Source organism: Pelodiscus sinensis, chromosome 5, assembly GCF_052426305.1.
Source record: "Pelodiscus sinensis isolate ZL-2025 chromosome 5, ASM5242630v1, whole genome shotgun sequence".
In the NCBI taxonomy this organism is placed as follows: domain Eukaryota; kingdom Metazoa; phylum Chordata; order Testudines; family Trionychidae; genus Pelodiscus; species Pelodiscus sinensis.
In genome coordinates this window covers 75,283,028-75,423,136 of record NC_143056.1, presented here as the reverse complement: position 1 = coordinate 75,423,136, position 140,109 = coordinate 75,283,028, and the positions used below count along the sequence as shown (strand labels likewise).

General features: G+C 45.2%; 1 protein-coding gene across 5 annotated transcripts; it reads right to left on the bottom strand.

The window, feature by feature from the left end:
• Positions 1 to 18,554: 18,554 nt before the first annotated feature.
• Positions 18,555 to 124,407, bottom strand: TRIM44 (TRIM family member 44). 5 transcript variants are annotated; one of them, XM_089778545.1, is made up of 7 exons: positions 123,623 to 124,407; positions 110,503 to 110,580; positions 90,137 to 90,376; positions 84,937 to 84,956; positions 83,507 to 83,569; positions 31,194 to 31,318; positions 18,555 to 28,051 (listed from the first exon to the last, which is right to left on the bottom strand). In XM_089778545.1, exons 1-6 carry the CDS (start codon positions 124,016 to 124,018, stop codon positions 31,231 to 31,233), a joined length of 885 nt encoding a protein of 294 aa, XP_089634671.1. In that variant the 5' UTR covers positions 124,019 to 124,407; the 3' UTR covers positions 18,555 to 28,051; positions 31,194 to 31,230. The 5 variants fall into 5 exon arrangements, with proteins under 5 accessions (XP_089634671.1, XP_075783602.2, XP_075783605.2 ...); XM_075927487.2 differs by having other exon boundaries at positions 18,555 to 28,054; positions 123,623 to 124,406; XM_075927490.2 differs by lacking the exon at positions 83,507 to 83,569 and having other exon boundaries at positions 18,555 to 28,054; positions 123,623 to 124,402.
• Between the last annotated feature and the right edge of the window lie 15,702 nt (positions 124,408 to 140,109).

Genomic DNA, 140,109 nt, shown 5'->3' with positions numbered 1-140,109 from the left:
TGAAGGTATGTGAGTGAGTTTGACTCTGGAAGCTTGTGCATGGTTAAAATCGTTTTGACGCCCATTGGAGTGGTGGGCACTCACTACCTGTCTGCTCTAGGCCTTTGCTTTGTAAAACCAGCAGTGTTACATGTTCCTTTCACTTGTCACACCTTCTCTGGATTTCTGGGGTAAAGAACTCACCTGGAGAGGCTATTTGGAGATGGTCTTTTTCATCTCCATGCTGAGGTGTTGCGTGTGTGTTTTCCCTGCCATGCTGCAGCTGCTACTGAGGTCAGAAGAGATTAAATTTTGATGAGCAGCAGTAGCTCCATTCCCACCTTGGTGCCCTAGCACAAGGGCATAGAGCAGCACAGATGCAGGAGTGTCACGGGGTGGCAGAGCAAAGCATGAGAAAAAAGCAATGGAAGGTGATTGCTCTGGCTTAGAATGTGCTGGAGTTAATATATAGTAAAAGCTGCATTTTGTACATAGACTTTTTTACTAGAGGTTTGTAGCACAAAAGAGAAAAAAAAGCAGGCAAGCAAGGGACTCAAATGCAGCCCTGTTGTCCAATATTTGTTCTTGTGACCTGTGCTCACATTACTGACTGTTTTTAGGCAGATATGGGAGAATGCAAAGGCTACATGCTGTAATACCAGAGGCACTTTCAGCTCAAGGACACAAACACAATGGGAAGCAGAAATGGCTGTGGTTACCAGGCGATGGAAGAAAGGGGCAGAGAGGAGAAACTGGCATGTGTGTGAAAGGGGTGAGATGAGTGTGTGGTGAGGGAAGTTAAGCTACACCGAGGGGGAGAGAAAGAAGTCTTGTTGAGATACTTGAAAGACTGGGACTTGAAACATAAAATGATGGAAAATATATCCGTTTGCGTTCAGAGTGACAACCAATCTAATTTTATATACCCTGTCCCTGTTCTCATCTGTTCACAGGGCTGCATTTTATCAGTAGCAGTAGAGTGGATCTAATACAATTACATGGCGATCCTGACAGAAATAATGCTAACCACCAAAAAGGGAACTGCAGCAGTTCTGAGCTTAACGAGGTTTGCAACTGTAGCGCAAGGTGAACGCCAAAACTTTTCTTTTAACCCCAGGCGTCAAGTTAAGGTCTGCTCCAGATTTCCAAAGCGGGCACCAGGTATGCGAGTTTGGGTAACAATGTCTTTCACTGCATTTAACCCCCATAAAAAAGTTCCCAAACAGTGGAAACAAGAAGGGATAGAATTGTATTTACGACTAGCCTGGAAAAAAAAAGGAGAAAGGTAGAGAGAGAGTGTGAAGGGGTAGGAGTGAGGTTTATGGCCTGATTTTCAGAAGTCTTTCCTGATCCCCTGAACTCCCTCTAAAGCCAGGGAAATTTACAGGCACACACAGGAACATCAGGCCATATTGCTGTGAACAATCAGAGGAAGCAGTAGAAATATTCTTTTGCTTGATAACATTATTTCCTTCTCTTATTTACTATCTGCTTTCTGAGGGGCAGTCTCATGTTTGCCACCCCACTACATACACTGTCCTCCTCTCACTCAAGACCTTGCAGCTCCTGAATAGGGAGGGATGGACCAGGCTCACTCTGGATCTCACTGGTGAATCTCCTTCACCTCATGTCCTGGGGAGGCCCAGTGTAGCAACCATGCAGCAGCAGCTACTGCTTCCCAGACCCCACTACTTTAGTTGGAGGAGGCAGAGTAGAAATCACCAGGGATGCTCCAAGCATCTAATCATGGGATCACTATCTGCTTCACCTTCATCCAGCAACCCCAATCAGGACATACTCATCACCCCGCTCTGAATCAAGAGGTGTCACAATGGCTTCTTGACTTGAGCTGATGCTTAGCCATGCAATACCCTCCTATTCAAAACTCTGATGTGAGAGACCCTTGAGGTTAGACTGTTGAAAATACTGAGACAAACACTCCCCTCTGATGCACTGGTACCGGTTCATGGGCCTTAACAGGGCTGTGCTGGGCTCACCAAGTGAACAGTTTGGCCCAATATTGTCAACAAATTAATAATGCTATTAAAAAAATACAAGAACACAAACCCTGGCTGGACTCTTAAAAGGTGACACCATTTGTAGCATTGTTGTTTGCGGGTGCTCACAATTTTATTGCAAGTCTCCTGCCATGCCATGGTTTTTTTCCATAGAGCTCCAGCTTCACATGATGAAGTGAGAATATCAGCTGTTATTTACAAAACAAGTTTCTAACCCTAACAGTTGCTGAGAAGAGCTTGAAATCATGAAACAATGCCTTACAGGCTCAGGAAATCTCTCTCACACACTAAGGGGCTTATGGAGTAGCACATGGTACAGGTTCCCAACCTTGCACAGGAAGTACAGAAATAAGCGGAAAGAGACCCTAATGAGTAACCACTTTTGAAAACTTTGGCCTAAGCTCTTGGACGTAGGGACTTAAGGCCTGGTTCCTCTGACACTTGCACCAGTTCAAATTAGGTGTAGGTTTGTTGTCACTGACATTACTTATCCTTAAGTTAAAATTGTGGAGCGAGCCCGGCGTGTGTCTTCTTAGGTGTTTCCAGAGACACCATATAGACCTACAGCTAGGATGCTCCCAAACTGAAAAATCTTCTCAGTCTTATCCAGGACATGATTCAGAAGTGTTTGGATTCAGCCCATTATAAAGATGGCTGAGGGAACCCAACTGTGCAATTCAGGTCTGGAGCCAAGCTCTGACTCTCAATCCACCCACCTTCTTGGATTGTTCAGCTCCCAGATTTCGGCTCAGGAACATTTCTGGACAAACTGCACAGTGCTCTGTATGCCTCCATTCCAGTCACATTCAGTGATCTGAAATCTTTATTTAGTAACAAAGCTTCTCTACAGGGCCTACACAATTTGCTGGTGTTGGTGACTTGCTGAAAAGATTTTGTTCTGATTGGTGTGTCTGGGAAGAAGCAATCCGCAGTAAATACACAGATGCTGGAAAGCAGCTGGCCTGAGTGGCTCTCTGAATGAAGATATTTGCTAGGGTAACATGAACGCTTGGCTTGTAGTGTACTTGATATTCTTCAGTGCTGACAAGTGTATATAAAAAGTCTTGATTTACTTTTTCTCCAGAAAAATAAGAGAGCTGTTGCTGTGGGCATTCCTGTTAGGAAAAGGGATGCATTTTTACCATGAGAATGGCTCTAATCAACAGGCAACTATTGTCCATAAAGGAGCAGAGCATATTTCTTGTAAGCTGTTTTGTCTGATAAATGCAATAGTCAGACACCTGCTGGATTAGTTTAGAATCACACCCAGAGCTGAAATAAACCAGCACGTGTAATTCTCTGGAAATTATTTTCTCTGCACATGCAGCAATCAGCCTCGAGAGTTTAGGAGCTTCGATGTGGCCCCTACAGCCATCCAACGTCATCTTCCTAGAATGGCCACAGTAACACTATAGTTCTGGTCAGGAATAAACCTCTGTATTTGTCATTCTCTTACTCCTGCTCACTTTTCCCTCCTTTTTTAAAGCAGGAAAGAAATTAATGGGAACATGAAAAAATTCATGCATTTCATTACCTCACTTTAATGGGCTGGCCCCTCATTAAATGTTGTGGATCACAGCCAGATGGACTCTGACCCTCATTATGTTTCGAAGTTACTATACAGCTTAATGAATGCTGGTGGCTTGCTGGTCACTTAACCCCTCCCTACCATTTGGATTCACACTTCATTAGCTGCAGAATGTTTATTCCGCAGGGGTTCTGTCTTCTTCCTTGTTTGACCCCAGCCTTCTACTCTCTCACACACTTTTATTTTTTTATTCCACTGCTCTGGTGGCCCTGGGAAAATTGAAATGATAGTGACCCAGAGTGGCAGCAAGGGCAGTAAATCACTATCAGGGATGAGATGCCCCTAGTTTTGATGACTAAAGACTGTAAGTCTGGAAGGAAAAGGAGACTATCTGTATCAGAGACGGGATTAATTGGCAGACAGACAGACTCTCCTCCTGCCTCCACAGCCAGTGGCACTGACCTTTCCTCATGCCACAGTACTTCCAAAACCTTGGAGTGGGCTGAAGAATCTCTGGGATTGTTGCCAGAAGAGCAGAGTTTTGCCTAGAGACCCCAAAACATTGCTGGCTCACTTGCTGTCCTGTACAGACCCGCCTCAACATGTATTGATTTGCTCCCCTGCTGCTCTCTGCTCACTAGAAAGCCTGCTCTAAATGCAAGGAAGGGCCTCTCAGCTGAGTTCATCAATGCTCATGCAGCCAAAGTATGGTCAAGTCCGAAGTCTTCACACAAACCATCAGGCAATCACACTCTGTATCGCAGGACTAATCTGCAGGGGTCCAGCTCCTCTTGGCTCTTGTGGCAGGAGTTTTGGGAGAGCCGGATGTCTGTTACATGTTCTGCTTCCTCCATTGAGCACCTTTTTCTTGGTCATACAAATGAGAGTGGTGTGTAATTGTCTGGTGGGGAGGTTGCATATGAAAGAAGGATGGTCTTGTGAGGACAGCACTGGCTTGGACCTCAGGCGATCACTTCTCCACTCTGCCAGCATCTTCCCATACAGTACTGGGAAGTCACTTAATTGCTCCATGCCTCAGTTTCTACACTTGTTCTTGAAGACAATAACTTTTCCTTTGTCATGCCTTTTACAGTGCAAGTGCTTGGAACAGGGGCTGCCTGTTATGTGTAAGTACAGCATTTAACTGGACGGGGTCATGCTCTCAGCTAGGGCCTCTCAGCCCTGGGTAATATAAATAGCCAATGTGTTATGCCCCATTCACTCTATAATCAAACATAACCACCAGAGACATTCCTAGTCACTGGGACAGGTACAACCAGAACACAGGGTGTTGCTTCAAGGCAGTGGTCCCCAACCTTGACAGCCTGCCGGGCGCCAAGGGGCGTGGCCGTTCGCCTGCGGGGCGCCAGGGGGTGGGTGGCTCCCCCCATAGCCGCGTGATCGGGGGCGGCCCCCGCAAGCGCCACGCTCCCGGGGCCAGCCCCCCCCGCAAGCGCCGTGCTCTGGTGCCCTCTCCTCCCCTAAGTGCTGCGTGCCCGGGCCGGCGTTCTCCCGTCGCGCACCGCGCGCCTGGGGCTGGCGCTCCCCCCCCCCCGCAGGCACCGCGCGCCCGGGGCCGGCGGTCCCTCCCCCCCGCAGGCGCCATGCGCCCGGGGCCAGCGCTCCTCCTAAGCGCCGCGCGCCCGGGGCCGGCGCCCCCCCCCCCCCCAAGCGCCGCGCGCCCGGGGCACGAGCAGCCAATTCACGGTGCTCCCGGGCCGGCGCTTACTATGCGCCCAGGCCGGCGCCAGCACAGCGCATGCTCCACGTGCCCAGGGCCAGGCCAGCCCCGAGCACTTGGCGGGCGCACAAAAATGGCCCCGCGGGCGCCATGGCGCACGCGGGCACCGTGTTGGGGACCACTGCTTCAAGGGATACCACTGGCACACTCACTGTAGGCTGCATGGTTAAAATGGAGGCCTGCCTGCCTCTCTTCTATTTGGTGGCTGGCAGGGGCACTCCCCTTCCCGGCAGCAACTGTCACAGACTCATCTGATCCTGGCAGCACCACCCACGTCTCACTTCCACAACAAGTCGCTTTAGAAACAGTATTCAATTAAGGTTGCCTCAACTAGATGGCAACAACAGCAGGGGAGGCGGGCCCAGCTTTGCCTCTCTAACAAACAGCCACGTCCCATTGTTCAGCATGCCTTCGACTCACTGAGCACAGAACTTCCATCTTCCTCCCTCGCTGCGTCAGGGGTTCAATGTGAGGCCACGACACAGCACAGATGGCGCCAGCTGCCTAGACAAACAGCAGCTATTGTGAAGCGCTCACAAATGTATATGCAGATGTTGAATGCTAATGTTGGTTCTTATAATGAGGGGAAAGGGAAACAGGTAGCTTTGTATCCCAAGACACTGTTGCTTTCAGGAGATGCTGACTGGATTTGCGAGCTGTTCTGGATAGGTGTGAGTTCTAGGCTAAAGGCCAGTCACTCAGCTCTATAGCGGAATTTGTCAAACACGTGGGCTGATAGTGTGATAAACGGACAGATGGAGTTCCTTTAGCTGTATGAACTTAGAAAAAACAACAAAGGGTCCTGCAGCACCTTGGAGACTAACCAAAAAAATGCAGATGGTATCATGCGCTTTTGTGGGCACAACCCACTTCTTCAGATGGAACAAGGGGGCCAGAGGTACAAAAAAAAAGAAGAAAAAGAGGCATTTCTTCCTCTGGACCCTTTGCTCCAGTCATCTGAAGAAGTGGGTTGAGCCCATGAAAGCTCAGGATACCATCTACATTTTTATTAGTTTATAAGGTGTTGCAGGACCATTCATTGTTTTTTAAAGTTTTTAACAGTTACAGACTAACATGGGTACTCCTCTGAGACTTTAGCTGTATGATTAACCTACACATTAAGAATTTGTAATGCATAATCCAGTGCCATGTGCCGAAACTTTAACGGCCATAAGAATTGTGAAATCTAACAGTTTTCCCAATCATGATTAGTCTCATATTTGCATTTCACTGAAGTTGATGAGTGGAACTACACCGATCAGGATCATATTCTAGTTGTCCCAGGGGTAAATACCTAAGGCTAGTTTCACAAAGGGCACTTTGGCATAGCAGTACCGCACTTTTCCATGTCCTACCGCCGAGTGGAATTCACAACCTGATTTAGGCTCCCAGCTCCCTGTACAATGAGGAGGAGAGTTAGGTACCTGAAAGAAGGATTCACAGAAGCCTGTACACTGAGTAGGACACCGACTAAACCAACCTGTAGTCAATGCCAAGCAGGACTGTGCTTCTCAGAAAGTCTTAGGTGCCTCCATGTGGGGTGGGGGGAGAGCCAATATTCATTTGAGATTCAGAGCCACGAACCCTCTCCTGGAATTAGATGCCTAACCCAGATCAGTGCCGTCAAGAAAAGCCAAGAGGTCAAGGAGCTAGAACTTGAATCCTAGCTTCCCACATATCAAGGCAGTCTCTCAACCCCTGAACTAGGTCTTTCAATCTTCCTGTTGAAGTTGTTCCGATGAGTGTAACTATTTACATAGTCCCTGGGCCAGAGTATGAGGATGACTCTATAGCCTAGTGCAGTGGTCACCAGTAGATCGGAATCTACGGGTAGATCTTGGAGCCTCTGGCAGGAGATCCTGACTGGTTTGGCCAGGCCGGTACTTCAGCTGCCCCTCCCCCCACTGCTGCACACCTCCTGCACTTTGCCTGGGAGTTTCCCCCTCGCCCCAGGAGCCTCCTGCTTGTGGTACAGAGCAGGGAAGGGAGAGGAGGGGTGCTGATGTCAAGGAGCTCCTTATTCCACCCTGTATCCTATCTCCACACAACGGGGAGGGAGGGACAACAGGGCCTGGGATGGGAGGAGTTTGCTGGCTGCTTTTGAGAGTGGTGCAGGGCCAGGGCAGGGGTGAGCCTGCCTTAGCCCCCTGCACCACTACCCAGGAGCCACCTGTGGTAAGCAGCGTCCAGCTGGAGCCAGCTCTGAACCCCTGCCCCAGTCATGTACCCCCCTCTACACCCGAAGCCTCTGCTCTAGCCCTGAGCCCCCTCAGACCCAAACTCCCTTATAGACCTGAACTCTCTCCTGCACTGCAACTCTCTGCCCCAGGCTCAGCTCAGAGCCCCCTCACACTCCAGATCCCTTAGCCCAAGACCAGAGCCTGTGCCACAACTGTCTGCCCCTGCCTGGTGAAAGGGAGGAGAACGGGAGGATGGAGTGAGCAGGGGTAGGGCCTTCGAGAAGAGGCACAAAGGAGGAGGCAAGGGTATTTGCATTTGAGGTCGATCCTGGATTGCAATTAAATTCAAAAAAGTGATCTTGTGCTTAAAAAGGTTGGAGACCACTGGCCTAGTGGTTCGGATGGGCCTAAATGACCCTTTTAGGTGCCCATCAGATCCCCTTGTAGCATAGGTATCCCATCTCTCTCCTGTCAGAGCAGGAGTGTTTCCCGGTGCAGCTTAGATTTACATAACCTCAGTACGGGCACTCTGGCCTTTTCCTTTGAAAGAGGGTACTGCAGGTTAATAGGTTTCCTTTTATAATCTCTCTCTGGTTTCCTTTGTTCACTTTCATCCTGTTTTTCTTACTCGTACCCCCTGTGACACAACCATGGAGAACCATTTCAAGGCAGGAAAAGAGCTGTATGCCAAACCCTTGTTGGGATATCCCTAAACAGGGAGGAATTCATTATTTATTTTCTTTTTTGTTGGATTTACTCCTGAGGGGACCTGGTTTCTCTTTTTTCACAAATACACAGTGGGTGGCTTTTCTGTAATAAACCTGGAAAAAAGAAAGAGCCCTCATTCATTTTCTTCCCTCTGGAAACATCTCAGCTCTTATTACCTAACAATGAGGTTTTGTAGCAGGAAAAAGAACATTCTATGTGGAAGAGCCTGAGCATCTATGCCTGGCGTTCACCCTCCCAGAAGTCTTACAAATCAAGAGGCAGCAAAGACAAAAAGTGGCTCCCCCGCGGTTTCCTCATGAACGTTTACACACTCGCCTATTGTTGCCTGCAGTTCCAACATCTAATAATGTAAAAGGGTAAAAACCCACACCCTGATAACAAGAGCCATACAATGCTGCTGTTCATTTTAAAACTTCTCTTTGCTCAGCTGACTGATTAGATTGAACTACCATGGTCAGAGTTAGGCCTGAACCACCAGGTTTGGGGTGTTTAGATCTAAGGTTTTCCCACTTGGGAAAACAGAGCAGCACTGACATGGATATCAAGAGCCAAACCACGTGCACAATGGGAGGGGAGGGTTCAGGCTTTCCTTTAGTTCGGTCTTAAGACACACAGAGCCTTACTCCTTAGATTTGCTTCTTTCCACTGATGAAGGCCTGGACATTATAGCAGAGGCATACAACTTTCTCCATGCAAGCTTTTCCCATGCAGATCAGCATGGTTATTATTAAATAGCAGGGTGGGATCCATCATCATAAATCACTGTAACCTAATCTGGCATCTCCCAGGTCACATTCTTGCTTCTCTTTTAACTTGTTTTTCTTACTGCTTTATCCTGTTGCTGGTGCTTGCCATTCAGATAAGGTCAGAGGATGTATTTTCTGGCCTGAGTGCCCCCAGTGCTAAGCACCTTGCAAGAGGCACAGAGTACTTAGCAGGATCAGATTGTGTTCTGGGTTGGATACCAAATCTCCTTGGGCACCAAGGAATCCTGATCTTCAGCTGCTGGAGCTGTAATAAACTTCTGTAAACTTCCAGGGATGTCTCCCTATAACAAGCTTATTGTCCTTACAGCTGCCTTACTGTTTATGAAGATAGCAAGTCCCCAGTGTGCAACTTGCTAGGAGGAAACGCTCACTCACTTCATCTCAATTTTCCAGAAGCAGAACCATGTATGAAGTATTTACTTAACCTGTCCTGTTGGATCAGGGGAAATAAATACTAAACACTCTCCTCCGCTTGCAGGAAAAGTGAGATACAGTGAATGAATTCCACTAGGAGAAGCCTGGATTTCACTGTGAATTACAGATGTGACACAGGCTGCCACTTCATTTTCCAAATGAAGCACTCGGAATTTATAGACTTCCTTTGGACACAATCTGAATGTGCCTTGGAAGCCAGCTATTAGAGAGGAAGCCAGGACACGGAATCACTTTCCATCCCTCCTTTTGTCTACTGTTTATGCCATTATTGGGCCCTGATACGAGTGAACCTCTCTCACAACAGGAGGGATTATAGTCAATCAAAAGATTGTGAACAAAAATAAATTGTATTCACTGACAAACTCCTAAAACTCAAAAAGTGCCACAGTGAAAGGAAGCAGTGGGGGGGGGGGGGGGAAAGGTGACCATGGAATGGATAGCAAATCAAATATCTTATCTGGTAGATAAATGGGGAGGCAGTTAACCATCAAAGGGAGAGAGAAGGGATACAGGCCCCTCACCTAATTACTCCCCAGGTGAAAGAAGATGCCAGAGATTAGTTTCATTTCAGGGGCATTTAAACACGGACTTGTAGGCTGAGCCCTGGCGCACTCGTTGCAGGCAAGAGCATCAATCCATTTTCTGGGAGTTTGTAAAGAGGAGTTCTTGGGGCAGGAGTGGGCTGGGTGTTGCTATTCCCCTCGCCTTCCTTTCCTATAGGACAGGAGGTAGAGCTGCTATAGCAGTGGTCTCCAACCTTTTTACACCCAAGATTTCTTTTTAAATGACAGACCAAGCCAAGATCTACCGTCCCGCCCCTTCCTTGAAGCCCCGCCCTCTCTATTCTCCTCCTCTCCATCACTTGCTATCCCCAATCCTTATACTTCTGCTTATTTTTTTGTATTATTATTATTCTGTAGGAAGAGGTTTTTCCAACATTTGGCCTGTCTAACCTGGACCAAATGTCAGAAAAAAAACCCCTTCTTTTGGAAGCCACCTTATTCCTTGTGGAAAGAGGAATATAGGGGTGACCGAAAGAGCCTGTTTGCTCTTCCACTAAAAAAGCGGAAGAACAAAGACAACCCTGGATGCAGAAGAGTTTTTCTGGGATATCTCCAGAATCCTGAAAAACTCCTGCAGTCTAGCTGGACCCTTGCTGTGTTGAGACAGGATGTGTAGGCTCTGGGGTGAGAATGAGGGATTTGGGTGTGGGAAGGGGTGAGAGGTGCAAGCTCTGGGAGGAAATCTGGATGCAGGAGGAGGTGGAGAAGGGGACACTGGCTCGGGGAGGGGGCTCCAGGCTGGGCAGTGTTGGGATACTAAGCAAGCCACAGGCTTGCAGATGTGAGGGTGCAGGAATTTGGGTTGGGGTATGTGAGGGTCTGAGGGCATGAGGTTCCAGTGTTTGATAGGCTCAGATCTAGGGTCTGGGGAAGGGGGAGTGCAGGAGTGGTTGTGGCCAGATGGGGGCTTGGCCCCAATTGGGGGTTTGTTGGCCAGGCTTCATTTTTAAATAGAATACTATGTTAAACACAAAGTTTCTGCATTGTCTTTATTTATGAGAATGGCAGGGAACCTGCATTGAGTCAGGTGTCACTGACCCATAGAAAAGACATTTTGGAGCAGGGGACACAGTACCGGGGAGGAGTGCTGGTGAGTTCTGGAGCAGGGAACAGGGTGCCAGTGGGGGCAGGGGAGAGGGGGCAGGGTGCCAGGACAGGTTTCTGCAGCAGGGGACAGGGTGCTGCGGGGAGGGACAGGTTTCTGCAGAGGGGAGCAGGGGGACAGGTTTCTATAGTAGGAGACAGGGTGCCAGAAGGAACTGGTTTCTGCAGGAAGGGGCAGGTTTCTGCAGCCGGGTCGGGGGGGCAAGGGAGAGGGAACAGGGGGCCAGGATGGCGGGGACAAGTTTGGGGCAGAGGAGAGGGAACAAGGTTGGGGGCAGGGCGTTCCCTACACCAGCCACGGAGGGAAGCCTCCGACCCACGCTCCCTCCGGACTGACTGCAGTGCAGCCAGGCTGGAGCGAAGAAAAGTGGCTGCCTGGCCAGCTGGCCATGGTGCTCAGCCAGGGTGCCATCAAGCTCCACGTGGGCAGGCGCAGAGGGGAAGCCGCCCAATCAGCTGGAGCGCGGTTCAGCCTCCCCTGGGCTGAACGCCACAGCCAGCAGGCCAGGCAGCTTCTCTTCTGTGCCAGCCCACGTGGAGCGTGGTGCACCCTGGCTGAGCGCCATGGCCAGCTGGCCAGGCAGCTGCTTCTCTTCCCTCCAGCCCGGCTGCCCTGCGCTCAGCCCAGGGAGGCTGTGCCTAGCTCCAGCTGTGAAAGCCACAGTCAGCTGACTGGGGTGTTTCAGCTCTCCCAACCTCCCAGCTCCCACCATTCCTTGCAGCTACTCACCTGTGTTGTTGCTCAGTGAGTAGCTGCTCCTCAAATGAGGAAATCTAATGTAAATGTACTGTGCAGGTGCGCAGTTCAGAGAGGGCTCAAGAGCTACTCTTAGAGCCCCTGAGATCTACCGGTAGCTCACGATCTACTGGTTGGTGACCTCGGTGCTATAGGAAAGAGTTGTTTGAAGTTGGACTGTAGCTCTCTGTAACTGTCTGGAAATAGCAGCACTTACCTGCTGTGATTAGGAGTCTGCGTGGAAAGGGCTTTTCTCAGTTGCTTCAGTAGCTAGGAAGTTCTTCTATTTCCTTCTGACTGTAAGGTTGGTAGGGAAACACTTCCTGGTCCTTTCCTCTCTTACACAAAGGAGCATCCAGAAAGAGCCTGGAGCTCTTTTTTTTGGGAACCAACAACTCTTAAACAGTAAGGCTACGTCTACACTGCAGGCTTCTTGCACAAGAACTGTTTTGCGTACGAGTTCTTGTGCAAAAGATCTTCCACAAGAGTGCGTCCACACTGCCATGTGCTTTTGCGCAAGAGCATCCATGGTAAAGATACTCTCTTGCACAAGAAAAGCTCTGATGGCCATTTTAGCTATAGGGCTTTCTTGTGCAAGAAATTCATGTTGTCTGTCTACACTGCCTTCTTGTGGAAGAGCTCTTGTGCAAGAGGGCTTATTCCTCCTGGGGAGAGGAATAACTCTTCCGGAAGAAGCCCTGTTTTCTGACGCTGTACTGTAAATTTACTTGTGCAAGAACGAGCGTGCAGTGTAGACACTTTGCAAGTTTTTGCACAAGAACAGCCATTCTTGCGCAAGAAGCCTGTAGTGTAGACCTAGCCAAAGAGCCTTTAGAAGCTGACGTCTCAAGAGGCAGAAGGAGCTGCTGGAATATGCTGTCACTGTTTCTTTAAGGAAGCTTTGCTTGATGGGACAGCTGTTTTAGCTGTATAAAGCCTGAATTAGCTCAGCTGAGGGAGGACTGCAGAAATAGCAGCAGGGTGGGTTTTACAGAGCAATGCCAGAGTTACGCTAAAATTCTTGTGAGATGCTTTGTTTTTCCTTCTCCAAGAATAAAGCTCTTGCTTTCAGTCATCAGTGTAACCAGACCCCCTGCTGCACTCAATCTAGCTCTGCTCACAGGGAATGGAAGGGAACCACGAAATAATTGCAGCAGAAACTCCTGACAGTTTTGGCTGTGTTGTCTTCGTAATCTGATGGCCCAATGTGCTGCAGGCAGATGTAGCACAGTGGTGAATTTGTGGCAGTCCGTGATTCCTTTTTCTCTGGTTGCCTAAGGGGAAGAAGAACAAGCAGCACCTTGTTCTCTTCCATCTTGGGCTGCAAACAGAAATAGAAGTGTGTCCAACCCTCTGGTTTTTTCTGTTGTCTCCTGAAACATCTTGTTCTCCCTGCAATCAGTGCTATATCTGAATTGCTTACAGCTGGCTAAGCAGCAAGAGCTCTGATTAGGTGTGAAGAAAGCCACGTCCAAGATACCAAAGAGAAGCAGGAGGCTTTAAAGCCCCAAGTTAAGTATCAGGGCAGCATCTAGTTTCTATAACCTTTGGAACCGTGTGTGAGGTAAAACTTCTCAGGAAGTTTTAAAGAAGGGTTCCGTGATTCAGAATGGCACTTGTAGTTAGCCAGGCTAGGATAAAATTACCAGGTTGGTAGTTAATCCTCATGCTTCAAGGCATAAAACGACTGCAAGATGAGTCAGGAAGAATGTTCCTTTGGGAATGGCATTGTGCTGGCCTCCGTTAGAGACAGAATATCAGAATAGGTGATGGAGGCTATGTCTACGCTACACTTCTTTTTCGAAAAAAGGTACTCAAATTGCACTCTGCAATTTGCGTACCTTTTTCCAATTCTTTTTTTGGAAGAGGCTTTTCCAAAATTTGGTCCATCTACACTGGGCCAAATATTGGAAAAACCTCTTTCAGAAGAGCCCTTTTTCCTCATTGTCACATTACTGAATTGGAGGGAAGCAGCCAGATCGCTGCTGCACCCCTAGGTGGGGGTGTTGGCCCCAGAAATCAGTATGAAAGGGAGCCATGTGGGGTATTGAATGGGAGCTTGTTGTTTTCTGATCCTGTGTATACTGTTTATGTGAGTATATAATGTCTGTGTGTGTAGATCTGTAATCTGTGTGGAAACTGAAGATTTCCCTGCATGTGGTTAAGCATTGGGCAGGGCCGAGCCTGTGGAGCCTGTGGACATGCTAATTACCTGTGGAACAATGGTTCTCAATGGGCCAAAGACACACCCAAAGAATGGGGGCTGTCCTGAGAGCAGCCAGCAGAGAACACAGAGAGGCTGAGGACCAGGTGACGGGCTGCATACCAGAAGAGGCCAGGAAGGCGGTATAAAGAGGCCATGTGGTCGATGCCATTTTGTTCTCAGCTCAGCACTTCATCCCAGAGGCAGCACTGCAGGGATTGAAGAGCCCGGAAGACCTGTGAACCCATCCTGACCTTAGGATGTGCAATAAGAACTTTTAAACCAGCAGCTGTAACACCTCTGCTAGAGCCTGCATCGAGAACTGGGAGATTCGGTGCATGTAACGTACTGTACTTTAATAACCTTACTCTCATGCTTTTCTTTCCTGTAATAATAAACCTTTAGATATAGATTCTAAAGGATTGGCCCAGCGTGATTTGTGGGTAAGGTCCAGAGGGTAAATTGACCAGGGATCTGTGGCTGGTTTCTTGGAACCGGACAGAACTTGTTCGGGGTAGGTGGGATTGGGTGCTAGGACCCCCCACCTGTGTATGAGGCCCGGGGCCATCTGGGGCACGGATATTGCTGGGGTGTTGGAGGGGTTTTGCTCGTGAGGCTTCAGGCAGGCAGCTGAAGCGCTCTGTGAGACTGGTTTGTGGCCTGTTTGGAGAGGTCGCCAGTCAGGGGGGCTGTAAGGAGCCCCGGATTTGAGCAATTCGCCCTGAGCGGACGCCCTCAGCTGTGCCCAGACACGGCCCGGTCCGTCACACTCATGCAACAAGATTTTCAGGGCTTCTGACAGAGCACATCTGCTCTTCTGAAAAAAAAATTTCAGAAGAGCAGATGCATTCCCTGGACACGGTAGAGGTTTTCCAGGATACCAGTAGTGTAGCCATAGCTGTAGTGATATAGTCAGGATAGAAATTTCTATAGGCTACATCTACACTGCAGGCTTTTTGTACAAGAACATCTGTTCTTGTGCAAAAACTTGCAGAGCGTCTACACTGCACGCGCGTTCTTGCAACAGTAAATTTACAGCAAAGTGTCAGAACAGAGGGCTTTTGCGCAAGAGTTATTCCTCTCCCCACGAGGAATAAGCCCTCTTGTGCAAGAAAGCAGTGTGGAGGGGCAACAGGGGTTTCTTGTGCAAGAAACCCTTATGACTAAAATGGCCATCAGAGCTTTCTTGCGCAAGAGAGTGTTCACACTGCCATGGACACTCTTGTGCAAAAGCACATGGCAGTGTGGATGTGCTCTTGCGCAAGACCTTTTCGCAAGAACTCTTGTGCAAAACAGTTCTTGTGCAAGAAGCCTGCAGTGCAGAAGTAGCCATAGTGAAGTATACTTTAAAAGGGGGAATAAATGTTGCTCAGATCCACAAAGTTCCAGTTTTAGGTGCTAGTGAGATCCATAAAACCCCTGTTTCACTGCCACCAAATGCTGTAGGTGCCTAGACTCACTTGGGGCCTAATTTTTTGTAACAGTTCCCCTCCTGGATAAGTTTGTCTGAGCATGTGCATTGCTGCCTAAGGTTGTTGCCTCTCTCATGTCTAAAGCCCAGCACCATCATCAAACCAAGTGAAGACAGACAGTGCCTCCCCATCTTGCTTGTCTGGCCCAGTCTGGTAGGAGAGAGCACGCCTACTTCCACACTAAATGGCAGATGAGAAGGGAGATGGTCTCCTTTATAATCTTTAGCCCAGTGCTTAGGTACTGACCCAGAGATGGAAGATGCTGGGCCATTTCCCCTCCCCTTTGCCTGAGGAGGAGGATGGATTTGAATGTTGGTGGCTTACATCTCAATGGAGTGCCTGACCCACTCTTTCTGGGGCTACAAGTATTTTTATTTATACAAAGTGGCATGGCATCAACAAGAGAAATAGAGTGCCTAGTTCAAATCCCTTCTCACCAGTCAGAAAAGGGAATTGAATCTGGGTCTTCTACATCCTAGGGAAGGAACTTATCCACTGGCCCAAAGCTGTGGAGGCTTGCATACCCAGCTGTTGTGTGGGGAATTCACTGTGCACTGCTGATGGTCTAGCAAGAAATAGCTTATGAACCTGGGGACTCTAGGTTAGAGCTCTTTCCCCCGTCGGTGCCTGAGAGAGGTGGGGGCGTAGGGCATACCACTCTGGTGGTATCTTAGGTGGCTTCCTGCCTTCCATGCTGGCTTTTGTGACTGTCATCTCAGGCCTTGTCTCTCTCCGCATGCACTGTGTGGGGGAATCTAGCCACATAACCCAAGATATGTGGAATCACCTGTGTGTTGCAGCAGCTAAGTCCCAATTTTGATGGTCACATCTCACTGCATATTCTTCAAAGGTGTGGTGTTCTCAGACTTCATTGCACCGTGATCCCCTTCTCACAATACAAATTACATGACCACACAAACGGGGCGCAGAGCATGAGCCCACCCAAGCCCCATCACCTTGCTTGGGGCAAGGGACAAAGTCAAATCCTGAAGGCTTCAGCCCTAGCCGTGGGGCCTGGAACCTAAGGCTGAAGACCTTGAGCTTCAGCCGTGGAGCTCAGGCTTCTACTTTGGTCTCAGGCCCCAGCAAGTCTAAAGCCAGCCCTAGTGACCCTATTAAAATGCCACTTTGGGGTCCCAACCCACAATTTGAAACCTGCTGTGTTAAAGTAATGGCAGAATAGTAGCTGCATAGTAACAGGAATACATGGTTTGGTTTTCCATTGGGAAAACTTTACATATGAAATGTTGGGCACACAACTGGAAGTGACTGCCCAAAGTACAGTCTCCTATGCAATCCACAGCTAAGTTTTAGAGCACTCTCACAGTCTAATGCAGGGGCACTGACAGCCTCCGTGGGCCCCTGGCAAGGCGGGGCAGCTCCATGCCCTGGAAGGAGCAGGGCTTTGGGCAGAAGGGGCAGGGCCGAGAGCAGTCAGCCCTTAGCATCACCCAGGCCACCGCACACATTCTCTCCCCGCTCCCCGCCCTGCGTCCTCAGAGCCACATGGAACACTGGTCCGTCAACAATTCAAAGAGGCCCAGGGCTTCATCACTGTTGCTGCCACAGTAGCAGTGGCAGCCAGGAGCTCTGTGGCCCTTTAAATCTCCAGACTCTGGGGCAATTGACCCTCCCCTTTTGCTAGTCCCCTGGGCTGCATCACTAGATGGAGGGGGCCTGGGAGAAAGGGTGGAATTGTGGTGGCGGGGGGAGAAGGAGAGGCAGGGCCCTCCCCAGGTTAGGGGTTGTGCAGGTGTCATGTGACCAATGTCCCCCGTTACCTTCGCTAGTAGTCCCTATTGCAGGTATCTTTAGTCAGTTTGGCACCCTTCCATATCTTTCTCACCCAGTCAACCCACCTTCACCTCCTGCCATGCAAAAATATTCCACACTTTGGTTCCTCCCAAAATATCTCCACAGGGCCTGCTGCAAGAGTACAGACAGGGAGCAGTCAGAAATCACAGCAAAAGGGAAGAAACCAAACAGCTGTCTTTTGAGGATGTGGAAACTCTCTCTCTGATTTTGGCAACAAAGAACACAAGAGGGAGTATTTTATAATCTTAATTCTATTGTAATGTCTTCCTGACTAGAATGAGCACCACTGAGTTAAAATGATTTCTCCAGTCCAGTTCCAAGACTGAGGGCTGGAGAGATGTCAAGTGATCTCTCAGATTGGTATAATTAAATCAGCCTCCCAGAAGCTGGCTGCCGTAGTGGTTTCTAAGCCCACAGGAAACAGATTTTCTTCGCTTTGCTTTATTTTGCCTAAAGATTTCATTATCCAGGCCTTTGCGAATGAGGAGGGTGAATATTGTCAGTTGCATTTTTCCCACTCATCCAGTCTTCAGATTCAGATGTCTTAAAGAATTTGATGTGGCCCTAGGGAAAGTGGCCGTTGCTAGTGTTGTCATAAACCAAATCAGCAGATGGGAACAATATTTGGAAACATGAATAAAGAGGCTTGAGTGTTGCAGGACTAAAAATATCCTGAGCTTTATGGGGAAAGCCTAAGAATACTGGGCCAAATTCTGACCTCAAGTGTAAAGTCTAGTGACTTCAGGGGGCTTTACAGCTGTGTGAATGAGACCAGAAACAAACTCTCACTCTGATATATAAATGAGTTTATAAATCTGATCTATAACTGGCTCAGTATTTTTCATCCCATTAAAATAGATTTTAAGAAGTTCAATCTGCAGAGCATCAGACTGAGACCGTTACACTCCCTGCAGATGGAAATGGAACTGCTATAGATGCATACACGGATACTAACACTGCAATAAACAAGGCAGGTGCTGTCACAGGGGCAGTAGCATTTTAGTCATATTGAAAGCCTGCTAATGACTCAATTGACTTCAAGGAGCATTTCATCCCTTTTTTCTTTTTCCAGTAACTAAGATTGGCCACTTGATTGCTTCACTCACTGTCACCATTTACCACTGCTGCCTTCCAAAAGTCTCGGCCTCAGGCTGCAGACTCACTTTTTCTCTTTCGCTGGACAGGTCCTGAGAACAAACAAAAGAAAAGTCTGCAACTTTAAGCCATCAATAAATAATGTTCATGGAGAACATCACTTGAATTGAAGACACAGAGCCCAGAAAGTGCAAAAAAGCAATATTTGCAGTTTATTAAGAATTATATATATTACAAAGCACATTCTATGCTAAAAAGGAGTCTGCTTGGTTTCCCTTGTGGTAATGCTGATGTCAGTAATGCCTCATGGGATTTGATTTGTCCTTTAAATTAAAATAATGTTTGCATTCTCCTGAAACAAAAATCAAACCAATGTGACAGCCTCTGGTTTTCCCATCTCAGATCCTTCTCCCTTTTAACAAACTTTGTAATGGAAATATAATAATACAAATATTGTTGTTTCAAAGAAGCTTATTTTAACTATTTAAAGTCTAATAAGGTCTAAAGATCAATCTGAGACACAAAAGGGATGTAGAGACACATTTTCAAAGGTATTTAAGAGACAGATCCTGAAAGGTATTTAGATACTACTGAAACCAACAGGAGTTAGGTGCCTAAAAAACTTTGAGGATCTGGGTCCAAGTGCCTAAAGATAAGAGAGGTGCGTTTTGACCTTCTGTGTGGATACAGTTCTTTTTTTCTTCGACAAGTAGTGCATATGAGTTGGGGCCATATTTTAAAAGACATTTAGACATATAAAGGTACACTTAGGTGCCTCAGTGGGAATTTCAAAAGCACCTGGGTGCCTAACCCCCAGTCAGGCACTTATTTGCCCTCACCAAGGGTCAAAGTCCTAAAGTCCTCATCCACTCATGTAGTCTGGCTTCAGGCAAACTCCTTTGATAGTTTTCCGTTAAAAGCATTTCTGGAAAATCATGCTAGTCTAGACGTAGCCATTTCAGTGTTCTGTGTAAACCATCTCCACTAGGGGAGTTGCTAACAGCAATGGGAGTGCAGCTTCCAGTGCTACAGCTTGGTTCAAGTATCAGAGGGGTAGCCGTGTTAGTTCACAGCTTGGTTCACAATGCCACTTCTTTGCACTGCAACTTTCTGGCTCAAGAGTGTGACACGCTCCCCCCCCCCCACTCCCATAACAAGATATAGCACTGTAAAGTGCCAGTATAAACGGATTCCCAGTGCTGTTAGTTACTCCCTGGTACAGATAGTTCATACAATGCTGGGAGAGCTCTATCCCAGCGTTCCTGCCGAAGATGCACTTTCACTGTAAAGCACTGCCTCTCTTTAATTTTAGAAGTGTAGACAAAGCCCTAGGCACAGACAGGTTACATGTCTTGCCCAAGGCCAGATTTGGAGTTACAATGCAAATTCCTGACTTTCAGGTGCATACACAAAGCATGCCTCCTCCCTGATTTGACTGATAAAAGATCTGGCAAGGGGGGAAAAAATAGCCAAGCCATTTTTTCCACTGAGAAATGTTCATTACAGATTGTACTAATTTTCAATAAGCCCAGAGCCTACCCTTATGGCTTGTGTGATGAACATTTGGCAACTGAACAAGAGCAATTATTAATCAGTAGTAGTTCCCACACAAAGCACTTAAACACATGATTAGACTTAAGCATGTATTTGAGGTTAAGTGCAGGCTTAAGAGCTTTGCAGAATCAAGGGCATCATTTCCGGAGGGGTGTGTGTGCGCGGGGGGGGGGGGGGGGGGGTCAGCAGCTGTGCATTCCTGGGCGCAGCTTGTTTTACATCCGTTTTCCCAGACTATCAGGGAGTGAGGGGGAACTGCCTGCATTCCATGCATGCCTCACACCTGGCTAGTGAGCTCCCTTCACTAGCCAGATGTGAGAAGCCTGGACTGGATGCAGGCACTTCCCCCTCACTCCCTGATAGTTCTGGGAATGGGATGAAAAAGTAGACGCATTCTGGAGTGCACAATTGCTCCCCCCCCCCTCGAAATGGCGCCCTTGTGCAGAATCAGGCCTAAATAAAAATACATTGTGGGAGCAGAGTTGTAGTAGAAAAAATTCTACCCTGGAAATCCTCTCCTCTTTAAGCTAATCAGTGCATCACAGCAAGACATTAAGAGAAATCCTACTGTATGTGACTTCTGCTGGGTTTTCTTCTCATTCCACTCCGGCAGTGCCACTCTGCATCATACGTTCTAGGCCTCCTCATGCAAAAGGCCCTCCAATAATGAGCCAGTCTCTCAACAACAAGTAATTTGTGACACTTGCAATTAGGCCAGGATTGAGCACCTTGTTTCTCATGTTCACCCTGAGCTAAGTAATGATGACACCACACTGAGCTCTCTTTAGTTATGACGGGACTTGAATTGTAGCTTTTATGGAGAGTGATTGAAATGGCAATCATCTTCTTTCATGGGAGCCAAAGCTAAATGAGGAAGACAGCTTTTCCCAACAGCTCTGCACCATTTGCAGCACAGGAGTTGACATGGCCATTACAATGCAGTGGTTCTGTTGCAGGAACTGCAGCAAAGTTAACTTTATAACAACAGTCTTACGGATAGCAATGTCTTTTAGCTTTTATGCATTTTAGCCTACATGGCAAAAATAGGAAGCAGGCTTTCTTTGGTCAGAGAAAAATACCTGCAACTATATTTAAGGCTGCATTGACCCAAGAGGATGGATAAGACTAATGACTATGTAAAAATAGACAGCACCATCCGTAGGACCAAGAGTGCTTCATACTAACAGCAGCTGAATTTCCAGTATGCCTATGAGTTTAATATTTTATTTGGCTTAGATGTGGTGTGTTTTTTCTAAACACTACATCAGACATTAACTACTACCCATTGAGGGCAGGATACAGCAAGTTCTCTATTAATGCTGACACTGGAAATGGAATCACACAATATGATGAAATCACACAATGTGGGGTGGTGGAACCTTTATCAATGAAGGTGCTAACTACTTTCCGAATGGTATCCTTCCGGCCTTATCCATCAGAGACCAGAAACTTCAGGATCTCTACCAAGCATTCATAAACCTCAACTACCCACCCGGAGAAATAAAAAAGCAAATTGAACGAGCCAGACGAATACCTAGAAAACATCTACTTCAAGACAGACCCAAGAAAACCAATAATAGAACACCACTTGTCATCACCTACAGCCCCCAACTTAAACCTGTCCAACACATTGGTTGTGTCTACACTGGCAAGTTATTCCGGAAAATCAGCCGCTTTTTCGGAAAAGCTTGCTAGCTGTCTACACTGGCTGCTTGAATTTCCGCAAAAGCACTGACTATCTAATGTAAAAAATTATGCTGCTCCCGTTTGGGCAAAAGTCTTTTTCCGGAAAACTGTTCCGGAAAAGGGCCAGTGTAGACAGCACAGTAGTGTTTTCCGCAAAAAAAGCCCTGATCGCGAAATTGACGATTGGGACTTTTTTGCGGAAAAGCGCGTCTAGATTGGCCACGGACGCTTTTCCGGAAAAGCGTCCTGCCAATATAGACGTGCTTTTCCGAAAATGCTTTTAACGGAAAACTTTTCCATTAAAAGTATTTCCGGAAAATCATGCCAGTGTAGACGTAGCCATTATGTACACTGGACAAACGTCTCAGACCCTTCGCCAAAGGATCAATGCCTACAAAACAGATATTAGACAGGATCACAAAGAAAAAACAATTTCTTGCCTTGATTACCTGCATCCTGCTTCAAAGGCCTTTTAAGACTACACTTGAAAGAGAATCTTCTGAACTGTCATTCATGCTTAAATTCTGCACTTTACACCTAAGTTTGAATAAAGACTCTAATTATCTTACCCGTTACAAAGATAGCTTCCCCAATTATCACCTCTAATATCATTAGCTCACAGACATTTACCTCCCCCCCCCGCATCCTCCTCCTGTTCTGAAATTTGATTTGTCCTTTTCATATGTGTTCATTTTTTAAATTGTATCCTTTGGTATATATGGTTGTGACAATTTTTTTCCACTATTTGATCTGAGGTAGTGGGTCTGTCCCACGAATGCTCATCACCTAATAAACCATCTTGTTAGTCTTTAAAGTGCTACATAGACCTGTTTTTTATCTATCCACTGACTTTGATCTTTATCTACTCAGGTTTAGCACCCTTTCTCCTGATACTTTATGCATAGAGGTAGGGGGATGGGCGACAGAACATCTTTCTCCCCTCCCTCCCCCCCTTCCCTTCTCCTATTCATTTCGAGTTTCCTTATCCTCTAATCATAACTCCGGTCATCTGAAGAAGTGGGCTGTGCCCACGAAAGCTCATGATACCATCTACATATTGTGTTAATCTATAAAGTGCTACCAGACCATTTGGTTGCTGTTTTTTTCTGTAACAGACTAATTCGGCTACCCCCTGAAGCTTATGATTCTTAGAAACACAGAACTGGAAAGAACCATGAGAGGTCATCAAGTCCAGTCCCGTGTACCTATGGCAGGACCAACCATCATTTAGAGCAGAGGTGGGCAATAAGCTAGACATGGCTTGCCAAGGTTAGCCCAGGCAGGCTGTCGATGGTTTGTTTTCCTTCACCTCCGCAGGTACAGCTGCCTGAAGTTCCCATTGGATGGGATCAGCAATCTGTGGCGAACAGGAGTTTCAAGAGGCCAGACCTGTGGAGGTGCAGGTAAATAAATTGCTGGTGAACTGCCAGGGATAATTCTGGAGAACTCTGTCCAGCCCGTGGGCTGGTTATTACCCACTGCTGATCTAGAATATCCCTGAGAGGTATTTGTCTAGCCTGCTCTTAAAAATCTTCACTGATAGACATTCTGCAGCGTCTCAAGATAATTTATTCCAGTGTTTAACAACCCTAACAGGAAGTTTTTTCTACATCCAGCCTAAACCTTCCTTGAGCCCATTACTTCTTGTCCTATGATCAGAGATTAAGGAGAGTATTTTTTTCTCCTTCCTCTCTGTAACAACCTTTTATGTCTTTGAAAGCTGTTATCATATCTCCTCTTAGTTTCGCTTTTCCAGACTAAACAAACCCAGTCTTCCCTCAAAGGTCACATTTTTTAGACCTTTAATCATTTTGGTTGCTCTTCTCTGGACTTTTCCCAATTTGGCCACATATTTCCTGTAATGTGCCCAGTGTTGGATACACTGCACCTGTTGAGGCATAATCAGCATGGAGTAGAGTAAAAGAATTACTTTTCGTGTCTTGCTTACAATACTCCTGCCGATACATTCCAGAATGATGTTTGTTTTTTCTTTCAGCTATGTCTCACTGTTGACTCATTTCCCATTTTGTATATGTGTAAGTGATTGTTCCTTCCTAAGGAGTAATTTGCATTTGTCCGTACTGAATTTCATCCTATTTACCAGTTTGTCCTGATTATTTTGAATTATAATCCAAGCTTCCAAAGCACTTGCAAACCCTCCCAGCTTGGTATCATCTGCAAAATTTATAAGCATACTCTCTATGCCATTATGTAAATCACTAATGAAGATATTGAACAGAACTGATCCCTGTGGAACCCTATTTATTAGTCCCTTCTTGCATGACTCTGAAGCATTGATCACTACTACTCTCAGAGAATGGTTATTGAACCAGTTATGCATCCATCTTAGAGTAGCTCCATTAGATTGTATTTTCCTAGTTCGTTAATGAGAAGGTCATGTGAGACTATATCAAATATGTTACTAAAGTCTTGATATGCCTCATCTACCACTTTCCCCTTATCCACAAGGCTTACCAAAATGGAGTCCAGAGCTTTGGGTTTTATTTCCCACTGTGTCACTGAGGGACCTTGGCTAGGTCATTTAGTCATTCAATGCCACAGTTTCCTGACCTGTTGAATAATAATCATTTATCTCAGAGGGAGGTTGTGGGGATTAATTAATGTCAATAAAGTACTTTGATTTGTCCATCTCTGCAGCCCACTGCCAGAGGCATTTGTTTAAAACACAGGGAGTTTGGGGAGTAAAGCTATGGGAATTAACAGCTATTTCCTCCCAGTGTAGTTATATCAGTGCCTTGATACCTATAGGATTTCTCTTCTGCTGCTACTGTTACCCACTTCGGTGCACCATCATTTTAATAAGCCATGCTAAAAAGGAACTTTTTCTTCTGTTTGGATAGCAACCAGTCACCCTTATTCAGCTTCTGATTCATTACAGAAGCTGTTACCTACTCCCATGATAAAGCCTTACTTGGTATTTCTGTGAGCACTGCAGCACATGTCAAATCAAAACTTAAGTCAAGCTAATCTGAATAATACATCTGCACTTACACAGTACGGCCAAAGAACAAAATGGGCACAATGTAATTCTTGTGCTGAAGGACTAACATGGCACTGTGTAGCTTACAGAAGGCTGCTGGAACAATCATAGGAAATATCTCAAGATTTAAATTGATCAAATGCATAAAACAGAAATCATGGTCCATTCTGCTTCATATTTTTACCAGGTGTCCTAGATAGAATACGACTGCAAAAGAGATTAAAAAAATCATTCCAAACATACATTGCAAGTGCCTCTGTCTGTCTGGATTATTGAGTTTTGTATAGCAGGTTTCTGGATCATGGTCTTTATTTTTATGCAAATTGTGATAAAAAAATTTTTTGGAAGTAAAAATTTGTTTCGCTCAATGATTAAACAAATGTTTCCCCTGAAATCTATCTAAATGATATATTCTGCAAAAATCTGTGCTGCTGAGGAAAAAAACCCTCCCAGTGGGAGTTGTTAAAAAACCTAACAAAAACAGCACTGTGCAACTTCTCAGATTTGTGAAAACCCTATTTACTAGGTGGATTGTGTTGTTTAGAGATTCAGGGCCATATTTGCTTTCCTTATTCACATGCCTGGTTCCACTGATGCTGCTATTTTTTTACCTAAATAACCCATCTGTTTTCCAAACCTTGATATTCAATTTCAAGCTACTCTAGAAACTGACACATTACACTGAAACTTAGGAAGTCACTACATTCCATCTACATCAGGGGTGGGTAAAAATATTTGACAGGGGGCCACTCCATAAATTTGGAAAGTGGACGAGGGCTGCACTTTTTGATATATATTAATGGAGGAGGTGTGGGATCTGGGATGGAGGCTAGGTTCAGAAGGGAGCTTGGGGTAAGGGAGAGAGTTTGGGTGAAGGAGGCAGTTGTGACCTGGGGCACTGGACTGGGGTTCAGGAGTTTGAATTGTGACCTAGGGCAGGGAATTGGGGTACAGGATGTGCAGGAGTTTGGGCTGTGAGCTAGGGCAGGAGGACTGTGATCAGGGGCAGGAGATTGGGGTGCCAGATCTGGGAGAGGGTATGGAGGTGCAGGAGGGGGGCAGAAGATTTGCGTATGTGGAATAGGCGGGCAGAGGGTTGGGGAAGGAAGGGGTTGGAGTGCCAGAGGCAGGCTCGGGCCAGGAAACTTACTAGCCAGTAGCCTGCTCCTGAATCAGTCTCCCTGCCTGACCCCACCCAGGGTGTAGTCATGTGCTCTGTGAATACCTACAAGCCCCTTATGCTTCATGGCTGCCTGTATTGAAACTGGCAGCTCCCATTGGCCAGTTTCTGGCCAGATGCCAACCAATGGAATTGTGCTGGGGTAGGGAGCAGCTCCTAAAGCTTTCCCCCCCTCCGGGCTCAGTTTTTAAAGTGAAACTGCCCTGCAGCCTGTTTCTGAGCGATGTGCGGGTGGGGCGAGGCAAGCAGGGAGCCTGCCTGGGGCTCCCCACACCGTCCATTGGCCAGATCCTGTGGTTTGGCATGCCAGATCTGGCCCATGGGCTGTATTTTGCCCAGGGCTGATCTACACTATTGAACTCCAGAGCCCAATTCACCATTACTGCAAACAGAGTTATACCACTGACTTCAATGGAACTGGATTGGCTTATATCGGTAAAGAGTTTGACCTAGTTCTTCAGTAACAATTAATGATCAAATGGGAAAAAGAAAGCAGAAGGGTTTTGGTTGTTTGTTCTTAAACTGAAACTAAACAAACTGAGTTGTATAAACTAAATATATGTTAGGGCAAGAGGTAACATGTTTGAGAAGGCTCTGGTCACATGTGTAATACATTATGACATCCTTCATCCCTAACAGTAAACTCTTATACCACTTGTACTCCAGCAGTATGGTTGTAGTAGATCTCAAGCCTACACAGAAAATAAGATTTTTTCCCCAAATCTTCTCTAGAGTGCCAAGGTAAACAGCAAATCAGTTTCACACTGGCCAGGAGTCATTAGGAGTGAGGAACAAGAGAACAGTGGAGGAGGAAGTCAACGGACTGCTCACTGCTTAAGGACCTCACTGAATCTAGGGTCTGAATGCGGCATGTTTAGGAGGCATTCTTATCTTTCACCAATGTGAGCACACAGCTCTTCAGAAGGGTCTAATCACTATTCTCATGAGCCTCCCCATATTGGACAGTTTCATTGTTCCCAAGGGTTGCAGCTCCCTTATAATTTTTAGCCTAAGTGTTAGCACTCTCAGCAGGGATGAGGAAGACCCAGGTTCAATTTCCTCCTTGGTCTGAGGGGGAGGAACAATTTGAACACAAAAACCCACTCCTCAGTGGAGTGCTCTAACCACTGAACTATGGGATATTCTAAGGTGGGGCTCCCCCAGTCTCTCCTATTGAAACTGTTCTACTCTGTTTATTGGAGCAGGGGGACTGCCACTCACCTCCCAGTGGGTACTGTATCCACCAGGCAACTTTCACTTTCTTTCTCTCTTTGGCCCAATAATTAAGTATTTAGGCACCCAAGTACCCTTGTGGATGTGAGCCAACGATATGTAGTAGGTGGTGGCAGGATGAATCTCTAAGATGCACAGACCCTCATCTAATTTCTTACTCACTGTACATCTGCTGCAGTCCTTTCATTAAGCAGGGCTGTAATTCACTCACATTACAGAGCACGCAAAGAGGACAGATAGGGGTTATAGGGAACTATAATATATCAAGTGCCCCGAGGCTACAAGTGGGAAGCCTGAAGATGAGAGCTTTATGGGAGTTCCTGGGGCAGTCCTCTGGCCATGCTACAGGTGGAGAGACTGAGCTAGAGAGGTAAAGAGACTTTCTGGAAGCCCTTGGGGAAGCCAGTGTCAAAGCAGGGATTCCTGATTCTCTAACCTGTGCTCAGACAGCCTCACTCATGAAGCATAAACGTCATTCATGATACACTTTCTTCCCCATACAAAGGCTCAGAAATATGGACTATGCTCAGTTGTTATGCAGTCTTTCATGCAGCATCTTTCAGAAAACACAAAATTAAACACTGAACTACACCACTCCAATCCTTCATCTTGAAAGACCATTTCCACCTCATGTCATGTATTAATCTTAGCTGCAATGAATTATTGAAACTGAAGTCCTCAGTAACTCCAACAGTAAACAAACCAGAATGTCTTTTAGACTCATATTTCTACTTTCCACTGTAATGCATTCTTCATATTAATTACTGGGTCCACATTTTCAAAGACCAGTGTACTATCTCAGCAGATTATTTGTCCTCCTAAGAAGAGGCAGATCAGCAAAACATGTTGCTACACATGACAATAAGTGTGTTCCCAAAGGTCAGAATGAGGAAAGATCACATTTTTATCTTGGAGACTCAAAGACACAGCAAAATAGGGAGAAAATATCAGCTGCTGCTTCTGCTGCAGTTGTGTGACTGAAGACGCGCTTCCTGCATTCCTCATCATCACAAAGTCAGAGTGGAGAGGATCCTTCTGTGAAGAAAAAGAAGATTTCCTGTCAGGAAGGGAACAATAGTGAAATGGCAGATGATCTACAGGTGGAAAATGTATGGCTCGTGATGATGAGTACGTCTCCCCAAGTGGAATGTAAAGGCCTACATGAATTAATCACCATCAAATACTGAACATTTTCTCTGTCATTTAGAGCAATTGTTCTCAGCCTTTTCAGACTACTATACCCCTTTCAGGAGTCTGATTTGTCTTGTGTAGCCCAAGTTTCACTTCACTTAATAATTACTTGCTTACAAAATCAGACATAACCCCCCTCTCAAAAGAGTTTCACAGCATACTATTACTGAAAATGTGTTTATTTTATCATTTTTACCATATAATTACAAATCGATTGGAATATGAATATTGTATTTACTTTTCAGCCTATAGTATATAAAACAATATAAAAAGGTCATTGTATGAAATTTTAGTTTGTACTGACTTTGCTAGTGTTTTTTATGTAGCCTGTTCTAAAACTAGGCAAATATCTAGATGAGCTGATGTGCCCCTGGTTGGAAACTACTGATTTAGAGACATTAGTATTGGTGAAAGGTGCACAACTGACAGCCCTAGACGAAAGATGAGGGACAGCATGTGTAATACCCTTGGCAGAGGGCCTGGCTGATACTCATCTGTGGACAAGACACTAGTAGGGAAACAACCAACTATTGCTACCAGTCTGACCCTGAAGGACCTAGTATCAAGCTCTGATGACCTACATGATTAGGTAATTACAAAAGACAAGCCAATTTTGTACCTATGGTATGTCTCAACAGGATTCTGGACAATGATGTTCTGGCTGAGAGACTATCATCCATTCAATCCTTGGGAACTCTATGAAGACTGCCAAAAAGGGGGGCAGTTAGTGCCATAGAGGCCCAAATGTGTGATGTGGGCACCTGTCCACAGGAGAACTGGACTAAGATTTTCCAACTCTCTGAACCCACTCCAATGAATAGTTATTAGCAGGGCTTGACAAACGGCGGTGAAACCTACTCGTCAGCCCCGCACTGCGTATGCGCAAGACCTGCATTGCACATGTGTGCGCTGCCAGTGAACAGGGTGACTGGCTGAAATCTACTCGCCATGGCGAGTAGATTCAGTGATTTGTCGAGCCCTGGTTATTAGCCAACTACAAATAATAATCCTCTCTCTCCCTTTCCCTAACTGTCTCTCATAGTATTCCCAGTCCATAAAGAGTCAAAAGAGCCCAAGGTTGGAACTTGATCACTGATCTTCCCTCCCACTGGCGATGGGCAGAAAACTGGAGCTCATTGTGGGCAGCAACACCATGAAAGACAGTTAGTAAGTAGCTCCCAGAAATTGAATGAGTGTGGTGGAGTCAACTTTTCTAAATGGTTTAAAGGTGGACAAATCCAGTCCACACCAAGCAGCAAGTACCTACAAGATACATAGATTTTAACATGAGATTTTCCCTGGTATAACGTTTCTGTGGAGCCACTGTGAAGCCTTGAATTTTCTACTCATCTTGACCTAATGGTGCAATAAGAATCCAAACATTACATACATATGAACAAGATTGATACCTGCAATTACACCTACTAGGGTGAGTTACAAGGGCCATCAATCTTCATGTCTCAGAGAGCAAATCAGTGGCCAGGAAGAAATTCCCTTTCCCCCAAACCTTTGGAATATTACTGCAGAATAAGGTAAAGAGGTGGCATCCATCATTAAGTTTGGTAATATGTATTGATATGATATTAGTAATTATGATTATTTTCCATTGTTAATTGTCACTGCTGCAAAAGGGGACTGGAGAAGTTATATAATTTTCTGAAGCCTTTGGAGCTACAGGCTGTTAAGAGAGAGGAGTAGGTGGATATTTGGTCTGATCCAGGGGGTCAGTTCTTTCCTTTGCTTAGTTCACATGCCATCGCTATTGTAGTCCACATCTTTCAACTTACACTAATGGGAACAGAGTCTCTCTGCAGCGCCCTCCCCCTACCCCTGCTCTTCAGGGGGGTTCCGATTGATCAAAACATGAGGTTTCTTTTGCATCCAAGCATGCTGAGTGCATTGCAGCATCCCAGACCCTACCTGAGCATAAGGACTGTCCTTTCATTTCACTTAAATTCACTGCTAGTGGGTTTGCTCCTGCACAGAAAGGAGCTTAGTGAGAGAGTCAAAACACATCTCAGCCAAAGGGAAGGGCGGGGGAACTAGCCCCATAAATTAAGGCAAGCAAGTGTATCCTAGGAACAAGAAAGAGCTCATGCAGACAAGGCACGCCATGCCATGCATAGAATGCAAATCCTCAGTGTTGGTCCCCCTTCGTGCCATTCCAAGCAAATCTCTATATGAACTGTTTCCAACTTGCTCGTAATCAGTGAGGCTCTGGAAAAGTAATTGCAAAATAAACTCTACTCTTTGGTGGCATATGTCCCAAAGGGAACAAAGTATCTTTTGTGAAAGGCTCCCACCGAACTATGTTACTGGAATCCACTGGTATGAAACTCAAAGCAAGATCTTATTGTTCTCCATTGCTTTTACTACCGAATGTGGGCTGAAAATCCAAATAAAGAAAATATGGCTAATCAACCACGTTGGGGCTGCCCTTTTCCAAGCACTTGAATTCACTTTACTACAACTTAAGAAAATCTATGAGCATTACCAGAGATGGAATATAAAATGGGGTGAGGCGATTAAACATGGAGGGCATATAATTCCCAGACTTTAACGTGGGAACTATAATTTGTTTGCCACGTTCAGCTTGAGACTTTTTTCAACCAACATATATTGGCTAAAGTTGGGATTTCCAAAAGGATCCATGAGGGAATAAGACCTCCAAAATCCCATTGAAATTCAGTGGGATTTGAGTGCCTAGATGGAGATCGCCAAAGGACCTTAGAATTGACTTTACCTCTTTCTGAAGAAGGCAACATGGGCCAGTTACACTGCTTAACGTAGCATTAAAAGGTGCTCAGATACATGGTGAAGGGTGCAATGTAAAACCCAAAATAAATTAGTTTGTGCTTCTATTTATTCCCAGTCAGTCAGTCCCCAGCCATCACTTGGGAGGTCACCGGAGGAGCAAGGTCCTTCCTATCTTTTCCTGCGCTGAAATGTAAGAGGCAGCAGTTGATGAGGAAATGAAAAATACCTGGTAAGGTCTCCACTGCAGCCAAACCTGTCTTGTCTCAGCAGGGCCCATTAGCTGATGATGGGTCCTTGTCATCATATCGCCTGTCTGTGCGGGAAGGTGAGGCTGGAGGGAAAGCATCAGCTCTGTTATCAAACAAAACAAAAATGGAGAAAGAGCTCAAAGAGCATGTAAACAATACACCGGGGAAAATCTTCTCTGCCAGCCCTGCCGCCTGAGAGACAGATGGTCTGCAAAAAAGCCTCCCTCTGGAGACAAGGCCGGACTTTGTAACAGGTATACAAAGTTATACAACAGCAAGATGTACCCATAGGACTGAAATAAAACACTAAAGGATAATGTAATGTCAGTGCAATATCAGATTCAAAGCTCCTGGTCTCACATGCTCTTGGGAATATGGGTTAATCAGGTGGTGGCACCATATTACCAAATGGCACAGAACCACCACTTAAAAATAAAAAATTGTGGGAGAAAACTATATACAACGGGGAAAGACAAATGAGGACTCAATTTCTGTTCAATTAAAGGAGAGGCGGTGCACCCCCTGCAAAAAATCACATAGTTTTCTTGTCTATGTGGGTATTTTGTTTTAGATAGACCTGCATCCTCTTTTATTAGAGAGTCGGTGGAATTTATTATATGCTTTCCACCATTCTTCTTAAATACATACTTCATAAGCCACCTCTCCCTGTTGAGTAAGTAGCTGTTTCCTCCCCAACTCTCACACCCTCCTCTCAGGGCAGGGATATTGAAAAGCAATGCTCTCTGAAGCAGTTTCCTTCCATGAGAGTCTTTAATAAAAATGCAGCGGATTGAAAATCATTAAGATAGAGGGCTTGGGCAACAGGAAATTTAGAGATAAATATAGACCAATCCAATCTCTGAAGGAAAGTGGAGCTGAGTAACATTATTTTCCCCAGTGTTGCAAATCACTCGGCAAACGAGTTAAGTTCACACCTCACTTTGTCTTCAGCCTCACTGGGAGGGGAATAAAATTCTCTAGGCTTTGTCTACACTAAAAAGCTGTGCAAGCTAAACCCTGTTTTGTTTGGCAGCACTTTTGCAGACAAAATTCCACCCCTATGAGCGGAGGTCACGTTGTTGACAGGAGAGCTTCCTGCCCATTTACACTGCCCCGTGCCAAAGCAAAACGTTCATCTTGGGGCAGAGAGGAGGAGGGGAGAGAACAACATAAGTCACTCCATTCGCATTGTAGACAAAGCCCCTAATAGCACTGCCCCTCCCCTTCCCAAATCAGCTTCAATTAGAAGGCCCCCAATTAAAGCCAGAGAGCTGGCAGCTGCCCTGCAGTGATTAATAAGTTCATACATCTCTAGATGTTCTGGCTTGCCTGTGCACAGTGTGACATTTGAGAATTTCACAACTTCAGCACCCCCTTTACTTTCACAGATGCTCAGCCCTGCTTTCCCGCCATTTCTCACTAATGCCATTAAAATAAAAGCTCTGTCCTACTGGCTAGGGTCTCTATGCAGTAATAATCACCTCAGAGGTAAATGTCCTTAGGAACTGAACTTTGAATGATGCACCATAAATGACTATTACTCGTATAAACTAATATAAAAAACAACACAATAATGAGATTAGATGGAACGGCCTGCTGACACAAATAGGCAGGAAGAGCAGCGTCAACACAGTGGGGGTGAGGGAAATCTTATTTCACAATGAAATTGGCAGTACACAAACCAGAAACTAGCATGCACACAGCAACCAAGGATTCCGGCTAAATCTATTAATCTCTGAACGGCTGCACTAATCTGTCTTCCACACAAGACATCTGCTCATCTGGCAATGTGTTGAACTCTGCATCCAGCTGTGAGCAGCTTTCATGACCAAGTACATCTCTCTCTTAGGAAACTCTGGGCTGGGCTCTACTAGAAACGTACATTGGCATAGCTTCCTCTCTCAGGCATGTGAAAAATCCAGACACAGCTACACCAACATAATCCCCAGGATAGCTAGCATCAGGTTGCCAGAAGAATTCTTCCATTGACCTAACTACCACCTCTTGGGAAGGTGGAATACCTACTATACCAAAGGGAGAAGTCCTCCTGCTGGCATAAATAGGGTCTGCAGTGAAGACACTATTTTTAATTGTAGACATGCCCTCAGGAAAAGGAAAATTGGAACTAGTAAGACATGGCAGGCAGCAGCAGGGGACATAGCTCCAGTTAATCACAGAGGACAGCGCTCGCTTACACCCTTCTTCTTCTGTTACATGAGTACTGACTTCAAGCGGAGGCAATTAGCAAGCTTAAACCAATTCCTAATCCATCCTGATGAATGTATTTGTTTGTTTTGGTCCCTTCTGTTTTGTGCTACTGACCGGTGCTAGACAGAAAGCCCATCAGATTGAAGCTTTATTTATCCACAGAGTAGGCTGAAGCAACGGTAAGAGCAATGTAAACTTCCCCCACAACGCCCAGGCCAGCAGGGAACGTTGCTAGGGAATGAGTGGCATGAATGTCAGTGTTCATGGTCTAGTCAGCCCTGGGTCTCTGCTGAGATGGGCAGGAAGGGTCAACTAGTGCCATCTGTGGTAGTGGCTTGTCTTGTAGATACTTGTCTGTGGAGACTGAGACTGCAAAAAATCATTTCACGCAGGCTCAGTGAAACAGCCATCCACTGAACGCAGCTTTCATGTATTAGCAACTCAAATGAGAAAGGATCTATGTCCCCCTGCAACACTGAAATCCTTCCAGGGGAACTAGTGAGACTCCTCCAGCACACTAATCTTTCCTGGAACATCCCCCAGAGCACCTTCAATCAGGTGTCCTCAAAAAGCACCAGGGAGACCAATTGCACCCATTCTGCCTCTGGAATATTCCTGCTGTCAAGCTATCTTCAACATACACAAAAGCTCATCTGGTTGGCCCCTGTGCTGAAGTCTTGAAAGAACATTCCTCTTTGTGAGGGGACAAAAGAATGGAGTCCCATTGCCTCATCTTGATTTGCTAAAATCTGTGCTAATAGTTAAGATAGCTGATTGCAAATGAACATGATCTGTAAAAGATGAAAAGCCTGGAAGATAGTGACAATACCTTTCCAATTCTGCTGGGCTCTTTCATCAGAGGAACTCAACAGACATTAGAACAGCCCTATGAGAAAGGCAAGTATCACCATATTCATTTCAGATAGGAGAAATGAGGCATAGTGAGGTTAGCGGATTTGCTGAAGGTCACAGAACAGGTCAGTGGCAAAGTTTGGAATGGAATCCAGTAAGCTAGGCTCCCGATCCCCCTGTTCTGGCTTTTACTCCATACTTTTTCATTAAGCCACAAACTAACCATTACTTAAAACCAAGAGACTTCTCAGACCACTTTAAGTGAGCATATGTTACACCACACTAGCATTTTGCATAAGTAAGTGAATGTCATGCAGGATACACATCACATATAAAACCTCTTCTGCATAAGTATGTGTACACAGCTGTATGCAATCTGGTTTTGCTGCTGACAAGCAAAACCTCACTGCCTCCAACAACGTGCTTGTTGTACTCTATCATGTTTATATACTGTTTGTATATATAGGACAGCAATTGCTATTCCACACACCAGCAGTCTGCCCTGCTATAGAAGCAGGTGTACACAGTGCAGAGTGAATCCCTTCTTAGAGAACACTCACTTTGAGAATCATATTGTATTTTATGCATGATCTACATGTGTGCGGCCCCTTCTTGATTTTGAAATAAAGCTCTTACTTAATTTGCATTTTTTGTTTTAATACTGAGATTTACATTATTGATCATATTTTTATAGAGTTGGTGTAGCTCTACAGAGCAGTCTGGCTAGGTATGCAAATGATTTACACATAAAAATACTGCATGCGTGATTGCGTAACAAGCTGTGCCAAAGTGACCAAACTAAAGAGGGGTGGCGATGGGCTGTCTTCCATAAGAACCTGAGGCTTACACTGAGCATTTATACTAAACAGTAGCAGAGAGACTCACTACAGCAGTGAGAATCTCAGGAAGTCTGTTCTATTTTGTGAGGCATTGGGGAAAGTGTCCCCAGGATCTTCCACAGTCTATTGTGCAGCCTATCCATCATTTGAAGGAGATGGGCGGAGGGAGGGTGGGAGAGAACAACCTCCCAGTTTATGCAAGACATCAATAGTGTGATGGCAGCTACACAGGCACAGCTGCAGACAACTGCTGGGATAAATGGAGAAACAGTCATCAGTCTGCAACTGAAGGGTGGGACAGTTTCTGAAAAAGAACTGGATGGGCTGGGGGAGGGGGATAAGGGGCAAACTCAGCAATTAATGGAATCTTCTTTCAAAGGTTTGCAGGATGGAAGGAAAGTGGTCCTGGAGTACATGATGCCCTCAGTTAAAGGGGTCTAGGGGAAATCCCCTCTTGGGTGTCCTGGGAAGACTGAATTGATGGCTCACCTTTCAAAGGGAGGCGATGGAAGACAGCTCCTAGCCCAAACCATCATTCTCTAGCAGGGACACCAGAGACAGCCATTTCCTAAGGCTGGCTCCACAGAAGTGTCCTATTCAAGCACATGCCTAATAAATATACCTGACTTGTTCTGAGGAGCGGCCCAAGGCCGGCTACAGCAGCTGTCGCCCTAGGCAGGGCAGCGCAATCGCCAACCCTGCCTGCACAGCCGTCAATGGCCATGACGTCATCACGGGGTGCCCCCGGCACCCCGTGACATCATCATCATCAGGCGCCCGGAGCAGCGGCGCCCTAGGCAACTGCCTAGCTCGCCTAGGCTCACGGGCCGCCCCTGCTTGTTCTATCTGCCTCTGATGAGATCTGGCTGAATTTGGTAAATCTCTTCAGTTCTATCAGACCTGTCCTCCTCTGGGAGTTGAGTGTACTTGCAACTGGGCAAAAGACAAGTAACTGAGTCCTTCCAACAGTTCAAACCTCTGCTCCCTAGCTGGCAAGGTGCTCAGTCCCCAGAGAAAAGGAATGCCTCACACCAAAGGGATCCCTTCTGGCCAATTTGGGGATAAGCTTCAACATAAAGTTGGGGGAGATCTACTTGATGACCTAATGCAACCCATTGTTCGTGTAGGACTGCTCCATATTTTCCCTCTATATTTAGGAAGGAGCCAGATCTTCATCCCTATTCTCAGAAGTGAAAGTAAGGTAGTGCGTCTCGGTACACTCCTCTGACAAGGAAAAGGATGCACGGCACGCTTCCAGGTGGGCCTTCCAGGGCTTCCCTGCAGGCTGGTGTGCTAAGCAACAGGCAGCCAGGCAGGTTAAAGGGCTGACAGGGGGCGTGTTTCCCCACCAATCTGGGACTATGCCAGCTGCACCCCTCCCCAAGGATCCATGTAGGGAGGGCTGAGGGAAGAGGGCTGAAGTCCCCCTCAATTCTTACCAAGATGCTGTTTGCTCTTCCCCTTCCTGTCACTCTTCTGGAGTGAGAGGAAAGAACACGCTGGGGAAGGCAGGGAATAGGGATGTCATCATGTAGACGACTACACGATTAACCGATAAGCCTGGGCAAATTGTGTCGACTACATGCATCCTCCCACTCCTGCTGTCTCTGTACCAGAGGCAGCAAGTGGAGCGGGGAGTGGGAGTTGGTGCCCAGGAGACTTAGAAGCCTGCTCCCCACAAACACCTGGCAGGCAGCAGCGTGGAGGATGAGGGGGCAGACAAGAGCTGAGACGTGGGGGGCTCCATGGACCTGCCTGCTCCCCCCATTTGCTGCCATCTACAGAGGCGGGTGCGGGGGAGTGGAGGGGAGAGAAGGAAAGGGAGCCAGGCAAAGGCCAGTACTGGGGGGGGGGAGGGAGCCAGTTTAAAAGCCGGTCCCCTCCCACTCCTGCCTCTATCAGAGGCAGTAGCCCCAAGGAAGAGGGGGAGAGGGAGAGAGAAGGGGAGGCTGCCGCGAAGCAGCCTCTGTCCACAGGGAGATCAAACCCCCGCAGACAGGGGCTGCTGCAGGGTGGCAGGCAGGAGCTGGTCTGTGCAGGAAGCCGGTTTTTGAACTGGCTCCTCTCATGGACCAGTGCCCGCCTGCCACCCTGAGCTGTTGCGTCTGATAAAGAGGCAGCAATGCAGGGAGGCAGTGGATTCCCCACAAGTGGGACTGGGAGTACACTGGTTGACAGCCCTGCCCCTGGGGGCTATTGAATAGTCATGTAACTGCTAACAATTAATGCGATTACATGACTATTCAATTACATGCTAACATCCCTAGCAGGGAACAGAGGAGTGAATGACCCATGTTGTGCACTCTCCTCAACACACAAACACAGGGGAAGGTTTTGCCTTCCCAAACTTCCAGGCATGGCCCCATCCATACTCTGCCCCCAGTCCTCAACCCGGCCTCCTCCCTAACCGGTGCTCCAGGGCCGGGAAGGTTGGGGCAGGGCCAGGGACAGGATATGTGCACTTGGCACACTGCCCTGCCTCCTCCCCTCACTGGGAGAGGTGGCCTCAGCAGAGGGGGCAGGGCTGTAGGCCTGCCTTCCACAGTCCTAGCTGGTTTGTAAGCCCCAAACAAACCTGCCCTGACACCCTCCCCCCCATCCCCAGGTAATACAACAGTACCTGTAAGAAATTTAAGTTATTTTCACCCCTGCCTAGTCTAAGATGGCATTTGGCGTGTTTTGAAGACGGTAGGGGAAATTAGTAGTGAGAAGGGAGCAGTGGAACCTTTTGAGAATAGAGGCCCTGCTCTTAAGAAAGGGAAAACCAAGCCAATAAGCTGGCCAGCCCTATAAAAAAAAGTTATCCCACTGAGGTCTGTTAGTCCCATGCTTCATTTTGTGTTTCAAATAATCAGGAACACTTTCAGTGCAATCCTGTTGGAGGCAGCAAAAACACAGATGTTTTAAAAGTAGACCGAGAATGTTTCTTGCAATGCATCCACACTCCAGGGCTCTCAAAAACATTTTTACACATTATACACAATCGGGAGCATGTTTGGAATGATAATTCTTGTGCATATCACCGGGAAGAACATTTCGGGGGATGAGCCAAGAAAAATCAGGCTCCTAAGCTTGCAGTTTCCCCCTTTGCCAGAGAGCTTCATATTTGTTTGGCAAAATTAAAACACTGGGACCATGGAAGACATCATCAGACCACTTAACTTCTTCTGTATTCTTTGTTAATGATCACTTAAAGTCCATGGAAGAAAAAAAAATTCACACAAGTTTTTTCTCACTGAGAAGGCAAATGTTGCAGCAAGTCTCAGGCATTATGATTTCTCTGTATGCAAATATGCAGAATAGCCACACATTTCCTGGAAACAAAAGGTTACAGAATGAAAAGCAGAAATAGTACATTTTTGCCCAGAGTTTTCCCCACCTATTTGTATTTATTATGGTACAATTCTGGGCCCAAACAGAGCTCAGAGCCTCACCGTACTTGGCACCACACAAACACGAGAGAATGCCACTGCCTTGAAGGGCTTACAATTTTAATGAAGAAGAAGAAGTGTGTGTGTGAAGGGGGAATGAGGGTGAAACAGAAGCCAAATGAATTCTCTGAGGTCAGTGGCAGATCTGGGAAGAGAACCCAGGTTGTCTTCTGACTCCTAGTCACAATCTTTAGCCACTGGAACACACTGCATCTCCTAATTTTTCACATTGTTATTTCTAGCTATTCGGCAGCATGAATGCTCAAGCCAGAGAGTTTCCCCTCACTGGGGAAAAATGAAATTAAAAAAAAAAAGTTTCCCTGAGTGGCTGGTAGAAGAATGGTGCCCGATTTCATTAAAATTCATTTGTCCTAACAGGCAAAGAGTTGTACAGCCCAGACAGGAGATAAGTGTCTAATCAAATTCACTGTCATTTGCCCAAACCTGCATTTTATTTTGTTTATTTTTTTTCCATTTAAATATGGAAAGGTGCCAGCTCAATATAAAGGCACACATACACAACACTGTAGCAAGAGATGAAGATAAAATAGAAAAACAACACTAAGTTCTTTTGGAGTATTAGTTATAACATCAGTATTTATTATTAAGGTGCTAGGGGAGTAGGACACATCTATAACTCTTCTTCTCACCAGACTGTCTGCTCAAATAAGACCTTGAAGTATTAGACGAGAAAAGTCTGTTCTTGGTCTATAAATATCTCTCATCTCTTTCCTCCCTGCTCTTCCCCTCCAGCCTTTTAAAGCATAGGACCAAACACAAACTCCTTTAACAATTTTGATTCATTTCTGAGAATGCAGATAAGAAGCAGGAAGCAAGGGAGATCTTGGAATACTTTTCACTGCCTGAGGTTTTCCCTTGGAGATCAAGAGAGCAGACATGCAAAATCCTCTGAGACAGATGGATGATTGAGATCCTACTAAAAGCTGCAGTAACATAACCCTGGCACGTGACGACGATCATCTCTGTTCCTGTGTCAGTTCGCCATCCCCCACAGGAAGGCACAGCATATTGTTGGGCTGAGATCTCTTAGGGTATATCTACACAGCAAGGCTAAAGTCAAATTAAGCTGAGCAACTACAGCTACGTCAATTGCATAGCTGAAGTCAAAATACCTTAATTCAGCTTTTGGCGCTGTCTACATAGCAGGAAGTCAAAGGAAGAACAGCCTTCCTTCAACTTCCCTTACTCCTCGTGAAATGAGGATTACCATGAATCACAGTAAGAAGTCTTCCAGCTTGACATCATTTTGGAATAAAGGCTTGTAGTGCAGACGTAATTCTGAAGTAACAAAAAGCACGTCAGTTATTCTGAAATAATGCTGCTGTGTAGACGTACCTTCGATGAATTCAGGGCTCATGGAAAGTACGGTGCTCAACCGCCTTCAGGAATGATGCCCTCAATACTTTCACTGAACAGGTACAGCAGCAATGCAAGCTTCCTTCCCACTCAGTAATGCCTGTGATCTCCTACTAGCTTGTCTTCAGTCTTGTTTCAGAGGGCACCCCTCTTGGCACACAGAGGAATTCCATTAAGACTGCCAATGTGGGGCTAGCTGTGATGAAGAGAGCTTCTTGCTAAGAACAGAAGACAGACCACTGACTCATTTCACACAGGTTACCAGAAAGATGGTGTACAACGTGGATCCTACATCTCCCTTTGATGAAGGGGGAAAATAGGCTGAAAGGTTAACTACTTATTTTAACCCGCTTTCACTTTTTTGTAACCAACCTTCTTGTTCTCCATCTCACTTTAGTCAATAAAGTCCCATGCAGGCTTAGTCCTGGAGAGATTTCCTCTTTCCCTTGCTTGGTCTATACTAGACTAATTTTAAAAATATATCCCACTGTTGTAGTGGTGGGAGTTTTAGTGTAGACAAGGTCCTGAGAGTTGCCAATATTGTCTAGAACTGCTTGGAGCAAGACTGGATATTTAAAAGTATGTAGTTGTACTGAAGGGAAACTTTAGGTCTAAAAGTCCAGTGTAGACAGCATCTCTGCATGACAACACTGTATTTGAGATCACATCTAAACACCTTCTCAGTAAGGTCTAAACACTGGATTGTGTTTCTGGTCCAAAGCAGCCAAGATCTACTGAGAATCTCTTCTCTTTGGCTACTGGAGAAAATAAACCGGTTTTATTTGCTTTATAATTAAGCAGATTTTATAAATTAATGAAGCAGCAAATGGTTTCACTGTTCCAAGAGCATGTTATCTATTTACAGTCATTGCTATCTTTTTAAAGCAAGCAAGTTATTGTTAAAGACACTTCACAGCACCAAAACAGTTACATAAAAAGTAAATTATACATGAACTCTAATGGATTATGCGGAAGATTTCAGGCTCATACATGTTTTGGAATTCTCAATGGAATTCTCTCCTTCCAATGGATGGATGCTGTGTTCAGAATGTCCCCAAGTGGCATTTTAACATAACAAGGGGTAGAAATGAGAGCTCTTACTAGTGCTGTAAGAGACAAGAGACAATCAGTTACTAATGGATGGACTAGATCATTCTGCTTAGTAAAGAGGAAAAAGATTATTAGGCTTTGAAAAAAAAAATCAAGCTACTTAAAAGGAAAAACTGTACCTACCCATCTAGGAAACTATTTTTAGTCCTTCTTCTATTTTGAATGCAACATGGTGATAAAAACTAGCACACTGAATTTACACTTTTCAAAAGGAAAAAGCTGTGAATTTTTTTTTTAACAAGGCAGATAAGCAGGATGGTTTTTCTTTTTAACGATCTAATAAACTAGTTCCAATTTTTACAGCATCATTAGTAAATTTCTAGCATTGCTTGGTTACTTAGTAACTGTAATACTTCCTAAAAACCAAGACCTAAATCTTTAAACTTGTGTTGCCTAAAACTATCGTCACCCCATAGAACCAACACCAAATCCTTCTTACACCAGAGGCCACAGACTGGTGGCTGACTAGAAAGAGATTGCATGGCTATATGAACAATCATACTTTCTTTCTCTCTCCTCAGACATAATGATACAAGCCTCAGAAATTAATTTTGCCTTCACTAGTGTGGTATTTCATGTGCTGACATGCCAGTCATCTCCTTATTAAGAACGCTAAAAGAAAACAATGTGGTTGACTGGTTGTTAAGCAACCTTAGGTATGATAGCTCTGAGAATTAGGTTGGGGATATGGTAGGAATTCTGTTCTAGTTTGTAGTATAGACAGGGCCCAGCTTTTAACCCTCTATTTGAATTCTGCAAAAGCTGTGGGCACGTCAATGTGCGGACAGTTAACATCCTGATAGCAATAAAGAGCATTGCTATGGTACCAGTGTCTCCTCACACTTCTAAAGTAGTAGTGTAGATATGATGTTAGATTGAGCCACAAGAAATACCAGCTTTACTGAAGTCTTGGAAAGTTTTACCTTTTACTTCAATAGAGCCAAGGTATTACCCCAATTGTCATGCCAAGGGAAGATATTTCTTGGGTAGAGGATGAAACATCACAGAATAAAGCTGTGACTGAACAAGTTTACAAATATGGTCCAGTTATTGCCATTCAGTGTTCAGGGCTTGCAGAAGTGTTGGGTTTTTTTTTAAAGCTTTCCAAAAAAACCCTCATCTGTTTTCCTTATAGTGCTCCCAGATTTTCTTTTGTTTTTATCACTGAAAGAAACAGCATAGAGCAGGCTTTCCTGGTTAGAGAGGTGCTGGAATCCTTTTCCTGCCAATAAGCATCAAGTACAATTTTCAAAAGCATCCAAGTAAAAATTTCACAAATTGCTCCTTCCCTCTCTCCTGCTTGTCTATTTCAACATATGCCCTTAAGAATCTGAGAATCATAACACCAAATTGTAGGTTACAGATCTTAAGGAAACTAATGTACTGTCCATATCAAGTACACTGGTTCAATTCTTACACAAAACTCTTACAAGAAATGTTGCTATTTTACAAGGGAAAGCACGCATACACCACTCTGCGCTATGTACTTCTAAGTATTCAATGCAGTGGCATTTTTAGTTACCAACCTGTAAAGAGAAGCACCTGCAAAGTTTAACAGTAAAAGGTTCTTTTTCCCTGCCTCCTGAGGGCCAAACTCAAAACTGTCAAGTGGATTTTGAAGAAAGCTTTCACCAAACCAAAATTACTTCTAAAGCTGAGCTTAAGCATGATGAGCTTTACCACAAACTGAAGAGGGGAAGGAGTGCAAAGAGGCTGAACACAGGCACCAGGGATGGGAAAGGACACCTCTACCTAAGCTTAATTGTTGCTATCAAGGAGAACCAAACATATAAACTAGATTACTGAGCACTGTTCACAATGCCACTAGTGGCACCCTTTCCTCACATATACCTCCAGTGCCAATGCCTGACTCTCAGGACAGTGTAATCATTTCACTGTACTGCAGATGTCAAACTAGTTTGAATTCAGCCTTGCTCCCTGACAAAATTGACCTGCGAGAAGCAGCTGACAGACAGTCATTTCACTGCCTCATGAAAGACAACCCTATTCTGTACCATTCATGTTCAATTTTTCACAAAATGTAAAATCTGCTGTTCTATATTCTGTGTTCAACATTTTGAAATGCTTTATCTGCGAGAACAAAGCCAGGAGGAAGAAAGAATCATTATCAGAAAGAATGCTGATACACATGTCCAGCAATTAAAGGGACGGATACACAATTCAACCAATTAGCTAGATACTGGAATTTCTGCAGTTTTTGGAATTCCCAACATATAAATGTGACTGAACTGTGTTTCTGAACAAAGTTTCAGCACCAAAAATCCAGCAATGGTAGAGGTTAGGGTGTGGGACGCTAGCCTCGCAGTGTTAGCCAGCAACAGATTTAAACACTCTTCAGAAAAGGGCTAAAATAGAAGGAATATTTCACAATGGATAATTACGTCCATAAATTCCTTATTTTCTGCTCTTAAAACCACAGGATTTTTTTTGAATGTGCTGTTTAATCCTGTTTCCCAGAGAATTTGTGAAAATATGAGCCCGTTCCTCAGGAATGTTCCCATGCCATGTAATAAGGGAATAGTAGACAGGAGGTGAAGAGTGACTCCCATCTCTAAATTTGCATATGGGCGTGCGAGCCTTTAGTTCACCCTGAGATATCTCTTTTTCTCCCATAAAATCTAAACCTCATGATGTGAGCCACATCAGAAAGAAAATATACCTAGAAAGAGGAGTGGCGGAATGAAGATTAGCAATTATCAGAGAAGGCTGGGTGAACTCAAGGATTGCCATCCATCCTAGCCTTGAGAAGCACTAGGTTCTTCCTGCACAAATCCCAAGTCTCCTCAGGACCTACACCAGCTCTACTTATTTAAAAGTGCTGAGATCCGTCACTCGTCAGTTCATTTGTTTATATGGCTTATCAAAAGATAACTTCCAGTGCGAAGGATGTAAGAAATGCAATCACTGTTACTATCTCAGGTTAGAATATACTTGCATACTCATTTCAGTAAGCAAATAAGGCAAATGCTCTATTTATGCTAAATCTTGCCCCATAAAACCCTCTCCTAGCATCTTAGGATCCCACAGCGCAGTATAATATGTGGATCAAACTGCACCCTCAGATACAATAGTAAAATGAATTCCTGTCCTACACTGGTACAACTGAGCACAATTAGCTCTAAAAATAGGGACTGCTTCACCCACACACTGTCTGCAGTCACCTTTGGAAAGGATGATAGCGGCTCCTGAACTAGAGACCAACACAGATTCCCCCTCTTATCTTCAGGTCCTCTAACCTGTGGTTTTCAACCTTTTCAGACCACTGTACCCCTTTCAGGAAGTTGATTTGTTTTGCATACCCTAAGTTTTACCTCACTTAAAAATAACTTGCTTACAAAATCAGACATAGCAATATAAAAATGTGTCACAACATCCTATTACTGAAAAATCACAGTCCAATCTGCGCTCACCACTTAGTTCCTTCCCGCTACCTTGCCAACACTCAGGGGTTATTTTCCCAGCACTGCACATACTCACATAAACCCAAGGAATGCTGTAAAGGCATGCAGCATGTTTCAGCTACTTCTTGCTCATTAAATCATTATATGTGTATGAGAGAATGCATGTATACAGAGTACATAGGAGCTAGAATAAATTAAAGAATAACCTCCAATAAACTCCTATCTCCCAGTAACAGAGAAATTTACCTCTGCACTGCAGCCACTGGCTGCTAGCTAAACCAATGCACAGGGCTCACAAGGCTCCTACTTGAAGGAATACCTGCAGCATAGGAGACCTTTCCTAGAGCCAGCTCCTCCTACAGAAAGCCCTGGTTCAGGGATGTTCTCAGATAGGCTTGTGCTTTGGCAATTCTGCACCCTACAATGGACTACAACAGTGGTCCCCAACCTTTAGAGGCTCCCGGGCGCCTGGGGGCGGGGCCACTCACGCACCAGGCGCCCGGGGGCGGGGCCACTCACGCGCTGGGTGCCCGGGGGGGTGGGGCATGCCAGGGGCAGGGATTCCCTTGCACCCGGCGCCGGCATGTGCCCCAGGGCCAGGACTGGGGCCACCCGAGCGCCGCGCACCAGGCTCCGGTGCGTGTCGTGCGCCTGGGGCCGGCGCCTCCAGTGCACCATGTGCTGGGGGGCGGGGCCGGCCCAGGTCGTTGGCGGGCACACACAAATACCCCGGCGGGCGCCATGGCGCCCGCGGGCACCGCATTGGGGACCAGTGGACTACAAGGATCATGACATTGCTACTCATATTGCATTGTGCCAGCCTCTTTGCCTTAGAATAGAAGAGATGCTAGCTGCTGCTTCTCTGGTTTTGCACAGGAATGACTTGGGCTCATTATCTTGCACTTCTACCAAGCAGAGTTCTTTTTTCAGGTCACAATGAGAAGCAAGCCTCAAGGTCATTTCTGGCCACAAGCAGGGGTGACAAATTAAACTCATGCTTAGACACTCTCTTTCCAGTGTCAAGCAGCCATTAAAACATACTTAAGAAAATCACGAAGGTGGGCTGAGGGAAGAATCTAGAGTTTCTAGACACAATGAAAGACAGTCCTCCTCTCCTAGTTTTGTAAGTTTTCCTTCCTCCATTCTTCACTAATGAAAGCAACACTACTGTCAAGAGAGGGAAGAAAAAGACTGGTCACTCAGCCATCTGGAGGGATTTCAGACCTTGAGTACCTAATATCTGGAATAAAAAAAAAAAAAAAAAGATTCCAGCAAGGATTTTCCATTTCTCAACCATACATTTAAATTGCATTTACAGCTACCATTGCATGCAAAAGCAGAATGATGAATCTAATTTAATAGCCAATTATTTACTTCACATTTTAAATAATTATTGGTTAAGACTGACTTACGAGTGCAATTCTTAGGAACTAGATGACCAGTGTAAGGCTGCAAATCATGGAGGAAAAACAACTCTCTCTCACCATCCTGAGTGTAATAAAATAGGGCCACAATTATTTGTGGGCACAAAGCTGACCCAGGTTAACTTTCTTTAACACACATGTCAATACACAGAATTTCTAGTACTATAGCACAGAGCCATTTAACACTGCTAGCAGGATTCAGCTGAACCACTCAAGAGAAAGAGAGAGGCAGCATCAGTCAAGTCTGTCGCTTACCCTGAAAGGTCTCTCACCTGGTTGCTTAGAAACACGAGTCTGCTGTTATATTGGATAAACCCTAATGTTTACTCAAGCAAAAAATTCCTATCTATTTCAATGGGATTTTTTCCCCCAACTACATACTAAGTTAGGACTTCAGGGTTTGCTCTTCAGTTACTCTGCACTTAGATCTTAGCTCTAATTCTTGAAAGCCTTTTGTAATTAATACTGTTCTGTTATCTAAGGCCACCTCTATACTAAAGAACTTACAGTGGGCACAGGTGCATCATTGCTGTAAGATCTCTGTGGAGAGCTCTCTTGTCAACATAATGCAACCACTCCAACAAGGGACAGTAGCTATCTCCCACCAACACAGCCCTGTCCACACCAGAATTTCTGTCAGTGTAACTTATGTTGCTCAGGTGTGTGTTTCTTTTGCACCCCGAGGGACATGTTACAACAACAAAAGTGCTAGTGTAGACACAGCCTAAGATTACAATTTTTAAAGCCACCTACGAGCTTTGAACACTAATTTCCCACTATTTTTAATTTGAATCGGGTATTCAAATCTCTTATATCTAAATATCTTTTTTCCATGTCCTCTTAATAATAAAATAGTGGGCTTTTGTTAATATCTCTAGCTACTGAAGTAGGTTCTGGATTGCCAATACTTTTCATTGGAGGAATGAAGATTCACCACTATCACTTCCTTCTCGGCCTTCCCTCCACCACCACTCCACTCCCATGTCTCTAATTTGTAAAGATTTAAAACCTCATCTTTGCACAAGTGGGAATGCTCTTGAATGCTAACGGTTCCCAGCCCCAGTCTTGTGTAACACGCACACTGACTGCCCAGAGATGTCCATTTAGCCATTCTGCCAGTTAATATAGTAAGTTTTACATGAAAATACAGTCTTAAAAAAAAAAAAGAAACTAATAGCTATAAAAATAAAACGATATGAAGACAATATGATTATGCAAAGCTCAGACCACATCCTTAGCCACATCTCTACATGTTTTGGAGGGGAAACACCTCTTTAAAATTCACGTGACATCTTTATTAGGCTATTTACACCTTTATAATTTGGTTTCTAGTCTCTGAGGTTCTCTTTAAAGTGATTCCACAAAGCTATCAGATCTTATTCCAACTCCCTGATGCATCAATCAAACCTAGGTCTGTCTCTGGGAATGCAGTACGCCCCCAGTTCTCTAGCAGTGAAATCTCTTTATGCTGGCTCAGCTCATTTGAACAAAGCCAGAGAGGCAGGAGAAGCAGAGAAAATTACACAGTAGGCAGAACAACACTATGCTATGAATGGGGGTGGGGGAAATTTGGTTCTTGTTTTCTGCACTCCCATAAAAGACATCATTGATGATGGCTGCCTCCCCCCCAAAAACGGATTCATTATGGACTATGCTTGGCCAAGCCTTATACCATAAACTACCTCAAAATTTCATTGGGCAGGCTCTGGAACCTAACAGCTTTGACTGTGTGAAGATTTAGGGTGGCACGTAAGCAGTATTTAGCAGAATCAGTAGTATCATCATGGTATACTTGCCAACACTACCTATTATTTCAGGCATATGTAGTCAATGTAGTACAGGAGGTCTCCAACATTCCCACAGTGCAGACCACATCTTACTAAAGAAATTAAGTCGGGACCACATCCCCTGCATTTATGATTTCCTGGGCACATCGACACAGCTATCATCATTGAAGAATCCTCAGCAATTTCTTATGCTAAAACACCCTAGGGAAACATTTAATGTATAACATCTTTTAAAGCAGTTTAGCACCTGGAAACAAGGAGGGGCCAGCACCATCTAGCCAGTCAGCTTTCCACAGGCCTGCAAAGCACAGGGGAAGAATATCTTCCACAGTATCTAGGCATCACTGGTAATACCAGTAGTAACCACCGCAGGCACCGTATGTGCCCATGTGCCCTATTACAATTAGGGATGAGTGCAAGTCAGAGGTTTTCTTTCATGAGAACCTTCCTTCTCTTTCCATTTTCATACATGCTTGCATCCCACTTCTTGTGTTTTGCTTTGAGTTGAATCTTCAAACAGTTACAAAAATTAACGGTAAAAACTCTTCTAAAATGTTATATGTGGTTTGGTTTGGGGCTGAAATGAACTTAAAAAAATCAAGTTTCAGATTGCCTCTATAAATTGGAAGAGATTCACCTGAAACACAGTCTACACTGATTTGACGGGCTGTTGATCACTTATGAACCTGTCGTTGAACCTGCTCTGAATTTCAGAATGGGCAGAAAGTCAAAAACCTCAGGCCATGACTTGAATGGAGTTGGGGGTGTGTGGCACTTTACAGGATCAGATTCCTAATTTCAAATGAATGGGGTATGAGGACACAGCATCTTGCAAGATCTTATCCCAGAATCCTACTACTTTAAAGAACAGATTTTGGTTGCAAAGTTTGAGTTTCATTTGGAAACCAGACTAACCCTTTCACCCTCATTTCTAATAAACTAAAAATAACTGTGTCTGGAGATCATGGTCCTCAGACTGAGATACAGCTGGAGCTCTGTGGAAGCCATCAGAGTTACATCAGAGATTAATTTGGGCAAAAGCATTCAAGCAACTCACACATACTTCTGATGAAGTGGGCCTAGCTACTGAACGTTTCCACTCATCGCTGCAGCCATGAAACAAGCAGGCCTTAGTTCTTATATGTCTCCAGCTGAAAAATAACCAAGAACAATGACTAAGAGAAACCCTTTCCCTCCATTTCAGATTTAGCCAATGCTCCGCCTATTCTTCACAATTTAGAGTTCTCTCTCTGGTATGTTTAGTCAAAACACTCAAGTTAAATTTTCTCTTCTGCATAAGAGGGTCCAAAGGTTACTCTACATTCAAGTGAGTAGAACTCAGGGGATGCGAGCCTTTATTAAATGAAATGCTCTGGTTTATGCTAACTCAGAGGCATCAACTCACTATTTTCCACTCTTGGTTGGAGCCAAACATTGGGATCAGTGGATGTGCCAGACATGTTGTTTGTAATTGTATTCCGTATATATCTAATCTACCTGTTATGATGGGGACAAGACCTTCTTAATGGGTACAACTTTAAGAAATATATTGCCCCAGAATGCAGTATGAACATATCATGCCTGCAAGTAATGACCAGTTGGTGGGGATTCCTGTTTTCAGGTCTGCATATGGAGCTATATTATGAGAGAGAGAGAGAAAGTCTTCCAAATTGTAATCCCAGCTATGACTGACTCAGTAGTCTCAGGAAGCAAAATGCAGGACAATGTAGCACTTTAAAGACTAACAAGATGGTTTATTAGATGATGAGCTTTCGTGGGCCAGACCCACTTCCTCAGATCAAATAGTGGAAGAAAGTAGTCACAACCATATATACCAAAGGATACAATTTAAAAAAATGAACAAATATGAAAAGGACAAATCACATTGCAGAACAGAAGGGGGATGCGGGGGGGTGGGAAGGGGGAGGAAGGAAGGTAAGTGTCTGTGAATTGCTGATATTAAAGGTAGGGAGAGTGGGATGTTTGTGAGTTAATGGTATTACAGGTGATAATTGGGGAAGCTGTCTTGGTAATGGGTGAGAAAGTTCAAAGACTTGTTAAGTCCTTGTTGGTAAGTGTCGAATTTTAACATGAATGACAGTTCAGAGGATTCCCTTTCAAGTGCAGATGTAAAAGGTCTTTGTAGCAGAATGCAGGTGGCTAAGTCATTTAGAGAGTGTCCTTTCTGGTTAAAGTGGCAAGAAACTGTTTTCTCTTTGTGATCTTGTCTGATATCTGTTTTGTGGGCATTAATCCTTTGGCGAAGTGTCTGAGATGTTTGTCCAATGTACATAGCAGACGGACACTTTCGGCACATGATAGCGTAGATTATATTTCTGGATGCGCAGGAATATGTGTTCTTGATCTTATAACTCACTTGGTTAGGTCCAATAATGGTATCAGCAGAATGAATATGTGGACAAAGCTGGCAACGGGGTTTGTTGCAAGGGAAGGTACCAGGGTTGGTATTGGTATTAGTGTGGTATGTCCTGTGGTGGTTGGTAAGAATCATCTTGAGGTTAGGTGGTTGTCTATAGGAGACTATGGGTCTGTCTCCCAGAGCCTTTTTGAGTATGGTATCCTGTTCCAATATAGGCTGTAGTTTATTGATAATGTGTTGGACAGGTTTAAGTTGGGGGTTGTAGGTGATGACAAGTGGTGTTCTAGTGTTGGTTTTCTTGGGTCTGTCTTGAAGTAGATGGTTTCTAGGTATTCGTCTGGCTCTTTCAATTTGCTTTTTTGTTTCTCTGGGTGGGTAGTTGAGATTTATAAATGCTTGGTAGAGATCCTGAAGCTTCTGGTCTCTGTCAGTGGGGTTAGAGCAGATGCGGTTGTATCGAAGGGCTTGGCTATAGACGATGGATCGTGTGGTGTGTTCTGGATGGGAGCTGGATGCATGTAGGTAACTGTATGAGTCAGTGGGTTTTCTGTAGAGAGTGGTGTCTAATTTTCCATTGTTGATTTGTACGGTGGTGTCCAGGAAGTGGATCTCTCGTGTAGAATGGTCCAGGCTGAGGTTGATGGTGGGGTGTAGGTTGTTGAAATCTCTGTGGAATATCTCCAGTGTTTCTTGGCCATGTGTCCAGATCATAAAGATGTCATCGATGTACCGTAGGTAGAGGAGGGGTGAAAGGGGACGGGAGTTGAGGAAACGTTGTTCTAGGTCAGCCATAAAGATGTTAGCATACTGTGGGGCCATGCGTGCACCCATGGCTGTGGTCATGCGTGTACCCATGTCAGTAGTCTCTGTACTTCTGTTTCTCTACCTTTACAAAAATAGCAAACTCATACATGGAGGTGCAGGCAGTCCACAGGTCCAATCACGTGCTAACATTTTCTGGTGGGTTTCTATGCTGTTCACTCCAACTGAAGTCCCTGGGGGTATGTCTACACTGCATTCCTCTTTCGAGAGAGGAATGCAAATGCAGCAGAATGAAATTGCAAATGAAGCAGGGATTTGAATTTCCCATGCTTCATTTGCATAATCGCGGCCAGCCGCTTTTTTGAAATACCCTATTTAAAAAAAAAACCCTGCTGTGTAGACTGGGTGAGTCGAGAAAAAACCCTTTTTTTGAAATAACCCTTAAATCTCATTTTATAAGGAGTAAAGGTTATTTAGAAAGAAAGGTTTTTTCTCGACTCACCTACTCTACACAGCATTTTTTTTCGAAATAGGGTATTTCGAAAAAGCGGCTGGCCTCAATTATGCAAATGAAGCATGGGAAATTCAAATCCCTGCTTAATTTGCAATTTTGTTCGGCTGCATTTGCATTCCTCTTTCCAAAAAGGAATGCAGTGTAGACCTACCCTGGGGCTGTGTCTACACTGGGCCACTTATTCCGGAAAATCAGCCGCTTTTCCGGAATAAGCTGCAAGCTGTCTACACTGGCCCTTGAATTTCCGGAAAAGCAACGATGCTCTACTGTACAAAATCTGCCGCTATTCCGGAAAATTATGCTCCCGCTCGGGCATAAGTCCTTATTCCGGAACACTGTTCCAGAAAAGGGCCAGTGTAGACAGCCCAGTAGTCTTTTCTGGAAAAAAGCCCCGATCGCGAAAATGGCGATCGGGGCTCTTTTCTGGAAAAGCGCGTCTACATTGGCTACAGACGCTTTTCCGGAAAAAGGGCTTTTCCGGAAAAGCAGCCTGCCAATGTAGACGCTCCTTTTCCGGAAAAACTGAAAACGGAATAGTATTCCGTTTTAAGCATTTCTGGAAATTCATGCCAGTGTAGACACAGCCTGGGAGTAGAGCCCAATCAGTGCTTCCCAGGAGATGCTTATCACTTAGAAGACTGAGCTTATAGGGGTCAAGAAGTACTCATTGCTGCCACACATGCAGCCAGCCCTACAAGCTTTTGTTCTTTAATGGGACTCACCCAATGCAGCTCATTTCCTACATTAAGAAAGTTACGAAGAGCCAAAATGCCTCAGCTTAGCATTTGGTACCCTTTGTTCTTGGGCCTACATGACCTCTTAACTTCTCCGGTCCCCTCTGCTCTGCCCTCCTCTGTTCTCCATCTCCCACAAAATACAATTCATATCAGTAGTTAGATGTCTGTACTTTCTGAGATACAAACATCTGCCACCAAATTATCTCTTTCTCTCGGTTCATTGAGCACCGATTCTGCATCACTGAACTGGAGAGTTTATCCATTGACAGCAGGCTCACCATCTCAGTGCCAGCCCCTCTCAGCTAAAGCCTGCATATGTGAGGGGAATGACCCACAGCATTCAGCAAATGAGCAAGGAATGCTCCTTATGATACATTTAAGAGAATGTCCTTCCTCTTCACCTGGCCTGAAAAACTTAAGATAGATATTTGATACAGTAAGTGTCCCATTAAACTGAGCCAACTGCTGACTCACAGGGGAACACCTATACCATGAACACTAATGTGCAAGTAGCATATGTGGCAAAGTGCATAGGGTATATGCTGTTACAAGGAATAGTCAATCAATCCTGAACGTTTGATCACTAATTCTGAACCAGGGGGCAGCTTTCTGATTACACACGTTGGAGGGTGAGCCTGACATCCACACACACTTAACCCTTCCTCTCTTAGTAGACTGATGGGCATGCAGGTAATGCTTTTAGGTGTCCATTTACCATCATAAATTACAGCTAAACAATCCAAAGTGTCAGTGACATTCACATGAATGCAAGCTAAATTCATTATGATCAGTGCTATTACAATAAGCAGCAAATGCATTCATAATGGCAGGTCATTTAAAAAGTAATGTGTTGCTGGATTCCATGTCTATAAAAGTGATAATAAGGAAACGTGTGCAACACATAAATTAAAGGAAGACTTTCATAATGGCAAACTGCTTCTTCAAAGGCTCTAAGGAGATCTAAGTGCACATGCTCTTAATCTCCTGTAAAATTATTGCTGCTTTATCCTAATATAGGTCTTTCTCCCCCCGCCCCCCTAAATCTGAGCCAATTTGGTCTTATTCTTTTCTCTGGCCAGTGCAGGGTAGTTTCCTACAGTATATTTACCAGTGCTTTAGTCAACTTAGGTTTAGGTTCCTGAAGAGGTAAAACTTTCACCACTTTCCCTAGGAAACTACTCCACAATATATCAAAACAGATGGGTAGAAAAAAATCCTGATATTTAGCCTAAATTTACTTTCTTAATTTATTCAACAGCCAGGAAAAAAACTGGGTCCTGTACAAACCATTTACATCTCATTTCCAACGTTGCATTAGATTAGTTAACAGAGTTGAAACATTTACCAGCGGCAGAAGAGGGGTGCTGGAGGGAGGCCCTGGATGAAATATAAGTCAGCTAGATGCAACCTAAACCTAACCCAATCCTAACCCTGAACTTCCCTAGATGGGCATCTCTCTTCTGTTGAACACTGATATATATCAGCAAGGCACAGAGGAGGTCAAAATTGCACTACTGGAGCTTTCACCAGCACTAAAATTACTTTAAAAACATGACGGCGAGCAATAGCTGTGGCTTCCCTGTGGCAGAAATGAGAGAGCTGCATAGCTCTGAGAATCTGTGTGTTTATTTCACTCACCATTCGCATGCCCCGGAGGCAGGACTCCATTACCTTATGCTATTCACCAAGAAATGGCAACAAGAAAAAAACCCCAATGTTGTTTGTACTTTTAATGAAGAAAAAAATGAGTCCATTGTCCAGGTTCACTATCCTTGATTCTGTGCCAGATGCCTACCTAGTCTCCCTCAAGCTGTGGGCAGAAACAAGTTTGTCAGCCATTCATCTCACAGCCTGTAATGCAGACAAATATTTTAATCACTATTTCTTCGGCACTAGCAGTTTTGTCCAGATCAGTCTGCCAGAAAAAGTTGCATTCAAGTCTATGCATTTCCCTCCTTCCCCTGCAATCAAAGATACAAGAAAACACAAAGACATCCCGACCCTTATGCAAGAAATGGTTACACGCTCCTAACCTAGTCAGGGGAAAGCCCACTGACAGAACTTTCAAGCATTGGAGTAAATGGATATAATGCCACTGGAATTCGTATGGTTCCAATGCTTTACATCACTAGCACTGATTTTGGTCCCTTGATTTTTTAAGCACAGGCAGAGAATATGCAGTCACCCCTTCTGAGAACCTCCTTAGGTATGCAGGAGGGCAAGACCCACAAGATTTACAAGACTTGTGACATCTCATTTACATGCCTCTTAGGTAGAAAACTTCTGGTTTTAACACTGACAAAACCTCACCTACTTAAAATGTAAGATCTGGCTCTGTGCAGAAAGACTTTGTTTTTTTAAATGAAAGCTTGGCTTGGCTTGTAATATTGGGAATCCTATTTGAAAACCTGAAAAAAATATATCTTGAGGATTTTAGGGAGGGAACCAAAAATCTTACCATGGAAACTTTGCTGCAAATATCAGAGTGACCACTGTTGCTTGACATTGCCAACAACTGCTATTGTAGAATTTATCACAATCATCGAGGTGTTGAAATATATTTTGGAAGTCTGAAGGCAAGCAAGGCTCACTTCAAAACTAGAGATGTTAAAATGCATTTTAATTAATTAACCATGTAACTGCTGAAAAATTCAGTGGTTATACACACAGGAGAGGGGGGCAGCAGGCAGCACCCTGAGACATGGTAGGCCTGTATGTACCAGCTCCCGCCCCCCCCCCCCCGCCGCCGCCTCTGTATCAGAGGCAGCAGCGGGAAGGAGAGGGGCAGAAGCTGGCAGGAGCTGGGAGCCTGCATGGAACTGTGAAGGTTAACCAATGAGTCCAGGATTATTGGTTTAAAAGCGTACATGGTTACACTTTCACATCCCTACTCAAAATAAGTCAACCTCTCACACATTTAATACTCTCTTTATGTGAAACTAACTGACCTTCATCTTACCCTGGACACAGAGGGATGACCCTCAATCTCACTGAGAAATGCCATAGGATCTCTACTAAATGTGTATATTGCACAATTATAGCTTTGGAACTTTCAACGTCTGTGCATCAGCTTTTGGAGGGAAGACAAAATTCTAAGAAGCTGCTGCATCTCAGAGAGACATTGCTTTTGAAGGAAAAGAGAATTCTCTCTCCAAGCATCAGCCCTGCTACTCAGAAAATGGAATGCTTTAACAGGAGCCAACAGTGGCCATTTCACAAGAGAATAGGAGCACAAAGTGCTTGGGCTATAGCACAAGCAAACTGAAGGGCTGGATACTGCAAAAAAGCAGGCATTCTATACTAGGTGCCCTTCAGTCGCAAGAGACCATGGAAATACACCTGAGAGGTAAAGAATTTACTCAGTTGATTTCATGGCAGCATGGTGACTGTAGATGAAGAGACTCACTAGAGACACAGACAATCTCTGCCTTATTCCTGAGCCGCTAAATCTGACTTGGAAAATATACTGAAAAGCAGACATTGACACACTCAAAAAAGTCAAGGCTGGGAGTTTTGCTATGGACATCAATTGGATGCAAAGTTAGGTTGGCAAAGAGTGCCTTAAAAATTCCCACTCTCAAAACCTAGGTGCCCCCATCATCGCATGTCACATTCATCGCCATAATATACAAGTACCTGTTTACCCTACATTTTCCCTTATGTCCATCTAATTTTAAAAAGTGAAAGCAAACAAACATTTCTTTAGCCAAACTATAGCCATCCAAATGGAATGGCTGCCTCCTTTTATACCCTCATGATGCCATTTGTAATGACAGAGATCCCCTTATTTCTTCACATACGAATAGACAGTAAAACCCCATTAGTGCTTTTATTTAGCAATGATCACAAGTAACCAACAACATACAACACACAAAAAGACAGATCACTGCCTCCTAAAAAGGACCAAAACGAAGAGGGCAGGAGACACTATGAAAGCTGGAGGAGGGAGACCCTCTAAGGAGGAGACAGGAACTGAGGTCCATTGTATCCAAGGCCTTTCTGCTAAACTGCCGCAGGGGAAATTATTGCAGTGGTGGACTTCTGTAAAGAATTCACCTCTCCCTTAGGAATTAGAGTACATCAAGCCACCTCATATACTACCAAATATCTATCATCGAGTCACAGTTTTTTAATCAGTCTACAGCAGGCATGTCAAACTGGCATTTGGGGGACCACATGTGGCTTGATCGAATTTTTTGTGGCCTGCCAGAACATTTTTATAAAAGAATAAAGTGCAGCCCGCTGGCTGCTCGGAGCACGTGGCTGAGTGCCTGCTCACACCTGGCCAGGCCGCTCTGCGCTACAGCAACTGCTCACAGCCGGCCGGGCCGCTCTGCGCACACGCTCATAGTGTGCTGGACCATGGATGTTGCCAAACCAGAAAATCCTGGATTTGGGAGGTTTAACCTGAGTTAGATTTGAACAGACCACCGAGAAGAACAGCTCTTTAATAGCGGTGTAAAATCCCATTTAATCAGTTAATCAGCTAAACATTATGTTTAACCACTTAAACGAGGGTGGGATGGAGCATCTTCCCCCCACACACACTATGAGCGGGGGCTGGCTCAGCTGCCCCTTTCCACAGAATGCTGCTGTGGGCAGGGGCTGCTCTGCATAGGCTGGAGCTGTCATCCCCCCCACAGCAGGCTCTGCTGGGCTGGAGCAATTCCCTACCCACATTTGGTAGGAGTCTGCTTCAGCCCACCAGTTAACTATATGCATTCCTACTCCTTAATTAAATGCCCAGGTTAAGACTGGGAGACTTTCTGGAAGAGATGCTTTAGTCAAACACAAGTTACTGAGCTCACTATTGGAGAAACCGGTATTCTATGGCCTACGTTACACAGGCCATCAGATTAGATAATCCAGTGATCTCTTTTAATCTATGTATTACCTATTTTCAAACCCATGCAGGTCCCCCTGCTAATTTTTTTTCTTACTGATATCCCATATGGAGACTACACACACTTTTTACTTGAAGGAAACTTTGCCCAACAAATGAAAGTGGAGTTAGCTGGTAGTAATACAGGCAGTCCCCAACTTACGCGGATCCGACTTATGTCGGATCCGCACTTATGAATGGGGCTCTCTCGCCCCGGAGCTCGCAGGCAGCGGGACCGCCACCTTGACCTCCGGGGCGAGAAAAGCTGCTCCCGGTGCCCCTGGTCTGCTGGGGACCGTCTCCAGCAGACCAGGGACACCGGGAGCAAAGCCGCAGCGGTGGCAGGGTCCCGCGCCTCTGAGGCTTTGCCAGAGCAAAGCCTCAGAGGCGTGGCACCCGCTGCCGCTGTGGCTTTGCTCCCCGTGTCCCTGGTCTGCTGGGGGAGGGGGGGGGGGGCGCAGCTAGTGTGCCCCCCCCCCCCCCCCAGCAGACCAGGCTTTTGTTGTGGACCCTGGGGCAGAGCAGCTGGGGCACTGCCGGTTGGTCCCGCAGCGCCGCTCTGGGCACTACTGGACCAACCCGGCAGCACCCCAGTTGCTCTGCCCCAGGCATCCTGATTCAGCCGCTGCTGGTCAGTTTCAGCAGCGGCTGAATCAGGACCCCTGGGGCAGAGCAGCTGGGGTGCTGCTGGGTTGATCCAGTAGCGCCGCTCCTCGGCGCTACTGGAGCAACCCAGCAGCAGCCCAGCTGCTCTGCCCCAGGCGTCCCCAAGTCAGCTGCTACTGAAACTGACCAGCGCTGACTACAGGAAGCCCAAGGCAGAGTTGCTCTGCCCCGGGCTTCCTGGAATCAGCTGCTGATCAGTTTCAGCAGCAGCTGACTTGGGGACGCTTGGGGTTCTTAAGTTGAATCTGTATGTAAGTCAGAACTGGCGGTCAGTTTCAGCAGCGGCTGAATCTGGACGCCAGTTCCGACTTACATACAGATTCAACTTAAGAACAAACCTACAGTCCCTATCTTGTACGTAACCCGGGGACTGCCTGTACTGAAATAATATGTTAATGCTGAAAAAGTGTGCCACCATACATAGAAAAGCTGGAGCAATGTTTACATCATTCAACCTAAAGAGAAATGTTCAATATTTTTTGTTTACTTACTAAAGTGGAACTTTATCTCTGCAAATGCAGAGTCCCATTTGGCTTATATATTTGGAAAATGCTATTGTGTTGCTACCTACTGTTTGGCACCAAACAGAAAATAGGTATTTTTTAAACTTATATGTATTAAGTTGTGAGCGCATTAGCTGAGCAGCTATGAAATGTGGGATTTTGTCTACTGTGTACTGAAATATGGCTCTGGTTGTGCATGCTTTTTTGTATTCACCTAAAATTTCCTATACATCATCTTTCATTCTCAAATGTTGGTTAAAAAAAAAAAACAAAAAAAAAAACAACAACTCGTAGACACGTTATTACTGGAATTTCTAAGCCCAAGTCCTTGGAGGGAAAAAAGTGACCATTACACATTTTGGGTAAAACATGTATTCTGTTGTCTATAATCTTCCCGTCTTAATGGTTTACCATTCTTCTTTTCATCTCTGCAGAGAGATATTACACATAAAGTATCACAGTTTTTCAAATTTGTTCATTACAGAAAACCTTTCCCAACCAAAGCTGAATCTTAGTCACCTTGGTCCTTGAATAAGGGGATGTTTGCTTGCCTGAGAGATCCCTTTTCTCCCAATCTCAATATTGATGCATTATTGATGTTAAGGGATACCTACAACTCTGTATCCATGATGCTTGAAGAAGAAATATAACACAAGCTTATGGTTTTGGTTACTTATTTTATTATATGAAACGTCAGACTAATTTAAAGAAATTCCAAGAGGCTTCTGCTTTCTGTCACCAGCGGCAAGCCAAATATCAGGGAAGAGAACACCTCTGGATACAAAAACATGTTTATTATACTCAAGGGTGTTGACAAACTCTAAATGCAGCTTTCCTAACTTCTATTTTGTTTTATGTTTCTATTTACTTTTATGTCAAGTTTTGAAAGTGGACACAAGCATCGTTTGTTGTAATATATGTTTTGTATAGCATATTTAATAAAAGTCTTTAGTTGCAAATTGTAAATATTCTGCTAATGGCAGGTTATAAATGAAAGGGCCATTTTAGTTAAAAAAAGCAAAAAATGACATGCTTGTGTTCTCAGAGACAAGATAACAGTAGGTTATAGAAATAAATCTCAAAAAACCAATCTCAGTAAGATATTTGTGTTTTAGAAAGCATCCTGACTTCAAAAGTATATAAGAATGCTCTTTTAGAACATAAGGGAATGTAGATATGTGCTTTCAAAGACTAAGTCATAAGAGTGGGCTGTTTTTCTTTCACAGAGAAAAAAACCCAGTTCTAAAATTCCTAAAGAAAAGTATTTCTTTTTTAAGCATTCTAAGCATTCAAACACTACGAAAAATATTGATGGTTGATAGATGTTTTAGAGAAACACGTGGAAGGAAAAAATAGAAGAAATATTGGTGAGCACCTTAGCTACTGGGTTGAAAGTTATAAGGAGGTCACCACATTTCCTTGATTTTGAGAACTTATCCCTTTAAAATGCACAGAAACAAAATGTTTTATTCATTCCAAAATTAACTGTCAATTTGCCAAAAAATCCAGATTCAATTCAACCCAAACCAACCCCCCTCATTTTTCAGAACTGCTAGCAAACCAGAAAACAAATCAGTTATTCACCCAACTCTGCTCATACACGACATCTTTTCTATAGTCCTATGTTCCCAGTACCTTAGACTGCAAAATAAAAAGATTTAAAATAAAGGGATTCAATGACAGTTTGGCATGTTACAATAATTCATAAGGAAGGTTATTAGTGAGCAGAAGGCTAGAAAGAAGAATGTGGCTTTGTGACATACTACAGAACTCAGTAATGGGCAACCTAGGCTAGTGAGTGGGCCATAATATTGTCATAACCAAGACAATCTCCCAGGAAGTGAGTATTTTTCTAACTGTGCCTGCGTATCTAGCATTTGCAGGTTGCACTGACTGAATTATAACAGCACTTTGATTGGATGCAGAGGGAGCGCACAGCTCTAACAATATTGTGTGCAATCAGCACATACTTCACTTCACCTGGCCTTGCTATATGTGTGCTATATGATGGCGGTTCACAAATCAAAATTTGGTCTTTAATGCAGGGATGAAAAAATATTTCTACCTTAAAATATTGTACTAACTGTTGCTACATGTAAGGTCTAAAATAACAAGCAAAAAAGAGAAAAATGGGGGGAGTATTTTTCTGCTCCTCCACCCACAAGTTATTGTATGGACATGACATCACAGACCAACCAGGCTGCAGTTGGTCAGGCCTACTTGTAAAAGCAACAGTATTGCCCGCTAGTTAGAGGAAAGGCTGTTAAAAATCGTGCATCAGAGTAACCGTGTAACTAAGGTTGCCAGCTGTCTGGTTTTTGCCCGGACAGTCAGGTAACCGCATCATCTGTACAGTAAAAAACCGGACATTTTCTGTTTTTGTCAGACAGAAGGCCAGCGGGGACATTTTTCTCCTGACACTTCTGGTGGGGGAATTTAAAGGCCCATAGACTCTTTTTTTTTTTTTTTGGCGCAACAAGTTTGGTCTCCCTTTGGTCCACCCTCTCCCCTCCCCCCTCCCTTTTTTTTTGTTCAACCAATTTTTTCCCTGCCATGTTTGGGATTTTTTGTGAGAGTATCTAGAAATTCTACATGTAACTGCTGAAAATATCAGGGGTTACACAGGCTGTGGGCTCTGCAGTATAAAGATTAACCTGCTGGCCTGGCTCCCAGGGAGAAGCCTCCTCCCTTTCTGGATCCCAGGGAGATGGCTTTGCTGCCCTGCTGCAGTGAAGCTGCCTCCCTGGGAGCTGGCTGAGTGTAACTGAGACCATTCACCAATAAACATCAGCTTAACCGTTACTCAGTTATACTCTAACATCCTTCAGAGAGGTGGGTCCATTGTGGGCAGAATCCAGGAAGTAGGCGGAGGGTCAGTACCAGGGAGAGAGAAGCTGAATACCAGAGTCGTAAGCCAGAGGCAGAGCTGGGGACTGAAACGAGAAACCAGAAGCAGGAAGGGAACAGGGGGCAGAAGCAGGATGGAGCAGGGACTAGAAAAAGGGAAGCACAACTGCAAGCTTGGTGCCTATTGAGTAGTTGCTCATCTGCTTTGGTGGCTGGGCTTATAAGCAGGGCTGCTTGACCAGAAGCCAGTCAGGGGCTGTTGCCATTCTGTCAGTTCCAGAGCAGTGAAGCTGGGCTCACTGGGTGCCTAGAAGCAAATTTACTCAAGGAGCAAACCAGCAGCTGATCCTACTTGATCTGGTCCCTGATGCAGCACTTTGCCTATAGCAACTTTCACTGTTCGGCTGATGGTCAATTGCTAGGACTTCCAACTTTGGCTGAATGTATTCCCGGAGGTTTCATCACATGACAATCTTTATTTAAAGATTAATGTATAATTCCTGGAGACTTCTAGGAAGTTGGCAACTTTATCAATTGCATTTCCTGTTTAATGTGCTATCAAGAGGACAGCTCTCACATGCTGCTCTAAATGGAACTAACGGGCGGTGACCCCTGCTCACTACACTCACCAATCCTCCTCTCTGGGGGGTAGGCAGCCCTGGCTCCCATTACCCGCAGCTGCCATGGAGGGCCAGGCCAAGGCATGGCATGGCAGCCCTGGCCTGCTCCAGCTCTCTAACCCTGGCGCCAGGGTTGGCCTGAGGCTGAAGCTCTTCTCTACCCAAAGGGCCCTGGCTCTTCCCTTCCTGCCTCCAAGCCCCTTCCTCCCCTCCACCAGTCCTGGCTCTTCTCCCCTGCCCCCGGCCCAGAGGCTGCACCTGCTCCACCAGTCCTGGCTCTTCTCCCCTGCCCCCGGCCCAGAGGCTGCACCTGCTCTTGCTCACCCTACCCCTGCTCTCGCGCCCCCCCAGCTCCTCCTCCGCAACCTGCCCTGGCTCTTTTCTTCCCCGGCTGCTGGGGGGAGAGGGGAGGGGCTGGGGCAAGGCTGATCCGGCTCTTCCCCGATCTATGGGATGTGTGAGGGGGATGGGGTGCAGAAAGGGGACACGATTCCTGCCCCCCTGGATCACCAGAGAGGGGAAAACCTCAAAGATGGGGATGCCCCCTAGAGCATGGGAGAGAGGAGAGGCTGCACAGCTCGTGGCTTCTACCTCTCCTCTCCCTCCCCCCGCAAGCACGGGGGGAGAGAGGAGGCCACGGAGCTCCTGGGCCTTGCAGTTCGCGGCTTTGGCTCTCCTCACCCAGAGCACCATGGAAAGATGCTGCTCCAGGGCCTCCCCAGGCCCTGCGCAGCAGTTGAGCTCTGAGGAAAAAGGAGGGCAGAGGGAGGGAGGGTGCAGGCAGGAGGCATGTCCTGCAGGAAAAACGTGTTTGTGTTTCTATATTAAAAAAAGCTCCCATGCCCTCTGTGTCCCAAGCCCCGCAAGATGGTATTTACCAATAGCACAGCAGTAGAGCTGAAACCAAAACAGGTGATGAGCAGATGTGTACTCAGGGAAAAGGGGGAAATGGGATATTATACGAGTTTGGTTGTACTGTGCCGTGGCTCACCTCCAAACATCAGCCAGGAACAATGAAAGATTCCCCCCCCCCCTTTTTTTAACAACGATTACTGTGTACATTGCATAAAAGGTGTTCCATTGGAATTCTGAAGTTTCAAAAATTAGCTAATTAAAAAATAAAGCCAATTGTCAGTCCCTTTGAATGTTCTACAAAAAGACTTTGGGAAGGCAAATATTATCTACATTTCATAGATGGGAAAAATGACAGCTGTTATAGGGGTTTGCTGATGAAAACATGGCACTAAAATACCAGATTTAGACAATCCAAGAGACCTAGCTTCCAGTCTTCTGCTTTAGCCTCTATACCACACTCCCTCCCAACTCCAAAACTTCCCATGTGAGAGGGCACAGCATCTGGACATAGAAAGGTGGGCACTGGTTACTAGGGAAGGAGCGACTATCAAGTCTCTATCTCTCTAAATGAAAGCCACTCCTTTATACCATCATAGATAGCAGAAGATAATTTTTTTCCTTAGAACAAAAAGCTGAATATATCATCCTAACAGCCTGCTGCATTGTGACCCCACACACTAATCTTGTTAAAAGAGAGGTTACTGGGCTCTTTGTTGGCAAACAGCGCATTAATGAGATCTCCTTGAAATAATCCCATCTCTAATATTCAGGGAAAATTACATTTTCCAGCATAATTATTATGTCAGTCAGACACCCCAACTCCAATGCTAAATTGCTTCTCTACAAATTCTAACAGCAGCTTGGTAGATGGCAAACTCTGGGAAGGAAACAAGAGGAAGTTCATGTTATTAACTGAAAGCCACGGTGATTTTGGTAGAACAGATTCTAAGTGGGGTAGCCACAGACGTCCCAGAAGCTTGGCCAGAAGTAGGTCACTGCACTAATGAATATCCTACTGACAGCAGCGTCCTCTCCACTCACAGCTGCTTCTGTCACAAACCATCTACTCTGCAGTCCTCAGGGCACACAAGCAGAGTGTCACAAAGTTCACCTCAAATAACATCCTAAAAACCAAAACACTTTTCCCTGTGATTGTGTCAGATCTCACACTAGAGAGAGTCAGGCTGAGTCACATCTCCAAGGGGAAACAGCAGCTGTAGATAATGGCATTGATAATTCAGAAATTGGGCTTCATGTGTTTCTGAGTTAGCAATAAAGCAGTGCTTAGCATAGAGATGGGAGGTGGGGTGCTGTGTTGCTGCCTTTCAGATGATATCAAGCCAAAGCCTCGACAACTTGTAGTCAGCAGAAGCTGCCTTCTGAAGAACTGTTCAATGATGCCAAAAAGACTGGTTGTAGTGTTCCACCTCAGAAATGGCTGCATTTCACAGCTAACCATGAGGCTACGTCTACACTGCAGGCTTCTTGCGCAAAAGGTCTTGCGCAAGAGTGCGTCCACACTGCCACGTGCTTTTGCGCAAGAACGTCCATGGCAGTGTGGATGCTCTCTTGTGCAAGAAAGCCCTGGTCGTCATTTTAGCTATAAGGGTTTCTTGTGCAAGAAACCCCTGTTGCCTGTCCACATTGCCTTCTTGTGCAAGAGCTCTTACGCAAGAGGGCTTATTCCTCATGGGGAGAGGAATAACTCTTGTGCAAGAAGTCCTCTGTTCCGACGCCTTACTGTAAATTTACTTGCACAAGAACACACGTGCAGTGTAGACGTAGCCTGAGTGTATTTCATCTAATTGTAATTTTGCTCTCTATCAAAGTGTAAGCCTTGAGTAACCGCACTCCAGTCAAAGGCATTATGTTCTCTGTGCACGTCTGCCTACCTACCACTAATTTTGATTTCAGCTCTTCTGTTGTGTTACTGGTAAAAACTGGTGTATGCATGAACAGAATTTGGTTAGTGATCTATAAAGTATTTTAGAATCTGCTTGTAAATTTAAGTGGTTCCCCCTTTCTAATGATCTCCTAATGGCTGCCCTAATAGGTCCGTTCCTTTAATCCAGGGGTTGGGAAACTAAGGCTTGGAGGCTAGATTTGGGCCCTGAGGCTCAGGGCTCCCCCTAGCATAGGGAAGCCCACACTGGAACTCCAGTCCCCCCCACCACTGCTGTCCTGCCACTGGGCTGGAGCACACACAAAATCTACTAGCTTGGGCCTCCCTAGACTCTGGTGTGCGAGGGGAATGTCAGGAGTGTCTTTCTGCTTCTCAGTCAGAGGCCATGTCAGTGAGGGTTTGGGAGGAGGTTTGAACTTCTCACTTGTGTGCAGCCTCCAACCCCATAAAGGTTCTCCACCCCTGCTTTAATCCCTCCTCAAGTAAAAGCTCCTCACATGGTGTTCTGCCATGACAGGAATAGCATTGTGTCCCATGACACAACACTTAAGTTCCCAACCTGCAATGACTTAAACCAGTGGTCCCCAACCTTTCGGGGCTGCTGGTCGCCCAGGGGCGGGGCCACCCAGGCACCCAGGGCCAGCACCACACATGTGCTGCATGCCCGGGGTAGGGGCCGCCCATGTGCCATGCACCCGGGGCTAGCACCGCGCATGTGCCGTGCGCCCGGCGCAGCCCATGCACTATGCACCCGGCACCACGCATGTGCTGAGCGCTTGGGGGGAGATGGGGACGAGCTGGCCCAGATGATTTGGCGGGCACACAAATGCCCTGGTGGGCGCCCTGGTGCCCATGGGCACCACATTGGGGACCACTGACTTAAACAGCTATCGCAGGGCACACAACATTGACAGCAACTGTGCCCTGCTTTTTCATCTGTGCTGTTCTATAATTACTGAGAGCTTCCCCTCCTGCTACAATTACTCCTCCCTCCCCCCCGTTAATTATCAGCCCTGGAATTATGCTGCTTTCCTCCCTCTGCCCTTGTTGTCATGACAACAAACAACAGGCCTGCACCTGCCACTGGGTGCACAGTGGTACTTTTGGAAAGAAAAAAAAAAAAAAATCACAGTAGCAGCAGTGATTATTTCTTCCCATAAATTGTTAGGGATCCCCTATAAGAAGAGGTAAGAGTGACATTTGGTGGGACTGTATCAAGAGAGTGCCATCTGAAGGCAGTCTGCTGCTCTAGGCAGCCCAGTATCTGGGCTATGAAGAACAGACACGGTCACCCACATAAAGTAGCTGAAGATTTGGATGCCCAGTTCATGAAGGGAGTCTAAGATATCAGCTGAAGGTAGGGAGATGGGGTGGATCTCAGTGGCTTAATAGCTCTGACGTCAGCCTGTAGAGCCTGGGATTTTGGGTTCAACACCCCCTGCCTCCCAAGTTGGGCAGCTGATACCAGCTTCCCTCGGGCTGGAGATGGCATCAGTTGAAGATAGGGAGGTCACTTTGCTGCAACAGGCAACTTCCTGTTCAGCATGTATTATATGGAAAACTGAGTATAAGGAGCAAACTGCCACATGCAAAGGTGGTATGCAGAGAGCCAAGTATGGGTGAGGTAATAGCTTTTTATTGGATCAACATTTGCTAATGAGACACACCAGCTTTCGAAGTGTAGAATAAAAAAATAATACTTCACCCACCTTGTTTCTCTAATATACAAAGGTTGTGTGGCCTAGCGGAAAAGGTGCCAGGAGACCTAGATCCAGCTATGCCACAGACTGACTACATGATGTTTGTTAAATGACTTAGGACAACATTTTTCAAGGGTGCTCGCTAATTCTGGGAGCCTACGATGTTTCTGGATGTCCAATTTGAGATATCTTGAGCCTTCTAGGTGTTGAGTACCAGCAGAAATCCAGCTTCAGCACCTTCAAAAGACTCCAACCCACCCTGCTCGGGATGCAAAATGCATACTCACCTCTAAAACATTTGATTATAATTTTTCTGTAATTTAATTTCTCCCATCTCTATAGAGGTTAAATGCTTACCCTCTTCTGAGATTTATGGATGAAAAGCATTGTACAAAAGTATTAGCTCCTTACAGCCCCTAAAAGAATTGCAGATAGAGTTATTCTAGGAGAGTACAAATGAGTATATATTCAGTTTGCAAAACAGAGACAACTTTTGTTCACTATTGATTTGGTGTGCACGGGACAAATGGAAGGTTCTATATGCCATTACCAATCCTTGAAGTTAGCCAATGTATCTGGGATTTTGTGTTTTTGTTTTGTTAATTACAACCATCCCCAACAGATGTTTGTCCATCTTCTTTTTAAAAAACATCTGATAATGGGGATTCACCACTGGAAGCTTATTCCAGAGCTTACTTATTCTTATGACTGGAAAGTTTTGCCTGATATTTAACCTAAGTTTTCCTTGCTACAGCCCATCACTTCTTCCCACCTTCAGTGAACATGGAGACCAATACATCACAATCCCTAACATTGTCCCTAACATATTTGAAAACTTATCAGGAGCCCTCTTCCCTAGTTTTATTTTCTCAAGACAAAACATGGCCAGGTTTTATTAACCTTTCCTCAGTGGTCAGGTTTTCTATATCTTTTATTAGTTTTGTTCTCTTAATTTTCTCCAATTTCTCCACATCTTTCTTAAAGTGAGATACCCAGTACTGGACACAGTATTCCAACTGAGGCCGTTTTCACAACTGCATCACATTGTTGACCCATTTAATCTGTGATCCACTATATCCTCCTTTTCAGATGTACTACTACCTAGTTAGTTATTCCCCATTTTGAATTTGTGCATTTGGTTTTTTTCTTTCTAAGGGTATGTCTACACTACCTCGCTAGTTCGAACTAGCGGGGTAATGTATGCATACCGCACTTGCTAATGAAGCCCGGGATTTGAATTTCCCGGGCCTCATTAGCATAAGCGGGGAGCCGCCATTTTTAAATCCCCGCTGCTTCGAACCCCGTGTAGCGCGGCTACACGGGGCTCGAACTAGGTAGTTCGGACTAGGGTCCTATTCCGAACTACCGGTACTCCTCGTGAAACGAGGTGTACCGGTAGTTCGGAATAGGCACCCTAGTCCGAACTACCTAGTTCGAGCCCCGTGTAGCCGCGCTACACGGGGTTCGAAGCAGCGGGGATTTAAAAATGGCGGCTCCCCGCTTATGCTAATGAGGCCCGGGAAATTCAAATCCCGGGCTTCATTAGCAAGTGCGGTATGCATACATTACCCCGCTAGTTCGAACTAGCGGGGTAGTGTAGACATACCCTAAATGAAGCACTCTGCACTTGCCTTTATTGAACTGCATCTTGATGATTTCAAACCTACTCTCTAAATTCTCAAGACAATTTGGAATTCTAATCCTACCCTCCAAAATGCTTGCAACCCCTCCCAGCTTGTTGTCATTAGCTGATTAAACACAATTTAACATCCCTAATCGAGTACAGGCAGTCCCCAGGTTACATACAAGATAGAGACTGTAGGTTTGTTCTTAAGTTGAATCTGTATGTAAGTCTGAACTGGCGTCAGCCGCTGCTGAAACTGATCAGTTTCAACAGCGGCTGAATCTGGACGCCAGTTCTGACTTACATACGGATTCAACTTAAGAAACCCAGGCGTCCCCAAGTCAGCTGCTGCTGAAACTGATCAGCGGCAGATTCCAGGAAGTCCGGGGCAGAGCAACTCTGCCTCGGGCTTCCTGTAGTCAGCCCCTGGTCAGTTTCAGCAGCGGCTGACTTGGGGACGCCTGGGGCAGAGCAGCTGGGGTGCTGCTGGGTTGCTCCAGTAGCGCTGCTCCTCGGCGCTACTGGAGCAACCCAGCAGCACCCCAGCTGCTCTGCCCCAGGCATCCTGATTCAGCCACTGCTGAAACTGACCAGCAGCGGCTGAATCAGGACGCCTGGGGCAGAGCAGCTGGAGTGCTGCCGGGTTGGTATAGTAGTGCCGAGCAGCAGCGCTGCGGGACCAACCCGGCAGTGCCCCAGCTGCTCTACCCCAGGCGTAGGCAAGAAAAGCCTGGTCTGCTCGGGGAGGGGGGGGTAGAAGGGGGGGAGGGGCACTAGCTGCACCCCTCCCCCCCCCAGCAGACCAGGGAGACGCGGGTGGCAGGACCGCCCACGTCCTCCACAGCTTTGCTCCGTCTCCCTGGTCAGCAGACCAGGGAGACGGGGAGCAAAGCCTTGGAGCACGCCTGCTGCGGGAAAGCCCAGGCACGCCCGGGCTGTCCCGCTGCGGGTGTGCTCCGCAGCTTTGCTCTGCGTCTCCCTGGTCTGCAGGGAGACGGGGAGCAAAGCCTGGGAGCACGCCTGGGCTGTCCCGCTGCGGGCGTGCTCCAAGGCTTTGCTCTGCGTCTCCCTGGTCTGCAGGGAGACGGGGAGCAAAGCCTTGGAGCACGCGCGCCTGGGCTGTTCCGCTGCGGGCGTGCTCCAAGGCTTTGCTCCACGTCTCCCTGGTCTGCTGGGGGGGGCTGCCCCTCCAGCAGACCAGGGAGACGTGGAGCAGCTTTTCTCGCCCCGGAGGACGGGGGCGGCGGGACTGCAGCGCATCTGGGTGTCCCGCTGCTCCAGTCCTCCGGGGCAAGAAAAGCCCCGTTCGTAACTGCGGATCCGACATAAGTCGGATCCGCGTAACTCGGGGACTGCCTGTAGTTGATGGAATTTAATCAGCTAATCTAGTAGTTGATGGGAAGCGACTAGTCAAGTCACTCCTCGACTACTACTTACATCCCTACTTGTCATCAGTGTTCCCTCTAAAGTGCACAGCAGCACAGGTGATTAATCAGCCCTGCTCTGTGCTGGGAGCTGACTGACTGGGCAGGGTGGATTAATCACCTGTGAAGCTGTGCTGCCATGCAGCTTAGAAGGAACACTAGTTATCATCTGAACATTTTATAAGCATGCTCTCCATTACATTATCCAAGTCATTAATGAAAATATTGAGTAATACTGAACCCAGGACTGACCTCTGCAGGATTCCACTAAATTTGCCCTCTAAATGTAATAGTAAACCATTGGTAACTTCTCAGAGTATGGTCTTTCAACCAGCTGTGCACCCACCTTATAATAATTTAATCTAGTTTTCTTATGGGAATATCACGTAGAATGGTGTCAAAAGCCTTACTAAAAATCAAGATATTACAGCTATAGAACCCTGCACAGATACACATTTTTGTACCCACATCCGTATCCGCAAAAATGAACCGCAGATATCCACATCCACAGATACTCACAGATATCTGCAAATTTGCAGGGTTCTAGATACAAAATTTTATCCATGTATGTATCCACAAAAGTGAGTTGTGGATACCTACAACCATATTCCCACAGATATAAAGCGGATTATCTGCAGATTTTCAGGGCTCTACATATCTACTGCTTCCCCCTCTGTCCATTAGGCCACTAACCTTGTCAAAGAAGGAAAATAGGTTGGTTTGATATGATTAGGAATCATTAAAAGAGGGATAGAGACTAAAACGGAGAATTTCTTATTGCCCTTATATAAATCCATGGTACGCCCACATCTGGAATACTGTGTGCAAATGTGGTCTCATCATCTCAAAAAAAGATATACTGGCATTAGAAAAGGTTCAGAGAAGGGAAACTAAAATGATTAGGGGTTTGAAACGGGTCCCATATGAGGAGAGATTAAAGAGACTGTGACTTTTCAGCTTGGAAAAGAGGAGACTAAGGGGGGATATGATAGAGGTATATAAAATCATGAGTGATGCGGAGAAAGTGAATAAGGAAAAGTTATTTACTTGGTCCCATAATATAAGAACTATGGGCCACCAAATGAAACTAATGGCAGCATGTTTAACACAAATAAAAGGAAGTTTGTCTACACACGGCGCATAGTCAATCTGTGGAACTCCTTGCCTGAGGAGGCTGTGAAGGCTAGGAGTATAACAGAGTTTAAAACAGAACTAGATAAATTCATGGAGGTTAAGTCCATAAATGGCTATTAGCAGGGCTCAACAATTGGGGCAATCTTCTCACCCATGGCGAGTAGATTTTAGCCCGGCACGGCATCGCGATCTGTGCATGCGCAGCGTGCCAAACCGCGCAGCTGGCAAGTGGGGCTCACCGCCGCTTGTCAAGCCCTGGCTATTAGCCAGGGTGGGTAAGGAATGGTGTCCCTAGCCTCTGTTTGTCAGAGGGTGGAGATGGATGGCAGGAGTGAGATCGCTTGATCATTGCCTCTTCGATTCACTCCCTCTAGGACACCTGGCATTGGCCACTGTTGGCAGACAGGTTACTGGGCTGGATGGACCTTTGGTCTGATACAGTATGGCCATTCTTATGATTTGTTCTTGACAAAACCTTGCTGATTATTCCATATAATCATATTTCTTCCAGCTGCTTACAAATTAGTTCCAGTGTCTTTCCAGGAATACAAGTTAGGGTGACTGGTCTATAATCCCCCCTGCTTTTTAAAGACAGGTGCTATATTTGCTGTTCCCCAGTTCTCTGGGACCTCACCAGTCCTCTAGGAGGTCTTAAAAGATAATCCCTAATTGCTCCAAAATTTCTTCAGGTACCTCCTTAAGTACCCTAGGAAGAATTTCATTAAACCCTGTTGACCTAAATACATATAACTTCTCTAAATATTCTTTAATTCTTTAACCTGTTTTTTCCCTATTTTGGCTTGCATTCCTTCCCCTTACTGTTAATACTAATTGTGTTGAATATATGGTCATCATTAATCATTTTAGAGAAGACAGAAGCAAAGGGGTCATTAAACACTCAGTTTTCTTGATGTCATCAATTATTAGCTCTTCTTCCCTGCTAACTAGAGGATTATACTTTCCTTTATTTTTCCTCTTTAAATGTATTTAAAGAAAATCTTATTGCCTTTTGTGTCCTTTGCTACATGCAAATCCTTTTGTGCCTTAGCCTTTCTAAATTTGATCCTACATGTTTGTGCGATTTCTTTGTGTTCTCTTTAATAGCAATTTGTCCATGTATCCATTTTTTGTAGAATTCATTTTTGATTTTCAGGTAATTAAAGAGTTTTCACCTGACCCATATTAGTCTCCTACTGTTCTTCAGAGGTTTCCTTTGTATTGGTATAGTCTGCAGTTGTGCCTTCAAAATTGTTTCTTTGAGAAATTGCCAGCTCTCCTGAACTTCTTCCCTTAGATTTTCTTCCCAGGGGATCTTACCTACTCATTCTTTGAGTTTGTTCAAGTCTGATTTTTTAAATATGTTTAAAAAGTAGCTGAGATAGTGTTACTTTTTTTTAAATTATGCCAGCCAATCAATCCCCATTTACACAGAGGGAATGCACCAGATCTATAAAATTCCCTTGTAATAATTTATTTACAAATACTTTATGCTTGCATTGCACTTGACACTGAAAAAGTCAACAAAACGAATGAGGAAAGCTTTCCACAAAAAGAATATTTTGCAGACACAGAGAGACTGACTAATCAACAAATAAGGGCAGAGGTGGGGGATGTAACCATTTCTAAATATTTGAAGGAAATAAACATCAAGATGAAGAATTATTTTGCATCATACAGAGAATAATAATAATAATAATAAAAAAAAGACAGTGGGATAAGGAATGAATGTCATAGGTCTAATGAGGAAAAACTTTCTGATAGCTAGATTTATACAGCTGAAGACTAAAACTGGGGTGGGCAATAAAGCGGTCCTCCAGTGTTAGCTTCTGTTGGGTGGCTGGCACTTTATTTACCTGCACACCTGCAGATATGGCTACTTCCCACAACTCCCGTTAGCTAGGAATGGCATCTGCAGTCAACAGGAGCTGCAAGTGTCCATATTTGTGGAAGTGCAAGTAAATAAAGCCCTGGTGGCTCACCAGAGAGTAACCCTGGCAAACCGTGTTGGCCTTCGGGCTACTTATTGCCCACCCCTGCTGTGAAATAATCTTCTAAGATGGGGTGGGTTACCATTTGAATGTCTCCTATTTGGCCTACCCAAGTGTGTGCCTTACAGGAAACACTGGTGCCTAGGCTCACCTTTTAGCAGACCACACAGTCTCTTAACCTGGGAATAGAGGGATGGCAGATAAATAGTGCAGGGCTGAAGAAAAAAAGGGGCACAGAGCTTGTTAAGCACTTGGGGTAGAATCCAGGAAGTGTTATGTGATGCAATGCTGAGCATCACAGCACCTAATTTTTAGCCACCTAAAAAAATTACAGGCACGATACTGAGATTCATAAAGCCGAGTCAGGAACATCGGCTCCTTATACAGTGAACCGGGGGAGATGGCATCTGAGAATGTAATTCACAAAAGCAAGCATACTAGACAGAGAGTGGACTAAACAAGCTAATCGGAGATGCTAATCTCAGGGATGTGAATCAAGCTCCGCCCTTCTTATCTCTGGGAATCCATCTCCTGTAATCAGGTAGCGTAAGTACCGCGGCCACTTATGGGGATGAGGTCAGCACTTTATAAGCAGCCCCACATCAGACTTTTTATAGGCCTTTTTAGCTGACAAAACATCATGCCTGTTTTCTCCCACTTGTGTGTTAAAGTAGTTACTTTTGCAGATACGGGTCAAGTTGTGCTAAACTGGGCATACCTGGAAGCCAGATTACTTTCATCTCCCTCCCTTTTATTGTTTAAGCAGAATAGCTTTCCAATGGAATGTGCTGTCAAGCTCATTAAGGGGTGGGTGTGTGTGTGCTTCCCCTCCCCCCGCTTTATGAAAATTGATGTATCTATAACTCAAAGATTCTGTCTGCAAAACCAGTCATGTAACATATCAATTTTAAAGTTACAGTCTGCTGTATATGTATATCTTATTTTGGTGCATGGATCATTCTTGTATGTGAAGTTAGAAATATGAAGCATGAATCTGCTTTTAATTCTGAATGTGCTAATGAGAGTAATTAGGAATACTTCAGGATCATAATGGCTCAGTACTCAAACCAACAACCCATGAATGGTTTTATTCTTCCTGAAAGCCCAAACTATGTTTGGTTCTGGAAAGACATGTGACCATGCCTCCTGGTACCAAACTCCATCTTGAACCTGGTATTTTTCCATAGGGATGGATAGTACTAAACAAAGGGTTTCTGCCATGGTGAAAATTCTATTTAAGGAAGGGAAAACAATCCTTTCTCTGTCTTCAGCTGGTCTTTGAAACTGCGTTGCCCACCCTCTGAGGATACAAACGAAAAAACCTGGCAACAAAGAACTCTAAAGAACTCTGAAAAAAGCTGTAGACCAGTGTTTCTCAAAGTGGGCCACTCTTTAGAGAGTTGGATTCAATGGGCTTACAGCTGCTTTGAATCAACAGAGACACACAAAGCCACTGGTGTAGTTTATGCATTTACATTTTTTAAAAGAAAGTCCATCAAGTATCTGAAAAGAAAATTAAGTATTTAAAAAACATCCTTTACTACATACATCATCAAGAGTAACTGTATGCACCAAAAACTAATCAGATCACATTCAGTAAGTGGGAGAAATTAGTAAGTCAAAGTAAGAAACGCACTTCTAGCTGTGCAGAGAATGAAGTCACTGACAATACCCCGGCAAGAATATCACAGTGTAAATGCCTATATAGATTAGACTTATAAAGATTTCATCAGGATTTCTCATTCTTGTCCCATACTGAATCCACCAGCTGGTTGGCTCATAAAATAAATATGAAATTTTATTATGAACCGTATGACATGGGTATGAGAAGAGAAGGCTGAAATCTGCATGAATAATGTCTAAGACTGGGTACTAAAGTGAAACGCTTTTTTAAAAAAAGTAAGATCTACTTCAGCTCGAGGCACCTTGACGATTATTCAAAATGACACTCCATTTAATAGCCTGATAGCAAAACCCACACAGTAACAGGATCAGACAGCCAATAATTAAGCATGCATACACACCCACACTGTGCCCCCATTAAAGACTCCTGTCCCACTTGTATTAACAGCCTCCCCCAAAAGCCCCAGCAAATAGATGTATGGCGGACAAGGGTAAGATGAATGGAGCAATGACAGAAAAATGAAAACTCTATGCGCCAGAAAGAACATCTGGGTATTGTCAGAGTAGTTTAAAGAGCCAGTTCTGTCTCTGGCAAAAACAAACTGTCAGACATCTGACTAAATTCCTCTCTATGCATTACTAAAGAGGTCACACATTCTCCAGGAAGATGGGATAGAGTTTTCGTTTACAACTGGTATGCAGACGATTAGAGGAGGAAAAGCCTGTTCACCTATGGCTAGAATCTCAAATCACTTATTAAATTTAAAATATAATTGTAAGAATAGACCACCTAAGAGTCCCCAATCACATTTACCAGCTTCTGAATGACAGGGGAATATTACATTCCAGTTCTTCAGTAAAATCTACTTGCCTCAGGGTGAATGTCCTTTTAAAGAAAGTAGGGGGTCAGTCTCACCTGTGAATGATCAGCTACTTCCCACCCGAGACTGATCAAGTGATTATAAAAAGCCCATACCTGCCTCAGCTGAGGAAGCAAACTGTGTGAAGCAGATGGCTTTCTGTTTCTGGCTCTGGAAGTGGAAAAGAGGCCTTTGGGCCCCTGCAGGCCTGCTTTGGTGCAGGGAATTGCTTTATTTGGTGTTACTTTGTCTTGAGTTTAAAGAATAAAATTGCACTCTGAATTAAGGCCCTGAACAGATTTCGAATGTGGCGTTAAGTCTTCCCTGGGCTGATGGAGGCAGGCCAGTGGCCTACAATACCATTAAATGAGGCTGAGAAAACAGTTCACTGGTTTCTGACATCTTCTCGTCTCGGGAAAACAGACACTAAGGCCAACAATACATAAAAATTTCACCACTGGGACCTGCTCTTAAAGGAACTGTGGAGGGGTACTGGCTTCAGAGCCTTTGAAACTGATTCAAAGGGCATACAGCCATTCTTCTTCATAAGTAATTACTGGAGTGCTACCTCGATAAATGACCCCTTCAGATTCTCAGAAAGTAGTTACTGTAAAATCGCGAGTATAATGCGCACTCTAACTTTTCAATGTCAAAATCATGGAAAAATTGAACACCTATATATAATGCACACCCCGAATTTGCTGTATTTCCTGCCCTTTTGTATTGCTGGTCAATTGCACGTGAACGCATGAGTATATAATGCACGGCATTTCGATGCTCTCTTTGTGCTACCATGAGTTGTTGGCGATCTTACACTACAGCTGAAAAACTTAAGGTAGTTAGGTATGCTGAGGCTCATGGCAACAGACTCTTTGATGGCATAGCAGACTCTAACATTCGGCTTTGGAGATGGCAGAAAGAGCGCCTGCAAGTGTTTCCTTGGACGAAGATAGCTGAGCGAGGTAAAAGCACTGTATATCCTGAACTGGAGGCCAAGCTGCTTGAGTGGATTGCTGAGCGTTGACACCAAGGCAGCGGTGTTACCATTGTGGAGGTTCGAATGAAGGCTTTGATGATTGTGAAAATTTGCACTAACATAGCCGGGTTTAAAGCGTCACATGGCTGGGGCGATTGGTTCATGCATCGGCATGGCCTATCGGTCCGACGCCGAACGGCAATCACGCAGAAGCTACCCCTGGACTCTGACACTAAGTTACTACAGTTCCAAAAGTTTATCATAAAACTATTCAAGGAGCACAGGTACGACCTTTCATTAATCGGTAATGCAGATCAGATGCCTTTAAATTTCAATAATCCTTACGATAGAACGCTTGAAGTGAAAGGTGCCAAGACCGTCTCAATTGTTACCGCAGGGCATGAAAAGTCGAGGTTCGCCATAATGCTTGTTTGCATGGCCAACAGAACCGAAGCTGCCTCCTTATATTGTCTTCAAGCACAAGACAATGCCAAAGAATGTTATATTCCCAAACACTGTTCATGTGCGTGTTCACCCTAAAGGCTGGATTGATGAAGCTTTAATGCTTAATTGGCTACAGACAGTTTGGGCGAAGCAGCCGGGTGGACTTACGAGAAAGCGGTCTTTAATAGTTTTGGATGCATTTCGTTGTCATCGTATGCCATCCATCAAGAAAAGGCTTCAGCAGGACAAAACAGACTTGGCAATTATTCCTGGTGGAATGACCAAAATGTTGCAGCCGCTTGACGTGACAGTTAACAAGCCAATGAAAGATGCACTACACAGGAAATGGAACACCTGGTATTTGGAAGGTGAACATACATTTACTGCAGGTGGACATATGCGAACACTGACGCTGCAAGACGTGACCCAGTGGATAGAGGATGTCTGGCTTCAACTTGATCCTGCCATCATAAGTAAGGGGTTTCTGAAATGCAGCATCTCTAATGCTATGAGTGGCAGCGAGGATGATGCCCTGTGGACAGATCCGAGTGACAATGAATCGGCTGAGGGTGATTTATGCGAAGATGACCATGACTTGTATTACCTGGATGAAGATGTCAAGGGCTATATCCCGGAAGATATTGCTTGTCTGTTCGAGGAAGATTCTAACAGCAGCAAATTCAAGGGCTTCGAAGATGAGTAGAAGCGTGTTTGAGCTGCGGTGTTGATTTCCTTACTTTTACTTACTTTTTTGAAAGTGTATATGATTGTTTGCCTATGCTAATAAAATTCAACTTAACCTCCGGTGTCCAGCAATTAATTAACTGACGTGGAACTGCCAAACGAAAACTTAAAAAAACCCAACTCCTATAGATAATGCGCATCCCGACTTTGACGTTAAAAAAAATCCAGAAAAAAAAAGTGTGCATTATACTTGCAATTTTATGGTAATAATGGTTCAGAATCATGCAGTAAGGGGTTCTGCAGGGATTCTGGGACCAGTTCTGTTCAATATCTTCATCAACAATTTAGATATTGGCATAGAGAGTACGCTTATTAAGTTTGCAGTTGATACCAACCTGGGAGGAGTGGCAACCACTTTGAAGTACAAGGTCATAATTCAAAATGATCTGGATAAACTGGAGAAATGGTCTGAGGTAAACAGTATGAGGTTGAACAAGGACAAATGCAAAGTACTTCACTTAGGAAGGAACAATCAGTTTCACACATACAGAAGGGGAAGCAACTGTCTAGGAAGGAGTACTGCAGAAAGGGATCCAGGGGTCATAGTGGACCACAAGCTAAATAGGAGTCAACAGTGTGACACAGTGCATCCCAGAATCATATGCGAACACCGACACTGCAAGACATGACCCAGTGGATTGGTTTTTTTGCAACAAACATAAGTGTTGTGAGCAAGACACGATAAGTCATTCTTCCACTCTACTCTGTGCTGATCAGGCCTCAGTTGGAGTATTGTGTCTCGTTCTGGGCACCACGTTTCAAGAAAGATGTGGAGAAATTGGACAAGGTCCAGAGAAGAGCAACAAGAATGATTAAAAGTCTAGAGAACATGACCTATGAAGGAAGACTGAAAGAATTGGGCTTGTTTCATCTGGAAAGGAGTGGTGATTTGATTTTGTGTTTGGTGGGAATTTTTTTTATGACAGTTACACACAGTGTATATTTCACCTCTGACTTGGGCAGAAGGGGGACAAGAAACTCATTTGGACAGAAAGAGCCCAGAACAGTAGGCAGAAAATGGAAAATTGCTGCTTAAACAGCTCATTCATTTAAGTGTCCGCTTTACAAATCTGCCCTCTGCAAAAACCCTCTTAAAAATGACTAACCACTGGTTAAACCTCTATCTCCGTGCACATCAATACACTCCCACCCAAACGAGTTCTAATCAAAGAGAGACAGAATAAGGGCAGATGGAAAGACAGTGGACAACTACTCCCTAGCGGCAAAGTGAGGCTATTAACTCAAAAATTGTTCTATGTAAGGTGAGCAGATTGTTCCTGTTTGTAATTTACTCTTCAGGGATCCTGTTAATATCTCTTTCATGTCACTGAGACAGCCTTAGTAAAGCTACAACTCTGAAGGCTGCAGGGTTGAATGGGTGCCCAAAGTAACTTCTGGAAGTTATGTTAGTAATAAAACTCTTCCTTTATTCATCACATTGAAGGGGATTTGTAAATGATGCAGGAATAAGAATCTATCATCATAAAAGTGCATGAGAAAATTACTGTCCAATATTGCTGTGGCATAAGTGAGGCATGTGCAGATTCCACACACATTACTATTTTAGGGTTAGGTGGTTATTTATATTTTGTTTGTTTGGTTCATATCTGCTTTATATCACTCCCTTCAGTTTCAGCAGGGATTTCAGTGACTGATGTTAGAATAATGATGGGTTACATTCTGAATCCTAGGAAATGCACAGCATAGAAATCCTGTAGCTCAACTACTGCAAAGCAAGCACAGCATCTGGAATATCTGCTATAACAGTACTGCATATATACAAGGTGAAGTGGCTATAAAAAGCATGGATATGATAGGAGATACTAAGCCATTTATTACAATGCACAGAGGCGTGGAGGTAAGTGGGAAAGGTGAAGTTATCAGAAGCCAACCATTTAGGCCAGAGAAATGACAATTTACATTTCCTTTGGGGCTTTCATCCTAACGTGTTTTACATGCTATAGAAACAGAGCATGAGCAAAATGCAAACCCGTGCAGCAGGGACGGCAACAGTAGAGAGGCAGATAAAGGAGATGTTGACAAGGACACCAATGTGAACTCCTCCTCTCACAAAGAGAGGCATGAAAATTTTACTATCCACACAGAACACTGATTCTTAAAAAGCCCCGATCCAATATGCACTTCCACGTGGGCTAGATCAACGCAGTTTAATTCACTAGGAATACTCCTCTATGGAGGCCCTGACAGTTCTGTCACCCTCTAATTCTTTGGGATGATAGTGGAAAGGGCCACCCATACAAAAGCTGAAGCATTTCTCCCCAGGCACCATTCTTTGGACAAGTGAAAGCTTCTCCTAACCTCTGGGCCACCACATAAGAATAGCTATATTGGGTCACACCAATGGTCCATCTAGTCCAGTATCCTGTCTTCTGAAAGTGGCCTGTGCTATCTGCTCCACAGGGAATAAAACAGAACATGGCAGTTATCAAGTGTTCCCCTGCTGTCCAGTCTTAGCATTTGGCTGTTAGAAGTTTAGGGACACCCAGAGCATAGGTTTGCATCCGTTGATTAACTATCCCCTTCATGAACTTATCTAATTATTTTCTGATCCCAGTTATTCTTCTGGCCTTCACAACATCCCTTGGCAACAAGTTCCATATGCTGACTATGCATTATGTGAAGTACAGTAAAACTCCATTAGTCCAGCATCCAATGCTCCGGGACTCCTGATGGTCCAGCACCATCAGGAACCCGGAAGTGCTGGGGCAGCCGGACAGGCTTCCCCCATTCAGCTGCTGCTGAAACTGACCAGCAGCTGAATCGGGGAAGCCGGGAGCAGAGCAGCTGGGGTGCTGCTGGGTTGGTCTCGTAGCACTGCCCCTCGGGGCTGCGGGACCAACCCGGCAGCACCCCAGCTGCTCTGTCCCAGGGGTCCCCGATTCAGCTGCTGTTGAAACAGAGCTGCTCTGCCCCGGGGCTTCCTGGAATCAGCCGCTGATCTGTTTCAGCAGCGGCTGACTTGGGGACCCCTAAAGGTGCCGGATTATCGGAAGTTTACTGTACTTCCTTTTGTTTGTTTTAAGCTTGCTGCCTATTAATTGCATAGGGTGACCCCTGGTTCTTGAATTGCACGAACTGTTGTTTATCCCCTCCTTATTCACTTTCTTCACACTGTTCATGACTGTATAGACTATCATATCCCCCCCCCCCCACATATATATCTTCTCACTCTTCTAAGCTGAACAGTCCCAGTTTTTTTATTTTCTCCTCATGTGGGAGCTGTTACATACCTCTAATCATTTCTGTTGCTCTTCTCTATGCCTTTTCTGAGATAGGACAATCAAACTGCACACAGTATTCAAGAAGTGGGTGCAGCACAGATTTATATAGTAGCATTATGATATTTCTACCTTATTACCAATTCTTTTCCTAATGGTTTCTCTGGCATATCTGAAGTTGCTGCACAATCCAGCAACCTGGAAGCAGATTTTAGGTTTGATGTGTCATTGCATAGGTGAGACCCTATGTACAGGATGGACTGGGGTCTATCTCAAAAGGAGAGAGGACTCAACACCTGCCCACCTAAGCAGTGGACTGCAAGGATGGGGTGTCTTGCTGACACCAGCCTTGTTCCCAGAGTTATTTGCTGCTGGGTGACATCAGCAGAATCCTCCCAGATGAGCAAGGATCATCTATGCTTCAGTGGTCCAGGTGGCCTTTGAAGCTATTCCTCCTTCTGCTGAAGTAAACAGACTCATGGCCAGCTGGCAGCTGCCTCAGTCTGTGCACAAGGTCTCATTTACTTCATGGAACATTAGACCTAAAATCTGCTTCAGGGTCCCTTGACTCTGCAGCAGCTTCAGATAGGTTGAAAGAATTGAGGTTTTTATTAACCAGACAACAGTCGGCACAGTTACCTTGTGTAACTTGGATATTAAAGTCAGTTCCACACTTTTTCCACATTTGCAGTGTACTTCAGTGCTTCTATAGTTTTCTGGGTTATTAACACTGTTGAGAGAGAATGTAAACACTGCACGGAATGGTTTCATAACAACAGGCACAATATTACTTGCCCTGGGGTCCAGACAATCGTATCTCGTGCAAGAATCGAAACAGCAATTCACAGTGTTATTTTTAACTATACTCTCCCACTTTGAGAAGTGCTGTCACCTCTCCTGATCTCTCTCTTATATTATGTTGCATTTCAAAATTGTTATCAACACCTCTGTCAACGAGATGCACTTGGCTTCCAGTGATGGTGAAGAGCACGTCATAAATTTAAAAAGTCAACCACAACTGGCACTGAAGTGTTAGTTACAACAGATCCAGTCAGACAGTAGCTGGCCTAAACAAACTAATCAGTACCAATGAGTACACCAGGGCATCTCTGTGGAGGCAGCAATGCTTCACTGGCTTCTAACAACTTAACACCCTTTGCTACCTATTGGCTGCTGTCTTGAAGTGACACTAAAACAGGGGAGAGGACAATAATATCTGACCGGGGGCCACTTCAGAAATTTTTCAAGTGCCCCCAGGCCATCCCAGAAGGGGCAGGGCCAGGACACTTCCATGCTTCTCTACCCACAGACCGTGACAGGTCTGGGGAGCGTGTAAAGTCTGCCTTCCCCTAGAGAGAACCGCTGCTGTTTTGAACAGCTGGTGATTCCCTCTAGGTACCTGTGCCCCTGGCAGTGGGAGGAGATTTTGCGTGCTCTCCCCCTGTTGCTCCCAGATCAAATCAGGGCCTGGGGAGGGGGAGCACAGAAGTCTCTCGCTCCCTGCCTCCACCCTTCAAGGGAGTGCCACGCTGAGAGTCAACCGCCAGCTGAACAGCAGCTGGTGGTTAACTTTAAATGCTGAGCACTTGCAGGGCGGGAGGAACCTTAACGCACCCCCCGCCCGCCCCAAGCCCTGATTGGTCTGGGGATAGCGGGAGCATGCAACGTCTCCTCCCACCCTGCCCCCATCCTGCAAGGAGCGTGCAGTGCTTAGAAGTGCCACACCCCTCACAGGACGTGAGGAGACTTCATGCACTTCCCTCCTTCCACCCCCAGGCCAATCAGGGCTTGGGGGGCAGGGAACATGGGAAGTCTCCTCCCGCCCTGCCCCACCCTGCAAGCAGTGCACAGTGCATAGAAGTGCCCTCAACCACCCAGGCCAATCAGGGCTTGGAGTAGGAGAAGTGCGCAAAGTCGCCTTCCATGCTGCCAGGAGCACGCGGTGCTTCTAAGTGCCGTGCACTCCTTGCAAGGAGGGGGGCAGGGTGGGAGGAGACTGTGTGCCTCCCCTCTCCCCCAGACCCTGATTAGCCTGGGGGGGGGGGGTGAGAACAGCAGGGCCTCCGTGGGCCAGATCAACTCGCTTGATGGGCCAGATTCGGCCTGCAGAGGCTCTTTTGCCCACCACTGCACTAAACTATCTACAGTGTGGGATTCTGGGGCTGGCTAATAGAACAAAGACCTGCTTTTCCTCTGGCGTCCCATTACCCTAAGTGGTTCATTCTTACCATATTCCCTAATTCAGCCCATTCACAGAGTCTATTCTTCATTTAGGATCCCACATATGTAGAATGCTACAAGTGTTTTGTAGATCAAGAGCATACATGTAGCACTTGCCAGAGCATCAATGAACTGGCAGTCTGTAAAACATCAATATCCTTAAAGGGCCTAGAATGCCAAGTTCCCATAAGAATTAAACCAAACACCCCTAATGCAGAACAACATGCAGCTGGGGGGATGAGGAGGGCAAAAAGGAAAGCCAAGATGAGTAAGAATTAGAACAAGCCCTTCAGTATATCAGCCTGCACTATCTTGGGCTATCTGAATAACACTAATTGAGAAAACAGGACTTTCTAAGGGTGGCATGTGACATTCTTCAGATGAATCCCTATTTCCTAGATGTAATCCTGTAAGTGGCTCTATGCAAAAAAGAATGCTTGTTATCAAAAAAAAGAGAAGTGCAACATAACAGACACCAAATAACTGGATTTCAAGAACTCAGAAAGCCAAGGGAAACCCACACAGAAGGGGAAAAATTGCAGGCTGATTAGAATTTGTGGATATTTATTTGGCTAGTAAGAATGTTCAGAGTTATTTGTTTAAAACTTAGCATCATAACTCTAAGTTATGGAAAGGTTATAAACCAGGGATGGGCAATAATTTTTAATAGGGGGGACCGCTTCAAGATTTTGGCAAGTGGTCAAGGGCCACATTTCTACCAAGGGCGTTTGGGGTCTGAGAAAGAGGTGGGGAGCAGAAGGGAGCTTGGGGTAGGAGACTGGTGTGGAATCTGAGAGGGAGTTTGGGTGAAGGAGAGTGTTGTGATCTGGGGCAGATGCTTGGGAGCCAGAGTCGAGGAGGGATTATGGGTGCAGGAGAGGATTCTGGCCTGAGGAAGGGACTCTAGTAGGCGGATGCAGGATCTGGGAGGGAGTTTTGACCTGGATGAAGGGAGTGCAGAGGGTTTGGGTGATGACTTAGGGTAGGAGTGGGGTGCAGGGTCAGGGAGGGGGTATGGGTTCCAGAGAGGATTCTGGCCTAGGAGAAGAATGTAGGAGAGTGTTCATCAGCATCTGGGAGGACGTTGTGACCTGGGGGAAAGGCATACAAAGGCTCTGGGTGATGGCTTGGGGAAGGTAGTTTGGGGGGAGGAAAAGGGAGGTGCCAGAGTCAGGCTCTGGCTGGGAGGCACTTACCTAGGTGGCTCCCAGCAAACAACCCTGCAGGAACCTGAAGGCTGCAAGCTGCTCCATAGGGCTCTGTTTAGGGCAGGGTGAAGGAAGGCAGGGAGGGAGGGAGGGAGGAAGATTCATTGGCTGCCTCTACCACCAGAAAAATATGTCAGCTGCTTTTGGTCGGAAACTGGCCAATGGGAGCCGAGAGATTTTGCTGAGGCATGGGACAGAGCACAACGCCTCCCTCCTTGCTCCCAGAATAACCAGCCACATTTAAAGCAGCTGCCACGGCACTGTGCTTAAGGGTCCCAATGAGACAGCCATGGGCCGGATCCGGTAGCTTGGAGGGCCGGATCTGGCCCACTGGCAGCCTCTTGTCCACCTGTTATAAACCCTCACATTTTGGGACTTCTAACTAGGAAGAAACTTTCCCTGGTAGGGCAATGAGTTGGTTATTCTAGTACGGCTTTCTGCAGTTTCTTGTACCTTTTTCCGGTAACTGTTGGCAACACGATGATAGACCAACCCTTGTGTTCAACCACAATTAATTTCTCCCTTTCTTTCTAAATCTTGGATTTAACATTTCAGCATCATGTATTTTCACATTTTTAAAAGCTCAACATATTTAAATTTAGGCTTGAATAAGAGTTACATAATGTAACAGTAACTACAGGGCTCAGTATCCACTGATTCTCATTGTACTTGTTCACTTTTGTAACACAGGATTAAAGAAGATTGGGTCCCTTCATTTTACATTATCCCACAACACAGTGAAAAGTCTGTTTGTTAAATCATATCTGCAACAATGGCCACCAACTAAGAATAAACTCAAGTTTTCCTGCTCCAGAAGCACAAGTCTGTACTCAACTGGAGCTAAAAGGAGAATCTCCGTGAAAAGAAGAGTATTGATGACATGCAGTCTAGCAGGTCGGATCCCTCTTGTAGAGGACAGTTGTGCACATGTTCACATTCTTTAAAAACTGCTCTATAGGGAGTTTTACAGTGCAATGAATTGGGTATGGCCAGGAACACTAGCTCCTTTGATAGACATTGAGCTTTAATAATTTTTTGTCCTGACTGGATTGCTACAGAAACAAAAATTATATTAAAACTGCTTCCAAAACAAGTTATATCGCAAATCCAGGTATACCTGAAGCTAATGGGAGCTGTGAATACTAAGCATCTCTGACTATTGAGCCACGAAAGTAAAGACAGCAGAACTATGGTAATAGCTGCCTAACTATGGGGACTTAAGTTTGAATATTCTGGCATAAGAGTCTTGCCCAAGACTAAGGAGGGAGTCAGGAGCACAACTAAGACTAGAGCTCCGTTGTCGCTGGATTTCAGTCCCATAATCGATCCATTGGACTATGCGGCTTCTCATAATCTCTAGTCTGAGCACCTACTCCTTTTAGACATTATAGAACGTCAGAAAAATTAAGTGCTCTTACCTGGATTCCTCGTCTCTGCTCTGCAGGGGAAAAAAAAAAGGGAGAGAGAGAGAAAAAAAAAAAGCAGTGTTGGGTTCAGCACTTTGAAAAGGATGTTTTCAGATAAAAGCAAACATTTTAGTGAGTTACTTAGTATTGCACATGCACATTTACGGCTGGCTGTCTTTAAAGACAGGAAAGGGTTTATACTCCAATAGCTGAGGTCATCAGGATCACATTTTTAAATAGCAGGCTTGACTTGACCAGGAATCAAGAGGGACAGGTCATCATTAATAATAAGGCCTAGGCAGCTCGGTATCTCCCATCAATACATGATCATATTAGCATACAGCGGAAATATTTTCACATCCTTCAAGCCTCCTTTTCCTCCCACTTGCACCAAAGGAGAATCAGGAGTAATGCAACCAGTTTATGGTAACACTATCCTGTCAGACCCACCAACAGGCGAGAGGGGAGTAATTGCCATGGGGCCTGGATGATTTAAAAAGGCCCAGAGGCCCCTGCCACTGCAGCAACAGCCAAGAACCCCACCGGGCCCTTTTAAATCACCCAGGCAGGCTGCAGGTCTGGTTGCATGGGCAGCAGGTGGAGCTTTCTTGAAGGAGGCTAACCCCTGACTTCACTCCTTGCACTCACACCATCCCTTCCTGGCTGGAGCTGCATGACCCTGCTACCCAGTCCTCCTCCCTTGGTTAGAGCCACAAGCCGCCACCACCCTGCCCAAAGAAACTTCCACCCAGAGAAGCCCCATGTGACTTTCCTTGGCCATAGGAGTCCCAGGCCAAGCTCAGACCCCTGGCCCTCCCACCCCAGCCCAGAGAAGCCCCATGCACCTTTCCCCTGGCCAGGAGTCCTGGACGAACTACAGGCCTCCCTCACTGAAGCTCGAAGCAACCCCTGCCCCCAGGAGCCCTGCTCTGCAGAAAAGCAACTCCTCAATGCTTTTGATATGCCCTATGCAGGTGTGAAGGCAGCCTGAGTACCAAATACTGCTGGGTTGGATCTAGGGAAGGGAGGGAAGGAGGGGGATGGCTACAGCTGATACAGGGCTCCTCCGGGCAGATGATGGTGGAGAGGCTGCAACCAGCCAGAGGCCCTGTGCTTGAGGGGGCTTGTGGCTCCAGAAAAGGAAGGAGAGGAGGGCCCATAGTCTGTTTTGTCTTGGATCCAGAATTGCTGTTAGTGGACCTGCATCCTATTACCTACTACATAGACAGATTGACCAGATACTCAGTATGTGTAGAAGCAGATGGTGTGTAAATGCACCAGGGCCTAATATCACCTAGCATCTTCAATATTTCTATATACACAGTGGAGTTTAAATAGTAACTGCCTATAAAGCAAAACATGCTGGGCTTGGATTTTCAGTTCACATACACTGGGAAATAAGAAATAGCTCCACTGAACTCAGCGGAAATATAAAGATGTAAAATTGATGCAAGAAGGAATTGGTCTCTCTTCATTAAAGCTATTCTTTCAGTACAGAGCAGTAAGACTAATCAGCATGGAGCATTGCAATTGCATCAGTCATAAATTCCTTGCAAATAGGGATATACAAACAATTCTGCCCTTCCACTACATTCCTCTAGAAAAGCAAAACAAAAAAGCTATGTTAAGCAAGCTCTGATTTCTGATTGCTTGGACAGTCTGATAGGGAATATTATGTGAGCCAGAGTAGTCATGCCAGATAATGATTTTCAGAACTAAGCAACTAAACATATATACAGCATCTCTCAATACATTTTTAAATGCTTCAATCATTTGCCTTATAGACTAGGTAATACCTCATGGACAAACACTTGACATTAAATTAATTACAATGGAGAAAAATACAAGTAAGCAAAAACAGATGCACAAGCAGAGATTGTTTGGACTGCCATCTGCCCCAAGTCACTGTTTTTTAACCTTTCAGAAATGTTTCCACATCAGTCATCCACTATAGCAAAAAGTCACGGGCAAATTTGCTTGCTCACCCCAATATCTTTCACCTGTGTGTCTAATGTCAGAAACCAACCACTTGCTGAAGCAGACTTTGGTTTGTTCTTGCTGCACCTTAGATTGGCAAGTACCAATCAGCCTTCCATTCCAACCACAGACAGGGAAAAGAGAATTCTCTTAACCTAAAGTTAGTAACCTAAGCAAAAAGCATGTTCTTTTCCCTAGGTTATTAATCTAACCTTAGATTAAGAGAACTCCAACTCTGATTTACTTTTCTTACTACTTATTGATGATATTTCTCTGGTTCCTTTAATTTCTCTTGCCTTGGACCTTCACCTCTATTTATAGTCAGGTAAAATTCTGCTCACACACCCGCCTTACTCCCAATTACTTCAGCGTAAGTGGCATCAGAATCAGGTTTCTAATCCATTTTACTTTTAGTTTTCAGGTACCAAAACTAGACTGCAAGTGTTTGGGCTGCAAGAGTCACAGGGCCATGTTATTCATTCAGAGAGAACACAGTTTCCTCTCCAACTCCATATTTCCACTGGAATTTTGAAAATTTCAGTGGGTACACGTTTACAAGGTGGGAGGAGCCTGCCTTTCCCCCTCGCCCCGTGCTGCTTCTATCAGAGATAGCAGTGTGGAGTGATGGGGGTTCCACAAGAACTGGTACATCTGGTGAGTCTGTTTAAAAACCAGTTCCCTGTGCATACTAGCTCCCATCTGCCTTCCAATGCTGGTGCCTCTATATCGGAGGCAGCAGCACATTGGGGGGGGGGGGGGGGAGCAGCTGTTTAATTTAAGCATGGATTCATTTGCTCCATTATTTCTGAAGTAGGAGACTAAATTCTGCTTTTGGTGAGGCTATGCAAGGCTGTTGACTCCAGTAGGGTTGTACAATTATAACCAAGAACAGAACTTGGCCCTTTGGGTTTGATTCAATTACTGCCTTGTACTTGCGTATGCAAACATGGGTGTAAGACTACCAATGCAGATCAGGAACACTCTTTGCCGCTTTGCAATTACTGTGCTTGGGGTAAAGATAGTTTTAAGCTTTCTTTGAGTTCCCTGTGTTCTGAGCTTGGCAGAGCCTGGCCCTCAGCAAAAATTACAGTGGCCTGAAGGTTACTCTAATCTTTCTATTGTACCTTGTTTCTTCTAGCTCCCAGAAAGGAAAGAATAACCAAAGAAGAGCGTTCTCCAACCACCTTTCCCAGTTCAGCTCTCCAGCTGGCTCTGCCCACTACTGACATTCTTAAGCAGGCTGGGAGCACCCTCCAACATTATTTAGGAGTCTTGTTATGTTGTAAGAGCAGCGTAAAGCTGCCTTAGTGTAACTGAGAATCACACCCATATTGCACAGTTGGAATGCACATGGTGACTCAAATTCAAGACAGTGATTTTAAACAGGGACTAGCAGCAAAGCAATTATTACTTATAATCCAGTTATGCCTAGAAACTCCAATCTTATACCAGGACCCTGTTGTGCATGGTGTACGTTCTCCAAAGTTTAGTTCAGAGGAAGCAGAGTTACTCATTCCAAGTTTTAATTTTAAGACATTCACTTTAAGTGCAGACCTTCTTGGTACCGGTCTAGAAATGCCTAACGTCACGATTCAGCAACACTCTTCTCTCACTGCTGTGGAGATAATCTCCTAATGATGCCACTATTGTAGGCACATCTGTGGCAATTCATGAATAATGTGAAAGCAGCTGCAAACTAGCAACTGAACACAGACTCCAGAGGTATCAAGCACTGAAAAGTAGTTAATTCAATCCAGCTATCAGAGTGTCTTCATTTCCCTTTATATTACAAGTGCAACTGCATCAGAAGAGCCCAATTAATTTGTTCCTAGAGCATCACAAAAGTTGAAGTTTAATTCTTGACCTGATGGGGTTCTTTCCAACCTGAGTTTCTCTTAAATTCATCCCTGCTGCAACTCCAGGGAAGTAGCTACAGTTTCACCAGGGTTGAATTTCAACCACTGTCTGAAGATTAAAAGAAATTTCTATGATTTAAAACTGTACATCTTTAGACTGCAAACCTGTAGTTTTCATGCATGGGACTTATAAAGGTGTTCAGTATTAGATTACAAACTCTTTGGGGCAAGGACTCTCTCTTATGAGGTGTACAGCGTCCAGCACAAAGAGACTCTCATCTTGGTGGGGTCTTTGGCCCATAAAACAACAAAAACAAAAATAGTTCCCCACTGAGGGAAGACAGACAGAATTTAGGCAAATAAATGTCCATTTTATGCCTTCAGTGTTGATGCTCATATCTAGGAGCCCACATGTGAAGAATGAGCTTCCCTTAGCGGGCCTGTATCAAGTTACCATATCATTATATGGTCTAAGAGTTGCATTAATTTCATTCACCATGTAATGAATACTCAAAAACCCATGTGTTTTATGATGCTTTTACTGACCTGAAGATAGAGAGAGCATAAACTGCTGGGTAAAGTGAAAGACAAGAGAAGCAAATTGGTTTGGAGAAATACAAAAGCAAACAAAAAAATTTAGAATTGAACTTGTACACAACTGTTAAAATACACTTCCAATTTCCCTGACACAACCATAATTTCCCTTGCACTGTCCTCAACCCCATCTTTGCAAGCGGGGATTTCAATGAGGATAAGAAGCAAAAATGCCAGAGTTTTTTTTATAGTTAAGGGGTGTATGCTCAAGGTGTTTGGCTCTAGATTTATGTTTGGTGGCTGCTTATCCAGTCACAAACTCGGAACCCATGTAGTGGGAGAAGAGTGCTGATCAGACGTAGACCTGAGAGATCTACACATAGTTTAAGAACCAATAATGGAATACCACTGATCTAGGTGTTTCGTTTTCCCATGAATGCATATGCACCATTATATCTACAATAGTCCTGATGTGGTATCCTGGAAGGAGCAATCCAGGAGAGGGCAAGGGCAGGCAGCTCACCAATCTTTAGCCAGGTTACAAGAAAGTTAAAGCATTCACTAGATGTTTTATGAAGTAATAGCACACTTCAAAAATTGTGACTGCAGAACATTAGAAATCCACTTAAGTGGTTGCGGGTATTTGGCCTTGTGCCCCTCCAACCACCTAAAGTATGTGGGCACCCAATATGACCACACAACTCATCCTGCACTGTATCTGGGCATATCACTATTTATTGGGATTTGTAGGCATCTTTAATGTTGACATATGCAACAGGGGAGACTTCTTTACTGTATCCATCACAGATTTGTGTTGCCTCCTGTTCATCTGCTTTTAGTTTTACCTCAGGCTTGAGCAGGGCTAGCTCATTGAAGGTGTTCAGCTGCCTTCTGATCTCTGCCATCTCAGTCATCAGCTTTGCCATGTGGACATTGATTTCTGCCAGCACCTCTGTGACATGAGCAGTGGCCACTGCTTCCTGGAGGTCCACCAGGTGGAGAGCTTTCCGTTCCTCTTCACAGACCAGCCGCCGAACATTCTCAAATTCCTGCTGAACGCACAGCTTCATCTCACTCCGAGTCACCTGCAGATCAGGCACATGGGAGAAAAAGGTTGCTTGTTAGAGAAGAGCTTTATTGTGCAAGTATCAAAGCAATCATCCCTTCACCAGGGATGTAAAATTCTGTTTAATCAGTTACCTGATTAAATGTTATGTTTAATGGGTTAACTGCTTAAATGGGAGGCCCATTCCAGACTAGATGGCCTGGAGTGCTCCCACAGGGCCTCGCTGGGCTAGAGCAGCCCCCCGTTCACGGCAGGTGGTTGTCTGCTCCAGTCTCTGCTGGTTAATCGTGACCGGTAACCATCACCCATTAAAGGTGAGGCTTACCAGTTAACCAATCACATCCCTACCCTTCAAAGGGATTCCTTGGAAGCAGGCAAAGCACTGAGCTGGACCCTGCACCCAAGGGCATTCGAGCCTCCCTTCTTCATGACTGCACCTATAAACCCACAGAACAAAAGACTATTATTAAGTATTTCTAGAAGAGGCCCATTCCTTCAAGGTAGAGGTAATCATTCTCCTCCAAGTGAATTCCTATCTCCCCCTCAAACTGCTCACTCTATACACGGAGTTCATTCCCCACGTAAGAAGGATGACAACTAGGCTAACTTTGCTGCCACTCCAATAGAAGTGTCACTCTCCCTCGCTCCCTGACATTTCTGTAGGGGTACCAAAGGTCCCAAGTTGCTCCCAAGACTTTGTTTCCAGCTCAGCAGCATGAAACGTATATGTCTGCTTTATAGGTAAGCAGGACATTCTGCACAATGAGTCTTACGTTCACCTCTGTACTCTAGAGGACCAATGAATTCAGAGGTGCAGTGAACCAAAGTTAAACATGCTTTATGACCCTGACAAGATCAGTTATCAGATAGGAAGTGGAAGTGGGGCATTATTTCATTCACCAAAGATGAGAATAAAGCAATTAAAGTAAAGTAAAATTATTTTAACTTGGAAGGTCTCAAAATTGGTATAAAAACAGACTCACAAACAAAGATTTTTCTAATGCAGCAAGGTGAAGGACCCAACATTTAACAACAAAACTACTGTCACCTACTTTCCCAGCACACGGAAAAGGAATGGCATTCCCCCCAGGTGTACAGGCACATGTTCTCCTGGGGCGGCTCGGCACCTGATGGAAGCCTGCTCGGGATGCGCGGGTCCCCCTCTCCTCTTTCCTCCCCCCCCCCAAGCTCCCAGCATGGCATTTGGGCCTTAAAGGGGCCATGACCACATTTTGGGTTTTAGCCCCCAGCATGGGGCTTGGGTTTTTTTTTTTTTTTGGTTCAACAACTTTGCCCATGAGTACCTGCACCTGTTTTCTTACCAAAACAAAACAAAAAACAAAAACAAAAAAAGCACTCCGTAGGTACAACTATGTTACTCAGGGCATGGAAAAATCCACATCTCAGAGTGACACTGTTAAATCAACATAGCCCCGAATATATACAGTGCTATGTCAATGAGAGCGTGTCTCCCGTTGACACAGCTACTACCTCTTGAGGAGGTGGAGTACCCACACTGATGGTAGGTGGGTAGCATCTTCACTAAGGCTATGTCTGTGTTACAACTTATGCTGGAAAAACTCATGTTGCTTAGGGGTAAATATTCTACCTTCATGAGCAACATCCATTATGCCTGTAGAAGCAGTTGTGTGCACAGTAGTGTGTACTGATGCTCATTGGGGTTGGATTAATTTTGTTAATGGGAAAACTCGCTCCTCAGCACTGCATTGCTGGATGTGTAGATAAGACATTGGTTATATAAGTCATGCTGATGAGTTGGACTAAGTCCTGAGGCCGCCTGCTGGAGGCTTAGTGGTCCTGCCACACACTGCCCCAGAAAAGGGGCACTAGAGAGATCCTCAGAAATGCCTAGAACAGCTGTATGAGAAGTAGCAGATCAGGATCCAACAAGCTAATATAAGGAGAGCTACTGAGCCAGTGCAAAATCAGTTTTTTGATGAAATTGGAGGAAAGCAGATGGTACTCTGGACTGGTGGCTGCTGGGATTCCATTGGGAAAAAGCCCTGAGGTAAGAGTAATAGAGTTGGGTGAACAAATCACCCAACACTTCAAATAAACATGCACAGGAGATACATTTTATGTAGTCTTCCCTGTAGTTCCTGTAGGATGTGGATATCAAAAAAGGGCCAAACCAATTAAGAAAGTTGAACTAGATCAGTCACAGCTACAGTATTTTTCTGTTTATGAACTTCAAGCAACGTTCTTCCTCTCTCTACAATTTATATATCATTATCAGCATTGCCAAAAAAGCCCTGGCGCTCGATCACTGTTGATGAACAGACTAATGATTTTACTTAGTAAATTTTTTAAAAAAAATTCACTTGCTCATCCTGGAATGACAGAATTTTGCAAGACTAGTATTTATATACAGGGCTCGACAAACCGCTGAATCTACTCGCCCGTGGTAAGTAGATTTCAGCCAGTCGCTCTGTGTGCCCCATTCACCAGCGTTTCGCGCGTGCACAGTGCTGGTCTGGTGCATGCACAGGGTTTGTCAAGCCCTGTTTATATAGATAATTATCTCTAAAGAAAGGTCCCGGATTGATAGCCCTAGAGGCTGAAGTCTTGTTATCCATAGAACAGATACTACTCTGGCAGTGGCAGTCTAAGCTTCCCCCTACATTGACTCAAAAGGTCCTAGCCATAATTTTGAGTGAGAGGATATTTAAGAACCTGAGCTGACCACTATGTAAATTGGGAGTAACTCCACACCATTGAAACTCAAGTGACATAAGTGAGTTTAGATTTTAGAATCAGGCTCGTTGTCTGTAAAGGCTTTAAAGCCCATAACTGGCACCATGCAAATAAATAATATTTTTTAAAGGACACATCAATATGACAGCATCAGTTGCAGAACTGAACAACAGGAACACATTCATTATGCTGACAACTCATTTTAACACTTCTCATGTAAAAGGTTCTGTTAATCCTGACGAATGTTCAGTTTCCTCTGAGCAGGGGCCTGTAACATAATGCATAAATTCACACTACGTAAATAGGATGGCTTGCAAAAGCCTTCAGAATATAGCAGTTTTTCCATATGCTTTTTTAACAGACAGTTTCCTTTAAAAGAAAAAGGAATCAAGATAAGAGAAATAATGAGAAGCATCCATTTCAGCCTATAAGTGCATGTACGATCACTAAGGTTATCTATCACCAAGTAAATATACACTAAGATGGTAATATTACATTATGATGTGGAGGACCAGTGTTAATGAGGCCAATTAAATCAGCGTGGATGTGGCCCATTTTGAATTGGTCTTGTGAATGTTGGTCCTTCCCATATTAATATAATACTTTATAAACATTGCAAAACAACTTTTCCCACCTTAACCTCGTTCTCAAAAATGGTTGCATTGATTTTGCTGAAAAGTTCCAAAGTTTAGTCAGAGATGGACCCTTGACATGGAAAATATCGGTGTGACTTGTTACAGTTTGCCGATGTTCTAAGAAACTGAGTACAGAGTCTGATAATAGAAAGTCCCATGTAATCTTTATAGTAGGCAGCTCCCCCATAATGGTTAAAAATGAGGAGCAGAAAAAGAAAGCTGGAATTAATAACATACACACACCGCACACTAGCTTTGCAGGTATAATTCTGTGAACCTCTGACAGTTAATCCCAGATCTGCTGGCAGGGCTGTTATCAGCAAGTTGCAAGACGCGATACATTTTCCCCTTTAATCAAAATTATTAGATAATGATGGGAACCTGTGCTGGGAGTACTCCTTGAAAACACTCACAGGGCATTCTCCAGCAAAAACCTGCAAGGGTCAAGGGCAGAATGCAGCACAAACAGAAAGCTGAAATGGCTCAGTTGCTTCTGAAGCCTTCATCCTATTAGCCAGACTGCCTGCCAGGTATAAAGGAAGCCATTCTGTGCCTAACCTTATGGAGGAAAGGACTGAAAGGAAGGTGGAATTGAAACTTAAGATCTAATCATAAAAATCTAGGCAAGAGAACCACCTCAGATGCTGATTTGAATGATCACTGATCTGAAAAGAAAAAAATAGAATTTAAAAAAAATCAGAAGTGAGAGAAGATGGCACCCTTCTGTGAGAACCTTCCTTTTCCCAGCCAGCACAGCAGCAGGCACAGTAGCACTGGCACACTAGGGTTTTGAAGTTCATAAGCATGGAGTGAAAGCGTCTTCATTTGTCCTTGATAAATTTATCCTGCTGCCTTCCAGAGCTCTGATTTGCCAGGGGAATGATAGGTTTTGTTGATATTTTAAGTTTAATTAGATGTCTGGACCTGCATGCCTGAAACATCCTTACAGACTTCTTTCTAAAAATGAACCAAAAACTCCTTTGGGGAACGTGGGGTCGAGGGCGGCCTAAAGAGTTAGCAGGGGGCCTGGCGCTGGCAGCAGCAAGTGACTCAGCCACAACCCACTTCACTCTGGCTCCGACATTGCTCAGGAGAGGGTGTGGAAGCTGGAAAGAGGGGAGGGGGGCAGAGCAAAGGGAGGAAGAGGCGAAGCGGAGGTAGTTGTCCTGGGCCCCACGCCTCTGTAGGGGTGGCCCCAGTTCCAAGTAACCACACTCACTAATCATTGTGCTTCATGTAAAACAAACTCACTGTGTCCTCACACAGCCTTGTAGTACCCAAAAGTACATATCCTGCAGATCCCAGCACAGCTGCTTGAAGCAGACGTTTGTCAGAGCAACATTCCAGCTTAAGCGTTTTTAATTTTCAAAATATAAATTCTGCAAGTTGCCATTTCATTGTGTTAAGCAATGGGCATTTTGTGAAATTAACATGGATCAGCACTGCATAAATAGCATAGGGGAAGCAGACAGTGCTCGCTGTAGCTAGTTTGCACTTCCCAGAATGAAAGATTACTCCATCTTGTCAGAGAGATTCTGGCACCTTTATGTTTGCAACAGGTCTCGGAAATTCAGCTACCTGAAAGCTTTCTGGCCAGAGAAATACCTTTTGTCTTTTGAAAGGACAGTTGGTTTTTCAGATCCATTAGCTACTAATAATTGTTATTTTCCTTCTGTTGCTCAGGAATATGGTGACAAGAAAACTCAACAACTAATTGAACACATACATTCTAATAAGCCATACCCACCCTGCCCCCAAAGTAATAGCACACTGCACCAGTGAGAATGTCTGGCAGCTGCTACAATGAGCAAGAGGGCAAAGAGAGCCAGATGGCTCCTGACTTCCTGCTCCCTGCCTTCACCAAATCCAGCCCATATTCCCCTCTGTAGGCACTACATAGGGCAGGAATCAGGAAGAAAGAGTTGGGTCATGCTCATCACAAGGTCTCTGGAGCTTAGACCCAACAACCCATTTTCCACCCCCAAGATAATGCCTCTCTTTCCCACTACCAGCTGGGTGTACTGTGAATCCAACATTACTCTAAGGAGACGAATTATGGGCAGGGGAAGAGAGGGAGAGGAAGGGGACTTACACAGAACTTGATGATGCTCATTTGTTACAAAATAACTTTTGAACACTACCTCCCACCAATTACAAAACGTCAGGGAATATTCTAGGCATCAATGTGCAGTACCTGACCATTTAGTGAAAAATCAGAAAACAAAAGAGATGGGGGACACACGGAACCCCTAACATCTGGTCAGCAAGTTCAACAGCATCCTCAACCAGCTCTGCAATTTTTTACATATAAAAAATGCTGTAAATATTGACACAATGAATGACTTATCAGATAGAAGAAAAATAAATCAGGGGGAGGGGATTCATAGAGCCCCAGTAAGGCAGTGACAAGCAGAAAGCTTTGGGGAAGAGAGGGAGAAGAAATGCAATGAGCTCAGCCAACAGAAGTAATGAAGTGTGCATCTCTCTAATGTATGCAATGTGTTATGTATTTTAACAAGAAATGCTGTAAGGCTGCATACATTACACCTTATAAACAAAGAAAACTCATATACAAAGTTACATAATCTGCCAGCTAATAATCAGGATTACAGAAGACCTTGAACAGAGCAGCAGCAGGAACAACCGTAAGACTACTGGGAGGACTAGTAAAATAACCATGCCTTGTTTGTACAGCAGCACTACAACAGTGGTGAGCTTGGGGAAGCTGAGATATAATGGCTACACTGCATGTTTTTGCCAGTACGTAGAACATATATCTGCATACACTCTTCCCCCTGCCAGCAGGGCCGTCCTTAGGCATAGGCAGTTGCCTGGGGCACCACTCTGCCGGGATGGACTGGAAGCAGCGGAGCATGTGTAAGCAGGGGGTAAACTACTGCTTGCTATCAGCCAGCTAAAAGGAGAGAGCTACCCTGGGGGTGGGTGTGCTCACGCTCACTTCAATTGTTTAGCTCTGCAAGATAATTAACTGTTAACATGTAAACACAGCTCATGCCAGGAGGGGGAAGGAATCCGAGGTGTGGTTATGTAAACCCAATTCAGCCAGGGCCTTGGAGGATCAGTGTTGGAATGGAATGTGATGTATTGTAACTAATTTGCGGCTGTTGCGGGGGAGGGGGGGGGGGTCACAAATCATGCTACCCCTAAATGTGGGAATTGTAAAACATGACACCAGTGCTTGCAGGAGAGACACCATCATTGTAAGAGGTCTCAGAGGAACAAGCCTCCCCCCTACCAGAGTTGAGTGAACTGAGTTGGGGGGGGGGGGGTGCAGAAAAAGGGCTTGAGTGCTGAGTCAGCCTGCTTCATGCCTGCCAGGTATGAGCTGTAAGACTGGCTCAACCTGCCCCTTTCCCCCTGGTTTTAAGGACAGACCTAAAGCAGACTCCATGGGGAGTCTTTTTGCTAGTTCAGTGGAAGCTGGAATCTTTTGCCAGCCGAGGTGGTGGCTAAAGAGTTGAAATTGCTAAGAGCTGAAATCACTGGTTTAGTGGAGCGGCTGGTGGGAATGACCAGCGAGCAGCTGGCGGGAGCGGCCAGCAGACTACAGGAGTAGCACAAAGGTGGCCTAGCCTCAGGCTCCAGCTATATCTACACTGGCAGGTCCTTGTGCAAGGGGTCTTATGCAAGAAGACTTGTGCAAGAACACATCCATACTGCCACGAGCAACATGTGCTTTTGCGCAAGAAAGCCCTGTGGCTAAAATGGCTATCAGAGCTCTTTTACGCAAGAGAGCGTCCATACTGCCACGGGCCCTGGTTGCTGCCGGGCCTATCCGGTGGAAGGGTTACACATGGAACAGGAGGGCTGGGTCCTAGAGAGGGCCAAATGCACTGCCTGCATCACAGTCTGAGGGAGGGGATTGGCTGCTGGAGTCTCTGGGATGGGGAGGGAGTAGGGGTGGAAGAGCAAGTCAGGCATAGGGGCACCAGTTTAATAATCCCGCCTAGGGCACCATAAATGCTAAGGACGGCCCTGCCCGCCAGCACAGGATAGCAGTATAAACCATGAGACCAGGGCCACACATCTTAGGTGAACTGGCCCAAGGGTTATGGGCATTCATGTGAATTTCACAAGTATCTAGTTTGGCCAGGTCTCTAGTTTTTTATGGGGACCGGGCAGCGTCTGGCCAGATCTACTGACTGGACACTCCATGTCTGGTTCCAGCAGGCAGGGAAGTGCCGAGTCACTACCCATGCTGAGGTAGAGTCACCTGCTACTTTGCATTGGGAAGCTGCAGCTCCCAACCACAGCGCTGCAGGCAAGTTCCTTCTGACCCCTGCAAGGAAATAGGAGGAGGAGAGGCAAGAGCAGCAAGATGGGGGAGAAAGGGGTAATATAAGCGGAGGTTCTGACACTTAGCTTGAGTGTCCAGTTTTTATATATTATGTAGTTAGCAACCCTATACATAAACCCCTTTGTTTTCCATTTAAACCTATTTTCACTGAAAAATTGAGATGTTACGAAAAAAGTTCATTTTTTTTTCTGATTTTCACCCTTTTTGTATCCAATATAAATAACGTTTTATTAGGAAAATACAATACATTGTATTATATACATATAATTATTATTAGGACAATACTAGCTTGTGTGTATGTGCAAAGCTGCCTGTAAGGCCAGGTGTTAAGTCTAAAAGATACAAACATGCACACAAGCTCCAGAGGTCTCTTCCAATTCTAATCTTCTATGATATGCGTCTGAACAGAGTGATGAATCTCACGCCCACCACGTACACATTTCAAGCTGTTAGCAGATAATGGTTTAAAAAAATTGACACAAATGGGAAAGGAAAAAAAGGCATATTAGAATAGGTTTCAGAATACAAGGAAGTTTTAAAAGAAAAAAAAATAGGAGAAAAGGGTTGAATGTATGCACTGCAAAAGGAGTAGCTTAGTTATTAAATGTAAACACTTACAAGCTAACAGTTTTAACTCAACAGCAGGAAATTGTTTATTCAAAATTTTATCTGAGGAGTAGAGGTGCATTGTTTTCTTAAACTCATAGCTAGCATTGTGTTTTAGGTCTGCAGCAACTGAAGAATGGAATTCCAAGCATTAATCTACAGCCATGGTCACCAACCAGTAGATCGTGAGCTACCGGTAGATCTCAGAGGCTCTAAAAGTAGCTCTTGAGCCCTCTCTGAACTGCGCACCTGCACAGTACATTTACATTAGATTTCCTCATTTGAGGAGCAGCTACTCACTGAGCAACAACACAGGTAAGTAGCTGCGAGGAATGGTGAGAGCTGGGAGGCCAGGAGGGCTGAAACACCCCAGCCAGCTGACTGTGGCTTTCACAGCTGGAGCTAGGCACAACCTCCCTGGGCTGAGCACAGGGCAGCCGGGCTGGAGGGAAGAGAAGCAGCTGCCTGGCCAGCTGGCCATGGCGCTCAGCCAGGGTGCACCTCGCTCCACATGGGCTGGCGCAGAGGAGAAGCTGCCTGGCCTGCTGGCTGTGGCGTTCAGCCCAGGAGGCTGAACCACGCTTCAGCTGATTGTGCAGCTTCCCCTCTGCGCCTGCCCACGTGGAGCTTGATGGCACCCTGGCTGAGCGCCATGGCCAGCTGGCCAGGCAGCCACTTTTCTTCCCTCCAGCCCGGCTGCCTTGCGGTCAGTCCGGAGGGAGCGCGGGTCGGAGGCTTCCCTCCGTGGCTGGTGTAGGGAATTCCCTGTCCCCAACCTTGTTCCCTCTCCTTTGCCCCAAACTTGTCCCCCACCCTTCTGGCCCCCTGTTCCCTCTCCCTTGCCCCCCCAACCCCACTGCAGAAACCTGCCCCCCCCCACAGAAACTTGTCCCCCAGCACCCTGCCCCCCCTGCAGAAACCAGTTCCTTCTGGCACCGTCTCCTACTACAGAAACCTGTCCCCCTGCTCCCCTCTGCAGAAACCTGTCCCCCCCCCCCAGCACCCTGACCCCTACTGCAGAAACCTGTCCTGGCACCCTGCCACCTCTCCCCTGCTCCCATTGGCATCCTGTTCTCTGCTCCAGAACCCACTAGCACTCCTCCCTAGTACTGTATCCCCTGCTCCCAAATGACTTTATGGGTCAGACACACCTGACTCAAGGCAGGTTCCCTGCCATTCTCATAAATAAAGACAATGCAGAAACTTTTTGTGTTTAACATAGTATTCTATTTAAAAATGAAGCCTGGCCAACAAACCCCCAATTGGGGCCAAGCCACAACCACTCCTGCACAACCTCTTCCCCAGGCCCTAGATCTGAGCCTATCAAACACTGGAAGCTCATGCCCTCAGACCCTCACATACCCCAACCCAAATTCCTGCACCCTCACATCCGCAAGCCTGTGGCTTGCTTAGCATCCCAACACTGCGCAGCCTGGAGCACCCTCCCCGAGCCAGTGTCCCCTTCTCCACCTCCACCTGCATCCAGATTTCCTCCCAGAGCTTGCACACCTCACCCCTTCCCACACCCAAATCCCTCATTCTCACCCCAGAGCCTACACATCCTGTCTCAACACAGCAAGGGTCCAGCTAGACTGCAGGAGTTTTTCAGGATTCTGGGGATATCCCAGAAAAACTCTTCTGCATCCAGGGTTGCGTTTGTTCTTCTGCTTTTTTAGTGGAAGAGCAAACAGGCTCTTTTGGTCACCCCTATATTCCTTTTTCCACAAGGAATAAGGTGGCTTCCAAAAGAAGGTTTTTTTTCCCCTGACATTTGGTCCAGTGTAGACAGGCCAAATGTTGGAAAAACCTTTTCCTACAGAATAATAATAATAAAAAAAATAAACAGCAGTATAAGGATTGGGGATAGCAAGTGATGGAGAGGAGGAGAATAGAGAGGGCGGGGCTTCAAGGAAGGGGCAGGGCTTCAAGTAAGGGGCGAGGCGGTAGATCTTGGCTTGGTCTGTCATTTAAAAAGTGATCTTGGGTGTAAAAAGCTTGGAGACCACTGATCTACAGAATACTTCCCCCCACCCCTCCATCTTTCTGTTCACCAAAATAAACCCTGATATTTACCCAGAAAAACCACTAGCAATTTTTTGCATTGATTTTTCACTTGCTTCTCTTGTAGTAGTAAACACTGAAATTCCTGGAGAAAAATTCAATAAAATTCAAACTGAAAATGAAGGGCCCTATGTACACAGCTCTCTAATAGCTAAGGCCGCAAAATGTGGTTGGACAAATTCCTGGATATTTAACCACATAAATTTAATCTTTAATTCCTAGAGACTCCAGGATAATCCTAAAGGGCTGGCAACCTACCAGCAGCCCTTCCCAGTTAGGCCGCTTTTTAGTAGTGTACTGCCCCCTCACTGCCTCCACCTGCCAGAATCTTTCCTGTAGCAGGGAAAGACTCCAGCAGCAGAGAAAGACTTCACTTTCAGCAGCGGGGAGCTACCATTTTTTGTTGCCTCCCCTCTGCTAGAAAACTTTAATGTGTGTAGCTACACACATCACCGTGAGTGTGGACACAGCTTGTTTTTCACTATTGCATATACATGTCCACTACACGCCACCACCGCCTAACCCTTGTCCAAAGGCAAAGTCTATGGTAGAAAGGGGAGTTGGATCCATGTGTCCAGGATTTTATTATTCACCATCTTTCACACGATTATCTGCTAGTTTAAGGTGAAAGCTCCTACTGGACAGCAGACATTCCATTGCCAAACAAAACACCTCCCAAAAAAGCAAAACAGTGTCACCCTGCACTCTAATTAATATTGGAACCTCCACTCGTGACTAGAAACCAAATTCAAGCAATTACTGGAACATCACAGACATCCTGCTCCATCTGTTTAGAGTGCAATAACAGTGCAATTTAGTGCCTTTAAAAATGATGGCTCTGACAGTAGCTTAGCAGCTCATTAGTACACTGAGTATTTGCCTTTTAATGGTTAGTCATCAGGCTAAAGAGATCGGTTTGCCATTGTAAATGGGAATTAATGTATAGCAGCTACCTTGATTTAACAAAATCTCTAAAAAAAAAAAAAAAAAAAGACTTGATCATCTTGGATATTCAACCAACATTGTATTATTTCTACAAAGTAGCCATGTATTCTGAATGTTACATGGCGGTATGTTTTCATGCAGAAATAATATAGCAATACCCATTATAATCATGTTGCTTCAGTGGACTTGTCCTCCCTTTCTGTGTGTGTAAGATGGGTCTATAGTTTAGATAATACTACCCATTATAGGAACTGGCAGCGCTAAGTACTGTGCCACAGTACACTCCAAGAATCTTGGCTGTCTAATGTTATTAGATTTCTGCAATGCTCCTACCCATTCTAGATTTTTGAGAGGAGAGAAACAATTCCACTCTAGGAGTAATCACACAGGAAGTGGGTGGTTGAAAATGACACAAAAGGTTTGTGGGGGCTCTTTTTATCTCTGTAAACTGAACAGTGTGATTTATTTCCCGCTCAAATAAGTCCATTTATTTCAGAATGAAAGACAGTTCAAACATCAGCCTGCTAGTTTCTCCACATATGCTTTTTTTAGTTCCGGTGCAAGACTGCAAATATAGCTTCTTGGTTAAAAGTTTCACTCACTTTTTCTCCCCTCACAAGTTTGTCCTAAGATTGCCATTAATACCTCTCCACTGGTGTGATGCCATTAATACATAGCACTGGTGTGATGCTCGATTGAGGCAGAGTACTGGCATGTGATATTCAGAGTACACCTAAAAGAAGCCAGCAGATAATATTCCCGCTTCCACATCTCAACAGCACATTGCTAAAGCGATGTGCTTTTGCGCAAGAGAGCATCCGCGCTGTGTGGACACCCTTGCACAAGGAAGTTCTGATGGCCACCTGCGTTTTTTTGAGATAGGGGTTTCTTGTGCAAAACAAGCCTGTTGCACAAAAAGGCACGTGGATGCTCAAGAACTCTTATGCAAAAAGGAGTTATGCCTCGTAGAAGGAGGCATACCTATACCGCAAAAAGCCCTCTGTTCTGTCGATTGACTATAGATTTTCTTGCTCAAAAACGCATCTCAGTAAAATTGTTACTGTAGCATGATGTCAGTGGGAGATGAGGGTGTTTAGCAACAGGCAGGAACAGGCCCCCAAGAAAATGGATGCTTTCTAAACTGGCATATTGTACAGAAAAGCAGGGTAATTTAGAAAGTACTAGCTTTTTCCCTTTTCAGCACTTCAGTTTTAAGCCCATATGGTTATCAACAGTCTTCTCAATCTGCAATGCTATAAATTATACATAGTTATTTTTATAACTAACAGAAGCAAATTATCATAGCAGCATCTGAATTAAAGGATCCCCTCTTTGTTCCAAAGGACCTACTCTTCTGTGAACTAGTTCAAGGCAGCGGTGTTACTAATGTGAAAGGTATGACAAGTCTAACAGAGTGGGGGAAAAGGGGCCTGTGTGTATTTATACAAATAAGAGATCCATACCCTCAAGCAGTTCACTAGAGTGGAAAAAAATCTAGTTAATCTTTCTGGAGCCAACTCAGAAAAGGCAGCCACAGTCCCTAACTTGTTTAGAAAGAAACAACAAATGGCTTGGTAGCACTTTATAGACTAACAAAAGATGTGGATGGTATCATGAGCTTTCGTGGGCACAGCCCACTCCTTCAGATGACCGGAGTTATCTTCAGTCATCTGAAGAAGTGGGCTGTGCCCACGAAAGCTCATAATACCATCTACATGTTTTGTTAGTCTATAACAGTTGTCCCCAACGTGGTACCCGCGGGTGCCATGGCACCCTCAGGGGCATTTATGTGCGCCCACCGAACGATCTGGGCTGACCCTGGCCCCTGGACAGACGCATGGCAGCCCCAAAAGGTTATAGACCAGTGGTCTCCAAAGTGCTACCAGACCATTTTTTCTGTAAGAGACTAACTCGGCTACCCCCTGAAGCTTTTGTTTAGAAAGGAAATAGTTACAGCATGTCCCTTTTGTTTGGTGAGGAAGGAGAGGCAGGAAGGGGAGAAAGATTTAAGAGGCCATTTAAGCATAATTTTTAAAGTTGTAAAATGTTCTTTGTCATCTCTTCTGCTTTATGATTTTTCCTCACTCCCCCCCCCCCCTTATTTATTCTTGGATCTGCACTTCTAACACTCTTGTCATCTGAAGAAGTGGGTTGCGCCCACAAAAGCTCATGCCATCTACATGTTTTGTTAGTCTTTAAGGTGCTACTAATCCATTTGTTGTTTTTAAAGTTTTTCCTGCTACAGATTAACTCAGCTACCCCTCTGAATTTTATGATTACTGTTAGAGGAACAAGGGCTGTGAACAGTTCAATACAAAAACAAACTTGCTTCTTCATCTGAAGTTTTAGCAAGTACAGCCTCTCTCCGAGTTACGAACGAGTTACGGACCAAACACTTAGCAGTAACTCAAACCCCATTGAGTTACACGTGACCACGCTGTTCGTAAGCGCGGGTTGCATTTGTAACTCGGGGACCGCCTTTACAACCGCTCCATGGGAGCTTTGGTCGTAAGTGCAAACGGTCATAACTCGACCGTTCGCAATTCGGGGAGCGGCTGTAGTTTCCAGTGATGGTCTCTGCCAAATGGTGATTCCAGTGATGGTCTCTGCCAAATGGTGATTCATTTGCCAGAACAGCTGATTAGGAGGCCAATGCTACTTTGAGGAGGAAAGCAGAGCTGTCAGACTTTTTCCCTCAAGGAATCTCCCTTTCATGTTCCCAGTGCCAAATGATGTGTAACATTTAAGTCCCTTGCTACCTACTTATAAAACTTTACTATGATAATAGTGACAAAGTGCTACATTTAACAGAGTCTTTGTCTCTTTGCCTTGTTCAGTTAGGGCTCAGGTGCCTTACTCGAGTTAAGAGGTTTAATCTCACATTTTTATGAAAGAATGAGATCTGACAACGATTTTCATCTCTGGGGTCATTCACTCCCTCTCTTCTTATATGCCAGGCAGATGTATGCAATGCAAAAGGAAGATGCATTGGGGTAGAGGATAATGGCACTATAGGGTCCTGCAACTAGTTCATGCAATTGCTAATTTCCCACCAGACTAATGCAAATTTCATCAATCCATTAACGGAATGCCCCAGAGAGAAAAGGGCATTAATACTGACAACCTTGTCACTATGAACAGGAAAAGCTGCATTCTTAAAAAAGTTTGATGATATTGGTATTGCTATGACCCTGTCAGATTCTGCAGTCTGAAGTGGGTCAGGCCAGCTCAATCTGGTAGAGCCAGCTCCTGCTCTGGGGCAGCCTGTGTTGGCTGTTCAGCTGTTCCCGGGGAAACGGGGGTGGGAGCACGACCTGAATCCCCAACCCTGGGGAGAGACTGCTTAGGAATCAAGGTTAAATTAACTGAGTGGAGTGTTTCCTCCTTGGTCTGTGCAGAACTCATGCCCCATTGTGGCACTGCTGGGTGCTTTCCCTCAAGCGAGATATAGAAAACATGCATTGACCAGTGTTCCCTTTAATTTTTTATGTCTGTGTGTGAATCCATATTGCGATGACGTGCAACACATCACCTCCATATTGGTGCATGTAACAAAATTCATTGTGCACATGGATGGGGGTAGGATCAAGAGGTTTGGAGTGTGGAAAGTGGTGAAGGATCTGGCTAAGGATGAGGGTTTATGGTGTTGGAGAGGGCTCAGGGCCAGGAGAAAGTATTGGGGTGCATGCTGTGGCTAAGGGCATGAGATCTGCGATGGGGTCGGAGATGAGGGGCTTTGGGTACAGATTCCCCCCAGGAGAAAGGGTTTCCCCACAATCCTCTCTCACTGCAGCAGTTCCAGGCCAGTTAAGAAGTACTTTTTGCCAGCCATAGCATCTCTGGGGAGGTTGAGTGGGGGGGGGGGGGGGGAAGGCATCCCTTCCCCCCCAGCACATCTGTGGCAGCTCCCTACTGGAGCCAGCATGCCTAACCCGAGCATGCTCCTCTGGCCTCAGAAAGGAGCTTCTATGGCTGTGGGAGAGGGACCTCTTCCCGAGGAGCTATGTGTGAGGCAGCCCTGAGCCCCTATGTGGGGCGTATTAGGCAGCTGCACAGCTTAGAGGGAACTTAGGCACAGACCACTGGTGGTGGTCCCACAAGCCACTGAATTCTATGGGAACAGAATTGGACCTTTAATTTGATGGAAGTTGGTATGTAAATGTAAATTATTTACTACTGAGCATACTCTAGAATCCAAACAATAGGTGAAGAACTGTCCCAGATTGAGGTTCTGATAGAGGAGGTTTTGGAACAAACAGATACACTGAACTATAATACGCAACCTGTACTAGATGATATTTACCCAAGATTTCTGAAGCAACTACTTCAGAGCAATTACAGAACTACTAACTGTGGTATGTAACCAATTACTTAAAAATCAGCCTCTCTACCAGATGACTGGAGGATAGCTAATGTGATGCCAATTTTAAAAAGACACTACACAGATAACCCTGGCAACTAGAGGCCAGTAAACCTAACTTTAGTACCTGGCAAAGTGGCTGAAACTGTAGCAAAGAGCAGAATTAGAAGACAAACAAATGAACACATTTTGTTTGGGTAGAGTCTCCATGACTTATGTAAAGGGAAATCATAGCTCACCAATTCTTTGAGGGAGGTCAATAAAAATGCAGACCAGGGTGATCCAGTGGATATAGTGAAGTTCGACTTCCATAAAAATCTTTGACAAGGTCTCTATAGCTTTTAAGCAGAGTAGGCAATTAAGGAATGAGAGGGAAGGTCTCTCATGGGTCAATAACTATTTAAAAAGGCAGGAAACAAAGAGTAGGAATATATGGTCAGTTTTCAGAATGGAGAGGGGTAAATAGCAGGGTCCATCAGGAATCTGTACTGAGACCAGTGCTGTTCAAATTAATAAAAAATGATCTGGAAAAAGGATAAATAGTGAGGAGAAAAAATTTGCAAACAATACAAAATTACTCCAAATAGTTAAATCCAAACCTGACTTCAAAGAATTACAAGAGGATCTCTCAAAACTGGGTGACATGGTATCACAATAACAGATGGAATCCAGTGTTGATAAATGCAAAGTAATACACATTGGGAAATATAATGCCAACTATACATATAAAACAAAGGGGTCTAAATTAGCAGTGATCATCAAGAAAGATAAATAGCTATTGTGGCTCCTTCTCTGAAAACATCCACTCAATGTGGATCAGCAGTCAAAAAAGCTAACAATAAAGCTAGCCATGAGGAAAGGGATAGATAATAAGAAAGTAATATCATACTGCCACTATATAAATCCATGGTATCCTCACATCTTCAGAGCTGCATAAGGTTCTGGCTGTCCTATCTCAAAAAAGATATATTAGAAACGGAAAAAATACAAAGATGAGCAACAAAACGATTAGGGACATGGAACAGCTTCCATACAAGGAGAGATCAAAAATATTGGGTCTGTTCAGAGTGGGGAGCAAGGATTGATAGAGCAGTGTTTCCTGATTTTATTTGACCACGGAACCCTTTTCAGCTTAAAATAATTTGAAGGAACCCCTAGGGTTCTCAGAATAAAATTTGGCAAGCAAAAAAAAAAAAAAAAAAAAACAAACCCGCCAGAATTGGTCGAGCAACAAAACCTGCAAAATACTCTGTCTCTTTAAGAGGGGGTGGGGCAATGCCGCATTCTCGCGGAACCCTTACTTTCGCTTTTCAGAACCCTGGGGTTCCACAGAGCACCAATTGGGAAACACTGTGATAGAGGTCTATAAAATGTGAACAGTGTGGTGTAAATGAATATGGAAAGTAAAGTGTTATGAAAGAAAGTATTATGTGAAGGGGTAAGTGAAATAAAACAGAACAAAATCACCCAACAAAAGTAATAGGCAGCAGGTTTAAAACAAACATATGGAAATACTAATTCACACAATGCACAGGCAACTTTGTTGCCAGTGGACGTTGAAAGCAAAAACTATAGCTGGGTTAAAGAAAGGATGGGTCCATCAATGGCTATTAGACAAGATTGTCAGAGTGTCCCTAAGCCTCTGGCTGCTAGAGGCTGGGACTAGCTGACAGGAGATGGATTGCTTGATGGTTTCCCTTTCATGTCCATTCCCTTTGAGAAATCTGGTAATGGCTGCTGTCAAAGGATTGGATACTGGGCTAGCTGAACAATTTGTCTGACCCAATATGGCTATTTTTATGTTCTAAGGTTTATTCCCTCAGAATAAGCACCATCTTCTCTGAAAGCAAACTGTAAAAACACTGACTACATGAGGCAATGGAAGGGTAGAGTAAAGACGGAGGACATTCTTAAGGAGATATTCTAATAAGAGAGCCTTAGAACTTAGGTGAGTGTCCAAAATGGATCTCCAAACTTTTGAAGGTTAATCACTAGCCTAATCAGCCTCCTCTTCCTTCCACCTCCAAAACATTGAACTGAAGCACAAAATAAATGGCTGTTTTCAAAAATCAATTTATAATCCCCAAATAAAAGCAGACATAAGCAGAAATTCCTAACACTCTACATTGTACTTATTTCATCCACACTTCTTACGATCTTGAAGGAATCACTGGCCCTTCTGAACTTTTTAATTAAAGAAATAAAAGGCTATTTAAGAGAGGGGAGGAGATTGCTGGAATCTATCCAAGTCCTAGCTGGGAAAGGAAGAGCTGCTAGATTTATATTAGATGAACTCATAAATCTTCATCCACCCTTTGCAGAGCTCTAAAGCTAAAAATAACTCCAGCGCCTGCAGGACTTCAACATTTGGATTAATCAAGTCTTGTGGTGCTAGAGGGAAAAAATGCTACAGGAACAAAGTGCTAGAGGATTCAGGGCCAGAGTGTACAGGCAAGGACGCAGCATCCAGAGAACCAACTGCTGTTTATTTTAGGTTCAAGCAGATGTTCTAGGATGATTACAGAAGAGGAAGGGGGGGGAAAAAAATCTCAATCACAAAATAGTCTATTAGGGCTTGTCTACACTATGGAGAAGATGGCTGATGCTGCAGTTGATCTTCCAGGGTTTGAATTAGCGGGTCTAGTGAAGACCTGCTAATTCAAACTGAGAGGGTGCTCCAGTTGGTGCTGATAGTCCTGCTCCTCACAGGAGCAAGGGATGTGAGGATGGCGTCAAAAAACAATTTAAGGTACTTCAATCCCAGCTAAGTAACTGACATAGCTGGAGTTGAGTATCTTACATTTACTGGTGTGCCTGAAGCAAGCCAGATACAATTACCACACACTATGCAAATTCTAAAAATACTTACAAATAAGTAAATGATTTAGCAACTGGAGGGAAACAGGGAAACAAATCGGAAACTGCAAAAGAATACAAGTAAACAGGACTAGAGATAAGTGAGACCCACCGGCTACGTCTACACTGGCCCCTTTTTCGAAAGGGGCGTGCTAATTTTAAACTTCGGAATAGGGAAATCTTCGAAGTAGGAATAAGAGATCCTCCGGAATAGGGCTTTATTCCGGAGGATCGGGCCAGTCTAGACGCTTTTTTCCGGCTTTTCCCCAAGCCGGAAAAAAGCGGCGGACATCTTTATTTAAATCCCGCGGGGGATATTTAAATCCCCCGCGGATTTCCCTATTCCGAAGTTTAAAATTAGCACGCCCCTTTCGAAAAAGGGGCCAGTGTAGACGTAGCCACCCTGTTTTCTACAGCAGAACCTCAGTTACAAACACTTTGGAAATGGAGGCCGTGTGTAACTCTGAACAAAATATTATGGTTCTTTTAGAAGTTTACAACTGAACATTGATTTAATACAGTTGTGGAACTTTACTATGCAGGTGCTCTCCCTTCATATTTTTAGTAGTTTACATTTAAACACAGTACCATACTTTGCTTTTTTTGGGGGGGTGGAGGGAGAGGTTCTGTTGCTGCCTGACTGCATGCTTCTGGTTCCAAATGAAGTGTGTGATTGACTGGTCTGTTTGCATCTCTTAGGTTTTACTGTACTCTATATATTGTGTCCCCTTTTGTGATGGTACTATTTTGTCCCACTGCGTTTTCAATAAATCAAGCAATGGGGCTTTTGTAGCTTCCCTTGGGATGCTCCTCCATAATCAAACAGATCTTGCTGTTCTGAAGTTTCTCCTGATAGCTAGTTTTTCCTCACATTGTTCCTCAAGAGTGAGATGTGGTTCATACAAGAAACTTTTAGCCTCACTTTTGCTGATGTAGCATGCCTTATACTTACTACAACATTGAGAAGCAGAAGCCCTCTTTCCTCTCTCTCGCTAAGCTGTTTGTGGCTCCCCCTTCTGACCACCACCCATTACATCAGATGAAGCTTTGGAAATGCTATTTCCGTTGCAATTTTTTGACTAGCAAATGGAAGTCCGTATTAACAGATGTCACTCTAGTGACACTGCACTGGCATAAGTACTCGAGAGGTTATACCTTCCCTTTTATTTCCAGGAAGATTGTCACCTTTACATCTCCCAACAAGATTCCTAGTCACATAGCGCCTTAGCACATTCTCCAAAGGGCTCTTGGTTACTATTGCCACTTAACAGACTGAAGAAAGAATGATATTCTAGTTTCCCCAATAGATCATGTTTATCTGGGGCCATCTTAGCAGCAGGTACAGCTTGTTGTTGACTTCACCCAAGTTGTTTTTCCAGTTGTTACACTGGTTTTAGAGTGGCTGTGGGCCACCGAAAAGTGCTACCGAAAAGAAAAATAATGCAGTTGTTTGCGATTGAGGAAAAACAATTAAGAGTGCATGTTCAAAGTCATAAGATAGAAGGGGAAAATATGACATATCACTAGGCATATCAGAAGACTGGTTTGTGTTTTGATTGACACACTCATTAACAATACTGTGCTTAACTCAAGGAGAATGAAAGGAGAGAGAGCGAGCGAGCGTTCAAACAATCGTTTCAGTTACTTACTTTAGGGTCTGCACACTTGAACTTTAACCTTTCCACCATCTCCAGCATGGCCACCTTCAGGTCAACAGGTTCTCTATTCTACAAGAAAGAGAGGGTAGAGGTCACTAAACAGCATGCATTTTAACTTTACCAAGCACAACAAGGATTTTCACAGGACAATGGGCTACAGCAATTTTTCAGCTAATTCTATCAGCCAAATTGCAGCAAACCCATGAATACATTTGCTTGCTCTTCTGAGACTATTTTTGTTCAAGCAAAAGGCTCAAGGAAGAAAAAAACCAAACCAGCCGCCAAGTGAGCTGAGAAGACTATTGGAATGAAAATGAAATGCAATTGCACAGGCTGACTCATTCATTGCTTTGTCTTATAGCTCAGCTGCACCCATGTTCACTGAATTAGGGCCCAATCCTATAAAATGCTCATTGCTCCCCAGCTACAACTAAAGCCAATGGCTCAGCAATTTGCAGGAAGCACTCAGGACTTTACAGGATAAGGCTCTTCCTGAGGCTCTGCAAGAATGGGGTGGCCTAGGTCCAGTAACATTTATTTTCTATAATAGGCACTAGCTGCCTGATAATTTAATCTTGCACTTTTTGTATATCTATTTATAAATGGGAGCAGTGAGGGAGATTATAAAAGGAAAGAACTAATTAAGGAAGCAATCAAGAGTTCATACTTCAGAAGAGAGAAGAAGTGAAGTGTGAGGCACTTATGGAATCCCTGGAATATTCGTTTCTTTGCTTCAACTGTTCTCTACAAAAAATTAAATTACACTTATTTGAAAAGAATGATCCCAAATACAAGAGTTAAACAGGGATCTTATGTAGGGATGTAAAGGAGTTGTCTGGTAGTTGCATCCCCCGCTGCCTCTGTATCAGAGGCAGCAAAGCTGGAGGGGGGAGAGCAGGAGCCAGTGCTTGGGGGAGCTGTCTTAAAAGCAGCAGTGTGGGGGGATGGGGTTGCAAGAGGGGAGGCTGCCACAAAGCAGACTCTCTCTGCTGCAGGTCCAGGCTTGCTGCAGGCAGAGGCTGCTCCACATCCCATCCACAAAGGGGTCCCGGGTCGTGCCAGGTCCAGTAGCTACCCCTGCTACAGCTCTGCAGTTTAAATGTAGTAAGAGCCAGGAGGACAGGGCAGACCCGGGACCTACCCTTGCTGCGGCTCTGCTGTTTAAATGTAAATAGAATGTCTATCAACTACACGATTAGTTATTCACTCACTTCCTAACAAGTAGGGGACTATACGAATAATTGATAAAACCTAGGTTTATCAGTTAATCTAGTTGACTACTCACGTTTCCCCCTTCCCCACCGTTGCTATACCAGAGGCAGAAAGGAGCCTCCAGCACTGGCACCGCTGTGCCATCTGCCTCCCTTCCCCCCGTTCTGCTGCCTCTGAGCCGCTGCTCATAGTAGGCCCAGGCTCGTCACAGACATTGGCTGCTCTGGCAGTAGCCCCTGTCCGTAGGGAGCTTGGACCCCCTGTGGACAGCGGCTGCTGCCACCTCACACTGCTGCCTCTGCATCAGAGGCAGCAGTGCAGGATGGCAGAGGGCTCCCCAGGAATTCACTGGCTGCCGGCCCCGCCCCTGGAAACTATAGAATAGTCAATTAACTACTAAGAATTTATGCCGTTAGTCGACTATTCTATTACCCAATATCTAACATCCCTAGTCTTAAGGCAATTTTTTCCAAAGATACACCTATCAGAATGGCATTTAAAAGAGCAATTGACATCCCATGGGAAATATTCTTGGGCATGTTGCACAGAAAGGAGGAAAGCATACAAGTACATCTCCTTGTGCATTCTGCAGAGGCTACCCAGAACCCCAGTGCAAGAAGTGCACCTGCTTGTAGTTGCTCAGCAAGCCAGGTCTTTTTTTGGTGCCAACTGCCATTTTGAATTTTCCTGGTCTCGCCCCAGTCCTCAGCAGCCAGCTGTGTTATCACCAACACTACTGGCCAGAAGACCTTTGGCACCAAATACATGTCTGGGTTCAAAAGCCAAGAGAGATCAACACATTACCACAAGGAACCTGACAGCTCCAGCTGATGGGCACCATTGCTACTCAAAAACCTCACTGTCAATAATTCTTTTTGCCTGCCTGTGGGGGCAGAACCAGCACCCCAACAGCACATAGGAAAAACTGCATAGGCAGTAACCAAGCTCTCCCCCACGAGGGAGAGTCAACAAACCAGTTGAATCCAACCATGACCGAGGAATGTGGTCCAAACTCCACCAGAGAAGAGCCGTATAGTAGTTGGGCCACATTCGGTTTGACTACTCTGCAGCTTGGAGCTAGCCCCGCAGCTTGTACATATAAATTCAGAGGCGATGTGTAGTTTGGAGGAGGAAAATGTGAGGTCACATCCCCCTCCCCATTTCTGCCAGTATTTGCTGGCTGGGCCTCCTCCTTGGGTATTTGCTTTCCTCCAGCCCTGGGGAGAGGCACCAGTAAACAGCTGGGAGTTACAGGAAGGGAGCATTGTTTTAGCTATGTGGGGAGAGGTAGAAGCAAACACTGGGAAGCTGCAAGGAGGGGCCCTAAGGGAAAAAGAGTGTGCGTGACTCATGCTGTCAGCAACAGGTACCAGCTATCTCTGAGAAGACTTATGCCAGTGGGGCTTGAGCACTAAAAAGAGCAGCATGGAGGTTGCTGCAAAGGCACCATAACTGACTCCCTTGATCTGAGCCCAAGTTTCCACTAGAGCCTCAATGTCCACACTGCTATTGTTAGTGCGCTTATTAGAGCCCTACCTGGATTGGGAGGCTCAGTCCCAGCTACAGTGTAGATAAACCCAATGTGGTAGTGTCCTGCGGGGATGCTGTTCCCACTGCACAAAGGATGGGCATACCTATTATGCCTGACATCCCCGAGTCAAACCCACAAGAGCCAGTAATGGGAGTCGGGCTGACCGTGTAAGTCTGCTTCATTTTGTATGGTCTGAAAATGGAAACGCTTTGTTTGTGTGCAGTGTTTAGAAGGATAGCACTCATTCCTCTCCCCCAGATCAATCACCAGCCTGAAAAGCAAAGCAGTTTTATGGAAGGGCTAGCCACAATCCCAGTCCACTCCAGTTCTCCCACCCAATCTGTTGCTCCTGGCGTTTGATAGCGTTGACATGGAACTCTTCAAAATGAGAGAGGATAAAGCAAGTGCTGCAGTGAACTAGCTAAATGTGGGGTGGGAATGAAGGGAGGCCCTCTTCAAAGAGCAACGGCTTCTTTCAAAAGATGTGGCAACAGTGATGCAATTGCTCCCTGAACATATGCCAGGTGAACCAGACAGGATTTCGTCAGGAATTGCTGCTGCAGAGGAGTCCCTCTGAACTGCTCCCACTCTATACCTCATGGACAGTCCCTTAACCAAAACATACCTCTCCATTTCATGATATTCTGCTTGTACTACATCGCTTAGGGATGTAAGTGAGCAGTCGACTACCCCATAAGCATAAGCCTATTGGGTAGTTGAATAACTACTCGCTTCCCTCCCCCCACCCCGCTGCCTCCGTATCAGAGGCAGCAAGTCAGGGAGAGCAGCAGCTGGTGGGACCTGTCTCTGCAGCATGGAGCGGGTGGCAGGAGAGAGAGAGCCGCAGGGTCGGGACGAGCTGGGACTATTCAGTCCTGGCTTGCACCGTTCCTGGGAGCTACCACAGGGTAACCCACCGTGGGATTAGCTCCTGGGGGTGGCGTGGACTGGGATTCAACAGTCCCAGTTCACACCGCCCCTGGGATGCTGCAGTTCTGCACTTTAAAGTGCAGAGCCACATTGGGGGGGGGAGTCTCCCCATCAACTAATCAAGAAGTCAATGGAAATTCCATCCACTACTCAATTAACTGATCGTTAACATCCCTTGCTTATACTGCATATTTCTGAGGTCTTCCTTGCCAACAAACCCCCCCCCCCCCCCCCCCACACACACCACTGAATCAAAACAGGAATGTACTGACAATGTCATTTGCTTCTGTTGCTTAATCCTCACTGAAAGGTGTTTATATAGGGCCAGTTTGCAGGCACAGTATTCTCTATTCTGACATCACATGTTCAGATTAGGATTTCAAAGGAGATAGAAGCAGCAGGAACAGAAGCAACAGGAACAGACAAAAAATGAAAGCAACAAAGATCTCATTTTTATACAGGTGATCCAAGTATTCAACCAAATAAATGGTAACCTATTGAAATATGGTATAGAAGAAGGATTGTTTCCAAATAAAAGTTTAATTAGGCACCAATGGCAAGTGTCCATCTGAGGGGAGACAGAAGGCAGAGTGATTTAAACAAAGCAAGCAGCATTCCAATGATCCTTACACATACTCTGACACAACAGAGACAGAAAACAAGAGCATTTTTCCTCTCAAAAGACATTAAATGTCAAAGCATAGAGATGGGAGCGTGTTGCATCTGATGTAAACTTCTGCTGTGCTCCTCCACAGTAGCTCCTATGATCCTTATTCAGCGACTAGGATCAGCTTAGGGCATTTACTGAGTCTTTCTTTTCACCTGCCATGTGGCTCTTCCACGGCATTAAGACATCGTCTGAATTATTTTTGATAAATAAGCTATCCGAGTGTGACTTTTGAAAGTCAAACAAGGCTGGCTATTGTCACTTGTTCATAAGATAGCAATGCCTCAGTGGGTAAGTAGCTACCCAATCACCTCACTTACAATTGTCCTTCCAGCTACTATTTTGAGCATGCTCTTTTGGAAAGAAAAACGGAGTCTGAACACACACACACACACACACACACACACACACACACACACACACACACACACACACACACACACACACACACACACACACTAAAATTAGGATGATCCAAGTCACTGATAAAAGTGTTTGCTACCCATTAAATATTCTCTCTCTATAGTGGATTCAGGAGTACAGCCTAGTGGATTCAGGAGTACAGCCAGCAATTTGAAGTTTGTTTAAAAAAAAAAAAAAAAGAAACCCCCAACCTTATCCTTCCACCCACCTGAATAAAGGAGGTTGATTATATCCTTGGTACTGCAGGCCCACCATTGCACAAATAAGGGTACAGAGCAACCTCCATGCTCACAGATTTCACTGAGTCCAGAGCACTCAGCATCCTGCAGGATTGCATCTATAGCAGGTGACGTTGGATATAGCCACCCTGCTAGGAACTCAATAAGAAACATGATGAACAACAAGAACTTGCTAAAAAGTCTCAGAGAGGTAGTTGTGTTAGTCTGTAACTTTAAAGTGCCAGCAATGCCCCTCAGCCATATATACTAGACGAACCGGACAGTCTCCATGACAAAGGATAAATGGACATAAATCACACCTCAGAAATGGGCACACACACAAACCTGTAGGGGAACATTTTAACCTTTACCTGCACCCTCAATCATGGATTTAGAAGTAGCAGAACCGGGCAGCTCTTGCTCCACTGAAAAAGCAGGGGCACGAACCACAGCTTGCACCTGTCTCCCACTGTGCCTCTGCCTTCCTGCGAAGATGGTGCTGGGGGGAACTGGCTTTTAAGGGGCAGCAAGTTGGGGAGGCGGCGACTAGTCAAGTAGTGACTCAACTACTCAGTAAGCGTATGCTTATCAGGTAGTCAACTACTCAACTAGTCACTCACATTTCTACTGCTAAGGGGGTGGTACTTCTTCAGTGTTTAGCCAAACAATCGGTGGTACCAATCATCCGTCGTTTGATCCACACTGGCTCGGGCCAGCTCTGGTCACTAGGCGGGCGCATATAAATGCCCTGGTGGGCGCCATGGCACCTGTAGGCACCACGTTGGGGACCACTGGTCTAGGTCATGGGTCAGTAACCTTTTGGAAGTGGCGTGCCAAAATGTAACCCTCTTGCTCTGGGCTATGCCACACTCCTGGGAGGAGGGGGGCAGTGGCTCTCTACACCACATGCCCGGTGTACTACCTGGGTCAATGCAAACCTTTCCACGGACTACCAGCTGTTAATGGAAACTGTTAATTACATAATTACGCCTGAGCCATTTTTCTAGTGCTGCAGCTGGAGAGAATGGTTTAATTTAAATGATTAAACAGATTAAGCATTTTAACTTCCTCAGGTTAGTTTATCAAATTTCATTTTAAAAAAGGTAAAATATGTCCAACACAAAAGGTTTCAATGTTTTCTTTCTTTATGGCAGGAGTGGGGAACTTTTGGGAGTCACTGACCCACAGGGGGGGGGAAAAAAAAAAAAAAAAAATCAGCTGGGGACCACACAAGTGAGAAGCAAAAAAACTCCTCCCAAAACCTCACTGATGTGGCCCCCAATTGAGACACCTCACTCCTCTGGCATTCCAGCCTCAAGGATATGGGGAAGGGACAGGTAAGACTGAGGTTCAGGGCTTTCCATAGTCCAGATTTACTTTTCTGGGGTTCCAGAGTTAGTGGATTTGTGGATTCCCTTAGTCTCTGGGGGTGGGAACAAAAATGAGGGGTTCAATATGCAGGACAGGGCTTCCAGCAAGTGGTATAGGAAGGGGATTGGGGGAGTAATACAGAAAAGGCAAGAGGGTGAGAATGCAGCCAAATAGCTAGTTGGAGAGGGAGGCAAAGAAGTGGGGAGTAAAGGAAAGTGTAGCTTTTGCAAAGTAAAATTGTATCTTCCCTCTGCTCCAACCTCACTCCCCTCAGTCCTCCCCAGCCTGATCCACTGCATCACCCCACGCCCTTCAGTGCAACCCCTTCCCCCGCCCATCCTACCCCCCCCCCCCCCCCACACACACACATCTCTGTACCCCCAGCACACACACTCACAGTGCTGGGGCAAAGGGGGGGGCAGAGTCTCTTCCCTGCCAGGACCAGCCCTTTGCCTGCAGGCTGTGGCTTTGGGTCTGAGGCAGGCAGAGCTCAGGACTGACTCCAGCCCAGCCAGGCACAGAGGGGTGCTGCGGAAGGGGCTCTCTGCACACAACCCGCAGGGAGCAGCCTAGGCCCCAGTGACCCACGTGGGACTGGCCGCCCAGCCCCACCCCCTCCAGAAGCAATAAACCTGTAGCCAGGAATAGGGTTGCCAGATGGTTTCAACCAAAATGCCGAACACACCTGACATCATATCACAATCTACATTACATTTTATTTAGAAAATACCAGACATTTATATTTTCTCAATTTGTTTCCCAAACAGAAAATTCAAAACCAGATACCTGGCAACCCTAGCCAGGAAGGCGGGGGTTAACTCCTTAGCTCCCAGGAGTAGCACACCCAGGCTGGTCAGGGGCAGCCCCAGGGATTTACACACATGACTTCTCATCTCCCCCCCACCCTACCCCTCCCAGCAGGGAGCTAGAGCTACTGCTCCTGCCTGCAGCTGCCATGGCTGAAGCTGCAGCATGAGCTCCCGGATTGGGGGGGGGGGGGGTGAACGACCACAAGGCTGAGCTCCCGCCTCGCATACCATGGGAAATCAGCTCACATGTTGCTTCTGGCACATGTGCCGGGGGTTGCCAACTCCTGGTCTAGATGGATGCAAGGGGCGGTGGATGCTCAGGGTTGCAGAAGGCTTTTGGGTTCTGAGTGCCTGCTGGAGGAAGGTGTCGGGGGAAGCAGGGGCTGAGTGATGGGTGTCTCTGGGAGGCTGGGAGCTGGGATGAGTGTCTAGGAGGATGCCCTCACTGACTGCATCCTGCCTGGCCACCCTCCTTCCTACCTGCTGAGTCAAGCGAGACCATTAGCAGCTGGAGACTCTGGCTTCCACACTACTGGTTGCTGAGTAGCAATGGGTCAAACTGCAGCTGCTGTGTGCCACTGCCTACAGTTACGCAAAGAGCACCTGGCATGAGCACATTTCCCCTCGCCTCCCTCCTGAAAAATTCTGATGCCTCTGAAGTGCGTGTGAACTGATGCCTCCAACTCCAAGAAAGCCGGACTGAAACTAAAGCAAGAGGCACAGCACCAACAGATTTATTTAGAAGTGACTGTACAGAGACTTGGTGAAACAAAGCCACAAAAAAACCCTAAACAGCTTAGTGGCAAATTTGCTAAATTGACAACACTGCTCTGGGCTGCCTCACAACCCAAAACTATGTACTTGCTACAGCCCTGTCCGTAATATGCCTCTCAACCGTCCCCCCCATGCCAAAGCTTGCGAAGGCTAACTCTCAGGGACTCCTTATGATAGGGATATTAGATAACATGTAACTGAATTGTTGTTTAACTGCGTCAAATTTTAGCAGCGAGACGATTATTTGATAGTCCCTGGAGGTGGGGCCAACAGCCGGTTCAAAAACTGGCTTCCCACACAGACCAGTTCCTGCCTGCTGCCACTCATACAGAGGAAGCAGTGTGGGGTGGCAGCAGCCCCTGTCCGCAGGAGGAAGGGGAGGCGCCGAGCTCCCCATAGACAGAGGTTGCTCCACAGCAGCAGCCTGTTCACAGGGAGCTCAGACACCCCCGTCCTCATGGACAGGGGCTGGCTCCCTATAGGCACCGCCGCCTATTTCCCCCCCTTGCTGCATCCCCTTTTGCTCCCCCCCTTACTGAGGGTGTATGCGTATAGCCCACAGGATTAACCGATACACAATTAACTGATAATCCTGGGTTTAGTTGTCTACACACTGACATCCCTACCTTATGACCGTTTCCACAGTACCTGCCCCAGTGAATCCTGTTCCTTCCGTATTTGGGGTTTAAAACCTCTTACATCATTTCAGCCTTTTCCCTTTGAGGGGCAAGGATCCCACCCCATGTTTTTAAAGAGATGCTAAGCACCACAGCTCCACTTCAAACCACGGGAAACTTCAGATGTTCTGAACATCTGAAAGTAAAATCCTTAATGAAAGGGACCTTCATTCATCCTGTTGCATTACTTATCTTGTCCTAGTCCAGGGACAGGGATCCTATCGGGCCCCCGGCTTGCTTGGATCCAACTCCTGAGGCTTGAGGCTCCCCCTCAGTATTGGGGAGTCCACACTGGCACTCCAGCTCCATTCTCCACTGCCTCCCTGTGGGGCTGGAGCACACAAAATCTACTAGCCTGTGCCCCCTTAGGCTCTGGTGTGCAAGGCAAATATGAGGAGTGTCTTTTTCCTTGTCAGTCAGGGTCCACATCAGTGGAGGGGGCTTTATTTATGTATTTGTTTGTTTGCTTCTCACTTGTGTGGCCCCATGACTGATTTTTCTGTAGGTCAGCAGCCCTGATGAAAAAAAAGGTTCCTTACTCCTGTCCTAATCAAAAAAAATACTTGAGGACAAAAAGAAATTCAAGTAAGAATTAAAAAAAAAAATACAGACAGTCCCCGAGTTACGCGGATCCGACTTATGTCGGATCCTCAGTTACGAACAGGGCTTTTCTAGCCCCGGTGGCCGGGAGCAGCGGGACACCCAGATGAGCCGCGGTCCCGCCGCCCGCATCCTCCAGGGCAAGAAAAGCTACTCCCCGTCTCCCTGGTCTGCTGGTCAGACCAGGGAGACGCGGAGCAAAGCCATCAATCAACTACATTATTACATCCCTAGACAATACACTTCTACTCAGACTGCAAAAATTAACAGAGTCTCAACCCTCTCACCCCCTCAAACCCTGGGAGATCCAAATTTAGCAGGAGAGACCTAGCTCTGATTTTCTAGGAATCATCTTATGACTTGGAACCCTTAGCCAATGTACTACCTTGCCAAACAAGAACAAGATTTCAGTCTGTTAACCTGCCCCATCACCTTTGTGAATGGCTGGCTGGCGGATGGACTGCAGCTAGTGGAAAGGAAGCATAATAATAATCTGAGACACTCAAGTGATAGCATTGAGACCATGGGCATGCAGTAGCCTAGACAGGGGAAGGCTTTGTCTTCCCAAACCACCACGCATGGCCCCATCCACACTCTACCTATAGCAGGCATTCTGGGGGTGTTCTGGGGGCAGAGTGTTGTGGCCCCTAGCGCCTGCCTTCCCTGATGCTCTGAGGCCTGGGGAGTCGGGAGCTATGCAGCCTCCTTCCTCTCTGGAGCTCCGGGGGTCAGGCAGGTGTGTGCCCTCTCCCAACTCTTCACCTTCCCATGGTGTGGGGGTGGGAGGTGTGCTCAGTGTACTGCCCTGCCTCCTACCCTAGCAGTGGGGGGGCAGGGCCTTAGAGGGGTGGGGCTGAGGGCCTTTCTCCACCAGCAGCACTGACTGACCATGACTGAAACAAGCGTGGGCTTGGGAGCATTTTTACAGAACTTTTAGATCTCCCCCTACCACCACCTCTTCAAAACAAAATAAACTGTGCAAGTGAATTTAGAGCTTAGAACAGGAGCTGGCTGGACAGCTTTGGAGTCTGAAGTCTCAACTTTAGATAGAAAACTGGCAATAGAAGGAGAACAGCCAGACAAGCCACCCCGTGTGCTTCAACCCAGAGTGAAGGACCCACTCTAAGAGTGGAGAGGAGCATGCTCTGAGTGGCCTTTCTGCTCAACTGCTAACAACAGTGCCCCAGGCACTACCAATTGTTATGATGTACACGAGATGTGGACTGAGCCAACAAATTCATTTCACCCAGGCCTCCCAACAGCCATCAGATGGTAGGAACTCTCAGCTAATCAAGAGTAGTAACTAGTGGGAGCTGGATACAACTCAGAGGCTTTTTTAAAATATCTTATTACCCATTCCCCATGAATCATCCAGTCTTCTCTTTATGGAACTATAGGAGGAGGTTTAAAAGTTAGGCGGCTGAAAGGCAATTACAAGGAAGACTGCAGCAAGGAGAAAGCTTCCCAACCCGGGCAGATGAACTTGAGCTAGCAGGACTTGCGTTAGCACACTTAATCTTAGTGTAGGTGTAGCAGCATGGGCTGGAGTTTGGGATCTCCTGCCCACGCAACTCCCTAAGCTCCTAGCTGCAGTAGAGATGTGTCCAAAGGAGACAGCAATTCTTAAGTTCATCCTTTCGGCTGGTAACAGAACAAGTAAATCTGAAGTGAAGTGAACAAAGAGGAAGCAGCACGGCTGTGTATTTTTTCCTCTTTCTATTTTGGTATTTAGAAAATTAACACCATGGCTTTAAAAACTCTCACACTTCAAAACAGAACAGCACTTTTCCTGGGACTGTAGGAAAACAACTATCAAGGCTGTAAGGGAGTCCTAAAATTAAATCTAACAGCTGTGTTTCGGTTTGTCAGGGCACACTACCCCAGCAGGCTACTGAATTATACAAGAATTTCTCACTTCCAAGAGCAAGAGGCTTACACCTGTGGATCGCCTCCCTAGGCATCAGAATGGAGGAGACAGACACAGTGCAGGAGGGGATGACAGGATGGCAAACAAGTTGTTCCAAGCAATGCTACATTCTTCAAGAGCTCCTTGCCGAAGTCAAATTTTATTCCACAGTTTCCATGGGTTTCTCCTCCCCACCCTCCCATTGGCACCATCATTATAACAGATTGGTGGCTAGTGACTTTTCTCCACATCCTCACATCCCAATGCCCCAGCACTGCTGCTGTGCATCTCTCTCACCATCTCTCTTCCCCACATATTTTCCTACCTCCACTCCACATTCTGTCTTGATTCTTGCCCTGTCTGTTGTCTCCCCATCTTACCCAGAATGGTGGGAAGTGAGAGAGAAAGAAGCAGTCCATTGATAATTCCCTGTGGCCAACCCATAGCTGCCTCCTCATACTAAAGAAGTAGAGAAAGAAACAAACCTTGGTCGGGCTGATTCTTTTCTCTGCTTCTTTGGAATCAAACCAGCAGCAGTCAAGGTTGAAAGCCTATGGTAGGAAAGCCTTCCTTAGGTATGATCTAAGCTGGTGCTGAATATTAGTGGTGGTGAAACCAGACAGTGGTGAAACTTCAAGAACATGTAGCAGGGACACTAATTGACTTTCTCTCTTCCCCCACCTCCCATTCCCTATTTATTTAGAAATTGGACCTCTAATAACTCCATTCATTTGAAGAAATGGGTATCATGAGTTTTCATGGGCACAACCATCTACATGTTTTGTTAGTTTTTAAGGTGATGCAGGTATCCGCAACTCATTTTTGTAGTCACAGATACAAATTTTTGTATCCATACAGGGCTCTTCTCATGGGGCTGTTTACATCATGGAATTTGCAGATCAGCTGTGATCCCAACGTGTTCAAAAATTTGGGAAAATAATAATTTCTGGAAAGGGAAGAATACATAAGGCACAACAAACCATCCCCTCAGAATGAGGCATAGAAATGCTAGAAGACAAAACCTCCACAGGGATCTTTAATAGGGTATACACAGCATACAGTCTGTGAGCCAACGGAGGGCAAGTTTTACTGATAAAACTGTGCAGCATGAATCAGGCCTGCGTTTGCATCAATGACTATGCTTCCAACAAGCAACCTACTGATGGGTCCAAATGAAACTTCCACAATGGGACACTGCAGAAGTTGAGATCTGGTTTATATTTGGTTGTAAGCAGCAATACATAACAAAGAATGTGGCTATGTCCGTTTCCTGGCTGCATTGAAGAGATAAAAAGGATAGAGGGCCTTACTCTCTTGGGGTTCTGACCAAATTCAAAAGCAACTTCCCTGCCATCAATGGAATTACTCCTGAATCAACTCCTGAGAGACGAGACTCAACCCCACAATACCAAGAATGAGTAGATGACTGTAAGGGGGAAATTAACCTCTTCACTGACAAAAGAACAAAGCACAGGTTGTTTGTGCCTTCCTTATTCAGGCACATGGGCCAGTTCAGTTTCCAACACAGAATACTGGAGTCCTGTGATTAGCTGATTTTACATTCCCCAATACCATAGTCCCAAAGGAACTTGTGGCAATGGGGAACTGCTGAAGTACAGGACTGGCGGAGGCAGCAATCTGTGGCCTGTCTCTTGCAGGGAGAAGGGGGGAAACATAAGATTCTCCTATCCACCTGCTGGAACATCCCTTTGCACTGACACAACTGCACCTAGCAGCCCCAGGGCAACAGCGTGTGGCCCACCATCCCCACACAAACATGCTGGCAAGGGCCATACAAGACCCTAACACTGACCCACTGCCTAAAGGAGCCCTGGAAAGGGAGGGCCTCGCCTCTTTGTTCAGTTTCCCCAGGTGTTCAAGGAGTTCCCGCTCCCATGCTGCAACCCTGAGAGGAACCGGTCCCAGGGCGGTCAGCAGCCGGGGGAGGCAGCAGGAGCCCTGCCCCTGCCGGGAAGGTGCAAGAGGCGCTTACCCTCATGGCCTGGTAGGCTTCGTCCAGGGTGATGAGCTGGTGCTGCTTGTGGGTGCCGGTGACGGCGCACAGCACGCAGATGATCTTCTCGTGCTCCTTGCAGTACAGGCTCAGCTCCTGCCCGTGCTCCTCGCACTTCTTCCGCTCCAGCTTGGGCGCCTCTTCCCCCGCCGGCCCGCTCTCCTCCGCCTCCTCTTCGGCGCGGCCGGCGGCAGCAGGGCCCTGCAGGCGGTGGGCCGGGTGCTTCTGGGCGTGCTCCGCCGCGTGGGGCTGGCAGAAAGAGAAGCCGCACTCCCCGCACAGCCCCACCGCGCTCTTGGCTTCATCGGGCTCGCACACATCGCACGTGCCATCGGGGGGAAGCTCCTCGGCGCGCTCCCTCCCCGGGGCGGCCATGGCGAGCCTCCTCCGGGGGCGGCCTGGCTGGTGCTGCAGCCCCCTTCCCCTCCTGGCCGCTTACCCTGCGGCTGCTCGCGGGCTGGTTCGCTGCTGCCTCCCCGCTCCCGGCGCAGGCCTCCAGCTGCTGCCGGCCCAGAGACACTGGAACGGCCCAGTTGCTCTGCGGCCTCTTCGCCAGCCACAATCCCTCTATTTCTGGCCGAGCGGATCCCCTTTCGCCTCTGAGCAGCTGGGGCTTAACTCACCCAACTGACCTCGTCCCCCCGGTAGTTTTGATGGGGGGTGAGCAGGCCGCCCAGCTGCCCCCAAAGCAAGCAGCAGGCCACACTATACAGAAGCAGCTACTTTCACTTTTAAAGTTCAGGCCATCCTGGTTTTTACTTCCTGAGTCATTTAAAGTGGCAATGGCCTTTTTTTCCTGCCTTCCCTGCTCAGGGCTGCTCCTGCTTTAAAACTACAGGAAACATCAGATTGGCCAGAGCATGCTGATTTGAAGGGGAAATACCCTCCTCTGGGATCAATCCTAAGGCAGTTTTTTTTTTTTAGTCTCCTTGTTATGATGAAAAATGGGTGCATATGTTCCAGTGAAACAAAGTGGGTGAGAGACTATCTTTTATAAGGCCAACTTTTGTCAGTGAGAGAGACAAGCTTACTTAGAGCTTTTTCAGGTTTGGGAGCAACACTCAACAAACTGAGTAACTCCTTCCAATGTTAAATTAGTCTTAAAAAAATCAAATCAAATCAAATAAAGGTTTTTTTTAATTTTCCTCTGGTCTCTGAAATGGAAGGTTGCACTGAGGATCACATTTTCAAATGTTTCTCAGCAACCCTGAGGCTTAACAAATACCGTTTTCTCTAGTCACATAGATTTAGATCCATGTTTCTTAAACTTTTTGACACCACAGAACACAAAACAATAATATTTTTTTATGTGGAACACCTATGAAAATTTTCTTTAAAAAAAATTGTCAGACAAAAAAAGACAAAAACAAAAAAGAGGTCGTGGAACACCTGTGGGTTGTTCACGGAAGCAGAACACAGTTTAAGAAACACTGATCTAGATCCTAGGCTGTAAAAGAAACTTCAGATATTGTGAGACTTGCAATAAAATTGTGAGGGATGGCAATACCGTGAGTGTGTCTGTACAACAGGGCTTAACTCAAAATAAGCCACACAAATTGAGCTACATCAATTGCATAGTTTATTTCAAAATTTAGAGCATCTACACAGCACTTATTTCAAAATAGAGCACTTTTCCTCTGACTTCTCTTACTCCTCATACAATGAGAGTAACAGGAGTCAGAGTAAGAAGTCCTCCAGCTTGACAGTATTTCGACATTATTTCAAAATAGCTTCCTGCTGTGTAGACGCGGAGTAAGTTATTTTGAAATAACACTAGTTATTTTGAAATAACATTGCAGTGTAGACATACTCTAAGATTGTACCAGTGTCCTCAATAGTTTTTGCAAATCTGTTTTTTTCTTTTTCACGTTATTATAATAATATAACTGAACTCTGCGACTAGTTCACTTTGGGCTAGAGTCTGATCTCATTTACTCTGGAGGAAATACATGCGTTACCTCCAATTTACACTAGTGTATCTGAGTTCAGAATACAGCTTCATGTGTTCAGTACATAGTTCACTAAGGTATGTATGAGAATCCATTAACACCTATCTTGGGCTATCACCAGGGGAAGCTTTTTCTATTAAGTACGAACAAGGCCCGCTTACTCTGCACCTGCACCTTGTCTTACAGAACTTGTGTTAGCCCAGTCCCACGTGGTAGTTACTTTCCTTTGCTAAATGGATGCTAGTTTTTCTCCCATGCATAGAACCTTTTCATGTGATCAGTAAGCTCTTTCTTTGTTTTTGCATCACTCTAACTTTGTGTATGCTGATCAGTGAGGAAAACCTTTGCTTTTCCTGGAGAAGTAATGAAAGAAGTAAATTCAAGAAGGGGCAGGGGAGCTGTTAGTTGTATACACAGTCTAATGCAGATAATCCTGCACACAATATAGTAGGTATTTATATGCAGCTAGACTCTATGACCGATTTCATTTTACAAGGCATGCCCATGAGATCATCTAATCTGATCTCCTGCTGTTACTATATTAGCCAATATATTATCTTATTAGAGCTCATTGCGAAGAAATGTTATGTCCCCTTGCTGAATAAATCAAATATTGTGACTGAAAGAATCGCAGCTGTTGCTAATGTTCCATGCTTATGAAAAATGTAAACTGCTAGTTTCATCAGAAAACCTGTGGTTTGACCTCCTACACTGCCTATATAACCGGATCATAATCCATAAAATGTCATTTAATGAATTGTGTTAATTTTATTCACTTACCCGTATTGCAGGCACCCACCCACCCACAAAATTAATATAACAAGAGCAAAACTACTTTGAACCATAGACTTATTATTATGGAGCAAACTATTTCTTAATAGTGCTTTTTGTAAATTGTTACTGCAGTTTGCTTTGTTGTAAACAGTAACTTCTAACATGAAATATTAAGAAATATAATCATACATATTTATAAGCCTTTTATTATTTATACAGAATGATTTGCAATACAGAAATGTTAATCCTTTTATCTTTAATCATGTAGTCATGTCCTCTAATTTTTGTCCCTTTATGATAGCTTTTCGTGGAGAGTAAAGATGATGTATTCTATGATGGCATAATCTACCAAGATGCACTTCTAAAGAGAAGCCTGGATAAAGTGTTCAGTAGTAGTTTTCTGTAGTGCTCTCTTTCATTACATTGAAATAAAGCTAACAGAACATTGTTAATTGTATCAAATTTTTACTTGTGGGGATATTTGGTTTATTAATGCAGTATTCAAGCATTGCACTCAATAAGATCCACTCTGCCCTTTTTTAGGGCTAAAGGACTAGATCCACAAAGAGATTTATACAGCAAAATGCTACATTTGACACCACAGTCTAAAATTTAGATCTTCAAGACCCCTGATCAGCTGCCCCCAATAATTCTGTAGATATCTAAGTTTCTGCTGGTTTAGTGTCTTAGGCTATGTCTAGACTGCAGGCTTCTTTTGGAAGAAGCTTTTCCGAAAGAGATCTTCACGAAAAATGTCTTCTGAAAGAAAGCATCCACACTGTAAAAGCACATCAAAAAAGTGATCTGCTTTTTCGAAAGATAGCATCCACACTGAATTGACCCTATCTCGCATTTCAGCTATGATTACTATGGAATGGACACCAGAGCACCTGTGCTTTTTCCTCTTTCCTCTTCTTTTGAAAGAATTCACTTTTCCCCGTACATACACACCTTTTTCCGAAAGAACTCATCCTTGTAGAATGAGGGTTACCAATGTCTGAAAAAGCCCTCTGTTTTTTCCATTTTGTTTCCGAAGAATGTGATTACAGTGTGGACGTAAGTGAAGTTTTTTCAGAAAAACGGCCGTTTTTCCAAGTAAACTCTATAGTGTGACATACTCTTAGATGTTCACCACTGAGCATGTGCATAGCTGCCTCAGTCCTAACATCCAAATGTCTAAGCCTCAGCAGGATACTCAAACTAGGCATTTCCCCACCTGTCTCACCTGCAGAACCCAATCTGGTAAGCATTCTCATAAGCTAGCTAACAGAACACAAGTGATGGTGCCTCCTCTTGAATCCTGGGAGACCCAAGTTCTACAGAGACCTGAAATTGGGTCTCTTACATAACAGGTGAGTGCCCTAAGCACTGAAACATAGAGTCATTCTCACTCTTCATCTAGCCCAATGAGTATTTGGTTATTTATATGAAGTGGAACAGCTCCTGCAATTGAGAGAGTCCCTTCTTCCCTCCCGCTGCCCCTCCTCCTCCCCCCCAAACATTTCATAGTCCAATGCTTTCCTCAGATGTGGTTTAAATCCCTGTTCTGAATCATATCTTTGTCTTTCACACCTTGGATGAGGGATCAAACCACTGTCTCTCAAGATTAGAAATAAATAAAGGCCACAGCTCTTCCTCATTTTCTTTCCCTCAAAATAAATAAATAAATAAAATAAAAAGGCTGTGAGTCCCAAGCAGAGAGACGTGCCTTTTTCTGGTCAGAGTTGGGTATCTACATGATTTTTGGAGGGGGTAGGGCTTAGGCCACATCTTACTCCTCATCATTTCCTATCATGAAGCTTAGAAGGCTCCTTGCTCAGCATGCTGGTTTTTATAGATCCCGGTCTCTGGCGCTTAACTCTCTCCATGTGTTGTGTTGAGAGTGTGAAGGCCTAACTGGGCACTGTAATTCCAGTAGGCAGTTGAGCACTTAATATCAAGCACTGCAAAACAGAGCTTACATCTCCTCTGTGGATCTAGTCCAAAATGGTTCAACTTTTGCTTGCTAGCAGAAAGCAAGCTGTTTTTTTAACCTGATGGGGATTTGAAGTGGGCTTCCATAGCAACAGGATTCACCAGTTTGCCTCAGTGCCTAAAAGAGTGAATTTGGCCAGGATTTATTCTCATGGGATCATTTGTAGCTAGAGACAGTCTCAAACCACAGCCATCTGGATCCAAAAGCAGATTTTCAATAGCCCAGTCTTTGAGGTGTTTGGAGCTGGAATTTTCATACAGCCTGTTACAAAAATTAGGCTAGCTAAAAAAAATGGAATCCAGATCTAGGTTTTGAGAAAGGAACAGTACATAGTTGTCATGGCTTTGGGCAATTCCTAGCCTATTTACTTCCCTAGAAAAATAAGGCGTTAGTCCAAAGAACTTCAAGGCACCAATACTGATCTTCATTCTTCCTGCTGAATACCACAGGAGGAAAGCCAGCTTAACTCTCTAAGAATTCCCACTATGTAGATCCTGAATACGGCAGACTATTTTGGCCTAGGTCTACACTAGACAAGGCAGGTCGGCTTAAGTTATGCCATCCAGCTATGCAAAATGTGTAGTTGAATTCGGTTTACATTAAGCTGAGCCACAGTAGTATCTACGCTTCCTTAATTCCTCGCAGAATGAGGAGTACAGGATGCCAGCGGGGCTGCCCCCCACGTTCAATTTGGGGGATCTACACTAGACCCGCTAAATCAAATGTTAGAAGATCAACCTCTGGAGGGTTGATCTTCTCCATAGTGTAGATGACTCCTTATAGTGTCCTTATGGTGCAGGTGACATACCGGGGACATAGCTAATGAGAGTGTCTATGGCCACAGAGCCTCTGCTCTTTAGTGATTTTAGAATAAAATGTAATGATAATTTCCATCTACAAGGTTCACTTGAAACCACTGGAAATAATTGATAGGTAACTCAGGCCCAATAGAGCCATCTGACTGAGAGGAAGCAAGTTTTATTTGTAAGAAGTCATCCTAGACAATTATTTTCCTGCTGACAGGCAGGACAATCCTTTTCAGTGTGCATTACCTCAGGTATTAAGAGAAAATTAGCAAACATCACACAGTTTATTAGAAAAAGTGCTGGAGGTGAAAAATTAAATATACAGTTATGTAGACTTCAATTACAGCAAGTGAATTTACCTCTTCCGTCTGGAGAGGCAGTAGCTGGAGATGAGTGCTATGTTCAATGAACATTAATGATTTTTTTTCTTATTGTACTATATTACTGTTTCCTAATCTGGTGGTCAAATACAATAACTTTATTAAAGCCCCAATTCAGTTAGAAAGAAGAATGAATCTTTCTGCTACCGCTACCATAGCCCTAATGAGTGATGAGGGTCTGACAGCCCTATTGGAAAATAATGCTCTGTAGTGTGAAACAAAGACTTCGATGGCTAACCTCCCTTCCGCATACTCGACTGTCTCCTTTACCCCAAGGCTATGTCTACACTGCGGGCTTCTTGCACAAGAACTGTTTTGTGCAAGAGTTCTTGTGCAAAACGTCTTGCGCAAGAGCGCGTCCACACTGCCATGTGCTTTTGCACAAGAGATGTACTTTTGCGCAAGAGTGTCCATGGCAGTATGGATGCTCTCTTGAGTAAGAAATCCCTGATGTCCATTTTAGCCATAGGGGTTTCTTGCGCAAGAAACCCCTGTTGCCAGTCCACACTGCCTTCTTGCGCAAGAGCTCTTGTGCAAAAGGGCTTATTCCTTGTGGTGTGAGGAATAACTCTTGCGCAAGAAGCCCTCTCTTCTGACACTTTACTGTAAATGTACTCGCCCAAGAACACGCATGCAGTGTAGATGCTCCGCAAGTTTTTGCACAAGAACAGTTCTTCTTGCGCAAAAAGCCTGCAGTGTAGACATAGCCTTAAGTGGAGGTACCGCTCTTCTTGAATACCGTATTTTCTGGCGTATAAGGCGACTGGACGTATAAGACAACCCCTTAATTTTCTAGTTAAAAGATAGGTTTTCGTCTTATACTCACCGTATAAGACTACCCCCCCTTAAGAGGCCAACCGGCAGCGCTCCAGCACCAGAGAAAAGCCTCAGGAGCACGGCACCCCGCCGCCGCTTCGGCTTTGCTCCCGGTGCCTCTGGTCTGCTGGGGACCATCTCCAGCAGACCAGGGACACCGGGAGCAAAGCCTCTGAGGACGCCGGCAGTGGGACAGCCGCGGCGCGTCTGGGCTGCCCCGCTGCCGGCTTCCCCCGAGGCTTTGCAAAGCCGCGGAGGGGCTCGGGCAGCGGGGCAGCTGAGGCGCGCCTGGGCTGCCCCGCTGCCGGAGCCCCTCTGTGGCTTTGCTCCGTGTCTTCCTGGTCTGCAGACCAGGGAGATGCGGAGCAGCTTTTCTCGCCCCGGAGTACATGGGCGGCGGGACCGCGAGGTCCCGCAGTCTGTGTCCTCCGGGGCGAGAAAAGCCCCGTTTGTACCTGCAAGTCAGGGACTGCCTGTATACCTGGCATATAAGATGACCCCCGATTTTTGGGGGATGTTTTTTAGCATAAAAAGTCGTCTTATACGCCGGAAAATACGGTAGCTTACTCAGACACCATACTTACTACGGTCCAGGTTCCTTTGGAACAAGACAACAGTTCCACATGCTTAACTGTGCAAATTGTTGATTAAGTTTCTCTAATGTGCTCTACTTTTTATCTATAGAGAAGGTACTGAGTTGAGAACTCACCCTCCCCCAAATTCTATCTAACTCATCATCTGAGCTGGCGTGAAGCCTGTGTTGCTAGCCGTAAAGAGTGAGCACAAGAAATTAGAATGCAACCTACAGGGAAGAGATCATTTGTAAGGAAATGAACCAATTTTGGTCCAAGTCTACGGAGGCAACGTTACACTCTTTAGACAAAATGAAAAGAAATAATTTTAGTGCAGCTCTAAAGAGGCTTCAGTCCAATGTAATTATGATGGGCAAATTGATGTTCCAATGCAAGTGTGCTGCTGCTAAAATGAATGGAGATGGAGTCACACAAAAAAATAACAAAGGATATGAAAAAATAAGATTGAAATTAACTGAGAGGGACTCTGTAAAATACTTTTAATTAAAGTATATATATATTAGCGATCTCCTGCTTCCTTCTCCCTAGAATTGAAAAGTGTTCTTATGAGCTGTCTTATACCAAGTGCCACAAGCCATAGTTGGCAGGTAATGTGGGCATGTCAAACTTGTGGCCATAAAAACAGAGAATTGACACTATATCATCTAATGCGGATATTTCATTCTCCCATAAAATGGTACAGACTTTAGTTACCCTTCACAGCTCACATATTTAGTACTTACATAGAATTAGTCCCATTTACAGATGAAAAACCTGTGGCAGACATACTACAGTAAATGACTTGTCCAAGGCCACAAAGCGAACCTATGAGCACACTTGAATGAAAAATCAAGAAAATCCTAGATTTCATTCTGAGACAGAGGCTGCTGAAAAATCAGGATTGGGACCCTAACAAATATATGCAGGTGGAAGTAACTGTGTCTCTCCCTTACCCCTTTCACACACCCAAACCTTGATTCTACAGTCCATTGAAAATGTGGACGGAGTCCATGCTCTTTTATTTGTTGTGGGCAGGACTGGCATGTTATTATGACCCCAAGCCCCTTAATGCCAACTGCAAAAGGGGCTGCAAGAATATCCTGATTCGGGTATGTACATTCTAGTTCACAAAACACTGTCAAGTGAGGATTTAAATGAAAGTCAAGGTCACACGGGTCATTAATATCAATGTGAAATGATAGAGGAGTTATGTATACAGGCAGTCCCCGGGTTACGTACAAGATAGGGACTGTAGGTTTGTTCTTAAGTTGAATCTGTATGTAAGTCGGAACTGGCGTCCAGATTCAGCCGCTGCTGAAACTGATCAGTTTCAACAGCAGCTGAATCTGGACGCCAGTTCTGACTTACATACAGATTCAACTTAAGAACCCCAGGCATCCCCAAGTCAGCTGCTGCTGAAACTGATCAGCGGCTGATTCCAGGAATCCCGGGGCAGAGCAACTCTGCCTCGGGCTTCCTGTAGTCAGCGCTGGTCAGTTTCAGCAGCGTCTGACTTGGGGACGCCTGGGGCAGAGCAGCTTGGGTGCTGCTGGGTTGGTCCAGTAGCACCGCTCCTCGGCTCTACTGGACCAACCCAGCAGCACCCAAGCTGCTCTGCCCCAGGCGTCCTGATTCAGCCTCTGCTGAAACTGACCAGCAGTGGCTGAATCAGGACGCCTGGGGCAGAGCAGCTGGGGTGCTGCTGGGTTGGTCCAGTAGCAACCAGAGCGGCGCTACGGGACCAACCGGCAGCGCCCCAGCTGCTGTAACACAGGTGTCCGGAGCAAAGCCGCGGAGCACGGGGGCAGCGGGACAGCCCAGACGCACCGTGGCTGTCCTGCTGCCCTTGGGCTCTGCAGCTTTGCTCTGCTTTGCTCCCCGTCTCCCTGGTCTGCAGACCAGGGGGACGGGGAGCAAAGTGGCGGAACACGTGGGCAGCGGACAGCCCAGACGCCTCTGGGCTGTCCGCTGCCCGCGTCCTCCGCTGCTTTGCTTCCTCTCCCTGGTCTGCTGGAGACGGGCCCCGTTCGTAACTGCGGATCCGACATAAGTCGGATCCGCATAACTCGGGGACTGCCTGTACATTGAAAATATAGTTTCAAAGTCTGTAACAAAACAGAGGTGAAAATGAAGTCCTCCAGAGAAGAGGTAAGAAATATTTCTTTCTCCATTCAGATGTAAATTAAGCATTGTAAGCTAATCCAATGGATGCCCATTTACATACAAAGTCAAATGTTAACAATGATATATTAAATCAACAAAGATGCTGCACACAGGAAAACACAGATAGGGCATGTCTACACTAGGAAATTATTTCAAAATAACTAAATAGGACATCATAACTCCCGATTTAACAAAATCAAAATAGCATGTTCCCCATAGAAGGAAGCATCGAAATTAGTCAGAATTATTTCGAAATAGCATGTCCACACTGATTGGAGCCTGCGTCAGACTTAGTGACCCCAGAAACACTCTGGGGAGGGCACCAGAAGGGCAGAGACTTCCTGTGGCTGCTTGGTCAGGCAAGCTGCAATGCGGGCTTTTAGGGGTTCCTTTCTACGGCCATGTCCCACACGCCACTCCTCCTCTGACTCCCCTCTCGCGGAACATCAAAGAGATGCAGTGTGCTCTGGTTGCCCTTGCGGATGTCATAGCACTGACAACATGGAGCCAGAGCTGCTGCAAAGCAGTGCCAGGCTCATGGGCCTCGCGCTGCACCTCATGACTCAGTTCATTCAGACCACCCACATACTGTTCCAAGAGGACAAGGACCAGCCCAGACCGCAGGCCCTGATCACCCAGCTCTTGGCGCTCCTGTTTCTGCACATGCCCCTCAATCCCCTGGATACTGCGGAATGCTGCTTCTGGCAGCGGGAGACCAGTTTGGCTGGTGGGACCATATTGTCCTGCAGTGATAGAACAACCAGCAGTGGCTACAGAATTTCCACATGTGAAAGGCCACCTTCCTGGAGCTCTGTGAATGGCTCTCTTCTGCCCTTAGGTGACAGGATACCCGTATGTGACCTGCCACCCCCATGCATGTCGTCATCACCCAGAGCATCCACTCTACTCCATAGCCTTGTAGTAGGCCTGCTGGAGCTCCTCAATCTTCTTCTGAACTTGGTCCAGGGTCCAGTTGTGGCCTTTCTAGGCCAGGCTTGCAGCGATCCAGGCATAGACCTCCACATTTCTCTTCCTGATGCAAGGATCCTAGAGGTTGGTCTCCTCCCCCCAGGCCTCAATGAGGTCCAGGATCTCTGCACCATTCCAGGCTGGAGCATTCCTGTGTCACTGATCAGTAGCAGCCAAGGGAGCAGCAGGAGTGCTGGTAGCCGAGGGAGGCTATGAGGGAGCATTGGAGTCAGTCATGGCTCCTTTGGATGCTGCTGTGTTGCGTGGAGCTTAGCTCACCACATGGAACAAGCACTTCTCTGGCTGGAGTTTTAAGTTCTGCAGGAGAAGGGGAGCAGTGGAGATGCCAGGTGTGGCCAGAGTGGTCTGAAACTGCAACTGTGAGAGGCCTCTGGAGGCCAATTATTTCAAATTAGCACCAGTGGAGAGTTCACACTAATGCTATTTCTAAATAACTATTTTGAAATTAGTGTTATTCCCCAAGAAAAGCAGGAGCACAGATTTTGAAATAAGACCATTAGGGTATGTCTACACTACCCTCCTATTTCGAAATAGGAGGGTAATGTAGGCATACCGCAATTGCAAATGAAGCCCGGGATTTGAATTTCCCGGGCTTCATTTGCACAAGCGGGGCGCCGCCATTTTTAAATCCCCGCTCGTTCGAACCCCGTGCCGCACGGCTACACGCGGCACGAACTAGGTAGTTCGAACTAGGCTTCCTAGTTCGAACTACCGTTACTCCTCATTCCACGAGGAGTAACGGTAGTTCGAACTAGGAAGCCTAGTTCGAACTACCTAGTTCGTGCCGCGTGTAGCCGTGCGGCACGGGGTTCGAACGAGCGGGGATTTAAAAATGGCGGCGCCCCGCTTGTGCAAATGAAGCCCGGGAAATTCAAATCCCGGGCTTCATTTGCAATTGCGGTATGCCTACATTACCCCGCTAGTTCGAACTAGCGGGGTAGTGTAGACATACCCTTATTTCAAAATAATGGGCTTGGTAATGTGGATGCTCTGCTTATTATTTCAACCTAAGGGGGGTTATTTCAAAATAATTCCCTAGAGTAGACCAGGGCATAGATAATAGATTTGGGGAGGGAGACAAAGGAGACATCCCCCTTTCTTCCTGCACTTAAGAAATAAATGGGCAGCACATTTACCTTTACAAAAATTGGATCTCAGCTGGTCTTGGTTGGAAATGCTGCAAAAGACTTTGCTTGAGATAAACTTATCTAGACAGGTTTATCTGATAGCTATGATTAGTATCTAGCAAATGTGTTTTGTTTGACATGTAACCATTTGTTTCCAATAGTCTTACTCACTATCCCTCAAATTCCGAATCTTGGACTCTGACTATATTCTTATTTTTATTATAAACATATCTCAGTGCCGTGGTGTTAAGAAAAGACCTGATTTGGATGGGCGGCTACTTTCCGCATTCTAAAGACATAAAATGCTAAGCACTGGGTACTTTGAATACTTACAGCCCACTCTACTAACCCATTTAGCATGGACACTCTAAGGCTGTGTCCAGACTCAGGGGTTTTTTCGAAAAAAGTAGCCTTTTTTCGAAAAAACCTCACCTGCGTCCAGACTCAAGCCGCGTTCTTTCGAAATTAAATCGAAAGAACGTGGCTTTTCTTTCGATGGCGGTAAACCTCATTTCACGAGGAAGAACGCCTTCTTTCAAAAGTTCCTCTTTCGAAAGAAGGCTTTCTTCAATGTAAATAGGGCTTCTTCGAAAGAGAGCATCCAGACTCACTGGATGCTTTCTTTCGAAAAAGCAAGCCGCTTTTTCGAAAGTTCAACGTGCAGTCTAGACGCTCTCTTTCAAAAGAGGCTCTTTCGAAAGTATCTTTCGAAAGAGCCTCTTTCGAAAGAGGCTTGCAGTCTAGACATAGCCTAATTGACAACATTTTTTTCTTCCTTTTTCTCCACTTCTTTTTCCCTTTCTCTGCTATTTACTTCATTCATCTGAAGAAGTGGGTTATACCCACAAAAGCTCATGATACCATCTACATGTTTTGTTATTCTGTAAGGTGCTGCAGGACTGTTCACTGTTCTTTGAGTTTTTTCAGTTACAGACTAACATGGCTACCCTTCTGAAGCTCCTTAGAGTTATTGTAGATGTATGTTCATGGTGCTTTTACAGAATATAAACATGCATTTTTGGAAGAGGGTGCAGAGAAATTGAGCATTGATTCATAATGTACCCCAAAGTCTCATATGGATTCCACCACTGGCTCAGTGTGGGAAAATGTCAGTTCTAAAATAAATCAGAAGCAGTTAGCTGAGGACACCTATTTAAAGCAAACAATCCCACTCAGCCAATGGGAAATATGAGAACTCTGCTATCAACCTTCATCTCTAAAGGAACAATACGGGGGAAGAAAAATCAAATCCTGACAAAGAAATGTTGCTCAACACATTCTAAACTAGTCCACCCAACTCTCCTTTTAGATAAAAGGGTTTTATTTTATTTCAATACATTGCCTTCAAGCAGAGTGAACGTAAAATTTAAAAGCTGATTTTTCTTGCTCTATCTCTATCTATGCCTTAATACTGTATAATGCTAGATGACCTGGTGAAAATCTACCTGTGCAAGGGGATCAATAAGCTCTGTGGGTTTTGCATCCATGGCAACACATATTTTACATACCATTATATCCCGAACAAAGGAAAATTAAATACTTGATGTGAAAAGACTTCAGGTTTCAAGTCAGAGAGAAAGCTGGAGGGGGGGGGGGGGGGGGGAGGGAGGAAGACAACTTTGCCTTGAGGTGGAAACATGTCATACAGAATTCTTAATGCAACACACTTAAGAAAAGTGTTGATAGAGGAAAACTTGAGGCCCTGTGAGGAGCATCTGAATGCTGTTGGCTGCTTTAGCTACCATTATGAGCAGTTTAGTCCTATATGGAGAGCTATCCAGAAAGAAAATAAACATTTTCAAAAAGCAATAGTGGGAAAAAGAAGAAAATTATTAGAAAGCAGCCTAGGATCAAATCTCAGGGAAATTTTATGCTGGGCTAATAAGTTCCAAAACCTGATTCTACAATGACTTATATTAGTATAAAGCAGAAGAACCAATCTGTAAAACTGTGTGTGAGTCAGATCAGAATTAGATCTCTTATTCCTTCTCAAGTAGTGGAATCATTAACAATAGTAAGTGACACGTGATTAAATCACATTTGTTATCAAATTTTCTGCAGTGGCCTCATCTGCTTATCATTGTTTAATTGAATTATCTTTATGTGCTAATAAAGGTATATTTTCTTTTACAATAATCAATCCAGTACAGTATTTTACCTTAATTAAATTAGATAGTTAATAACATTCAATGCATATTTAAAAATTACAGGACTGATTTTCTTCTGCCTTGCACTTTGTTTATGATTTGCACAAACAAACACAAAATGAATGCAAAGGGAGACTAAAATACTACCACTCTGATTCAGTTTAGTTTTACACCAATGTCACACAGATGCAAATTACTACAAAAGGGGCAAAACAGTGGCGAATCAGATCCTGCACTGGGTTGTATCTAGCTAAGTGGTTATAGTTCACTGCTTCCTTTTCTCATTATTAAACGTGTATCTATATACCCAATATGTGTATTTGTGCAGGGGGCTGGATCAATTTTTATAGGGAGGTGCAGATGATGGAAGCTATGGAAACCATGTCTTTGGTGTTTGCTACTATTGCTTTAAGTGAGGGGTTGTAACAGCATCCCTATTAGCAGGACCACTGTATATGTGCTACTGAGTTTCACCATTTTCAAATTTAAATTGAAATCATTTGTAGCTTCCAAACCAAATGAGGATATTTTTCCAACATGAAATCATCATCATCTCTCTGAGCAGCCATTTTCTAACTTGAACATACAGTAGGCCTCAGTCTGCAATAAAGGGATTTTCTTCACAGTGACCACACTCCCTCTCACAATCACTCTAATTCACCACAACTTGGTTCTAAAACTTCTGCAGACCATTATGAAGAGCTCAGGACTCTGAATCTGGAGATTTAAAATGGGGTTAAGTGCATGTGATGTTAGGTTCGTTCAGTTACAACAGTGCAACTTTTTTAATGTAGACAAACCCATTGGCTGAGTGGGACATATTCAGAAGAACTTTGTAAATGTCTGTGAATTACCTGTTGATCATGTGAGCCTAAGGGAATCTAACAGAATGGGGGTTCATGTAACTTAGGTTAGGTCTATACTAGGAGAAAAAGTTGACCTAAGATATGCAATTCCGGCTAAAAGTATAGTGTAGCTGGAGTTGAAATATCTGAGGTTGAATTTGTGTATACCCACAGCTGGCGGTCATGGGAGAAACTCTCCCATCAACTTCCCTTGCTCTTCATGATCTGGTAGAGCACCGGGATTGACAGGGGCACCATTAATAGTCAATTTAGCGCATCTTTACTAGACCCTCCAAATCAAATCCTGGGAAATTGATCTCTGGAGCATTGATTTCAGGGTATGGGGAGACCAGCCCTTAGACTTACTGTTTTGGCCCTTCCATTAGCTTGCTGTGTGACTTTAGGCATTGTCAGTTAGCTTCAGTGTACCTGAAGTTTTCCTATCTATATTAAAAGGACAAAAATATATTCCTTGCAAGGGGCTTGATTCTTGTTTGTAAACTACTTTGAGATCCATGCATGAAAGGTCCTATAGAAGTGCAAAACCTTAATATTACATTGTTAGTATCATTGCACTTATATCACTATAGATAAGCTTTCAATGTGCTTATATTATTAATAAGCATTCTTATTCTTTATTCCATTTTCTTGCTGTATCACAACTCCCTGACAGTTGTACACAGATGCTACTTTTCTGTGCATATATTTGATTTTTCACAAATTTCTGCAAGATTTGTGAACCCATAAAATGTTAAAAGTCAAGATTGGAGGATGCTGTCACATCTAGTGGCATAAAGGGATCCATCTGACAAACCTATATTTATCATGCTATTATTCATGAGATGCTAACAAACTTTGTGAATAATCCATATCAGGCAGCATGATCATTTTTAAAGTCATTCTATGAGCACATTTCCCTGACCTGCTAATAAATTATCGTGATGACTGTGAGCATACTGATACTTGCTGTAACTGAAAGAAGCTTATGGGGACCATTAAAATGCCAGCACATTGGAAAGTAACTGTGAAGTAAACACCTATTTGCATTTGTATAATAAAATAACTTGTCATCTTCAATATATCACCACAAGGGGTGTCTGCAAGGATTTCTGGAGTATCATGTCTCTGTGAGGGCAGGTTCTCTTTTCCAGTGCAGCAAATAGAAGGGGAAATGTAGCACAGTCTTGTGCGCTAAAATAAAAATGTAAATGACAACATACACCAATATGTATGAAAGTGCTGGCATCTGAGAACTCATTGCAAAGTGCAAATGAATGTGAATGCTGTCTAAGTGCTATGGGAAGGTGTGGTGATTTGATTTATTAGTGATTTGAGCAAGGGACTGGGAGTCCATATTCTTGATTTCTATTTCTAGATATGTTACTAGCTCACCCTGTGGTCTGGGGTAAGAAATGTCCCTCATCCTGCCATTAGCACAAGGGACTGGGCTAGATGAACTCTCAAGGACACTCCCTGAGATTCTATTATCTCCATCTACCCCCTGCCCTCCCTATGACTGGAGGTGTGACTCCAATAACAGCCCTCCTGCTATTGCCTGGGGTCCCCATGCTATTTCTCACTAGCAGCGGTGGAGGGACTCAGAGGGAGACCAAGTAGCTGCAATCTGCATGGACTCCTTTACACATCTGTGCTGTAATCTGGGATCTGAGCAGAGAATGGCATAATGAAGATGGATGATCATCTAATCCTTGCCCTTCCAGCCCTACCCATAAGGTCTCACTGAGCTTCAGCATTATGGAATCCCAGGGGAAGAGCATCTACAAAGTCCAAGTGCAATGATGGGGGGGTTATGTTGACAGCTGAGGCCCCATTTCACATAAAATCTATGGAGGGGGCAATCCTAGGAATTATTATCAATAGACATAGTGGTAGCTGAAGTGGGGAAAAGCTAAAAGGACAAG

Bases quoted from the DNA above. Each gene is read 5' to 3' on its own strand.
- TRIM44 (XM_089778545.1), bottom strand. From the start codon at position 124,018: ATGGCCGCCCCGGGGAGGGAGCGCGCCGAGGAGCTTCCCCCCGATGGC. The intron at 110,581-123,622 runs GTAAGCGCCTCT...TCTTTCTTGTAG, and splicing joins AAGCCTACCAGGCCATGAGG to AATAGAGAACCTGTTGACCT. The intron at 90,377-110,502 runs GTAAGTAACTGA...CCTGATCTGCAG, and splicing joins TCAAGTGTGCAGACCCTAAA to GTGACTCGGAGTGAGATGAA.